At 35.3% G+C, this 124,863-nt stretch overlaps 2 protein-coding genes and 1 long non-coding RNA gene across 3 annotated transcripts; all 3 read left to right on the top strand.

The window, feature by feature from the left end:
- Positions 1–6,327: 6,327 nt before the first annotated feature.
- Tsp2A (tetraspanin 2A) lies at positions 6,328–70,430 on the top strand. Its single transcript, XM_069050472.1, has 5 exons — positions 6,328–6,508; positions 35,888–36,085; positions 56,442–56,618; positions 58,142–58,327; positions 70,063–70,430. The coding sequence occupies exons 1-5, from the start codon at positions 6,404–6,406 to the stop codon at positions 70,141–70,143; spliced, it is 747 nt and encodes a 248-aa protein (XP_068906573.1). The 5' UTR covers positions 6,328–6,403; the 3' UTR covers positions 70,144–70,430.
- Positions 70,431–82,077: 11,647 nt separating this feature from the next.
- LOC138132762 (protein O-mannosyl-transferase Tmtc3-like) lies at positions 82,078–119,752 on the top strand. The gene is made up of 9 exons (XM_069050380.1): positions 82,078–82,636; positions 99,760–99,896; positions 103,966–104,047; positions 104,348–104,447; positions 110,688–110,803; positions 110,863–111,294; positions 116,822–117,574; positions 117,631–118,098; positions 118,157–119,752. Exons 1-9 carry the CDS (start codon positions 82,451–82,453, stop codon positions 118,676–118,678), a joined length of 2,796 nt encoding a protein of 931 aa, XP_068906481.1. The 5' UTR covers positions 82,078–82,450; the 3' UTR covers positions 118,679–119,752.
- On the top strand, positions 92,398–94,840 carry LOC138134021 (uncharacterized). Its single transcript, XR_011160611.1, has 2 exons — positions 92,398–92,763; positions 92,834–94,840. It is a non-coding gene; the product is annotated as an uncharacterized lncRNA (long non-coding RNA).
- Positions 119,753–124,863: the final 5,111 nt, after the last annotated feature.

Here is a 124,863-nt window from a genome sequence, read left to right as displayed (position 1 = left end):
TATCTCTACTTCTTTTCGCGGTAGATTGAAATTTCGGCAACAAAAGTGCCCTCTGGGCTTTTGGATTCCTCATTACATTAAAATAACAATTCCAAAAATTAACCTTTTTTTCTATCCTCCACCTCTTTCTATTTCTAAGTTTCTATCCTCCTCTTCTCCTTCATCTATCTTATCCCCCCTCCGTCTCCATTTAGTATTTCTCCCCATTTCTTCCTCTCCCTCTTTCTCATTTCGCTACATTCTTTCCACAGGTTCTTAATTGTCTCTCTCTCTCTCCTCATAGCACATTCTGTACCTTCGTTCCTCTCCTTCCATCCAATACCTATTTTCTCTCTTCTCGTTCCCACATCTAAATCTGGCTATCATTTTTCTTTCTCTTCCCAGATACTCCGGAATTTTCTCTGTCATACACCTCTCAAACTTCCTGTTGTATATGGATTCTTATTCTTTCCTTTCTTTCTTATTTGCATCTTCTTTTTGCTTTTAATCTTTCCACTTCTTCACTGGCATATCCGTTTTTTTGATCGTTTTTCTCCCTCTAGATAGATATCGTGCACTCTTCCTTTCATCCATTTTTTCTTCAAACTTTGCCGCTTTCACTCCCAGCCTATTTCTCGTACACCCAAGTATTTGAACTCGTTTACTTGTTCTATTTTCTTTCCTTCCCAGTTCCACTCATTCTCTTCACTCCTTCCTCTTTCTCTTATTGAACACCTTCATTTTCGTCTTCTCAACATTCACTTCTAGCTTTTTCTTCTTCACATATTTTCTCAGGTTCCTCATAATTTTTTTCATTTCTTTTTCACTCTTTGCCACAATACCAAGTCGTCCGCAAAAGCCAGGCTCCAAACTTTCTCTGTATTTAAATATCAGAGGGCTAAGCAGGCAGCCCTGTTTCACTCCCTTTGTCGTCTCAAACAAATTTTTCCATGTTTTCTTATGCTAATTTCCCTGCTTATGCTAATGGGGAAGGTCAGAAGAGAAAGCGATAAAACTTAAAAGTGTAAATAAGTGCTTATACAGTTTTCAACTGGTACTTGAGAAGGAAGGTATTGATATAATTATCATCATCACAAGTGCAACAAATTTAAATCATGGAGAAGAATTTGAGCTCTGAAAATTTGACTATCAGCAGAAAACCCTGGAATATTTCCCATATGCACCTTTCAGTGCATCGAGGGCACGCCTGCTCCAAAAGTTCATGCTTTCATAATGAAAAGAAATGGAATTTTTTTACTTTTTATTTCTACGAATTTTGACGTATATAAACAACTCAAGATACTTTAAAAAAGTTATTTCACCTTCAAATTAATTTTAATTTTTAAATTTATTTACTGATTTGTCGTGATACGCTAGAACGATTTGTTCTAAATAAATTTTCTGAGCAACAGTTTTTTCACTGTGCTATACTATTTATTTTTATTTGTTTCATTGCTACATGCTGCCTTATTGTTTGGTAGAACTATTTTACTTGTTTAAATCTTCAAAATATTCTAAAATAAAAGACCATTTATAGTCAGGGTTACTTACACTCCAGCCTTCTGAATATTCTCTTTTCACAGATTCTGTCAAAATGCAGTTGCACACTAATTGTCCGATTTCAAGTCATGGTGGCAAATAGGTGGCAAATGTGTAGCTATCTTTGTCCTACACATTAATTACCAATATGCGTCATTTTTTCTCTCTTGCGCTGTTACCATGACAACAAGTGCGACCGTCGTAAGTCAAGTTGAAAGGTGATAGACATAACGTATTCAAGGTATTCATAAGGTTAACAATCTACTATTATTATTGATGCGTAAACAGCATTTCCATAACGTATATTCTGCTGAATGAGAACATGATAACAATAGTCAACAACTTCCAAACTTAATCCTATGTTTCACAACTATGACCTACACTCGTATTTAGTGTATTAAACTTGGGGAAGATTTCAACAGCGAAAAAATTGTTTAATTTTTGGAATTAATGTAATAATGTAAAGTTTATTATAGTGCTTGCTAACCTTTAACAATAGTAGTAAAAAGCCCTAATTTATTATGACATCAGTAAATAAGGATAAAATAACATTTATTAATAGAAAAACAGGGCATCAAGGCCGCATCTATTTCTCATTATCGATATTTTTATCAACTAATGATAGGTTCTTTGAAAGCACATTTTTATATTATCATTTGTTTTGCTAATGCCCACTTTTTACACGACATCTACGTCGTTATTACAGACAATACTGAAATCAAGTAATGCAACTATTAAGTTTCAAACGGTTTCCCGGCAGCCACCCATCCAAACACTTATCACGCACGACTTTGCTTCACTGACCGAACGGTATAGTGGTTTGGCCACTATATTATCAGTCAATTTAAATTATTATTGGAAACAATGTACTGTGGTGACATCATTACAAGCCATGTAGTTACAAGAATGTATTCTTGTTAAAATTGACAAGTGGACAACTAAATTTAATTGCAACACGTTGACTACGGCATCGATTTGTTGGAATAGTTGTGAAGTTAATGGAATAGTGCGTCTTAATTTCGGTGGGCGTAGTAAATAAAGCCTGAGGGTTGTTAATTTAACAATGGAGAGCTAAATAATTTTAATACTCTGATCCGAATAATAATAATTGTAAGCGGGCAGGAGCGGTAGTCGCTAAATTGATTTAATGAAATTTAAGGAAGTTGTGAGACGGTGACCGAGCCGAGCCGAATTATGTAAAGCCAAATCCGGATTCATCATCACAAAAGTTTTGTTTGGCTTGATCTTAATCTGAATGTAAAAGGAGTTTATGAGTTGGGCTTTATATATTCAAGTCACATCTGAGAAACTTGCCTCTCTTTGTATTGAGGAGGGTTTTTCTCGTTAGACCGTAATTAAAATAAATCTACCACTAGAAAATGCCGACCAAGTTTGTTGAACGAGCTGCCAAATAACACCCTCGCTAATAACCTAAACTAAACTTTTTTGTCGAAATGTTTTCGTGAATAGCAAGAGATACCGAGTGAGGAACTTTAAAAATTAAGTAATTTGCCAAGAACGGAACCTTCTGTTTTCCAGATTTTCAACTTTGTTCTACTTTCAATCTTTTTGTTCAGTTGACAATGAAATTAAATCTATTGATTGAAAAAGTTTCGCTCGCAGACGATTTTAAATGGATTCGCGATTCTGCGAACCTCGACGAAAAAATTCTAACCGCTTCATATAAAATATATGTGTGTCTGCAACGAGGCGACGATGGAAAAGACGCCAATTCACATCCGGCCACCAACTCCACCGAAAAAAACTTCTGCTGTAGCGCTTGGCATGTGGTTTAAAAAAGTGATTTTTACAAAAATACATCACATGATTTATATATTCCGTCCTGCCAGTACAACTTACTCAAAAAAACGTGATCCATATTAAAAACTTACGTTGCTGATCCAACGTGAAATCATTGAAATATCACCGTGGGGAAAGTTATACCGTATCGCACTCATTTTAGAAGTGTAATAGTCTCCTTATCCCTATGAGTGCGGTAATGAAATTAACAACTCACAAATCCAAGGCAACAACAAGTAAATTTATTAAATATTTGTTGTTATTCGATAACTAAGACTAGTATAGACCACTACCCATATTGAAAAAAATTGGATTCTATCGTAATCTTGATTAATTTACTATTTTATCAAAATGAGGCTATTTTAAGACAATTTTACTGGTGACAGATAAAACTTTGTACGATATTCGTGGGATATTACATTATTAACGCACTATGTGATTACCCCAACTCGTTCTACGGCCTCGTGGGGCAATTCTTCACAATACGTGCGTTAATAATGTCCATATCCCACTTAATTCGTAAATAACTATTAGTTTACTAATGGACATTACATATTGATCTATTAAATTAACAGTACATGAATACATATCAATAAATAAAAATAAATTATTGCAAAGACATTTTTTTTATTGAACATTAAAGGTGTTGGCGCTTTTCCTCACTAGATATAAATGAAGAAAACACTGTTGAAAAAAAAAATCTGAGTTATTAATGTGGGTAAAGTTCGAAAATAGTGCTAAAATCGAATAGAAATTATCAATTTATTCATAAATAAGAAATGGATTTGAATCGAGATTGGAAATTAGGTTAGGTTTGTAGAGCAGGGGTTTCAAATAGGGTCGGTGGCGACCCCTTACGGATCGATGGTTTTCCCAAAGAAAAGGTGTTAACTAGGGGCAGATGGTCAACGATTTAATCTGTTTTCAGTAACTGATGAGATAACATACTCGTATTAAAACAATTTTTGTTGCATATAAAAATTAAAATAAATACTGCTATAATACTAATTTAAGAGCTGTAACGATAAAAACTAATCAAATAGACCAGTACTAATGCTTACTAAGAACAAATAAAAGCAGCTATTCCCAGGCACCCAACCTTTCTAATTTTAGAACCACCCTTACATTTGCCGACAAACTCTGACAATCTCCCCTGACAGCCACCCTCTTCTCAAACATACAAAAATTATTATTATTTAAATTTAACATCTTTGAAGGACAAATCACTACTTCTTGAGCAATTTAGTAACACGAACATTGGTTGCTAAAATGTCAGCAAATAAAACCATATGTATAAAATAAAGTATGTATAATAGGTAGGTAGTCCATTGAAGAAGTTAAAGGTTCATGTATTGGTTAAATACGATTGTACTTAATTAATGCTCAAAGTTAATATCAATAAAAACAAAAATTAAAACATGAAAAAGCATGACCAACATTTCTTTGTGGTTCTTAGTAATTTTAATACATATAAGAAATAAGCTTCTCCATGATATTAGTCATTTGTAAAATAAATAACATAAACACTTATTACCTAAAAAGATATTGATTTGATAATAATATATTATTTAGTGAGCGTGTAATGATATAGACTGCGACTCACCGCCAACCTTTGCCGCAAACCAATTATCATTACACGCGAGTGAGAATCTCTACCTTTCCTGTGAAGTATAGATTTCAGCATTTTCATTATCAAAATTCGTTTATTATTTTTTGTAATAGAAAATACACACTGACGAATTATGACATTTTAAATTTTGTAGCTTATGCTATGATTTGCAAATGCAACTTTGTAAATAAATACTCACGATCGAAAATAAGGGATAACATTATTTGACAGTAAACGAATATATAATGAATGCGTGTATTATTAGATAGGGGTGTAAAAACTTGCTTCTAATTGGAATACCTTGAGTTATTGTCATAATAAGAGAAACTATCAATTTTAGGTAAAGTAACTAATTTGAAATGTCAGTCAAAGTCATGAAATTAATGTACGTGTCCAATTAAGAGTGATCTTATTGACAGTTAAAACGGGGTCACTTCTAAATGGCAATCTGATTTAAAATATATATGCAAAGGATACCTACATTACGAAAACCTACGTAATCCCTTGTCTAATTTCCTATAATTTATTTATACTTTTGGATGCTTTTAATTATGCATAAAAGTATATGTGGGAGAAGAATTTTCCAATGACGAGGACCAAAGTCCATTAATTAGTGGAGGTTTAAAAAAAAATTAACTGGATATTTGCAAAAGCAGCAAAAGGAAACTTAGTAAAATGTAACCTCATATTTAAACTAGACTCACCTTTAAAACTGCAAATAGTTATTTGTACAACTAGTTATGAAAGCAATACTTTTTTTCATGAATTTGCAGTTTGATGAACGAGGGCCTAGCCCGAGTTAATCAAGCAAATGAGTGAAAAAAAGAGACTTTCTCATACGTGTTGTACACGCTATTTTTTTGCATATCGTTGTAATTTGAGAAATTTGGCCTAAAAGGATTTATGAAAAATTAAAAAAAAAGTAGGTATACTTTGACAATCATCTCCAAGGAGATGGAATAAAATGATGCAAAAAAATACTACTTTCATTACATTTTTCGTTTAAAATTTTCAACACACTATTTTCTATTTCGACTTTGAAACCTAATTGGCAGACGGTATAATAAAATTGCATTAAAATTACTGTTAGCAGAATAAAGAGCACAATTAGAAGAGATAACAACGTGTGGCTGCTCATACACTTTTCGCTGATATAAGGAGGTGTTCGTAATTAGGAACAAGGAGATGTCAATAAATTACATGACCTGATATGGTCAACAGATTTTGCACTTGTTCGTTGGGTAAACCAGATAACATAAAAATACAGGTGATAAATACGACAAAACGTTGATCACAATATTTCCCAGTAAGGGTAACAAGTGATTCAGGTATTTTGTTTGAATTGTGATAATCTATCTTATCAGTGAGTAAATAGGTGTGATATGATTAACCCAGAAAAATTTAGTATTCTGTTGTGTTTCAATCGAACGAAACAATAACGAAGTAGTAGTGAGATAGTGCTCATTTTAGTGCAAAATGGCCGGAAAGGGTGACGGTGAAGGTGAAGGAAACGTTCTGAAGTTGGAAAATCAGATTTATATTATCAAATATGTGATTCTGTTCACGAACATCATTGAATGGGTGAGTGGAAAACTTGATTGCATTTAATTTCTATTACTGTTCAACGAGGAAAGTGGTACGTTACTAGCTACGAAATTAGCTCTTCGATATTATTGTTCCTTTCTATGGTAATTAAGCTAGAGGGAATCGAAATAACGTTGTTTTGCAAGAGTACAGTTGCCACATTATCAGTGATGAAACGGATAAGATATGTGGCATTAGTCATGGTTTAATTTGAGGATGTGAGCGCAGCGTATTTGCGCAATTTTCCAAATAATTAAATTCCATAAATAAAAATAAATTTTGTGGCAAAAGCGATAATAAGCATGCAACGTAGAAGGGAAGAAAGCCCCCGTAAACTTAATGCAATCTTTATAAACGACGTCCAAAGCAGCACCATTTGCATATTTAGGCGTTATCCGCGAAGCTGGAAATTAAAAATACCCGAGAGCACATTACACTAATTGGCCTTACGATCCCTCGAGCTGAAATTTTCAAATTTCATGTCTAGGTGCTATGATATATATTAAACGCCTGCGGTAGTCGCAACACCCCCACCAAATCCAGCCCTGCCATATATCAAACTGCAAACCCAGGCGGCCATATCGCGTGCTGCTTCTTTTTGCACCCCCAGTCCGCACGGGATCAGAGGTTATGTCGCCATAAATGTCGCTCCACTGGCGCAATATAGTCCACTTCCAATACTTATCTCTATACGGCCGCATAAGCCGCTTATGCCGGCCCTGTGTATCAAACGTGTTTACACTGTGTGACACGAAACACGAAATTACACCCCTCCAATTGCGTTACGTTGGTGGAGGCTTGCAGGAGTAATTCTATTGCACATGCAAGCCTCCAATTAAGACCGTAATCGATCACCACCGACTGATGTTACAACAACTTAAAAGGTATTACCTTGTTGTGTCTTCCTCATCCTTCTGTCGAGGGAAATCTCTAAATTACAAGATTGTGTTTCATTAGACCCAAACAGAATTTAGCAACTCCATAAATTTGGCTATTTTTGCCCGCTGCGATAAGGTCATCTTATCAGTATGCCGTCATCAAATTCCCTGAACAAAAGCTGAGTAAAAATCATTTTGTGGAAACTTTTGTTTTATGATCGCAGAGAAATCATTTTCTAAAATAGTAGAATAAAATAGGACGCCTCAAAAACTAAACCAGATTTTTCATATTTATCAGACAAAACAACATAATGTAAACGCATTTCATTGCTTCGTATCATCATTTCTTTTGCTAATATTCTTTTGAAAAGCTTAGCACCTTTTAATTTGGAGTTTTGTTTGCTGAAATCTAGATTACTTTTAAATACCAACCAAAAGCAATAAAACTTAGTGACTCATTTACCATTTGACGGCGGAACTGTTTCCTCTTATCTATTTATGAGCCATATCTTTTTTACGCTGCCCTCTCACGGTAAATTGACGAGTTATCTCCAAATAATATCAGTGCGTTGTAAAACATATCGGTCAGTTTTTTACTTTATCATCAGCATAGATTTTAAGGCAAATTTTATACGAATATTTCATTAGAAAACATTCTGCTTTGATTTTGGATTCATCCAAACTCTTTTTATCATATTTCAGGAAATATAGAAATCCCACTGACTTACTTATTTACTTGTATTCGGCAGCAAAAATCTGTTCGTGCTAAGAAGTTTACAATAGTAACGGGCCTTCAAATAAATTTATATTTAGAGAAACCTATGGAAATTCAATTGTTTGCAACATTTTTCCAGCGTAGAAAATGACACAAGAAACGTCTGACATTTTAACGAAATAAAATTAGGTTAGAAAATATTTTTAATTTTTGTAGTGCATTCTCCCTATTCCCCCTCCACGAATTATGACAATATGAAATTGGGAAAAACTTACTATGTAACCTGTGTAACTCTGGAGAATAATTCGTTACCTACAAAAATTACTTTACACTGTTGACAGAATTAGAATGTCGCCTACGCCTATTCTAAATATATATTTATTTGAAGGCCCGATAGTAGTCGTAATAGTAGTAGTAATAGTAGAAGTAGTAGTAGTAAACCCCAAAATCCCATTATTCTCTCTGGGACATAGGGTAGTTAGAAATTGTTTTCATTTGTGTCTTTCATTGCCTATATATCCTATTTGATTGAATGCCTTTTTCGCCTTCGATTGTATTGTCCATATCCATGACTTTTTTGGCCGACCTGACTTTCCTCTTCTTTCGGGGTTTCATTTCAGCGCTTTTTGAGGATTTCTTCTTCTTATTCCTAAAGGTGTGTCCTAGCCATCTGAACTTTCTTCTTCTGATTTGTATTTCTATTGGTTCTTCTTCTATTCGTGTCCATAGTTCTTTGCTGGAAATGATTGCAGTTTACAATAGCGAATGAGTTTGTTCTCTTTATTTACACTCGTAGTTTGTACATTTCTGATTATGTTAAATGACAGTCCATGTCTTATTTTGAAAGAAGAAAGCTAAAATGAACTGCTACATCTTTCTTAGCCAGCATAACAACAGACTTAAATACTATTGAATTATTTTGGTTAGTTTTAGAATCCAAACTCCTACTTCCAATATCTTGAAATAACAGGAAGTTGATCTTTAAGAGGAGTGGTATAGGATTTTATTATCTCTCCTGTAATTATTGCCCTCGCCGCCCTCGCAATAAACGTACACCAGGAATAAAAAGATGCGCTTTAGTTTCTTGCCATATATTATGCTATTGTTGGTTAATAATTTATTACATTATTTGTTTAAAACATGTTTGTGACATCGTTCAATGACAAAAACAACATAAGTCATTTGTAAGTATTATATACTTAATAAGGCCGTCTTGAACACTTTGAATGTCAAGAACTCTCAATCTAAATTACTTTTATTATTATTATTTTGGCCACAATTTGTCGGTAAAAATCGCCTTAATTCTCATCACTAGCGTATTCTTCTCCTTAAATAGGTTTTCTCCAACGTTAACTTTTACTGTTATATATTTTTCAAATATTATTATAATTCATTGACACTTTTCATAATACTAAAGTTCCGGTGCAAATATAAATTTAATAATCACAATCTGCCTTATGTTATAGTTATTTATGGTACGAGTGTGTTATGTTGGCTATAAGTCACGCGAGAAAAAGTTTAGTCTAATTTTCTCAAGTGACTCATCGAACATAACACATGAGTGGCATACAAAATTTTATCCAACAACTGCAACAAGTGCAAATAAATGTAAATGTAACTGGACAGTGAGTTACAGTTATAATTCACACGTGAGTTATGATTTATAACACACGCGTGACTTATAGACCAGTTTACTGGTCCGAAATGAGAACAATTATTACTTTATAAGTGGCAGGTGTTGGATAAAGAATCTTAAGTTGATTTTTTTACTTTTGTCTTATACATTAGAGCAGGTCGGTTTCCCTAAATTAATATTTATTTCAAATATGTGGATATTACAAAGTTCAGAATTTTTACGCAGTCGCGATAAAAATAATAGCTCCTCTTAATATTTTATGACGAAAAGGTCCACACACACAATAATCCTGCTGGCTGCAGGTTACACATCGGTCAATATTTAATGCGCTTACAATTTTTTGCTATATTGTGAGGTAAACTTTTTCAAAGTTCTATTTTCGGCAGATGTTTAGAAACAATGGAAAGTTCGACTGTATTTCAGGATATGAAGAAAACAAATAACGTCAAAGCCATTCCAGTTTTCAAAGTATCTATCTTACATTATTAATTTTTAATTCATTTGTGCTTTCTTTTATTTATCATTCGTAAATATTTCTTCTACATAAAAATACGAGCTTAACAGAAAAAAAATATGCTTTGCAACTTTCAGGATCTTTCTCCCTACGTAAGCTCGAAGTTTAATCTTGAACTGAAAAAATGTCTGTGTTTATTAAAAACTTGAGGGTAAAGATTAAGTGAGAAGTGCAGTTGTAACTATGCCAATTAGTTGAAATGTGCAAAGTAAAGCTGCAGCTTGGACTCGACATAACTAATTGTAAGTCGGAGGGTAAAAAAGTGGTTACGGACGTAGAAAATGAATAGTGTAACACTTAATGGCAGAGCACTTTGTTTGCGAGAGCAAGTATGTACTAGTGGTGAAATTTGATATTAATTTTCCGTCGGAATGACATCAATGTTGTCGTCGTGTTCAAATAAGGAAATTTCGAAGCTCACGTTTTCAATTACGATTGTTGTGTGATTTAAGTGCAATCATTTTAAAAAGCCGTCGTCTCAATTCGGAGGGGTTTTATTGCGAATTCAATCTAAAAGTTCTATTTGACAATTTGGTAACGGCGGGTCTTCGGCTCTAACCGGCGTCATAAGTTCTAGTTAAGGAAGAATCCGGTTCCGTTGGCATGTACAATATAGGAAAAGGAAAACCTTTGGGCGTTATTTGTGCGGTTTGGACGTGTCAAATTAAACTGCCTTAACTTGAAGCTAAACCGCTGATCTGTGGTTTTGTCTACAATTCGGTTCGCGCTTCTGAAATATTGCTTCGTTTGTGAATAATCTATTAGCCCGGGGGCCAATCGACCAAAAACATTTTCTACCAGTTAATCGCAGTTTGCGGAACGCTTATCTTGTATATTATCCTAAATTGTACGGAGTTTCGGCGATAATCGGTTAAACCTAACGGCGTTTTTGCATCCCTAATTGTGAAATTGTTCCGATACTCGATTCGCGTCAGACTTCAGGAGTAAAACCGTAAATTGCACGGGAAGGTAATTGCGTTTGAAACCCCCCTTGGTAATAATAATTCAGAGTTAATGATCCGGACACAAAACACAAACATCACGTTGAAGCCGACGTTTTTATCGCTATTCCTTGACCTACACGTGATGGAATGCATCCTCAACAGCCTCAGAAGGCCCATTTTTCGACAGCACTCGATTTTCTTGGTCGATTTTATTATACGTTAAGCACCGAGGGTCGGGGAAAACAAGAAAATGCTTCCTGGCGGAAATTAGAAAAGCGCCAAAATTGCTACTCGTATCGACAATGGGGTTCGGATAATTGCGGGAAATTACGGCAATTAGTTCCGATTTTTTAAATTTCGTTTAAATGGGAAATGAGAAATTAATCGATGTAATAACGTAAAATGTTAGATATGGAAACATGACTGATAAACTTCAAAAACATTGACAGTGATAGATTGGTGGATCATATCTCCGTAGTTCCAACCAGTGATTTTTCATTTGCGGCTGCCAATATTAAAATTTATCGGGAAAAATATGTTATCAAGGGTCGCAACAGTTCTCCACACTGAAGTTTCATCCTCGAATTACGACCCCTTAAATTCCCCATTTTCTCAAAACAGACATTAAGAATATAATCGTAAAATAAAAAATTTTCGTCCCAAAAGTGTAGGTGCACTAACAATAAGAACTTTTATCTTATATTTCCTCAGGCGTCTTTGTCCAATAAGCGGTTTCAAACGACCACAACTTTGTCAATAAATTGTTTGCATTACCCCACCGGTAATGCAAATGCAAATACAGTGTGATTTTGAAAGTTGTGCAGATATTTTAACCTGAGGTAGTACGTGTTAAAAGAAGGCAAAATAACCCAACTTGCCTTATACAAATGTTAATGGTTTACAAAAGAATCAAAGAAATCAGTTTGTTTGGGAACCGCTGAAAAATTTCAAATTTGGCGGGCAAATTGACAAACTTGGTGCAATGTTTTTAAAAATTTTGTCCTGAAGATTTGTACATGCGGATAACATCTCATTACAATCAATTTTTTCCTGTTCACTTTTTTCGAAAAATTTCACACAAACCCTCTTTTGGAATTCTTTAAATGCCAAATTTTAGATATATCGGAAGTCACGTGATAGCTCTTGTCAGTCATATTTTTAGTATTTAAACAAGGAAAAACGTAATAATTTAAAAAATCCATATGATGCAAACCCAGCACCGTAGATGCGTGGCAAGCGCGTCCGGTTCAAATTCTGGAGGTTCGGGGTTCAAATCCCTGCCAGGGCTAAGGTTTTTTTCAGAGGTTTTCCTCATATAGTCCTGTGGACTCATACACAGGAAGCGAATGCTGGTACGTATCATGTGACAAGCACTCGGCTTTGACAGTGTCCCACCCGCGGGACACTCCTCTTAACGAAGGGTTTTTACCGAGGGTTGGCCGGAGTTTTGGACGATTTAACAGTCACACTAGTTCGAAAAACACTCAAGTTATAACAGTCCAGGGTTTTTCGCAATAATAAAAAAATCCATATGACGCAAACTTTTTGGTGAACCCTGTAGATGCCGACTAGAATAATTTTAATGTTAAGCATAAATCACATCATACTATTTTTGGTAGGCATTTTCAAAAAGAATAAAAAACCTTCTAAAACGCTTGTTTTAATGTATTTATAAACTTTTGGAAATATGATATGGTATCCTTTCTCCAAGAACGAAAAATTTGTATATAACTAAAGAGTTGTATGACTTTTATGCATTCAGTGACAGGAAGAGTTTTTATCCGACTCAGGTTAAAGATTTGACGTAAATCAATGTCGAGCTCTTGCCTTGAGAAGACACGTTAAATGTGCGTCTTAATGGTAGTAAACAATAATCCAAGCATTTATCTGTTGCGGATGGTGAGTGGCATAAGCAAAACGGATCGTCTGGAGCGAAAATTGCGAGAGTGGCGGTGAGTTCGAGAAAAGACACTTTTGGTTACACTTTGTGAGTTAGAAAAGAAACGAATGGTAATTCACGATAGGACGGAGTTGTCATTTTTCCCTTTCAGCTTGTTTTCTGTGATGTTGATTGTGATCATTTTGGAGCAGAAAGAAATATCAGAGAGCATTTCCTTGAATCAAATGTTGCAGTCGTCGAAACATTTCCCGGTATTATATTTCCTTTTTCGGAGGAATTGTTAGAGCTTCGTGTCATTGAATGTGAATATCTTTATTTTATTCTGTTATTTATGCGGTTCATGACTAGGAGAATGTTAGATTCGTGTATGGAGATACCGTAGATGTACCTGCCAAATCAATATCTACTTAGGTAGGCAAAGTTATTCGCTTTATCTGCGGAGCTAAGCGTCTGCTGAATAATTCAGTAGTGAGTGTTTAAAGTAGAAATGAACTGTTCAGGGTGTTGGGCAAATAAATTCTATGTATTAATTGTGCCCTGACGTATCGAATAACTTTGTGGGTGTGTTGAATAATTCATTTCATTACTGTTAATTATTTTTGGAGGTGGCGCGTTCAATACAAAAGCTGTTGGTTAGTTTGTTGCAAACGTTATGGAAGTAGCCGGTCCGGCTTCATCAATACTCTGGATATCAACTATCATATCGTCCCTTGGTATCTCCATAAACCCCGATGCCTTTCTGACGTTCTCCTCATCCTCTCTCATTTGGGAAATGCCCTGAGCAGTCGACAGGTCCATAGCGAGCGCAGCTTACGTGAAATTGATACAATAAACATCCGAGGGCGAGTTCGTGAGTGTGCGTGACACGAATAGGGCCGATATGATATTTCTGATATGGAGGAGGTCCTTCCCTCCGAGTCACATCGTAAAACCGTCTAGGATGACGGTATTAAGGGCCCGTAACCCGATAGGTTGCAAATACTTGCCCAACGATGATCGGTGCAGCAGACTGTGAGAAAAGGGGTAACGAAGTGAGCAATGGGGACTAGATGGCGTTGCCTTCTAACAGCCGATCGATGCTGAGGGTAGACTGGACCGAAGCTCGCATCATGCATAATGCGACAAACACTACTGCAACCAGACGACAATTTTATACAGGCTGCCATCCGCCACCTGCAATATTCACAAAATCACTTTACTGCTGACCGACTACTTCGACATGTGGCACTTCCAATCCGACAAAATACGACATGACGATCAAAAATTTGTTTAACATGGAGCTCTCAAATCAAAGATTTAATGATTTAATTCGGACGCAAAGGCGTCCCTCCGAAGGTCCACTTTCAAAAATGTTTCATCGAGGAGATACAACGCTCTTAGGGAGACGTTTTGAATAATCTCTAAAGGAAAACCATTTGTTCGTGACTTTCTACAGTATATTTTTCCATAATAAGTCAAGAAAAACATTTTTCTACGACTAATGGTTTATTACCCACGGCCCACTAGTCCAATAGCAAATTTTAATGCAATGGTATCAAATATAAAAAGTAATAATTGTAAAACGTCAATTTCAGTTTATCTAATAATGAAACTTATTTATCAATTTCTCTTCATAGTGGTAGAAAAAGTATAGCATTCTACTCGCGGGTAATGGCTATTACCCTCACGAGTAAGAGGCATCATTACACGCTCGTTGAATAATATACTATTATTTGTATCTATAAAAATACAAAACCTAAATAATTGCCTTACTGAATTCCTAAACTGAACCTAAGTGCTTGAAGAAATTATATCAACGCAAAGTATTATTTGATCTGCCAAAGAAACGTTGCAGAAAAAAATCTCCAACAGTTTCAAATATTGCAAATATTATTGTTGTTTAAAAAATGTTACGTAAACTTGCATAAGTTTCCAGTTTATAAACAAATTTCTCCGGAAAGATTTGTATGTAGTGTTGGGGCTCATGATCTGTTGGACTTGGAGATAAATTCAATAAATCGTGTGCCACGCTCACAAGTAACAAAACTAAAGAAAAATCACGTCCAACTCCCAGACTTCCACTTCCTAGGATTTAAAGTTCACAAATCAAAGTGATTAAGCTTTATGGTCTACAAATAAAGCTAAGCTGAAATGGTGTTGCAAGAATCACATTTCTGGAGGTGTTGCTTGTCCAGGGTATCAACTGTCCTGACGGGGCGATTTAGAAGTTCTTTTGCAGGACCAATCAGGTTTCCAGTGCAGAATCGAAGCTGTGCTCATTGAATTGAATTTTACAATACTTACAACTGGTAACGGTGTTGTCAAACGACATATACGTCTTTCTTTGCGTTTGTGTCAGTCACAGGGCTGTGAGAGAATTTTTCAGATTTTTGTCCTCTAAAATTAAAATCTAGAGGGGGTCAGATTTCTTTACTTGCAAAATTCATTTGCCACTTTGAAACACTTTGAATTTAAATGTGTGTCTTTGTTGTTTATTGCTAAATTGTGTCAACCTTGCGTCGTCGCATTATAAATCATAAAAGTCCTGCCAAGTGCCGCTGTACGCATTCCTTGGATTTCATAGTTGGTAGTTCTGACGCTCCATAATTACAATCTAAAAACTTTAAGAGGATTTTACCCCAATTCGCTGGCACATTAGCATAACCCACTTTAAATGGGTATGGTTTCTTGTTCGACTTTTTTCTTATCTCAAAAAGGGTATGCAAATAAATGTTACCTAATGATGCTTTAATATTACCTTCCCATTCGAAAAATACAATTCTGAAGTATGCTAGAAAAGTTGCGAACAAATTAAATTGCTGAACAAGTTGTCCCAACTGTTCGTTCGGTCGCATTTAAATGGGAGCGCGTGAAATTTTCTAATCCTAAAATCTGAAGTTCGTTAATATTTGGGCTTAACTAAGGTCGTGAAGTATGTTGTAGAGGCAATTTAGCTGCTACAGCATTAGCTAAATGTGGCTCAGATTATCCGCCAATTTCTTCCTTTAATCATGAGACCTAATTAATTACAAGCTGTCCCAAGAATAACTGTTAGACGTGGAAGACCCCGCAAGCAACAAAAAACCTTCTACCTTCCCGTTTTGCTAGTAATAAATTACGAAACGTTGGTTAAATACCCCGAGTCTTTTGTTTGATGTGTAATAAATAAGGTTACGGCCTGTTTTAACACCGCAAACCCCACCAAATTTAGAAGTTTACTCAGGTCCGTTCGATTTTTATTTTTTATTCCACTTCCGAATCCAATTACTTTATTTCTACATCTAAGATTGTGTTAACATTCAAATACACATAACCTATTTTGACAACACAATTATCTCGTTGCGCCCACAAATATTTATCTTTACGAATAATTTGTTTACTTTGAGATTCCTTGAGTACCATTTATACACAATAGAGAGTATGACGTCCTACGAAATATGTCGTTCTTGTAACGCAACGTTCTAGTAACAATAAATCAATATTAATATCATTTAGCTCGATTTTGAAATTTTTTAAATGGTTATGAAAATGTGTGGTCGCAGTAGTTTGATTTGTGGTCATTATCTCTGTGCGCTGAAAGGATATTCCAGCACAGTCCAGTCATTACTTTGTAGGCCACGAAAAAAACAGTAATAGCTTAACCGTCAAACTTTTTCTTATTTCCCCCGGGAAAGCTGGGATTGATGCAGCTTTTAGATGTCTGTGATGCATTGTTTTAGTGCGCGGAAAATGGACGTACGTATGACAACGTAACTGCTGGCAGTATAAAATTGTGAATGGCACAAGTTTTCGGCGTCTGAGTGAAGATTTTCACTTGACTTCACTCCACTCGAAATGAATTTCTTGAAAAATTAGACAAGACATTTATCAATTCCACTAGTTTTTATTGCGGGGAGAATATATTGCGTCTGGCGGAGCTTAATATGGGAATTTTTCTAGGATTTCATCTGAGTTGTTTTCGCAGAGAGCTTACAAAACAGACCGAGATAAAACTATTTCATTAATAAACGAAATATTCCACAGACGAAGTAATCTGACTTTAACAAATAACGTGTTTCGTCCAATTTATTTTTCTAAATGGAATAAAACGGTTTTCATGAATGTGTATGTAAATTTCCCTGAAGAAATAATTCAAATTAGCATACAAATCTGCTTTACCTCCGAATTATTAAAAGCAAGTACTGTGGGAAAAAGCCGAAAACGACTTTGCACAGCTCAGCGGTTATACAATATGAGTCAGCAAAAAAATCAATCCTGCAAAGTAATTCTAAAATGATAATTGCACTCAAACATCTAAAAAAATTCAATTTGTATTATTTCCTTTTTACTTTTAGCTATATTAACAATCTCAAGATCAAAATTATTTCTATCTAAATATGTAAATACATACATGTATTTAGTATAGGCGCTACGTCAGAGGTTTTGGAGCCTTAAGATTTAATTTAAACTAAAAGAAACTTAAATTTAAGTATACAGTTTTTATGTAATCCGAGACGTAGGCAATTAAGTTTTTTGTTATCATCATATCGGGCCTTCAAATAAATATATATTTAGACTAGGCGTAGGCGACATTCTAATTCTGTTAACAGTGTAAAGTAATTTTTGTAGGTAACCAATTATACTCGGGAGTTACACAGGTTACATTGTAAACTTTTTCCCAATTTCATATTGTCATATTCCATGGAGGGGGAATAGGGAAAATGCACTACAAAAATTAAAAATATTTTATAACCTAATTTTATTTCGTTAAAATGTCAGACGTTTCTTGTGTCATTTTCTACGCTGGAAAAATGTTGCAAACAATTGGCTGTCCATAGGTTCCTCTAAATATAAATTTATTTGAAGGCCCTTTATTACTTTAATACGCAAAATTTGCTTTTATTAATTATTTTGTTCATAATATGTATTTATGCATTTAAAAAAATGTTTATTTATATTAAAATAACTTATTATGCAAAAAATGAAATTTATGAATCGTAGTCGCGTGGCGTTTAGATACTTTTATAAAAAATTATTATGCAGCTATGATACAAGAAATTTCCAAGAACTCATAAATCATTCTTGACAGGTGGCGTTCTATGAAGTATTTTTAATTTCTAATAATATCCAACATTTTCGTAAAACACCCCAGATTACGTGTAAAGTGCCGTATCAAAAGTGTCAAAATATTTTCCGGTATGTTATTTCATCGTACAAAACAAAATTATAACCCCCAACTATCACTTGATGTCATTGGGTTATTAAAGCCAGAAAATTTGAACAAAAATAAATACATATTCATATGAATGTATCAAAATCTGTACTGTCGTTACAGTACTTAAGTCATTTGACTTTTAATGAGCCAATAATCTGTAGGTACTTATTTAATGACTTATTTACCAGTCGCCAGTCTGCAGGGTAAAATCACACAAAAAGTGAGGTTAGATTTAACCAGCTCATCCGTGATCTGTAATTCGTGATGCGTTCACAATCGACTCTTCAACGCCTACTTTAAGGATAAATGTAAATGAACACCCGGTAGTTAGTAGTAAGCAGACAAAGAAAGAAAAATGTTCTCATTTATATAAATATTTGTAAGATTTCCCAATTAGTTGGTAATTTGAGACACAGAATGCAAGTTGACATTTCATAGAGCTTCAATATAAATCAAAAGCACGTGTGTGCAATATGTGGAACCCGACTCGGTCCTGAGCATTTCCTTTGATTGCTTTGATGAAATGCACAATCCTTCCATGTTGAAGCCGGCGTACAATAATTTGAACGAAACGTTGTTACGGGGGTTGCGGGTAAGTAGGAAATGAGTATGCAGGTTCGGTCCCTGTAAATTCAGGGCGCGTTTTAGGACGGTATGTAACTAACCGTTTTGGGATTAAAAAAGTTGGGGCACTTAATCTTGGAGCGCATGCAGGCCGCGTCAGCACTGCCATAGCGATATTGGATGAACTGGCCGTCAGACGCGACTTTTTTACTTTCCAAATGAAACCTTTTATGATTGATGGACAGACGTCCCTTGTCCCAATATTGAGCTGACCGCAGTGGCGGCTCGTTCAAAATCATAACAAATATGTACAAGGCCTAATTAACGTCAAACAAATAACATAATCGATCCAACGCTAAAGTTAACAATATATGTAACAAATTGTGTCATAAGTGAATCCCCGAAACTAATTTGTGGCAAAGTACCAACATATAATACAAGGTGATTCACCAGTAATAATAAAGGTGGAAGATATTTACGCGTCCATATCCAGCTTTACGTCCCAAATGTATTGTGGGTTGCATTTTCAATTCCGTCGGGCTCATTATTACTGGTGAATCATCTTGTATATTGATAAAATGAAGTACACAATATAAATGTCTGAACGCATTACCTGTAATAAAACGAAAATGTAAATGCAGCAATACGAAGATGGTCCTATTCAACTTGAGGAATTTATTTTGAAAGAAATGTTGCATGCTTTTGCATTTACATTTGGCTTATTTTGCGCTGTCAACCAGTAGATGTTAAAAACGAAATAAAATTTTCCTTCAAGTTATATCACGCCACGACAAAACTTGAAATATTGCAGGTGCTTTTAAATATTTGTGTGTGGATACATAATAAAACGAACACCTTTTGAAGGGTTCTATTTGTACGAACCGTCCCTGGTTGACCTCCCTCCTTGGTCGATTTCACCATGCGGGAATTTTCCTGGACGATCCATTGATGACGGCGGAACCGCTTTGTTAAATTTGGATATATTTTATTCGTACGCATTCCATTCGAGTTTTCTGTCCTCAATTTAACGCGATTTATTGGTCCGAAGAAAATATTTGGGATGGCAGCGTCGAAATATTAGACCATTCCGATGTGATCTAGCAAAAAAGCTGATGTATTTATAAGTGGAGACACATGGTGCGGCATGTTGCGAGCTTTCCACCGAACGCAATTAAAGGGTCATCAGGACGTCACATTTTCCGAAAAGGCGATTGACTCTCGGTAATCACCCACATTATTTCACACTTCAGGCCTTCTTACAACACTCTCATGACGGAAAAAGTTCCTCAAGGGGTGTAAATTATTTCGTGCCGAAGAAGACTAATTACCAAACGCCACTATTGCACAGTTGTACAGACAATACAATTTTTTTTTTACAAGATTCCTTATTTATTTGAACCCTACTAATTATTTTTTGTAAACATAATCTAGAATTTTTTCATTTTTCAAGATTATAAAAAAATTCAGGTTCAAAAAATGGATCTTCTATAGTAAAAACGTTTTAGATGTGGATTGTCAAACTCAAGGTCGCTTTAAACTTATGATTGAACTGTACGTTAGTGTCTTAAATTCCAAATACCTTATAAGCGCGCCTAGTTACTTTTCGCGGTAGTGCCAACTTAACGACAACTCCCCAGTTCACATCTATAACGTTCCGGCAATACATTTTGTGATATTTGCTATAATTAGATTTTTTACGCCAAATAAGAAATTTTTTATAGAACATTGTGAATCCGATTGGTCGTTGCATTGATACAACATATAAAATGTTTGTAATTTTGATCAAGTTTATTCAACTCAATTTATTTTTATGCGAGTCCAGGAACAAATAAAATAAAATCCAATTCCAATTTGCACAGTAGTACAGTTTTACATTTAATTCAGCTGTATATAATTTTCCCAACACACACCCGAGTCAAGAATTGCCTAACAAAAAGAATAAAATAACCATTTACAGTGTTGGAGTAGTCTCGAAGCACTTGAATTTGATCGCAAATGTTGATGATCCCAAAAGACAGATCAGTAACAATTGGGATGTAAAATTTTTTGTTGTTGGAAATGAGACGACAAAAGCTCTAGGACAAGACGTGGTCATTTCGTTTCTATATTGCTGAATAATCTTTTCCAGCTACGTCTTTACACATATAGTTCACTTTTGTGGTCCTCCCTTATTCCACTTTACTACGTCCTCAAGCTAAAATGGTTTAGAGCTAAAGTTTCTGTGTCCACAATGAATATGAGAAGATAAAAAAGAACAGTGTAATTTGAACTGTCTGCTTGTGACAAATAATGTCACCAAGATAATGCACGCCCTCACAAGACAAGAGGTACGACAAATTATTTTAAACATGAAATATTATAATATGAAACGTGTGATTCCTCTTGTCATTCAGCAACACAAAAGTGTTTTTGAAAATAACTGGTTGGCACTGTTGAAAAGCTTGTCGGTTCGCGTTTGTGGTGTTTTCGGTGTCGGTGAGTGTTTGCAGTCTGAAATCTAAAATCGAACGAGGTGACTTAAGCTGATTTTTGTCTGGAACAAGTCGAAATAGTCTTAAAAATAATGAGCGCAGTGTAGCGTTGACCGAAGCTGGCCTAAGCCCTGCGGCTTTAAGACGACGAGAAAAAGTGACGGCTTGCACAATTCCGACACGTACCCCATTAATGTCTGAAAGCACTAAGGGTAAAACGAGTTAACGTCCTAAATCCGTTAAACTCTGTATCCTTCCTAGCAGATGAGATGGGGTTTGCGATAAATAAATTATTTGAAGACGCTAAGAATTAAAAGATTTGTTAATTAACTAAGTCGAGTAAAACAAATACAACCTGACTAATAATTCAGTGGCTCTCGTAAGAGGAACTTTCCTTGAATTATTCAACCAAATGAAGTCTATTAACTTATCGAAACTTAACAAGCTGTTGAGTGTTATAAATACTGTTGCGCTAGCTTTGAGAGTTGTGGATGCACTTCAAATAACAAGAAACAACTCGTGTTATTACCACTCCGAGTTTCTCTTTCACATATTTGCAGAATGTCAACAAATAATTAATTATTCAGTCACATTAACGTCACAACAATATGTTTAGTAAAATCAGAATGATACTAGAACACGAGTGAAATCTCTTCAGAACTTGCTGTCATTTTAATGTTACCACTGTCATTCTCCCATCTCTCACAGATAATAGAGATTTATCTGCGAGTTCTCCTCGATTGTTTTCTCATTATCTGAATTGTCAGAATCATAATGAAACTATCAAACCCTTTTACATTTCATGCAAATGCCATGTCACTTGCACAGTACGAATTTATCTGTTGCAATTGTGTGCTGGTGGAAGTTGTCATGCTTTTAAACACTTTTTACAGGTAGTTAAAATACACATGTTTTACAAAGCAAAAACAATTTTGTGTCATGAATAAATGTAGCTGAGTGAGTTAATAAGATAGTTTTAGTAAGTTTACTGCTTGAAAAATTTACTAGCAAGTTCTCGGGGCGAAACAACAACAAAAACTTTCGCAACGAGTCGAAATGGTGCATCCTTGACTGATGGAACATTTTTGCTTGTAGCAGGAAGGTGAATAATTAAAACACCTTGTAAATAACAGCTTCAAGTTGGCAAAGAAGTTCGTAAATAAATTTTGACGAGGCAAACAAAGTAGTTCTACTAAGAATACAAATTAACGGAATTCTGTTGGCTTCATGATTTAGTAGTAGTTCGTCAAAGACCTCAAGCATGAAAACAGTACGATGGCAGAGGTATTGGATTCTCTCATGGGCTGTGACCTTGGAAATATCTGCGTCAAGGCGGAGCGATAAACCAATGAAAAATCTAAAAATGAAAACTGAAAACGTCGACTATTTTACATGCGACGAGACGTTACGAATGACGATGTTTTCCGGTCGGTTTGTAGCGCCCCCTTGAAACCAATATTCGGCATTTGCGCAGATATGACTCATAGCCCATGAGAAAATCCAACACCTATACATGGTATTTTAATTCTAGGAGTTATAAAAAACAATCAGATAATATTTATTTCGTTTTGGTCTTTCATAAGAAATGTTTGCTTCATCTTCGAAGACGTTGAAGCTAGATGAAATCTAAAGAAAGACATTTTTTTCCAAAAGAGTCCTATCTGTATATTAGGTATCTATTGATTCAGTTTGATGTACAGTGAAATGCGTGAAATCGGTGTTTTTCGTCTCTCTTTGTTAAAACATTTAGAATAGAAAAGAAAGCTCTGTGGTGATAATAAGCAAAAGTGTGTTTCCTTCGTAGAGACCTGCGTCTTTACGTCAGCAAATGAAGAAATACCTGTGATCGAAATAAAATGTGAGCAGGCGTGAGAGATTGTACAGAGTGAAATGACAGTAAAGTGATACAAATTAAATAGTTGAATAATGTGAGACTTCCAAATTGCTTAGGGTTGACTTTGTGTTTGATTCCACTTGACAAGCAGTAAATATTTGTGTCGGTGTTGACGTCACTGCGGTAGCTTAAATAAATGTTTTTCAGGAGGGCGCAAAAGTAGTCCTTCAAGCAATTATTGTTAAGAAGAACTCGGGGCCGTCGTCGGTGTTTTTTAAAATTAGCCCAAGGTGATATAAGAATCTCGCGTTGGAACCTGCTTTAAACAAGTCAATTTATTAATGTTTTCGTTATAAATCTGGACCGTCTCTGAGATTTTGCTCGGAAAATTAAATCTCCGCCAGGAATAATGTACGCCGAGAGAACGAAATAACATAGCAGTCGATAGGCAAGAGGAGCGATTTGCGTTGCAGATTCGTGAGGTTGATATTCGGGCTTGCACCTCAACCCGAGCTCGCTTATGGCAGAGCCCCGGCGACGAAGCGGACTTAATGAGAAGGAATGGAGGAAGAGAGGAAGGAATTAAGATATAGTAGGAAATACAGAACACGGCGACACAGGGGTTACAGTCTAAAACAACCGAGCCATTAGAGCTGAGGGAAGTACGTAATAGCGAGAGAACGGGCCGTTGGCTCGTTACGACCTAAGAGATTGATAAAGGCACTGCGGCCTTTTTGGATGCTTGCGCCCTATCATTGGCGGTTTTTATTATCGGTAGATTTTAATATTACCGAAAACGCGAAATCGATTAAACGCGAACGGAGATTTTCAGGCGCTTGGGCCTCGAATGGAGATCCGGTGCCAGAAATACATTCTGAAACGCAAATTTTCTTGGAAAGAAATAAAACCACCAAAATAGTGTAAAACGAGAACACTCACCGTTTCAAATTTTGCGAGCAGCAGTAATAATGTATGTACATACTTACAATAAGTTTTGTCATGTTCTATCAAATTTGATATTTGCCTTGAGCAAATTTAGGGTTGCGAAGAGTAATTATTCTGTAATACGATATCTTCAAACTCACACCTGCTCAATGGGAAATCGCTGGAAACACTGCAAGTGCACAGTTTCACCGACTTACGAAAAATTTACATCATCGTTTGTAAGAAATTTTAGTTAGAGATTCTGCTTAATTTTACTTAAGTAGAATCCTCACGTCACTCAAAAACCTACCTTTGAAGACACTTTAGTTCTTTATAAGTTGAAATTTTCACTGACTTACGAAAAATCTACATCATCTTTTGTAAGAAATTTAGTTAGAGATTCTACTTAATTTTACTTAAGTAGAATCCTAACGTCACTCAAAAACTTACCTTTGCAGACACTTTTTTTCTTTATTAGTGCACATTTTCACTGACTTACGAAAAATCTACATCATCTTTTGTAATAAATTTAGTTAGAGATTCTACTTAATTTTACTTAAGTAGAATCCTAACGTCACTCAAAAACTTACCTTTGAAGACACATTTGTATTTTATTAGTGCACATTTTCACTGACTTACAAAAAATCTACATCATCTTTTGTCAGAGATTTAGTTAGAGATTCTAATTAATTTTACTTAAGTAGAATCCTCACGTCACTCAAAAATTTACCTTTGAAGACACTTTTGTTCTTTATTAGTGAACATCTCCATGACTTACGAAAAATCTACATCATCTTTTGTAAGAGATTTAGTTAGAAATTATTCTTAATTTGACTTAAGTAGAATCCTCACGTCACTCAAAAACTTACCTTTGAAGACACATTTGTTCTTTATTAGTCAGAATTATTGCTAGGGGATTTCTGTTTATTCTCTACTATTTATTGCTGGTTCTAAAGCTTAAAAATGTCTATTCATAAGTACTTGACACAAAGCAATCATTTTACCAGACGACATACTTATACCACCTTTACTAAACGTGCGACTTTCATTCCAGAGCTCTTGTTTTTCAAATTTTGTAAATGATATTATCTAAACAGAAAAACGTTCTAAAGTAAGGCAAATTAATTGAGGTTTTCTTATGTTTTTTTTGGAGAAACTAAGGCCGTCATGAACACTTTGAATGTCAAGAACTATCAATCTCGACTAGTTTTATAGCATATATTTTTTGCAGGAAAATTCGCCTAAAATCGCCTTAATTTGGCTCTCGTCACTGCCGTATTCTTCCTCTTAAGCAAAATACTTCTTCAAGTGTGTTACGTTGTTGTATCTGACGAGATTTTATGTTTTTAGTTGATTATATCGGGTGTTCATTTAAATTTATCCTCAAAGTAGGCGTTGAAGAGTTGAGAGGTGCGTTCACAATCAACTCTTCAACGCCAACTTTGAGAATACATTTAAATGAACATCCGATATATGAATGTGTGATATTTATTAGAAATTTTCTTCAAAATATGTAGTTATTATGTATTTAGTAATTCTTATTGCGATCAAAATTTGTCTTATAATTTTTTTTGTGGAAGTAATGCCCAACGACTCATTTTTCAATTCTTTGTTACTTTGTACGTCTTGGAACAACTTCGAGGTAATTCCAGTCATGCATTCGGTTTTAATAATGCAAGCCAGATAGGAGAGGAGATTATTCTAGAGTAACTGGTTTTCCCATCCTGGGGGATGTCAGTTTTTGTTATGAGAAATAATTTTTGCAATTCAGCAATTCGCGTAGGCCGTAATCTCGCTAATTCAGCGGTTAGATATTAATAGGTGGCAATTATAAATACACATCTCCTAAATTTCCACCCTTAATTGAAGGTGATTGGCGGCGATACAATAATTAAATTCTCGAAATTGTTCGGTTAGGGCGAATTCCGGCGGCAATAGGCGCACAGGATTTGGCAGGCGACGTTTCCAGCTGGGGTCATCACTTTCTCAATGCGGTACAGACATGGAATGTCACGATTCCAACCCCTGGGGTGAAATATACGAAAGATAAATCGAGTGTGTCGCTGTTGACATATGACAATGCCGTTCTCATCGCGTCCTTGCGTGAAGAGGAAGACGCCTGATAAGGTTAGCTTGATTGTCGACGCTACTGCGTTCCACCGCACTCCCGGTGGAATTCCTGACTTCACAACCCTTTCTTTGTATTCACAGGTCGAACAGCTGCGTTTTCACACACAAAATTGACGCTCTATCGAAAAGTTACAAATTGTTACTTTATGACGCGCATCAGGGCCGTTATAATCCTCCAAGAAATTTCCAACGTTACCGTAACATTTTAGCCCTCACAATAAGCCCCTCTGTCAATGGCTAACCTTTAGGTTAATGATGAAACCTGTAGCTGTCGAAGGAAATTCAATTTTTAATACCTTGTTAAACACGTTTATACCACGTCACACCTAAATCAGGAAATTGACGAGAACTAAAGCTCGGGGTGGAAGCGTTACAAAGTGAACCAAATATTCACATATATCAACTTCATATAATAAATTTAATGCACCATGTACCGTGTGACAAATAAAACATTTAAACACTCAAGAAATAATTAATTTTATTTCGGCACCACCGTTAAAAATGACGTTGACGAATTTTTTAATCAACATAATTATAACATATTATTCAACAAGCATGTAATGATTGCCATTAGCTACGAGGAATGGGTAATATCCATTACATGCGAGTAGAATACAATCAAATTCTACAATCAAAATCCATTTATTAATTTTTTTTATAAAGAAAAAACCTATACAGACTTGTGAATTTATGACATTTCAAAGTAATTAAGTAATGATTTATTAGTCACGGCCGTTACTTAAGAGGTGAGAAAGAATTAATAGGAGTAGAAAAAAGGATTCTATTTCTCAGTTTGGAGAATTAGTATTTCACACTCAGGTCTTGGATTTTCTCGTGGGCTATGAATCATATCTGCGCAAATATCGGTGTAAAGTAGGCGCTACAAACCGACCGGAAAACATGGTCATTCGTTACGTTAGTCTCTCTCTCGTCTATTTGCATGTATTTGAATTTGAAAGTAGTCGACGTTTTCAGCTTTCATTTACAGATTTTTCACCGGTTTATCGCTCCGCCTTCGCGCATATATTTCCAAGGTCACAGCCCATGAGAGAATCCAACATCGCTACACTTGTTGTTTTTGCTTAATTTGCGACACAAATAAATAAAAATCCGTAGCAGTACTATGTGGAATGTATGCAACTTAACAGAGATTACAACTCTCGCTGCGGTCGTATGTGTAAACTTTCCTCTTGTCAAAAAAGTAGTGCTCTGTTCATTATTATTATGAAACAGCAACAAAAATTTGCTTTTTCTTAAGATTGAATCTAATAGTAAGTAGGTAAAATAAAGATATTTCAATTTCAAGAACACATAAAAAAAAAACTACAAAAAGAATAATTCAAATCTAATTATTTGATAATGAACAAAGTTCTTCTATGTTTGGATTGTACTAAACTGTTCAAGTATTCTATTTTAATAGCAACATCGTGATTAATTTGTTTAGTTTAAAACTTCCCTAGAGGAAAATCATCATTAAGACATTACTTTTTAAATATGTAGTAATTACACTAACTACAGTCGTTTTATTATTTATGGATTCATTATGTTGTTTTTCTTGCGTTATTTTAAAGATTCAATAGATCATAATTAATGTACTGTAATCGTCCTTCATCATGTCTTTAATTTTTAATAATGTTTAAGCGTTCCTAGAACAGGTGAGGATAAATGTGGTGCATTTTTGTATAGTTTGAGTTTATTCTGGGAGAAAATGAATGTTCGGTGGGCAAGAACGTGAGTTGTTTTGTCGTTTGAACTGGTGCATGTTGGCTAATTTTCCGAGGAATTTCCAGCCGAATCGTCTGGGCAAAAGTTGAATTAATCCAGCAGTAGCCACAACTTGCTGCTTATGACATGGTGTGCTTGGAGAAGTTGGAACTGTCATTACCATGTCGCGATATATAAACTATTTCTATCCGAGCACAACGTAATCACTTTGTTTTCTTATCTCGGTCCGGTTCGCCTTAGAGACGACGGAATTTATTTCACATGCAGTATATCTCATGTATAGTTGTCTGGAAAAGTTGAAAAACTTTGGTAATTCAATTTCACGATGGTTTTCATCTCACGAAAACTGTGGTCTTGACTGTGGAATTAGGTAATATGCGCTAGAAGCTCCGGGGAAGATATCCTCAGAGAATTGATCTGAAAATCGGAAGGAATATGAGATGATGTCCGGCCAGCCCCTGGCTCTACATTATGAAAGCAAACAAGTCAGTTTTACAAACACAGCTCAACCAAGATACAGTTTACCAATAACTGGGAACACAAGATAATACGAATTATGTAAACTAGTAAAGCGTGAGGTTCAGTTGTGCTAATTTATCGTAGATCGTGTGAATGGAAATAATTAACCCGGTTTGGAGCGAGATGCAGCGGCGCATCCGATTGAAATATTAAAACCCAATTATGTGGCGATTGTGCCAAGCCAATTCGAATTGATCATTGATCATGGAGGTTTTTGAACGTGGCACCGTTGTCATGTCCGTCCGTTATAACGAGAGCCTCCAACAGGAACAGAACAAGCACTTGCATTTAGGGTCACTTGCCAACTGGTTACACGCGAAATCGCTGGAATTTAATTACGCCGTTTTGTGGTTTAAAAGGCAGAAGTGGGTATCTGAGCAAACAGCAAATTTTCAATTTCCGGCACGTTTTGTTTGTTAATTCACCGTGGCAAGTTAATTTGGAGCATCGGCAAGAATTATAAATCGTTACAAATCATTTGTTTCGCCTTCCGTTCCCGATGCCAATAATTTCATTAGAGGAGGGGTTCTTAAAAAGTAATTAAATGATGTCGTCGAGGTCAAAAAGAAAGGGATCCAATTAAATGGAAAAAGAAACCAGGAATCAAACACGTGTTTTACGGATTGATCGACGAATTGCGACGCAAAAAGCAATTTAGGGGATATTAATAAATTGACGCTATTGTTTACGTTGTGTCTGCGCCTAACAAAGAAAGCTCTTTTTAGATTAAAGTGGTCGCGTATTCTTGACAAAGCTTTCGGATACAAAAACTTGCCGCATCAGCATTCTGCAAGGAATGAAAATAAGCAGACTGTCGTGTTGAGTGAAAAATGACGCTAGACGGGGATGGTAATGTGACGATAGATTGACAACACATCAGACGATACCGACATTCAGTGAAAAATTCTTTTATGCTTTTGTTTACGATAAATGGACAAGGATAATCAATGGATGAGTTTTTCGATGAACATCCTATCACCAAAAACTCCACGGCTTTCAGTCGCCACGCTTTTTATTGCTGGCGAATTTACATTCTCGTCTGTCCACCGTCCGACCTGACGTTGTTCTTTGCTACTCAAGCGATTAATTTAAAAATTACCATCCCGCGGACATTGACCCTGCCACCGAATTTCATACCAAATTTATCTAAATCAAACCCACTTGAAAAGGGACAATTCATAAAACTTTTTTCAATCATAGCGGTTAAATCTCAGTTGCCTGCTTGAAATTGCTTAACATTTTTTTTTGTCGATGTTATACAAATTAAGGTTGTTGCTAGCCAATATACAGGGTGTTATTGAAATGCGTGACCAAATTTTAACCACGAGCTACTGGCTTCATGAAGAATTCGGAAAAAATATTTTTAAAATTCTTTGTCAAAAAATAAAATATCTAACATTTATTTTTTGAGCTACAATTTGTTTTAATTGCTTTTAGTCTTCTACGTTGTCCCACAACCTCGTAGGTAAAATTTTGACACATTTTAAAAATACACCGTGTATATCGTATTTTATAAAATGTACGCCAATGCGAATACATATACTCTAATTACAACTGTTAATTTACACTTTAAAAAAGCAAAACAATTGACGGTTTCCAACGCCCGACATTATTCTTCTTCCAGACCAAGAGGTTGATTGTTAGATTTTTTTCGGAATAAAAGACCTCCTCTTTGTGTCCTGCTATCTCCTATTTCCCTATCTCAAGGGCATCCTTGTACCTTCCCCGGATTTTCTTGTATCTTCCATATGTCTCCGTCGAATTTCTTCTAGATCTCTCATCTATGGAACAGAAAAGAGTCTAGTCTCGCGAAAGCTTAGATCAACCAATTTTTAAAGGATCATGAGCATCACTTTTTCATCTCTTCTTATACAATTTTGCAAATTTCTTATTACGTTGCCTCTGGTTCTCTTCTAGATTTCCCATCTATGGGACAGAAAAGAATCTAATCTCGAGGGAGACTAGAGCGACTAATTTTTAAAGAATCATGAGCATCACTTCTTCATTTCTTCTTATACATTTCTGCAAGCTTCTTTTTACTTTTCCTTCGGATTTCCTCTAGATCTCCCATCTATGAGACAGACAAGAGTTTAGTCTCGAAGGAGACTAAAGCAATCAATTTTTAAAGGATTATGAGCATCACTTTTTCATCTCTTCTTATACATTTCTGCAAGCTTCTGTTAACTTTGCCTCTGGATTTTCCTCTAGACCTCCCATCTATGGGACAGAAAAGAGTCTAATATCTAGAGAGACTAGAGCGACTAATTTTTAAAGGATCATTAGCATCATTTCTTCATCTCTTCTTATACATTTTTGTAAGCTTCATTTCAATTTGCCTCCGGAAATCCTCCCATCTATGGGACAGAAAAGAGTCTAATCTCGAGAGAGATCTAGAGCGACCAATTTTTAAAAGATCATGAGCATCACTTGTTCATCTCTTCTTATACATTTCTGCAAGCTTCCTTTTACTTTGCCTCCGGATCTCCTCTAGACCTCACATCTATGGGACAGAAAAGAGTCTAATCTCGAGAGAGGCTAGAGCGACCATTTTTTTAAAGAATAATGAGCATCACTTCTTCGTTCCTTCTTATACATTTCTGCAAGCTTCTTTTTACTTTGCCTCTAGAGCTCCCATCTATGGGACAGAAAAGAGTATAATCTCTAGAGAGACTAGAGCGACGAATTTTTAAAGAATCATGAGCATCACTTCGTCATTTCTTCTTATACATTTCTGTAAGCTTCTTTTTACTTTGCCTCCGGATTTCCTCTAGATCTCCCATCTATGTGACAGAAAAGAGTCTAATCTCGAGAGAAACTAGAGCGACTAATTTTTAAAGGATCATGACTTCTTCATCTCTTCTTAAACAATTCTGGAAATTTCTTTTTAATTTGCGTCGATACCACTTGACCTAAGATATTGTCAGTAGTCAGGACAGTCATATTTTATATTTTTGTGAATGATGTGTTGTCCAGCTCTGCGTGTGATTCAACAACCTGTTCGATTTCCTTGCGGATTTGGTCTGAAATATGGAAAATTAGATTAATGTCAGTGAGAAGGTAATTTTGAACATGTGCATCGACCGAGATAAGTAAATCGGATAACTGCATCTCAATTCGAATCCAATTTGGAGCTATTAGTGATCATATTATCGTCGGTATAACGGGCAATTTGTCGGGCTTGGAGATTACGTTATGTGATATTGAACTGTAAGGGCAAATATTGATTCGACTTAGTACTTCTTACGAAAAAGTAGAAACAAAGTCTACTGTTTCCGTTCGAACGAGCAAATATTGTACGAGAAGAGATTGATTCTCCTCAAAAGTAATTTGAAACGTATATCAGCTTCGTATGTACTGAGCGAGGCAGCTCTGCATCCCGAGGCTCCATATCGCGTTATGGCAACTTCTCAGCTCCTTCGGAACCAGCAGAGAATTCGATGACGTCGGTGATCGTTCGTGTGATGCGGTCTTAATTGAGTGTGGTCCGGGCAATCAACACGTATCTGCCTTTCTGATCGCAGATGGCCGGCCATTGTGCTCCAGATCGGGCCAGTAATTACTGTACGTAGTAATAAAGTGTGGTCATCTAGGGTAAATGAGGCGCACTATCGCGACATCAGAGCAGACGTAGTGTTTGGCCAGCGAATCCATCAGGCTGGGAGCTGTTATCGACGTCGAAACCGAATCGGGCGCCTCCTGCCGATGCATCAATCCGACGTTTCTAAATCTAATCTCGTCGAAACACCAGCGGCAATGTACGACTGCCTTCGTCTTCCATGAATGTTTGATTTGGGTAGACGCGTCTCTATCACGTTCCGTCGGTTTCCTGCCGCCTAATTGCGTGTTGCGGATCTGATTAGTCGAGGTTCCGATCCAATTTTTCGCTACAATTAAACGGGAATTTGTTTTAGCCAGTCAGCTGCAAATGCCGATATAAAACGCACACCGAACAAATACTGGAAAAATCACCAGGGTCACTCGGACGTACAATGACGACGCCTGTTGACAATGCAGTTCAATGGAATATCAAAAATGATACAGCGAAAACAGATCCGTCAAATGCAATAACAAAGCCCCGTCAATTATTCTGAGTTATGCACGTTTGCCAGAATGAAAAATGTTGTTTCAGCCGACAATTGCTGATGGAATATTTGCCCCCAAAAGTTAGACTCGAGTGCTCCCTCGGCTCGTATATAGCTTCCTGCGTACGGATCTTAGACCATCGCACTTGTAAGAAATAAATAACGATGTTATCCAACTTCTAAACCACTTACAAGAGAATTGCAAAAGAAACTGTTTCAATAATTTAAATCGAAAAACAAGAAGAGATGCTGCTCCGGCAATGGTACTTGTACTAATTACAGAATTAGTATAAAAGCTTAAAGACAGTAGTCACAAAGAATCAATTTATCGAGTTCTTTGCCACCAGGACACGAAAGAATGGCAAGCATCGTCTCTTTGAGAAACATCATCACAATCAGTGATTAGTGTGCAAGAGACATGAAAGGAAATAACGCGCGATGTACCGGCTCCCCTACGTATTAATTAGTTCTGGTGTTCTTGTGGACACTAAGGGAGACTCGAACAAAGCGTTCATCAGCAACCCCCAATCAGTCATAAATCATAAACAAATAGTACCGAAAGGGTACGAACGGAAGTGCGTCTGACACACCTTCCAAGATACAAGAACAATTATTAGACGTAAAAAAAAATTTAACAGCTTATTACATAATTAGTTTGACATGTCTGAGCTCATTAATTGGATTGTCAAGTATCAGCCACAGTATCGTCAATGGTGGCATCAAAAATTAAGATAATATCAAATAATGATACAATTAATGAAAGTATCACGATATTAGCTGTATCTTTATTGTGGCGGTGATTATCAAAATTGATAAAAGTACCTAATGTAAGTAGGATGTTTGATAATACACCTACTTTGTATCGGGTGTTCACTTGAATTTATCATCAAAGTCGGCGTTGAAGAATCGATTGTGGAAGCACCACTCGTCAGTCTGCAGAGCAAAAACATAAATAACGCAAAAAGTGAGGTTAGATTTAAACAGCTCATCCGTGATCACTGATCTGTAATCCGTGGTGCGTCACAGTACTAAACCATCATTCACCCACTTAAAAATGAGAATTCTTAGGGGCAACATGTTTGTATGAAACGTCAATGAACAACTCCTAACCTTACTTTCTCACATTCGTGTTTTACAGCTCTCATTTATACAATACATATTGTTACAATTTAATTAAATAAATATCTTGGTAGTATTTTCTTTTTGAATTATCATTTGCCCCATTATTTCTTGTTATCGTTGTTCATTATTTTTGACAATTCTCGATGCAGCTCTTCTTGATAATTTGACATTAATTGTCGTAACCAGTTACAGATTTCACAGATACCAAATGTACCTAGTTAGTAGTGCCAAGTCATGGTACGGAAATATTCTTGACTGTTAACTGGTAGTTAATGAGAAATGCAAGTGGGTATATACGAGTAATTGAATGCAAGGTAAAATGTGCACGAAACAGAAGCACGAAAGAAAGTATTTTGTCTTCGTGTCGTTTCTGCCTCATTGATTTGTTGTGCATTTCTACTGACAATCAGAATGAAAACCACCGTTATGATAAACACTTGCATTATGTGATTAGAGAATAATAAATAAAAGGGATAACAAGATTAGATTTGAATTAATTGACCTTTCAGGACTGATAGTTGAACAGAAATTTTTCAATTAGAAATACAATTCAACTGGAGTTGTTATGGGAGCCCAAGCAAACAGTTAAGCTAAAATACAGACACATAACCCTCTACATCGTACACCGTAACAAGCATATCTTCATCAATAAAATTTGATGAGGTATGCTCAAAACGAAGCTACTGTAACACATGGCTTACCCACTTCCTTCCCAATTAACTAGACCTGATGCGCTACCAGAGATAAACCCGATCGAGTAAACTGTGATGTTTGAATAAATGAAGGAAAGTTCAACAAGCTGAAATTTTCACGACTCAATATACAAAAATAATTTCCGCCACATTTTCGCGGTTTTTACAACTGTTTACTGTGCTGATTTAAAATAATTTCACGCACCACCTGTTCGCCCTCATCACAACCACTCACTGTACACACAGAAATCAAACAACAACGGCGAAATAAAAATAAAACAACAAATATTTATTAAAATTGGACGCACATCACAACTAAAAATGTTCCCCGATGTGGCCACCTGTTCAAACTAACTGTAATTAAACAATTGGTAATTTTGTCACCCGCTGAATATTCCCGTCGAATGGCGAAAAACCGAGGGAGAGGGATAATTACGAAAAGTGTACTGTTCCTGTAAATTCCTGTATTTTACATTCGTTATGGTTAATATTAACGAGCAAAAACTAATTGTACATATAAATTTCAATCTGAATCATTACAAAAATAATTTTATTACTTTTACATTAACGTAGATAAATCGAAAGCGAATCAAATTATTCGTTGTGTGTTTTCTTGATAATTTGATTGTACATTACCAAAAAACAGTTCGGAAGAAAAATAGCACATGACTCGTTCCCTTGACCCGGCAATATATTTTTTTAACTGAATTGGAATGATAAATCTTTCAACAGTGCTGGTTTTGTCTTTACTGTCAATTTGATAAATTTATTACATTTATAGAATTTTCTCTTGCCCAAGAGTATTTCTAAGCTTAAATTTACAGTACAATTTTATTTTTTACTTGACCATAAAAATAGAAGGACTCGTGAAATATTAGTTGAGAGGTTCTTGAACAAACTGTTGTAAAATAATTTGTTCAAACTTGAAGTACCTAGTTAGGCAGTGCCAATTCATTTCATGACAGTAATAATTTCATCCCTAATACGTGTTTAGTCCGTCTAACGGACGCGTCGACAAATTAATTATCCAAATTAATCACTTGATCGGTATAATTCCTCACAAATTTGGCAACACACGATAGGTCAATCAATACCTCCAGCTGAAAGTAGAACTCACCGAAATAATATACACTCGGTTGCACTTAATTAAATTAGGAGAGTCCTCATAAGGCGACCTTTATCTCCATCCCCTTTTTACTGTTACCCTGTCAACTCCTATCACCCTCAACGATCTTAAAATTAATTCCTGGGCTTATTATTTGTGACGTTTCTGCAAATTAGATAATCCCACCATATGTCAAACCATCCCCAAAAACACCCTTAAATGCAAAAATTACTGATTAAACCGGTCGTTGTACGTCCCTGCCTCGTAAAACATATATCGCAAAGTTTTATTATTCGGTCTTAAACTCGATTTGATAAACAACCTTGGGCCTAAATCCTGCAGGAGACCTCCTTAAGACATCATCACGCAGCCTTTTATGACCCTGATTTGTATAAGATTAGAATGATTATTGTTGCAAAACAAACGTTTATTTAATTTTCTGTTTCAGATGATCGGGGCCAGCATATTTGCGCTATGTCTTTGGCTACGTTTCGAACCCGGAATTGGTGAATTCCTGGAGAAGCTCGACGCGGAAGAATTTTACATCGGTGTTTATGTACTAATTGTAGCCTCTATAATCATCATGATAGTAGCTTTCATTGGATGTATAAGCGCGCTGCAGGAAAGCTCGATCGTTCTGTTAGTGGTAAGTACCATAATACAAGTCTTGCGGAAACTAACACTAGCAAAAAATCGTAGTGCAATCAGGTTTTTATCTTTGTGTTTCGTGTCAACTTGTAATAAGTCAGGTTGAAACATGTTGTAGAATTAAACGTACAGAATGAATGATGCGATTTGTTAGGTGTCGACACATCGTGCTGAATATTTAAAAATGTCGATAATGGACAAATGTCAGTGGAAGATTCGTAAATCTAAATATTAGATAAACATTAATTACATTTCCTGCAGTTTAATGGAGCGAATGCATAAAACAACGGGAATAATTCATGGTTTAAATACATTATGGTAGATGAAATTTTAATTAAAGAATAACAATAATAAATAATTAAAACTGCCAGTTCAATGCTGGACAAATGTCAGGCTTGTTGAAATAGGTTGTTCCCGACACCAAGTGCGGCCAGCAAAATTTTAATATCAAAGCTCGATCGCCGTGTAAAAGCTCTCGTGAATCCGCTGTGATTGCTGAGGGTAATTTTTCAAAGGTTGCAAACTCGTGGAGACAAGGAGTGCGTATATGCAAATCTAATGGATGTACCGCAATTGAAATATAGTTGTGAATGTCAGATGAACGTTATCAAATAATAATTAGTGCATGTCAGAGACAGAATGTTTGCACAGCTACTGCTATAGATCATGGTTATGTACAGTTCCTAAAATTGTTTGTACAGCATAATACATGACACGGCTTCCGATTCATTAATCGGCACGGTAGTCTGCCTCAAACATTTTATCTCGACATACACGCACTAAATATCACACCAAATATGTTTAGTATTCATAGATTCGCAAGGAGACGCCGAGTTTATTTATCTTGCAATCAATTTTCACTCGTCTCTTGAAATAAACCAAAACGCTCCGAGCAGGTGATATTCACTATGTTTAATATTTTATTAAGCAGTGAAGTAACAAATTTTGCACGAAACTTCCGCAGAATCGATTAGCTATTATCGTGGGTACAATATTTCACTTTTTACAAAACTTCCAACTGCATGGAACGCAGTGATCCAAAGTAACTTACCAAAAACCTTACGATAGCTCGACTAAGTTCTAAATGTAGCAATAAGTTCACACTACAAATTTCAAGTTTTCAACTATTATGTTACTTACAGACTTAATTGGCGACCGCTCTAGTTACATTTTCAAAAATTAATAGTTATTTGTGCATCAAGCCCAAAAAGTGCATCTTTTTCGCCTGAGTCTGAGTTTTCTGGCCGAGGCGCAGCCGAGGCTTGAAAACAGTCGAAGACAAAAGGCACTTGTTGGCAGAGGTGCACATTAAATTTTTTAGCCGACCGCACGAACTATAAAGCAAAAGACATCAGTGGAAAAATTACAAATTGATTGAAACATATTAACCATTTATTTAATAGTATTTGTTATCAGCTTGCCAACAAAACTACAAATTTCCTATGTGCAATACAATTACTTACATATTTACATAATTTATGGTTTTGTTAGTTTCGTTGCTAACTTACTAGACAGAGCAACAGATGGCACCACGGTCAGCGTCCGCAAATGTGCGTCCTTAAAAGAGTTACTTTTCGTCCGCTTCTCAGTATGTAAAATTATCGTTTTCATTAAAGGTGCCTAAAAAAAAATAATAGCAACAAGTTCTCGGGGCGTCTATTAATTTCAGTACGTCCAACAAAAACCGAATTAAAAACTCACATGATGAAATTGTAATTTAGAAAATTTACTCTCGTGACAATCTCTGATGAGAGTTTCACGAAATCAAGACATCGAGAAAGTTTTTAAAACTCCTTTTGGTTTGTGTTAACTCAATGTATAATTTTGTTGTAATGGTGGCGATAACTGTGAAACTCCTAGACATTGATTTCATTTTATGCGAAGTTAAAACATAGATGATTCCAATTTAACGTACCGAACAGAAAAAGAAAAAGTCGAAAAGTTTACTGCAACACGAGAGTGAAGTCTAGATTTCTGATGTTTAATGTAGCAAGAAAAACTCTGGAAAAATGTCTTGTGGAAAACTTATAATGGAATATATTCCTTCAGTTCAAAGTACAAATATTTTATTACGCTTTTGAACAGTTTCAAGTTTAGTCACCTGTAACGTGTACCCAGGCAACCAAATCTCATAAATGCAAAATACAGACAATTGAAGGTTTTCAGTATCTTAACTCTCCTGAAGTATAAGATAAAGTAGTTTGGTCCCAACAGCAAACAAAATCGTTTGAATTCTCGAAGGTACTACTAACTCCGTTAAAGATATAACATTAAGTGAAATTTAAAAACGTCTAAATTACATTAGGCGATAATTGAAAAGTATATCTTTAACAAAGATCTAAAAAACGAGAGGGTGGGTTTTATAAGATTACCCAAAACAATTTCTGTCTGGAAAGCATTAAGAACAACAGAAGAAAGAAAGAAAGTGAAAAGCTTCAGTCGAAAGTAGAAAATTATGTAAATATTAGAAAAGGTATATCGATCTATGAACTTTGTTTAATGAAAATATTTTTACCTTTATACAGGGTGTATCTGAAAAATGTGTGTTCATTTTAAACCAGTGGAAGAACTCGCCAATTTATGAACCTTTTCGCGAAAGTTTTCCAAGCTTTTCGCCCCCCAATTTTTACCAAACGAGTCGTTTTGTGTGATTAACTAGTCTCTATTTTCTTGCAACCATGAGAATTTTAATTGTAATTATTTAATTTTTTCTATAACAATGTAACTTTTTCGACAAAGCTCCGTTTCTGTCATAACGCGTATACAAATTTATTCCGAATTTTAAATCAATTTCTAACGCTTTTTCGTAAAAAACGCAAATAGAAAAACGTTTCATTTAACAAGCTCTACTACGTGGTACAGTTACCACACGCACTTTAGATACACTCTGTATATATTGCACAAAGCCAAAGCGACACTTGAAGGTTTTCAGTATTTTGAGAGATTTTATTCTTCTAAAATATAAGGCAAAGTATTTTGCTGCCAACAGTAAAGACAACATCGTTTGAACTCTTGAAAATTCAAAATGGAAACAAAAAAATTATACGAAACAATGATTGGAAAGTGTATGATTAATAAATATTCGAAAAACAAGAGTCGCCCAAGAGACTTTACAAGATTATCTGAAATAAATAAGAATGAAGTGAACATTTTAAATTTTAAGTTGCAATTATAAAATTGTACAAAAAACATTAGAAAAAGAATATCAGTCTAAGAACTTCACTTTAACATAACAAAATAATTGGTGCGTTTGAACAACTTGTGTAATTTATGTAATTTCTGTGAAAAGGAGTAGGTCGATTCGCTTTTATTGTATTGGCAATTCTGTGGTATTTCTACAATGAGCCGAGGATTCCATATCCGAAAGGCAAGAAGCAAACACGAAGACGTATGGAGCCGAGAGAGTACTTTACGTTAGAATGCAAAATCGATAAGCTGTTAAAAGGGTTTAAGATACTTGAGTTGATTATAAGGGTTTCGCCATCATTCTGTATGACTATAACGTTTTCTAAAGAGCGATCATAAAATCTTGGTCATTCGGTGGCACGTCGTAAAAATTCAAAAGAGGTCACATTTTTAAGAAATTATGTTAATTTGAAATTTTCAGGAATCATTTTCTTGATGAAGAAAGTTAAGAGTTTAAAAGAGTGGGAGCCACTTGTTGCAATAATAATTTGGCGACGTTAAAAATAGGCGGAGGAGTTGATAGTGGTGTGCAATTCATACATCATGATGTGATTTGGCAGGATTTAAATCCCAGACATTATTTACCGGGCCAGCGATATCAGCCGGAATTATGTGAGATTTACTGCCTTGCAATTTGTTGAGTGTAATTAACATCTAGAGCTGCAGTATATCATTCAAAGTGAAACGGCACTAATTAATCGCATCTTGCTTTAATAGAGTAGGTTTGAGCCCGAGCCGGGTAAAAAGATTTAGAAAGTGGTCGTCGTGAAAGTTGTCGACAAAAGTGTATTGTTCTGTCGTTGGGGGGAAACCCGCGCCCAATACAGGGTTCTTCACTCAGCGGCGGCCGCAGCCGCCACCATAACACGACTCCCCGGGCACATTGTAATCGTCTCTGTCTCTCGTATTTTAATAGACTTCTAACAACTTGATGGCGAAGAATAAATGAATTCCGCCCCAACGACGCCGAACGCGCCGCGATCATACAAACTAACCGGGATTTTATAACGCCAATTTCGCAACCCTTCAAACTAGCCCCGCCGTTCGGATGACTAACAGTTCAGATTCCGGGCCGCAGTCTCCGGAACGCTCCAGATGCAAATAATAAGGGATAATTTGGCAGCGCGACAACCGCCACGCACGCTACAAACGGCCGCCCCCGGGCAATTCCAGTGGCTGAGTTTGCGGAAAACACGGAGATACGCCGTCGAATTTCCACTAGACGGCCAGAAATATTGTAAATTGCTTGGGAATTCTTATCTTGACAAAGCGGAGTTAAGAACACAAAACAACGCTGGAGAAGTTTGTACCCGCCGGATAGAACAAACAAGACAAACGTCTTAGTTGGCGTCGGTTGACTGCTCTCTTATATATATGAAGGGAATTTCTCTCCCTTGCATTAGGTAATACTATGCCAAATATCGGACTTTCCAACCCCTAAATTACCTTGTGTACGAAACAAACAGCTTAACAATATAAAGGCCGACAACACTAACACCAACTAGAAACACACGACATAGTTTCGGACCTCGCCACTCCATTAAAACGTTTTTATTAACAATTCCTGCTCCATTCCTGCAAAAAATCAAACAACTAATTCGCAACAGACCAAATCTGCCACCGTCTACCGCTCACGTCAGCGATTTGTAAACTCCATTGCATAGAATTCTGTTAAAACATGATTTGGTGTCGAGAAAAACTAAAAGGTTCAAAATTAAAAATACAATGCTTCTTTGGTGGTAGCAAAGGTTATTCACCAAATTTCAAAGAATAAAAATTTGAAGAACTTTTCTATTTTGTTCAATAAGCGGTTTTGAAAATCAGATGCGCCACCAATGACGGCGAAATTTATGAGAAAGTATATTGTTTCAAAGGGAACGAAAGAAGAAAATACGTTTGGATATTATTCCAGAAAATATGCACGGTAAAAAGTACAATTTTTTTAGGCGACCACACGAACCACAAAGCAAAAAATATCATTGGAAAAATTACAAATTTATTTTGTTTCTACCTTTTTCAAATAAATAAGATAAATTTATTAATACATATTAACAATTTTGCCGACAAAACTAGAAATTTACTATTTGTGATACACTAATTTACATAACTAATGGTGACAGGACAATTATCATTTTTGTCAGTTTCGTTGCTAACTTACTAAACAGATGGCGCCACGGTCAGCGTCCGAAAAATAGTTACTTTTCGTCCGCTTGTGAGTACGTATAGTTACCGTTTTCATTAAGTGTACCTAAAAAGATCTTAGTTACATTCTGTGACCGAAAAAAATATGAGTACTTCATGGTTATCACTGTCCAGTCCTTTAACCTCAATAAGGAGACTTGATGCTTATCAAATGTAAAACTTTAATAGTTTACAAACAGGGTAAACTAAATTGACTTTTATGGCACCTTTAAAATGCATAAAAATGTATCTAGAGTGGGTAAGGTATGTCTCAGGTGTCATTAATTTTTTATCAAGAGCCTAAAGATAATTGTCACCTTTTTGGCCAGAAAAAAATCATCTAAGTTGTGAACTATGTGTATTTATTAGTTATATTGTGAAGTTATGAATTTGAGTGGTGTCAAAGAGCGATATAATTTTTGTTGTGCAAAACATGCATGATGAGGTTAAAGCTTATGAATGTTCTACAGATGGCATGACCTCGTTGGGTGAAAACACTTCGTCCTCTAACTACAATACAGGACAAGTTTAAAGTTTACGGAAAGCTCCACAATTGGCATGTGACCTGGTTGGCTCGGAATAGCCGAGGCAACGAAACAGTTTGTAATAAGATAGATGATCCCTTTGTGGATGTTTCGTGATTAAAGATTCGCGTTTTTGATGTCGAGATGGTTTTATTGAGGTTGTTGTTGGAGGTTTCATTTTTGCGGGACGTTTAATTGCGTTAATGTCGGGATTTTTATCCTTAATGGTGGTGTTGCGGTTAAAAACGTGGTCGTTTAGATAAGACGAAGTAATTAATAAAGATGAAGAATAGGAGGTAATTAAGGAAATTTCATTTTTAGCAGCGATAGTTCGGTACAAAGGCATTTGCTAAATGGATCCGAGAATGTCTAGAGAACTTTATCTAATAAACTCAAGTAATCAGGGAAGATGTATAAGGAAGTGCTCTCGGTACTGTTTCCTTAACAACATGCCGTTCGGGCAACAATATAAGTGACATACACTCAAGTCGGACATTTGCCACTTCAACATAATTAACTTGTGGTGTTGCGCTATAGTATGCCGATATAGATCGCAACCCCAACTGGGATCATGCACCCTCTCGCCGAGTGTTCGTAGTAATCTAATTTCCCTCAGGCACAAAAAGCTTTTATGATTCTTGAAAAATAACATTAGACGCCCCTAGAAGATTTAAAAACTCTCAAGTGTCCGCATCATTTATGGCATTTTATGTTCTACTTCAGCAGTTTCTACAGAACGTTTTCGGTAATTTTAAATTTATGGGTCGGTTCAATTTAGGCATAATGCCTTCTCATGTTTCATATTACTCCTTGTCCATAACTCATTTTTTTAATGCTGCAAAAATTCAAATGTTCGCCGCCGCCTGCCCCACACACCGATCACATCTCGTTCCATTACAATATTACAGAACCAATCTCTACACAGTTTAATTAAAACAGGAGGAACGATTTCGTGCTTTTTTGCCGAATCCTGAAAAGCTTTCCGAATATATGACGCGGTCAAAAAAACGACAGGAATTTTTGAGGGCGCATTACCAAATTAAAAAATTCTGTCGATTAACGACATTAAAGGATTCATTCCATTCGCTTTTTAAACTCACACCAAACTTGCAATTTTTCATTACTAGATTAACACTAAAACTGACAAACTGATCAAATCTACAATTAACAGCTCTCACTGTCACGATTCAATTATCTCTATATGGCTACACAAAAATTAAATTAGCAGCCTTCAAATTTCACTCTAATTCATCTCCTCGATAACGATGTTACACTTTTATAATTCACTAATTATAATTAATAAATTATGTTACACACAGAATGAGTTTGAAAGTCGTAAAGTAATCTCGTAAAGTTACATGTTTCGCTCGAAAGGAAAAATTCTTCCTCTCCAGAGTTTTGCACGAAGTTGAAATATGGCCTTATGCTCTTGACAACCCAAAATACCTTGTTAATTTCTGAAAAAAAAACAGCAAAAGCAAACAGATGATTTTGGGAATCAATGGATTAGAAATTAATTTAAGGATGAAACAATAATTGTATTTTTAGGTTACTGGCGGAAATTTTTCTTAGGAGGATTATGTTTATTGTTTATGTGTCTTTCCCTAGTTGGAATGAAACAAATAGAAATGTAAACGAAACAGTGGGGAGGCTAAACAGGATCAATTACGTCTACAAATGCCATATCTGAGTTTAATTAAATGCTTCCACAACCGCAATAACGTTTACCTACCTAAAATCTGTATCGGTTACCATTAATTAAGATGAATCTTTGCTGTTGCATAGGTACGTAGACTTAATAGATTCGGTAGTTTTGGGTCAGCGAGAGCTTTAATTAAGTCGCTATTTAGTTTAGTAATTATCTTTAAGCTCGCCCTCGCTTTTGCACGGTCCAGTAGACATCGGATAATTAGATTTCCAAAAATGTTCCTTTCATTAGTTTCCCGGTAAACAGCTCGAGCACATCAAAAAGGAGAGTTTGAAAGAGCTTTTTTGTGTTGGTCAGATTGGAAATTGTTGACATTGGAATTATTGTGAAGGGGCGCATTTTGTATCAAGAGTCCCGATATAACGTTTAATACCGAGCGAGTCGAGTACAGGTTTAAAATCCATCCATAATCCTAAAACTATAATTAAAAGCCTTAGGATGATTAAATTGCCAAAGACGATTATAATAATTTCCAGGGGCCAGGTTGGGTATTAGGGCGAGGGAACCACGACTGCTTTCCACCACTCTCAACATCAACCATTTAATTGCGACCGCCGTTTTCAAAGCGGTCCTAAACTTCAAAGTGAAAAACATTTCAGCTTAATCGATTTCTCCTGACGCCTCGCCACTTAAAGTTCTCTCCACTGGCAGGTTCAGGACTTGCGCTCAGAGTGCCATTATTTGCCGACATCCGCCGTGTGTATTTAACAAAACAAATCACTATTGAGTTGTTAAACTTCTCAAATCGGTATTGTCTCAACAACTCCATTAAACACTCGCGGCGAGTGTTATTTATTCGAGGTGTTGGGAAAAATTCGCCGTAATTTCATTACTCTAATATAACTTTAAATAAAGTAAAAACTCCGCGGAGTTGAGCCATAAACAGTGCCAGATCCTCAGTTGAGACGTAACTAATGGTCCCGGAATATCGATTCCGGGCTCTTCTTTTTATTTAAAGCGTCGACCGCAACTTTGCGGCAATGAATTAAAAACAAAATAAGTCCGGAATTAGTTGGAGGGCGAGAGCTTCTTCCATTAGGTAACAGTTTTCACATTTCGCCATAACTATCCAACTGGTTAGAGACACAATGCTATTACCTCGCTCTGTAACGACGCCGCCTTCCATATCAACTGTCTCGTGACCTCTTGCATTAGGCCTTCAATGCAACCATCATCCTGCTTCTCGTTTACTATTATTTGAAATTCCCTGTTGCCCCTCTGATAGCGCACAATTACACTCGACTAAATGTTATTGTCGTTTGTTATCTTGAGAAATGGGAATTTGATGACTGCAATTAGAGCACAGCCAACGGAAGTATCTTGGTTTGGCCGACACGCCCATCAACCTTATTTTTCTCGGAGAAAATTTATACAATTATGCGCTGAAGGGTTTGCAATAAACGTTTCATCACACGAAATTTAACGAGTTATTTTTATCAAGTGATACGTCGAGGTAAATTTATTTAATTTATTCTTCACATGTTCATTATTATGCAAATTAAATTCAATTTCATTCCACAGTATTATACCCTTCGCGTGTTCATTATCTTTGATTTTATCACGACCACGTTAAAAAATAAACAAACTACTGACACAAGCCTTACCATTATGACAAATTAACAAGGGTTTAAAGGGCTCGGCCTTGCAATAAAATCACTCTAACATTTACAACAAAATCTCCGCGAAAATATTTTTATCGCAACACATTTTTTCCTTTTGTATTTATACTTGCCAAACATTTTCAATTGTCACGCAATGAACTAGAATTTAATGGGGCGTAACCCGGCGCATCCACCATAATTCGATTCCGACACGGAATTCGCGCTTGACAAACGCGATAAAATATTGATAACATTTTAAAACAATATTGCGTTTCGGTTGCAAAAATACAAAAATAGACAAGAGTTTTTAAGTGCGTCAAAGCCGGGCGCGTTGTAGGTGGGAAACTAGATTCTGAATAATGAAACTCGGTCAATTTGCTCCTACATAACATTTCTCTCGCAAATCTGTTCGTCCTTTAATATCGTGAGGCGAGGCGATTCCAGCTTGCCATCTAACTGTTATAAGCCTGAACCGTTCTTGTAACTTTGTCGCATTCGACAACCGATGGCCACGTAGGGCTTCCTCCGGTTAGAAGAGGTAATAATCTGATGAAGCTAGGCCTAGCTTATGTAGAAAATGAACGGGAACTTTAAACTTTAGTTGCTGGAGTTTAGTGGCGGTTAGACAAAGGCGAACATTTTCGTGAAGCAATAGTCCTCCTTCGTAAAATCCTCCTGAGCACATTACAACATTTAGAGAGTATTTTACACAAATTATGATATCCTGCAGCTCGTAAAAATTACACCGTAATTCGTATTTCTTCTAAAAATATACATCATTATTATCCGAATTGTCGAAGCTACCTGATACAAATTTTAAGAGAATTATTTATTTAAGCTTGCTGGACGTATTATTTTCTATCTCTGCACTCATTGATTAACTGAAAAATTTATGTCCTCGTCTGAGGAAGTAAAATTAAGACGTTTAATAAAATAAAAATAGAATTAACCTCTTCGCTTATAACAGTAGTAGAAATATGTGGCCTGAATTCAGTTAAATACTTTATGACTAGTTTTAAAGTTGTTTCGATAATTTTCCATTTGTTTAATTTTATAAATTAAAAAACCTGTTTGTAACTTGAACTTCCCATTTCGATTAACACGATAATTAACATTAACAGCCAGTAGCAAATTTGGTATCGATTGGTCAAATGATGTCCTGAGGGATAGAATTCAATATTCAAGTAATACTTGTTAGTTATTTTGCTTCTGTTAATTTGTGTATGATAAACAGTCGGCTGCCAATTTTCTAAATAAAACAATCAAATAGTTGCCAGTTAAATTGTGAAATTGGAAGTGCACTCGATTAGTAATTCGAAATGAATAAGTTTTGGTATTGCTCATGATGTTAATTAAAAATAACAGAAGCTAAGTAAAGTAGGAGTAATTAATTTATAAAAGGGCAGTTCTCAGAAACAAGCCCATTTTTTTAACTACCTACGTAATTCCATACCTGGTATTTCTTGGAAGTAATTTCTTAACGTGAAATAATTGAAATGATTTTTTTTTAAATTTTTGTTAAATGTTTAGAATCATATTACTCCCCAGTTTTTATGGTTTTAAATTGCCCAATCCAATTACCACAATTAATTAACAAAAGCAATTCAGTTTATTGAACATGAATAAAAGGGGAATGAATAAGTTCCAGCTTCAATAAACAAAAGAGGTTGCTAATTTATTTCAAAAATTATAATACAAGTTCTTAGGTTGATTAAAGCGAGTGTTCGTGAAACGCTGCAAGATTTTACTTTTAAAAACATTTTTTTAATAATTAATAAAAGTGAACTGAAAATACAGGGTCGAATAGGTGTAGAAACAATTTTGAGATCCTGACAACTCCAGCAAATTTTCGCAAACCACCAGAAAGATGGAATTGGTGCGATTCATTTATGAAACCCGTAGCATTTGTTGCTTCTGTAATTTCAGATTCTTCTACAGAAAATTTGTTTTCGACGTCCAACCTTTACAATAAACAAACTTGTCTACTCTAGTCAGAAAGATTTTAATTTTCATATCAGCTTTTTTTGCTTGGGAGAGAATAAATTGACAAAAAGGACCGAGAGCTTCAGCGTGAGTGCTTTTTGTAAAAAAATGTTTGAGTGGAATTGCTTGCCAACAACTAATACGAATATAAAAATATTAAAACCTTGCCAGACAAGAGTTGAACTTGAGTAATCTCTGGTAGGAGAATTAAACGAACAGATAATAAGAAACACAGTAAATACATGCATAAACATACGCATCTATTTAAAACTGTCATTAATTGTTTTTGAAAGTTACGTCCTTTTTTGCAGTGTAAGAAATATTTTGTAACTTTCTATTGGTGCATGTAATCTTGTTTCTTTAACCTAATTGGATAGTTATTAGGTTAATCATCTTCATCAATTTTCACGGTTGTCAAAGAATTTTTTCAGACTACTACTAATTTTAAAATTAATGAATGTCTATTAAAATGTCAATAAATTACGTTTAAAAACAACTTTTTTAATTATAGCACTTTATTAATTCCATAATGATGACAGTTTTGCTGTCGAAAGACGCGGCAGTTTTAGTTTTTAATAGAGTGTATTTCGTAAGGAAATTAATAAAGTGTTATAGTTGTGGACACCAAGTGGTTCATTAAATTTTCATTTGAACTACTTTTTCCTTTTTAATCTTACTTGAGTCGTGAAAAAAATCCACCTCGAGCGAGAATGCTATTTGTCTCTCGATGCTTTGCTTTAGGAAAAATCATGTATTTTTCTCTTTAGATATTAATGCACCGTATGGTGCAAAAGCAAAGCCATGACTATCGTGGTTCAGTTGGCTGCGCTATTATTTAAACAAATATTGTTGGTCTGGATTTATTTCTCGAAAAGCTCAAGCTCCGGGATATTTTCAAAAGAAATCTTTTTACTTGAAGCCATTTGGTGTTTGTATCACATTAAAATTAATTCTGTCTTTGTTAGGCAAAAAGCAAGCAACTAACACAATAATTATTGCTAATAGCACTTAATGTAAGTAATATCAGTACGTTTTAGTGATAAATGCATGCGTAGCAAATTGCATCGCAGTAATATTGTAATTTAAAGGTAGTAAATTAATTAAAGTGAAGTCCTGCATGTTAAGCGAAATAACGTTGTGTTCAGTTGTTTAGTTATAATTCCGTTGAAATATATGGTGCACTAAAGTAATTATTGTTAAATATGCTGCGCATTGCATCCAGGGATAATAACGTTTGTTGTTAATCAAGGCGACGATTCGAGACGCTATTTTTGCGTCGACTTGTTTACTCACAAAACTATCGAAAAAGTAATAAAGACAGATTAACCATTATGATTAGTTAGAAAAACATAAAATAAACATTTTGTGGGAGATTTCTCTTTAATGCGTGCGAGAGCTTTTAGATAACAACAAAACTTCGTAAACTGTTTATTATTTTTCGGATGGCTTTGTTGAGCTTTTCCTATAAGCTACGCGTTCGTTGCATACCCCAGAGTGACATGCACGCCGCCTCACCATTGCATATTCATGCGAAGCGGAAGACAGCGCCAAAGAGAAAATGTCACGTGCATCAAAGTTTCCACTTCACCAGAACTTGGAGTTATTGAAGGTTAAATTATTTAACAATTCCATTAACGTTTCGGATTTAAAGGAAGTGATTTATTTACGGCCAGGGTGAAACATATTTTCCACTGGAAATAATTAAATGAGTCTCATTTTTCATGTATCTTGTTTAACAATAACATGAAAGGCCAGAACGTGACATTTTAAATAATTCAGCGAAGGATCGAATTGGGTACTGAAAAAATCATGTGAATTAGAAAAATGTTCAGCGTACCTTGTAATGAAGAGAAAGCTTTGTATAAATTAATTATATGGAAAAGAAAGCTTCTCTTGTACCGTTCCGGAAAAAGTGCGTACATCCGGTTCTCTTTCTAGCCGAATAAAGGCAACCTCAGTCAAAATGGGCGACATCCGTAACTAAGTAGACGACCGTATACTTTCCGTGTCTACTTATTTCACGGGAAATATATGAGTTACTTTATTCTTCAAAATAACTAGACGCTTCATGCATACGAATTACGAGCTAAACACGGCTTGTTGAATTTGCTACTTCGCATCCAAACACGAGTTTCATGCCACGTAAACACCAATTTTATTACTTATTGCTTATATTACAGCGCTTTTTTAACTTTAGACTTAGACTTTCTTTATTCCTCTGTTATTAACTCTCGCCAAGTGCTTCTCCATGATGCTTTAACTTAATAAGTAACACTTTTCTCGCAGATTACACCACGCGAGCGTTACATCACAAACATTACAAACTTCGACAGTACTTAGAATCAACAGAACTATCTCATTTTTAGAAGAAGAAAGCGAAATGCTGTGATACGGATTAATCAAAATGCGCGCCATAACGCGACGTAACTGTTGCTATTCTGGATACGAGTTTATCCTAGTAAGATGTTTGAAATAGCTAAAACGCCTTGGATATTGTACCAAGAGGTTTATCTTACGTCTTCAGTAAGAAATACGATGTTTTTCTTGAACAATAATAAAGCAATGAAAGTATTAGTCTTCCTTACTATTTTTAAAGTAAACACTTCAATTTTATTTAATGCTTTAGAAATTGTTGAAACGAACAAAGAGATATACTCGGCAAGTTTTTCGTTTCAAATTAAGCTATAGAAGTTGCCACGACAAAATCAATGATAGGGGAAAACTTCAAGGAGGACGCTTAAAAAATAAATACTAAAATAGTTATTTGTATATTAAGGCCAAAAACTGCGTCTTTTTCGTCCGAGTCTGAGTTTTCTGGCCGAGACGCAGCCGAGGCTTGAAAACAGGCGAGACGCGTCTTGGCAGAGGTGGACATTAAATTTTTTAGGCGACCGCACGAACTACAAAGCAAAAGATATCATCGAAAAAACAAATTACAATTTTATTTAATGTAGCAATCTATTATAATAAGTAATAACATAAGTACATAACATTTTAGTTTTACAATAAGTACAAAAATTTCCGATAATAATGCGGAATCTGGAAAAGTGCTCCGAATGCTTGCAGCGTTTCCACGTTGAATGGCAAGGGAAATCCTCTCGAAAAGGAATATCTTTGATTTTGAATCGCCTAATTCCGCAAATTTATTTTGTATCTACGTTTTTCAAATAGATAAATTTATTAATACGGTTGGCTTCAAAAAAAAAACGAGAACTGTCAGAAAAAGTTCTGCCAGATTTTATTAAATTTTTATAGTTTGAAACGGCCTTTTAGAATTTAGTTTAAAAAACGGCACCTATGTGTCAGAAATACAACTGTCAAACAGACACAAACTGACATAAATTGACAAATTAAATTTCCAATTCACATTACGTCAAATTTCATTTCTCGTTTTTTTTTTAAGCCAACTGTAGATATTAACTATTTTTCATAGTACATATTTGATATCAGCTTCCCAACAAAACTAGAAATTTACTATGTATTTGCAATACAATTACTTATTTAAATAATTTATGGTTATAGGACAATTATCGGTTTTGTCGGTTTCGTTGCTAACTTACTAAACAGAGCAACAGATGGCGCCATGCTCAGCGTCCGAAAAAGTGCGCCCGAAAAAGAGTTACTTTTCGTCCGCTTGTGAGTACGTAAAATTACCGTTTTCATTAAAGGTACCTAAAAAAAAATATTATAAAGGCTTCCGAGCTGGATCTATAGGTTTTGCACGAATTAACAATAAGCAATTTGTGTTGATGTGTCACTGCAGAAGTCGCTTGTAAAATAGACTGTTCCGAGGATTATGTTCATATCTTGAAAAAATATGTAAACAACATCTTCAAGTATCTCTTTAAAAGCTCCATTGCGGAACTCTAAAAATATCTGGTATTTTTTCTATTAAGAAGCATTTATTTCGTTTTACTGTGCAAAGTTTTCAGTTCTACATATATTAAGCACAAAAATCTTTCCAAAATGTGATTGTCACCTTGATAGGTCAAGGATGAAAATCCTCTAAGGGAATTCTGTTACATATTTAGATTCGCTGATTATAATTGTGTATCTTGCAGACTTCGAGGTCTTCTTGCTCTTACTGTTGATTATGTTTAGCAAAGTCTGGGATAACCTGCTGACTATCTATAGCGCAAAGTATGTTGATGTTGGTAACTTTGCACGTAAGAAATGTCTGTAATCTAAAACTCATAATTATGTATTAAACAACTAAGTGGGATGTAATGTTTCTAGTACTTCAAAGCTGGTGGTGATTACCATACAAAGAAGATGTGGCGTTTTGTGTAAATGTAAAGTTTTCAAATCTTAGTTTCTTGATGTAGTAGCAATAAGTCTTGAATTAGTGAGTTTTAAGGAAAATGATGATTTACGTTGGGAATTGCAAAGGCAGCAGAATCAGATTTGATCGTCTTGTATTTTACCGTGTAAGGAGAATCATCAACAAGTTGTTGACCTAGAAAAACTGTGAAAGTGCACTAGTAATTGTGTGCAGTGAAAGAGAAAAGAATTTGCAATAGATCTGCATCTGCAATTCCCTGGTGGAAACAGTTTTCTAATAAATGATGGTTTGAAAGTGTGGGCCGTATCTTGGGGATGGTTCCATTAGAAGAATTTGCCGGTTCCGCCTCTGTCATCGTTTAGTCTCTCATATTCATTTGTTGTGTTATACGTTGAGTGTGCAGAGGCGTCGGCGATCTTATATAGTTTATGTGTTTACGGTATAGCAAAAGAAACTGTGGCCACATATCTGAGTCTCCAAAATCCCCGGGGATCTGGTCCCGAGGTGTAAACTCGGGGAAGGTTGGATCCCAGGTGCGTCACAGATACCTTAAAGTGGAACCAACGAACTGATCCATTACGTCAGAAATTATCGCGCCTGCAGAAACAGGCGACACCATCTCCGTAGTATAAGGTGATAAATTAGTTCTTCGCCCGAATTCGAATATATTACGACCGCATTGTCGCTACATTAATCCTGACCCAGATGTCGCGCATGTTTTCAGTTACGCATCCTGGGATTGGGGAGGAACGCGTGTTGTCTCAGATGTGCAAGGAATCCGTTGTTAAGGTTTCGAATCGTGGCGGTTGCTATGCGTGTATAATTCGCCTCATTAATTTAATTACGTATTAGAGAAATTCTGATAATGCCTAAAATTGCCCGATTTGCGTTGGCGCCGCATGATTGACTCGCTGCGTCACTGCGTTGTCCTTATCGTCTATTTATATCTACCACTGTCACAGTTAAGACCCTTACCGAGGCCGGGTTGGTCACCCACACTCGACCGTTTTGTTCCATTTTATAATCAGGCTCTAAATTATACACAGCATTTCGCGTTTTGACGTCAACTCTACACCTCACTTCCCAAAAAGTCAACATCCTGTTTTTCACCTAATCCTCATTTCGCAAGTCTGACATTCGCCTTATCGATGTTGCTAACAGAGGTGTGGTGATAAGGTATCTAAAATTAAAAAATATGTCTGTTGATAAAACTAAATTACGAGAGTATCTGAGGTCATTAATCTCATTACAGAAATTAATTGTACTTGTCCTAAGCAACAATTTTAGTCACGTTTAAAGCGTGAACGAAAGTGAACGAATTTCGGTCGGTGCGGCGTCACGTATTTATCGGAAAGTTGGAACCAAACGCGGCACGATCGGAGTCCTAGAACAAAACCGTGAGTAATGCTTTATTTGAATCACCGAGCGCTGTGGCCAAGCGCCTAGCGCGCCACTTTGCATTCTGGAGGTCCCGGGTTCTAACCCCGGTACTGCCTGACCTGGTGTGGGTTTTTTTCAGAGGTTTCCCCATACCATCGCATCGTGGTATGAGCACAGGTCTCATATGACAGATAAGGCGAATGCTGGGTCAGTATCAACCTCTCTCAGTACTTACCACTTTCCTTCCGCACCCATCCTCACCATACCCATCCCGAATCTTCCCGTCAGTGTGGCTGAAAAGGCTCTGAAAGCCTCAATTTAGTTAGTGCAAACGTGAACTTTGTAACTTTCATTATAATTTGAAACGCAACACGCTGTATATGGCGGCGTTAATTAATCGACAATGTATAAACTTCAGCTCTAATCAGACGCGATACTATACAATTTGCTTATTTGGAAATAAATTAAGCTAAACATTTACGGCGGCCAAGCGTACATGTTGTATAGCGAGGGCGGGTGCCTTCATGTTAGCCTCGAGCTGTTCCTGACAATGGCTATATAAATGTGTGCTTGGAGATAGATGGCTATTTGTTCCATCGATCATTTTGATCAGTCTGGACCTGATCCGACCAGCTCATAGCTGCGAACGGATATTGACTCACCCTGTATGATTTATAGGACCTTTAAATAGTAACAGTTTAATTTTTACGAAAGTGTAGCATCTGCAGCGATGACATGTCAGGAGGAGGTTCCGTTCCACCTAGTGGGGATGTCTTACAGTCCAATTAGGAAAAAAGTCCCTCATTTATATTCAGCCAACCTACCTGCATCTGAGACAAGAAGATAATTTAAAAATTACATTTAACATAGAACTCTGGCTTCATCTTCAGGCTGGTGAAGTACATTTACAACGTATTGAAATGACAGTACATTTTCATCTGAAGTTGGCATTGCAGTCATGCGATGTGTAAAGCTCGCGTGACCAAGCAAGTGGTGGAGTTTTCCTCTGGGGAAATGTCAACATCTTTTAGAGTAATTGGATCCCGGTCTTCAGTGACCGCGTTACAGCTTTAACGTACTGAAAACTCATTTGGCATATGTCGTTTCGACTCACCTGATACTGTAATCGCCCTGCACAGATTCCCCCGCCCTTATTAAAAGCGAAAGGCTCGAGAAAATTCAGTCGGCTCGAAAAATTTCATCACACATTCGAAATAAACGCGTTCGAGCGCAATTGCTGAAATATGGGGTGCTTAATTAAAATAAAACTTGGACCCCTCATCAAAATAAATAACCTCTGAACTTTAAGCCTCACATAAATTCGGCTAAGAATTCAGGTAACAGCAAAATAATTAAAAAATCTTCAGGGGCATAAATTTCCATCATCATAAAACTCGTTTATGACCCCAGTAAAATTTCTTGTAAAGGTCGGATATATCTAACGGTGTCATATCGATCGCAAATAAAAGGGAAGTTCGGTACGTTACCGACGCACTAATTACACAATAAAGTTACTTTATTTCACTTTAATTAAAGCTGGGGTGATATGTCACGGCACGCCTTGATGTAGGTGTGGTTTTATCTTTCGTCTACGGTTTGATATCAAGGTCTGACCAACGTGATTTAATAATATTTCCAGACACACGAATTTGTTTAGAGGGTACAAGTCGACGATAGTTATTAACGTAATTAATTAGGAAGCAAATGGAACAAAGCCGGCGCTCGCTGAAAACCAATAGCATTTCCCTATTTATCTGCATGAAATTAAGGTCTACACGTAACAGATACCGCACAACGCGAATAATTAAATTTTAGCCTCGAAATATTCTATTTTCAGTAATGGAAGATCTATCTTTGATCTCATAAGAACGCAACGTACGCTTCATTAATTTAACGCAACACTATTATTGTCGGAAATTTTAAACTATTCAAAACATGTACAGAGTGATCAACAAGGAAACAAATCAAGAGTGCTACTTTGTTTTATCGAAACGTCTATCTTAGCTTAATCGTACACATATGTATACTTGCTATACACAGTCGTTTTATTGGTTGCCTACCTCTCAAAGGATTTATTATTAATTGATTAATTATAAAAATTAATGCTTTATCTTCAATGGTAAAACTCATTTTACCAGTTATTCTGGGATAATTGTTACAATGACAAGAAACGTCCGTAAACTTTCCCGATATCGAAAACTTTTTTTCAAAGTTAAAATCAAAACCGCTACTTTAAAACTGATGTTTCGTTGACATTTCACCGAAAAACCTGCTTACCAGTGGCGTCGCATTTGGCAATAAAGCTGGTAAATCAACCATTCTTACGGACGAAAATGTTGCTCTTGTTTCTTTTATAAATTTTCTCTATTATCAGATAATAATAATAAAATGCACAATTATAATTCCAACGTCTAAAATTTATGCGTTTGAGACCACAAATTGTCTACGCCCATGCATTGGACGCTTATTTCCATAGGATTCCGCTACGACATAACCGATAATTTGCAACGCCTGCTCTGATTTGTTTTCTTTTTGGTCTTTTTATAATAAGAAATAATGTGCTTCATTCTGATTCTTCTGCTTTCAGAAATATTCCAGGAAACAATTATTTTTGAGACGTATTTAATACAATTTCTTATCAACCAGTTGATCTGTTTAAATAAAATAATGAAAAGAAGACAAATTTCATTTTATGTAGTTAAGACATTGTTGCGATTCATTCATGTAATTTTTTCCTCTATTTTTGAAAAACCTTTGCTAGAGACTTTGAAAGTTGTGTTTGGAACTAGTACGAGTACATTATATCTCAGTAAAGAACCATAATAAAAAACAGTTTTAAGAATCCAAATGAGTTTGACAAATTTTGGAAAATGGAAAACACCTTTTTTGAAAATTTCTCATGGAAAGCGACTAAACATGTGTTTAGATTGTTTGGCTTCTTATTATTTTAATCTTTATTTATTATGCTAAGTACTAAATATTTAGACCTTGCAAAGCATTTTTTTTATTTTGTTTTCAACAGGCAAGCAATTCCGGATCATTTTCAAATTTTCTGTTAAGCTTCAGTAACGGTACTTGATAAATAATAATGGTAAATCATAGAACTTAAGAGTGTTTGGCATATTGCTTTCTAAAAATGCCAAAAAGAGTACAAAGATAAAGTAATTGCTGAACCCACATGACGTAATTTAATGTAATGTAAGTTTCATTTCAAAACGAGAATAATATTTCGTGAATATTGAGCTTCGCAATTTTGAAATGATAAAGAGTGAATTTTATTGACACTGGACAAAACCGATATACAAATTTTTGATCAAAAAAGGTATTAAACCGCTATCCAATATGTTTGAAATTTATTTAGGCTTTTAAATAAAGTAGGGACATAGATTTGTTAGAAATTTTATCTGCGTCATAAAACCTATTCTTCCTTGTCGCATATCTGCCAAGGTCCAAGCAAAGTTATAATAATTTGAAGAGTTGTAAGTTATATGTTATTATCTTTGTTACAGTACATCGGGACTCAAGTGGTCGCTTTTATATTTGGATTGGCCGGTTCAGCTGTTCTCTTGGATAATAGCGCGAGAGACTCCCATTTTCAACCAAGGATCAGAGAAAGTATGCGACGCCTTATCATAAATGCCCATCATGAACCATCAAGACAGACCCTCGCCATGATCCAAGAAGGAGTAAGTAACCCGATTGTGTATATTTATTCAGGAGTATCAGTGCCGATAGGGTCGGTTAAGCTCGAATGTGTCTTTGTGGACACAACTACCAATTAAAGAGTGTCTGTTTTTAAAAGGTGAACTTGGAGATCGTAAGTGAACTTCATTTAGCTTCTCTCAGGGTTTTAGGTAGAGCAAACAAGGTCTTCCGGTATATCACACACTGTCAGAAGCCTAAGCCGTAGATAAATATTGGTTCTTGTCGGATATTGTGACAGGGATGGTAAAGCTGTTTTTTGTGTGTGTGTTTGAAAAAAGGAATTCCGCTCAAGTCTTCCAATACAAATATCGTCGTTATTATAACGCACTTGCTTGCTTTAAGGTTTAAATTTCGGTTGGCTTGAGTAAGGATTCTCAAATAAAACGTTGCAGAGAATTTATACACCGGCATCTTATTTACATCCTCTTACGTTTCCATATTTCTTCAGAAATTTTTCTCTTTACTTTAATTTAATGTAAATAAAACGCTAACACAGCCAGACATGTAGCGTTTCCGCGAGGGCAAACATCATAATTAACTTAATAATATTAAAGCCGCGACGAGACCCATTCATCTGATTTTTTTTCACTTGGACTTTCTGTCAAAAGCATTTTCGTGAGACTCTTCACTCCAGATTGTTATAATAAATATTGACGGTAACTTGAAGGATTACTGGAAATTCTTCTTCGTGTAAACGTCACCATGAAATAATCATGAAAAATGTCGGCGGGGCTGGGGTCTCGTGAATTTATTACGGTGGGAATATTTGAGATTCTGATAAAGACACTTGCCACAGTTTCCGCGAGAATTTCCACTCATTAGCTTCTGCTTGGTTATGCTCTGTTTGAGGTAATATGTTCAATTACGTACCTAATGTGTAAACAAGGACCACTAAATAAATATTACCCCAGAGAGGAAACCTGCATCTAAATCTCAATTTGCTGAATAACCACCGGAATATACATTATCCACGTGTACATTTTACACTGCAGCCGCAAAATTGACGCCCAAGACTCAGTTAACACTGTCAAACGTGACGAATTTCTGCATTTCCGGTCGATCTTATTTTGAAAAAATTCTGGCGTAAACGCGAGCACTTTTGCGAGATTGTAAAGTAGTGAACGACGACACGAATCAGCAAATGGTCTGCACAAAGTGTCTGGATAGATTTATTTAATGTCGAGAGTTTGTCGATACGTTTTTTCGTCTCTCTTGTACCGACTCGGCAAATGCTCGATTCAATATCGTCTCTTAAGGTTATTACCTTTCCAATCAGTGTTCAAGTTGGGCTTGATGAGGTTTAAATTGCATTAGAATACCTATTTTGGGGGAGCAGACAACGTTATGGCTGCTAATTGAAAAAAAGCAATATCCATACATCAGCGCTCCGCTGATAACTTTCCGCGCTGTTAAAGACTAAGGGTTGTGTGGCAAAAATGGAGAGATTTTGAAATAGCGAGTGCGAAAATATATATGAATCGCTGCAATTTAAACTTGTTGACAGATCACCTGCTGCGGTGCTGACGGTGCAAGCGATTACTTGAACTTGAAGCAACCCCTTCCGAACGAGTGCAGGGACAGCGTCACCGGAAACCCCTTCTATCACGGATGCGTCGACGAACTCACCTGGTTCTTCGAGCAAAAGTGCGCCTGGGTGGCGGGACTTGCCATGACAGTTTGCTTCTTCCACGTAAGTACCATGTTAATCACCTGACGGAAAAATTTATCTCGAAGAACGATTTCTTTGTTGGCCCCGGATTTATGTTCCCTTTTATCTGTGAACTACACAATCCTTTGCAAACTTTATATACTTCCAGTGATTAATTGGCTGGGATTAAGAATTGTCCTGGAACTATTCTGTGTAGAGGCGAGAGACTTGTTGAGAATTCGAATATATGTTTATTTTGGAAAAAATCCTATCAGTCCTTCTACGTCCGTCCCTGCTTTGCGAACCGGAGTTAAATCGTCGAGGAGAGAGACGGTTGGATTTTCCGAACGAAAACCAACGCGGAAACTTTATTGATCTGTGCCTGTATTCGTGTTAAACATACACGTAGTTACATGTTAATTTCTCCGAGCTTTAATCTCCTCTTTAATCTCAAACGAGCTTTTTTCAAGAACGAACTTTATAATTATTGGCGTTACTCTATTCACTTGTTATTAGCGTAGTAATTACAAGAGCTAAATGTCATAATTTATCTACAACCAATTTGCCAGTTAATTGTCCAACAAGTTCCAATTAACGGCAAATTAAGAATAATAATGGGAAAGCTGGGACTGGTGCGATTATTATTTAACCCACGCACAGTAAGCTCGGCCAACAATTTTGCAAAGACCAAACGGTTTATCTGTTTATCATTTGGTGGGTAATAGTAATGATATCATAATTATTAATACAGATTGGCATCTAATGGCACAACGTCGGAATGGCACTGTCAGACGATCCATTAGTTGGATATCACAGAATAACGATAAAATAATAACGGCAATGAGTTTCGATTATCTGTGGAGTAATTTGTCCGGAAATAAATCGGTTAGTGTAGTTGAGGTGCACAGACACAGGCGCAAAAGAATGGATTGTTAAAATTTCATGGTTTGTTCCTGAAAAGAACCCGAACGTGTGTGACGAAAGTGGGCGGTCCCGAGGGTATAAAAGTGGCTGGTAAATTTAAACGAGATGCGTGATAAGGGATTTAAATAACCGCCAAACCACAACATGTTTAACAGCGAAGTTTCGGATACAACAATCGACAAATTACGGTGATGGCCGTTAACAATAGAAGAGTGCGACTTTTTATCCCCCGATTTAATTGGTTTCAGGGCGACTTCTTTCATTTCAGGCTGTTTATTACTGATATCACCGGCATTCAGACAAATAGACAACTATTTGCTACCAGAGGTCGTAAAATTTACGACCACGAAAACATTCGGAATAAGCGATAACTTAAGGTAATATCGCTGGTGCAATATTATTGTCTCGGTTTGCCTCTCGCATTCAATTCATTTCATAAATTTCCCATAATATTGATTTAGTGTCCGACGTCTGTGTAGACAATATCGTCAAGTAATATCCGCCTTGAGCATGGATTCCCTTGATTAAAGCACGTAAGGGATATACATTACAGGATATCCAGAAATCGCTACATTCTGATCTTTTAAGGCATTCCTCCCAAACAATCTTATCGTACGCCGCAAAGAAGCTGCAATACATTTATACCGAACCTCTCATCTCACGTTAATCAAACTAACTTGATTATATTTCCTGTTTGGGCAGGGACCAAGTAATTTATTCCCGATTCCAATTTGCGACGACCGATCAAAGACAACGTCAAAACTTTCAACGTATTTCGATTAACCGATCGACTTTTCATTTAATTCCAATATTATCATCTTGTCAAATCTCAAAAAACATACAACGCGACAACGTTAAATATTAAATATCGAGAAGCTCACACAATGTACCATTTTGGGCATATTAGGCATATCCGGTGTTCATTTAAATTTCTCATCTAAGTTGGCGTTGAAGAATCGATTGTGAACGCACCACGGACTACAGATCACGGATCAGCTGTTTAAACCTAACCTCACTTTTTACGTTCTTTGTGTTTCTACTCTGAAGAGGGACGAGTGGTGCGCTCACAACCGACTCTTCAAGGCCAACTATGAGGATAAATCTAAATGAACTGAGTCTTTCGCTTCAGCTTTTGTAATGTTCTTTTTAAGATAGTTAACTGAAAATGTCTTGTAAGAATTCTTGTCTTATAAAGGTTTTAATCTACTGCGTTCAAGTTTTCAAGATGTTAAAAAATTCTTAAAAAATTTAATGACGATGTAAACTCATGCATAATCATAATCTGTATTTAGGAATTGCAATTGCTGGATCCCTCATCTAGCAATCCAGCTGGATCCAGCGCATTTTTCGACCTGCTAGATCCAACACTAGGTCCTGGATCCAGCGAAACGGATCTGCAAGCAATTAATTTTCAAATATCACCTGCCAAAGATGATATGTTTTTGCAAAAATAGGTAAAGCAAGCGAAGAGCAAAGAAATGAGTTTGACTCTTAACTGCCGTAGTATGATGGAACATTTCTAGTGTAAAAGTTTGCATCTACAAAGCCTTCATAGACATTATGTGCAAGAAAATATCGGCTGCTTATGAGCCGCATTTGTGCAAACTTTTTTTTTTATCATCTTTTGGGTTATTTACCTATTTGTTCATCATTCGCCTCATAATCAAACATGATTTCCTTTTTTCTTCTTTCGAATTTTTGAAAGAACTGGATCTACATCTAATATGTCTACAATTTCCTTTACGGAATTAATTACGCTTTCAAAATTTTCGGGCTCTGTATGTCAAAAAGTTGGACATTTGTTATTTCTTATTTCACTAAAATCGGCAAAAGTGCAAAATAAAATTCAAACTAATGAGTAATCACTAATTAGGCACGAGACGAAGCCGAGTGTTTGAAACCTAGTTTTCGCCATAAGTACATTAATTATCTCAATCTCAAGTGTTAAACCAAACCAAAGTTTACTACCTAAATGTGTAAGAAGTTTTACTGATTTGTACTAACCAGTCTGAATAATTAATGTTTCTTGAGTATTTTTAAAAAATCGTTTCATTAAAAAAAAATCATCCGCGCTGGATCCAGCTGAAATGATGTTGGTCCAGCAAAAATCCAGCTGGATTGAAAACGCAGCTGGATCGCAATCCCTATCGTATTATGACCTGCCTAATAGTTATGTGAGTATCAAAGCACTGTTTGGTAAAAAATTAATTAAAGTGTAATTATTCTATGACGCCACATAAATGCGTAACCGTAAGGGAAATATCTGTTCCGCTCGTTCGTTTTGTTGGTTGTAACTTTCATTTTGTGGCTAATTTTTTATTGAGACCAGAAGAAATAAAACCAGTCTTGATAACGTTTATTGCACATGTTGTGTAATAACTGAGGGTGAATTGATGCACCTAACGGTAATTACATATTTACAGATTAAAAATATTTTAAATTCCAACAGAGCGAACAATGGTCAGATGATTTTAATTATGCTTAATAATAAACACGTCGAATAAAGCACGGAATTCGCACACATCAAATAAATTTTATGAAATGCGAAATTTGAGGGAGCTTTTATCAACGTTCCGTAAAACGCGTCAGGTGCGTCGGTGTGAGCACGTTTTTGCTGTGTTGTGACGTTGGCACATGAGCTTTTCGTAAAAGCTCCTCTACGAGTCCCACTAACACCATTGTTTAATTTAATTGAGTTATAGTGGTTGAGGATGTGTACCGTGTGCGGAATTAGCCAGTCTACGAGATGCAGTGTCGCAAAATATGATGTAAAATCGATGGACCGGTTTCGATGAGGTTTGTCAAAGTTGCCACCGTGTCACTCTTGACGTGGGGTTTTAAGTAGTTAATACGAACGCGGCAGCTACAATTTCATGCAACATGAAATTGATAATGGATGTGAAATTTCCGTAGCGATTAAATAATTTTAATCCGACGCTGCGTTTGAGCGTTTGATTAAATTTTCCTCTTGCATAAATTTGAAAAATAATAATCGGTTATTGCATTAAGTGGAAATGTCACACCTGAGAGATGGCGTCAAGTTATTCTTATTACTTAATTCGTTTCATCTCTTTAAAGCGAGGGAAATATCACCCTTGCGACAAAGAAAGACCGGAGCTACTAAACTTACAAAATAAAGTTCCTAACAAATGGACATCGTTAGCTGGAATGCAAGCTTACATTATTAGCTTTGTTACGAACAAGGCTTGTTCGGCGAACAAAAGCGCGACAATGACACAATAAAAGTAAAAGCGAGCAACTTAAGGTATTTAATAAAAATAATTACGCACTAGTTAATTTGAATACAATTCAGGCGCCGGAAATTCTTGAAGAAAACAACTCATCAAGCAAGGACGAGGCTCCCTCTAATTTGCTTCCGCCCCACATATCCAATACACCTGACGCGAATAACTTGTGAATTTTTATTTTCGCCTAGCACCAAAATGCAATTCCGAACGAAATTACCACCACGAAATTGAAATTCGGTCAGAATTGCAGAAGGAAATTCGGCGCTGTTGCGTGTGGAAATGATAGGTAATGATTCAGTTCTGAGGGACACTTATCAATTTTGCGGTGTCGCAGTGCGTGGATCATTTATTTTTAGCCCTTTCGATCTATTCTGGCGTAAAAATTTGCAGCATGTATGAACAGGTCGGCGTCTATTTTTAGTGTTGCCTTCATTAATGGTTATCTGTTTATCTGCAGCGTACAGCCAGGAAATGCACACCGAGTGGTGCAAAATCGTTCCCAGCTCTCGTGTGAAGAGAAGGCTCAAGAACAAGAGTGCACACATAGCGAAATTTGTACTCTGTTGATTTTGTATTAGTTCAGCGTTCCGTTAAAATGTCTTCAGGCTCTCGTTATGTAATGAAGTGCCGTGAATGAATAATGCATTTAAAGTTACATCAAAAGATTTTTACTGCTGTAGTTCTGCTATAGGCTAATTATTCCATTAGCTATTCCGGATAATACATAGAGCGACGATTTAATCCGTTTAAAGCGTAACTTCATTAAAAAATTGTCCGGGCATCTTGACTAGAAAAATTACTGCGCCCTGTCGACCCAACAGTTGGAATTATGACGCCATTAAAATCGAGAGAGTTGACGACACTAATGTACTCCATGCCGCATAAATTAATTAATTTCAACTAAATTACAATCAAATTGTCTGACACGGTACAATTTATCGACATTTATCGTAACTTAATGAAGACATAAACTCTAGATGTGTTACCAAATGCACGGGAAATTTCCCCCGGGAAAGCACTAGATGTCTGAAAGTTAAGGTGTCTCTGTCGATCTGGGCCTAGACTACGACACAGGTGTTGTTAATATAAATGTACTGTGTCAGCACATCCTTCCCGCTGTCACATACGCAAAGGACTAATGCCTTAATCCTGCTTATTTCATAAAACATGCAGCTAGCCTAAATTATATCTGTCCTAGTTTTGCTTCGCCACTACAACATTCTGAAAGCTGATTTTCATATAAACTGCCTCTCTGCATATGAGATTACAAAAACAACTCCATGAACTTGGCGGCATTCGCAATCTTCCTAACAACTTTCTCAGTTTTTTGGGACGAAGGTTAAGCTTCATTTTAATGGCAGGAAACACATATCAAAAGCACCACAACCCAGATTTATAATATTATTATGAATTTAGCAAATAAAACTAACAATGTTTCAAGCATGGGAAAGCCACAGATCGTAGGACATTTTCTTTATTTCTGATTTTGATAGAATATTGTTTAAAACTATACATGTTTCTTTAAACAAAACAATGATTTGAAAGGACTAAGGTAGTTCTTTCATGAATCAAATTAAAAATTGTTTTTCTAACACGATTATTAAAAAGTGAAACCATGCCTCATCTTTAAAAAAATATTACTTTCAGACATTTTCGTCGTTGTGAAGAGTATTTTTAAGACTTATTCACAGGTCAGCTTTGAAAACTAAATATTTAATTAACCGATTAGTTAATTCATATTTTCGAGATCTTTATTTTGCTCGATTGTGAATTTGTTTATTATTAATGAAAGAACAGATATTTTTAAAAAGTTTTTGCTCTAGTTTAAAGACTGTTCTCCTAGGAATCCATTATAGGAGATTTTACCAACGCGATTAAGACTTCAAAGAAGGATTGCAAAAAAACAGGGATGTTTTCCTTGCTCTTAAGAATCGGCTCTCGCGAGTTGCATAGCACTCTAATAACAGGTAATTTTATTCGTTGTAACTTGATAAAAGGAAATTAAATTTGGAGCCGGCTAGCATTTAGGATTTCTCACGTAAAAATATAAATAATAATTCGCTTAATTGAATTTGTGCCGCTTCGGTCCTACCCGATGCCTTCGTCGCTATATCAACGCTTCAATTTCCGTTTTTCGGCTATTTAAAAAATTAATTTTCCATAACGATACAAGTTTATTTGATAGATGACAGGAGCCGGGACGATTTCGCGATGAATAATTCTAACGAGAGCATTAACGAAGTGAGAAAAGCGCGAAAGAGAAACGCTGCTGCTGTTCATTCATTCGGTGGTGGAATTGGGAAAAAATATATATTAATTCAAGCTCGGATATTCTGAAGGTTTTTTAATCATACAAAGCCGTGCCGACACAAAATTAAAATAAATAATCGCAAAACTGCTTCGGTACGTCGCGACCACTAACTGAAATAATATATTTCAGCTGAAACTTTAATATTCGCGAGGCACAGTAATTGGATTACATCTGTACCTTTGTTTAGTCGAAGCAGTGGCACCACTCTAAGAAAATGAAATATTCAAGAACGTGGTTTTGCAGATGCTACAATTTTTAATTCCCTCGATTTTTTTTTTTTTTTAGCTTAACGTAAGGGAATTTTGTGATGTGAATATTAATGAGTATTTTACATATTTAAATTGAAACGTTTAGGATGGCGATGGAAAACAACACAAGTATTACATTAACTCGAAGACAAAGGACGAAAAATGAATTTCCCTCTATATGATATATTCGCAATTTCATAGCCCATTTCGGTGATAATTTTCCGTTTTAACCGGTTAACGCAATTTGTTTGCAAAAAATTCAATTCATTACTGTTCCAACACAAACATCGCATTTTTCAGTCGAATTTTGTTGCAACGGAAGAACATGTAAACCAGATGCAATTGTCGCAACGACACAATAAAACAGTTGGACAATTTACAGACGTGTTCCCGTTCTTCTTATTTATTTCGAAATTACCTCGCCCAGCGTACATTAGACGCTGCAAATTCGTAAAGTTGCCGCGAGTAATTTATCATGGTAGAAACTTATGCGAAAATGGCGCTTTCCAGATTCCATTTTTGCGAATGCATCCAGCCATATTACAATTCAAAGTAGTTTAAAAGACCCCATCCGAGAACCGTATTCGGACGGTTAAAGCAGCTTCCATGTAAAAATATAGGCTCTCCGAAAGCTCCGAACTTATTTTTAAAGCACTGAAATCAATGGTACGGCTCGGACTAATGCGACAACGATATATGTAGAACTAGACGTGTTTTTCCCAGTGAAAAGCTAGCTCGAGCTTTGCGGTTTCTGCTCCTATTGCCGTGTCAACTGAAATTGACTTTTTATTGGAGCTTTCGTGATTGTTAGGCGCAAGCTTTATCCCTCAACCAGTCCCGGATTATTCATGTCTGTCAAAAAACTAAACTGGCTGATAATTGTGGTTGTTGTTAAACGAAAATCGACTAAATCCAGCGCGGCTGTGCAAACGATACGTGAGTGCTTGAGAATCGAACGATGCGAAAAAGGAAGCATAGAAAAGATGAGGGCAGATTGGAAAGTATAGAAAGAAAATTGTAACTGAAAACGTTCGAACACGTGTAAAGAATCTGTAAATATATACAAAAGAACTGCCAAGTCTATAGATATATTTTAAATATACGAATATGACGATAAAATGTTCTATTGTGTGTTTAGGCCTCGCATCTTCAATAAAATCACGTTTTTTCTTTGCCCTGAATAATAATAATCGTGCGGAGTGGTACATGCAAGCGTAATAAAATTGCAACGGAGCGACGTAATAAAACTGCGTGTGTTAGCTTTAAATAAAAATGCTACAAAGACATTTTATTCAAAGGAACCGGGCATTAAAAATCCAAGATAACGATGATTTATGTGTAGTTAGCGCAAGTCGAGTGTCTAACACTCGATGTAAATCAAGTCGAAAACAAAGGCGCAGTTTTAATCAAGCTTAAATCAGAAACCAATGAGTGTAACGTTCAAATCCGCGAACTTATTAATAGTCTTGCAAAATTCAATTAGCCGAGCTGAAATATTAAGCAATTCTAGACCGCTATCTAAACTTGTATTAATTTAGAGACGAAAGCTCCTTTATGTACAAGCTAAACTTGACAACAACTCCGAATTATATCTTGATTCCGTAGTTGAAGTACGTCAAGGTGATGGCATTATGTGTAAGTGGTTACACAGAGTGCATTTTATTTCCAACAAACGCTGACTCGAGCCCATTTACAGAAAATTTACTCAAACCCCTGAAAATTGAATTCCTCCCCGAATACTATAAAATAGAGCGACGAACATATCGAATTTTGCCACTCTTAGATTACTCGAAATTGTGAAATACAGTTTCACGTCGCACACCACATCGATTAATTTTCGCCCTGTTTAACACTAAAGTGACACGAAAATAACAGAAAATTTCCACTGCGAATCATTGTCCACTCGTTATAGCTTTGTCCCGATCCGGATTAAAATTCCGTGGCGAGACCGGAAGCGACACATTCCGGAAACTGGCATTGTATTGCATGTTCACCAACCCCGAGTCTTACCTCCAACCTTATGGAGATTAGTACGCTGGGTTCGAATTAATTCCATCGGAAACTGAAAGCCTCGCTCTAAAATTTAAGTTTCACGCTTCCACCATTAAATATGCTATCAAGGTGTTTATTAAGGAGGCCTTAACTATGCAATTAATACAGAAATCTTGCCGTTAGCTTTTATTGCACACAAATATTGGAGCACCAGGAAATAGTCTTTACGACCGTTGAAATACTCATCGAGTTATTTCAGACGCATTGTTTATTATGTGCCACGGGTTGAATTAATTGTTAAAGACAGAATTTCCCGGTGAAGTCGCGGTCGTGGAGGTCTGAAGCGCCAGTCTAGAAGTCGTTGCGATTTGATACGTTTTTCGCACGCAAACGAACCATTGATATCTTTAAGCACGGTTTAACACTCCTACGTCAAACAAATGCTCCCGTAAATATATCCAGGTAGGAAATGTACAGGTGCGATCGAATAAATTTCACAAATTTATCTTCAGCCCTAACAGATCCCTAATTTTATCTATTCAGACACATTCACTAAAATCTTGATTGGTAAAGAGGACACAAGAACGAGAAAGCTCGTAGCGTTTACTGTGACATACATATTTATATACAGTGTTATATACATAATGGGATTCATGGAGAGAAAGCACTTTTCCAAAATTGTTACAAGGTTATTCTGAAAAAAGTTCGCTTGGATTTGGCGCCGTTTTCTATTTTTTCACTATAATTTATGTTTCACTGAAGTAGATACATCAAAAGTGGTTTTTGAAAAATCACATAAGGCATTTATTAAGATATGTTATTTTTTTAAAAGCGGAGTCTGGACAAATAATAGTTATTTTTATATGAGTAGCGCTGTCAGATTACTTTTCAGGTATATGAAGCACGAGGCGTCAGCCGAGTGATGTAAAACAGGCCTTTTTCGTGTTCGTTTGGACAACGTCTTTGAAAAAATTAATTAATTGTAAATTTTGAGGTTATCTTAGGCAGATGTCAAGTTAGGTAGGTATACAGTGTGTTCCCAGATAGCTGAAACGACTCTTGTAAAAGATAAAAAATTCTCTATTTGAATTTTCATTTTTTGGGGTTCAGCCCTGCTTGGTTCAAGACTAATTTTTAACATAATTTTAGTTTTGAAAAGTCAAGTATGCCTTGGAAATTTTCAAAAAACCTATTTTTCTGTAGTGTAAAGTGCCTTTTATTTGGTAAATACGACAAAAAGTTATTAAAAAAAGTTGTTTAGAATCAACATCTAGGCCCCTAGACAAAATTTCAAAATCATGGGCCAACTATGATTTTTCATTTTTTTTTAAATTTAATCTAAGGTTTTAACTTACTTTTATTTATTTATAACTCACTAGTATTCAGCCAGTAACTTGTAGTATTAATCTAAGTGTGAATTTTTTTTACTCATAATAAAAGAACTATTAAAAATAAAATTCTTTGATTTGTGAAATATTCATTAAAAAAAATGAAAAATCATAGTTGGCTGATGATTTTTAAATTTGGTATAGGGGCCTAGATCTTAATTCTAAACAACTTTTCTTAATAACTTTTCGTCGTATTTGTCACACAGAAAGCTCTTAACTCTATAGAAAAATAGGTTTTTTTGAAATTTCCAAGGCATACTTGATTTTTCAAAGCTAAAATTATGTTAGAAATTAGTCCTTAACCAAGCAGGGCTAAACCCCAGAAAATAAAAATTTAAATCGAGACTTTTTTATCTTTTACAAGAGTCGTTTCACCTATCCGGGGACACACTGTATAACCGGGAAAGTTTACATATTTAGTTATACCACTTTCCCGGTTATGTATCTCAGGAAACGAACATGGAAACTTTATTCAAGTCATTTTAAGCGATCCTGTCTACTTTTATTTTAATTAGGTAATCTTTCGTTGAATGTGTAACCCAAGTATTTGAACTCTTTTATTTGTTATATTTTCCCTCCTCCCCAGTTCCAACCAATCTCTTTATTCTTCCTCTTTCTCCTGTTGAACACCATCATTTTCGTTTTCTGGAAAGCTATTTTTGTTAATTTTGGTCACCTTCCATTCTTTTAAAGCCTTTACAGCTTCCTTCTTCAATTGTTCACATTCTTTGTCCCACTACTCCTTTTTCTTTCTTATTATATTTGCTTTTGCTTCTGGGAAATTGTTACAAGGTTATTCGATTTGGTTTTTTTATTTTTTATTATTTTTGAAAAATCACAATCAAAACATTTATCAATATGTTCTTTTTTTGAAAGCGGTGAGTCTGGACAATTAAACAGATTATTCAAGTGATTTTACGTGATCCTGTCCGCTTTTATTTTAATAAAATAATCATTCAGTTATTAACTCTAAAGGATTTTATTTACTCATGAAGCGTCAAATTTCAAATTAATAAAATATTTGTGGTGCAGCACGACCATTATAATTTTGCAATTTATGGAAGTTTCGGCAATTATTAAACATTACTAATGGCATTTCGATCATTTCACAATTTCATAATCGCGCAAGAACCCACGAAATATGACTTTTGTGTACCGCAGTGGACTTGTTAGAAAGTAATCTCATTATCGAAGAGACCTCAGAAATTAAAAAGAATGTTAGTGACTTAAATCTTTTGCTGAAGTTGTTGGCGAAAGTGCGAAAAGTTAATCATGAGAAATTCATTGTTTCGTCTTGATTATAAATAATAAATTTTAAGGAGCGCCAAGATTTAGTCGAAAACTTTGGATATTTTAAATTAAATTTGGGAAGTGTTGACAGCCTGTCTACCAATGCGAAAAATTCCCTAGAAAAAAATACTTTTCAAGTTTGTGATCTCTCCCATATTCGACATATGCCGGCATAAAATAACTAGGAACCCTCGTCATAAATCCAACTCTTAAACACCGGCAACTACTATAAAGTCCTCAACAAGTTCCAAACAATATTTGCACCAATTCTGATTCTTTCCTAAACTTGCCCACTTTTATTCAATACATGTTCCACTTCGACGACATAAAAAAAGCACAATAAAAACGGAAATATTAATACGGTTTTTTGTTGCAGGTTATAAATGTAGTCCTGGCGACGATCCTGAAGGCGGCCCTAGAGAAAGAAGAGGAACAATCCGAAGCGTACAGGAAATAATTTCTAATTTATAGTAAACGCAAAAAATAAAACAGACGTATTCATTTCGGCTAGTAAACACTTTCATGACAAATATTGCTTCAATTACTCAGTGATTTTTCACCGGAACACAACATTTTATCAAATCACGACTTTTGCGTTTACACTTACTTTATAAATATCTATATCTAGTTATAATTTAAATGTTTTTTATTATGGATTTGTATAATGTTATAAAGTGTTATTAAAAGTAGGACACAGAGAATAATGTTACTGTAACAAAAGTAATAAACTGTAGTGGTTTCCAATCTATTTACTAACTACGTGCACCAGGAGATATCCTCGTGACAAACGCATCTATACTGTTAACTTAATAATGAGGAGCATATTAGTTGAAATTTAACAGCGTAAATCACATTACAAGTAGAGCGAATTGCGTATCTCGCAAAATTCGCATAAATATTGGCTGTTACATGCGGTTATAGGGGTTTGGAAGCGAATATAATCTACAGCGACACACGAGGGTAGATCGCTTATATCTTGTACAGAGCAGGGTCGTGGAGCAGGAGTGCTCATTTATATCCATGCCTTCAACTGCAGGCCCCATACTCGTATTAAAGTTGATACAATTGTACTACAACGTTCCTTTAGTTTGCTTTATGGCTGTAGTATTTTTTTAGGGAGCACCCCGGCAAAATTATTTCATAAATTTATGTGTTCCCCCTCCGAACATCTCGTTTCGTTTATTTTTAATGGAAAATTCCGGGGGGGACTTGTCTAATTACGATCAGGGTAGGTCCGCTTTTATATCAATACGACGGGGTGAAGGATAACATCCGAATACCTACGTCCGCCCCCTGTAAGTTATGAAGCTTAGCATGCATGATCAAGATATAAATTTAAGTTAGTAATTATATTATGGCCATAAATAATGAGGGTTGTTATAGTTGGAGGCAAACAAGAAGCACAAGTGTTACCTCCTTTAATTGCACCCCTATTTATCCCAAACAAGTTGCAAACTTCCGAAACTTGTATACAATGGGTATCGACAGATGAATTACCACTCCACGAATCAGCGATTGTCTTATCGTTTTCTTCGGTTTATTGTTACAGAAACACCCTGTTTATTATCCTGCACAGGAGCGATTAATTCCTTGCAAATTAGAGGTTGCTCAGGATCCTCTGTTGGGATTCTAAAGGCCGCACCGTTCAGAAATCGAAAGTTCAAAAGGTTTTTGGCAACCTTAAACTTCACAACTTCCCTAATTTACATTATTTGTAAACCTAAACACGTTCATTCTACGTGTTGGCATGAATGTAATATCAAAATAAGAAAATACATTAAGATAAGCTATTAGGGGATGGAAATGTGTAAATCGAATTTATGGCGCAAAAGTAATGGAAACAGTGCTGATATACATTTTAGATGGGTTGTGTGTACCGTCTATTTATTTCATCCACAAACATTATCAACAGGTTCGGCTAAATTTTTTCAATAACATTTTTGTCAAATAAACACAAAAAAGATTTTACCTAAATATGACCCAAAAAATAATACTTAACTAAAATGTGTTTCGTTTAGAATATTTTTTAATTATTCACTAGGCTAGAAACGACACGTTTGCGAGTGCGAGTAAATTTGCGGGCCGAGGCGCATAGCCGAGGCTTGCAATGCGAGTACTCGCAAAACCGTTTCTGGACGTGTGATACACAAAATTTTTTGTGTCGACTTCTGCAGATATTAGTTAAATAAAAGTTAATGCACTTGTTTTAATAATTGGCATTAGGAATTTTTTTGTGCGGGCAAGACTGTAACATTTAAATTTAAAAATCAACATCGCTCTTGTTTCCTGACATTTATTAAATTTAATTAATTTGTTTTTTTTTGACATTTTCCTGAAACATTTGGTATAATGAATACACCAGATCATAGTGAAGAAGTCGCTCAAAACGTAATTTTCGTTAATTACATTTTAGTTAAATATTGCTTCTTTGAGGTTTGTACGTTATTGTGAATAGAAAAACATTTTTAACGAGCCATGCACGAGTTATGCCATGCATAACACTGACGCCTGACAGAATCCTAATAACACATGCCAACCGAAAACGATGACAACTCAAAATCCCTAGTTTTAGCCGGACTAGGCCGGCAATACATGTGTTTCTGGACGATTTCGAGATCTGTAAACTACCAAATTCCGACCGGAGGCACGAAATAGTTATTTGGATAACTAGTCCAGAAAATGATATTTTGCGAGTGTGAGTGATATTGCGTAGCCAAGACGCCTAGCCGCGGCGGAAACACGAGCACTCACAAAACATTTTCTGGACGTGTAATCCACAAAATTTTTCATTCCGACAAATTTAAATCAATTTTAAAAAGTATCCCGGCAGATTTTGAATCATGCAAAACCGTCGATAACGGCCGGCGGCATGAAAACAATAATACTAGATGCGAATTTGATGGAAAACCAGAATAGTTAACAACAGGTGACCGTGATGTTATATAAGCAACGTTACACAGTTCAAGAGTCTTTGCGTGCTTCAGTGAAACCAAAGAGCCCTACGGAGTACTAATCCTTTGAAGAGCCACAACAGTTATAGGTTATTGCATCATATCGCAGCATGCAGACATTCTATTATGCAAAAATATCAAATAAGAATTTTCCTATTCATTCTGCTTGAATTTTCAAATAAACACAATAACTGCAACATATTTTATTTTATGTGAAAAGTGCTGTATAAAAATCGTTCGCGGTGCAGTCGCCAATCAGATCGTTGACCTCTGTCAAGCTTCTTCACAAAATGCTCAATTGGATTGATTTACTAGAAAAGGTTTATACAAGAAACATTCTAAGAATATTTCTCTCTATAAATTTATCGTTGCATCTGTTGCAGTACTTAGCTAATTAAACGAGAAATATGCCTTAAAATATGAGAGCGGTTCATCATTTTTTGTCCCAGATGTGGAAACTTGATTGACAAAACAAAATTAAACAGTGAATGGTTATTTACATTGACAGCAACATTTTTCAAACTTAGTTGGTGCCGCTTTTTGCGTTTAAGAGTAATTAAAAATTTTTGTAAGAAATGTTAGTAAAGTTCAAGGTCAACTGGTTCATAAATTTTCAAGTTGACAAAGAATCTTGTGAAGAGGTAGCTTTATACCCCTGAAAAGTATGAAACGCATGAAAACATTGTTCCATGACATGGTTCTCCATCGTAAACGAGTCACAAATTATAGAGTAAGAATAGAAAAAAAAAGATTTTTTTTATAAAAGAAACAAAACACTTTACCATCACTACTCTAAACAAATTGTCTTAGGTGACTGTGTTGAGATTATTGAGAACCATGATGTAACACCCTCGCGTACTAGGAGAGATTTTATTATTATCTACCTAGCCATGACGAAAACAAGTGATGGTGGTAAATTTTTGCTGTTGCTGTGACATTTTGATGCTTACTAACCAAATTTGGTTAACATCCAAAAAGTTTTCTTATTTTTGTGTAGCCTTAACTAACAAAATTAATGTGTATGGGGAAGATGCGCCGTCATATTTTCCAATAAAATTTTGGTGCAAACAATTTAGATGGGATGGCCCAAGATGCGGAAGGCCTGTTGAAGCAAGAACCAATGAAAACATCAAGAAAGTTGAGCTTTTGGTCTTAGCCGATCGAAGAATAAGAATTTCAATGATTGCCGATGAAATAGGAATATCGGAAGCTGCAGTGTTAAAAATTTTGCATGGAGATTTAGAAACGAATAAGGTCTCACCGCATTGGGCTTCGAAATTGCTTAATGCCGAACAAAGCTGTGTCGGCAACAGATTTGCGAAGAAAACTTCAGGACTTTGGCTGACGACAAAGAACTTTTTTCGAAAATAAAAAATCCATACAAGAGATCTCCACAGCCAAAAAGCAAGAACGCAGAATTCATCAGGAAAGTTCATGGCGACGATCTTTTGGGAAATGCTAGGAATCTTACTGAAAAACGGCCCCACAATTTGTAATCAAAAGATTATGCTGCTTCAGGACAATTGCAGAGTTCACAAAGCTCTCCAAGTCCATGAAGTAATCGCCGAATGCGGTTTTGTAGAGATGGAACATCCACCCTACAGCCCAGATTTGGCACCGAGTGATTATTGTCTCCCTCCTAGATGAAAAAAGCACTTGAAGGGACGTCGTTTTTCTTCGAATGAATACTTGAAATCATAATATATAATAAAATATATACTCGTACATATTACTTTTCTCCCAACTCTTTTCCTTCATAACTAGGTAGGTAATATAAGAATCTTCCTTCTTATGTTGTTTATTGTTGTTGAAATTGTTGAAAATTGTTGCCCACTCACCCAAACAGTTGAAAATTATTGTTCAAAACAATAAGTTGTGCAGAATGAGGTCAAGCTCTATCTTCCCGGAATATGCTACTAAGGAGTACATCGTATTTGTATTTGAATGGTTCTGATGCTGTAACTAGGTATTATTACACCCCATTTGAATCTTTATAATTCTTAAAGTGCAGTTCGCTACCTACGAGAAATTAGTATAAAAAAACAGATCTGCTGCAATTCATAATCTTAAACTTAGATACTGCCAGGTAGCGAAATAATTTTTATCGGAAATATTTTCCGGAGAGTTGTTTTCCGAAGTTCCGACGTATCTGAATACTTTATCTCATTTTATTTGTGTACGTGTGTATCTGCTGTCAGTTTGGAGTAGGTCGGTTTGATGAACGTGGACGTGAGATATTTTCCAATTTCCAGTTGGAGATTGTGAACGGCCAGACTTGACTTCCATAGGTCAGGTAGAAACGGAAGAGTGTTGGGACACTTAAAAGCCAGAAGGGTCGCGAAGAGATTGATGTGAAAAATTCCGGTTTAAGCCTGAAAGTGGATTCTTTTGCATAGGCCGGAGATCTTTTCGAATCCGTAATTTGTGAAGAGAAGTTAAAAAAGCTCGCTCCTTAAATATTTAGGGTTAATAATTCGCCGGCAAAACGGGGATGTGTTTTAGAGGCGCGCCGTCCTGATGAGATTCGGGGATTAGGAATAATTTCGGGTGGAAAAATTGGGGGCTTTATTGAATATATATCTCTAGAATTCAGGTCGTTAAGTTCTATAAGAGCGTAGATGCGGAAGAAGTTTTATTTCAGCATTACTGTGGATCTCAAGAGGCAAGAAGTGGTCGGTGTTATGTGTACTTATGTAAAATGGATTCTGCAAGAATCGCTTAGGTCGGGATTTTTAGAAATGTGCTCATAATCCGTCATATTATGCAGAGTGGGGAAACGGTGGGAAAAGCCCCGTCAACGTTCCTCTTTTCTGTCTGTCATACTCGACTTGCTATGAGCGAAATTTAATCTCATATTTTGTATTTTACCCGAAAAATACATTATAAACCGCACTTTTGTTCGGAAAAACAGCAATCCGAACGTTGCTCGGCTTTACGAGCTATTCCAACATGAGAATAAAGCACATGCTACTCTTTATAACCGTCTTAAAAATTTGTGTGGGTTCAAATACGCCAAGTCCAAGAAAAGTCGACATGCTTTTAACTTTTATTTACTCAATTTCTGCGCAATTTTTATAGCTCGTACCAAATAGGATTTTCTATCTAGGTAACTTCTCCCACAACAAATATATTGACCCATCACACGGCCGAGTAACCAACACCTATTCATCATAAATTTGCCGCGCACACCTTTCAAACGAGGAAATATCCAATATAAACTAAACGCAACACCTTAATGGAAATCATTTATAATGTCCACATCATAAAACTTCCTTAAAAAATTAAGTGAAAATTATGCTAATGCAAACCAGAAGCTTGCTTAAACCTGACCTGCTAGAATTACGTCTTGATGAAAAATTTTAATAATTTGTTCTAAAAGAAAATTATAATTAATCAACTTAAGTACATAACATTTTTGGTTTACAATACAAAAATTTCCGATAATAATGCGGAATCTGGAAAAGTACCCCGAATGCTTGCAGCGTTTCCACGTTGAATAGCAAGGGAAATAAATCCTCTCGAAAAATAACTGACTAAAAACCAGAATTCCACAATTTTTTTTATTTTTAAAGAACATCTAAAGTCTGAATCTTAAAAAAGACTTTTGTAAATATTTAACAAGCATCGGCAATCTTCTCATTGCTCTACAAATGTTTAATTTGACTAAGCAAATATATAAGTTTTTCTTCAGACGTCAGTAAAATATGACATTATACTGCTGGATTGGTAGCGCTAAAGTGTCACTTCATTGCTATGGCATCTGAGGAGCTGACGAGCGGCAGATAAAGTTATTACGTATCTCCGCTGACGAGCGGCAGATAAAGTAAATTAGCTAAATCATTTGAAATTCCTAACACAAATTTTAACAAATTCGTTTCTGAATCTGACACATTGAAAGCTGAAGTGAATAAATAAGATTTAATCAAGAAACTTGTACATAACTGCAAAACATACATACTTACAAAATGTCTCCAAATTAAAACTGGTTGACAGATGAATAGTTATTAAAAAAAATCGGATTTTGTTCACAGCGTTGTTTATACTAGTTATTTTCCAATCTTCTACCATAAAATAATTCCTGGTTTCTTAAATTCTTAATACATTTCTTAAATAATTTGTTATGAACGTTTGAAGAAAAAATTGTATATGTTATTCGAAGCAAAAATGGTTTTATTCTTTATTTTTGTTCCTAATAACATAATATACTATCCCACCTCCACCCGGCGGCACGGCAATTTTGCCGGAGTACATACACTATTACGGATATTACTATCAAGTAATAGTGCATTGCTTATCAACATAATTACCGGCGTCTTGCCTCCACATTTTGACTTTGTTGTGTATTATATTCTGTGTCAATGTTAAGAAACTTCCTCACGATGTGACATGAGTATAATAATATACCTTTTTGAATTTCAACTACCAATGTGTTATCTAAATCCAGAATTTTTAAATTTTTAAAAAGAGATTGCGGTACTATTCCCGTTGCTGAAATTACAAGTGGTAAAATCGAAATTTTTTCTAAACACCAAAGATTTCTCATAGCAACGGACAGCTCTAAATATTTATTAATTTTTGTGTTATATGTCTGTGTTATATTATGTGAATTTGGAACAGCTATATCTAAAAGATATGCTTGCTTTTGTTGTTTATTTAAAATTATAATGTCTGGTCTGTTATGCTTAATATGAATGTCAGTTAAAATTGTTCTATCAAAATATAACTTGTAACTGTCATTTTCCAAACAACTTTCTGGTGTATAACTATAATGTGGTTGTGTATTCTTTAATAAATTGAATTTAACAGCTAAATTCATGTGTATAATTTTAGCGAATATATCGTGTCGTTTTTTATATTCGCTTTGAGCCAAAACGATGCAAGAAGAAATAATGTGTTCAATTGTTTCCCCTTCAGTTCCGCAAATCCTACATTTATCAATTATCGATTGTAAACCGCATATGTGTTTTTTATAATTTCTTGTATTTATAACACGATCTTGTATTGCAAATATAAAACCCTCCGTCTCAGGGTGAATATTTGATTTCTTAAGCCATGCATGAGATGCCTGAATATTAACTTCTGGTTGTTCCAGTTCTTTAAAGTATCTCCCATGTAAAGACTTCTGTTTTATATTTGCTATTGTGTCAGGTATATTTGGCTTAACAATGTCTGAAATTATATTATCACTTAAATTTAAAGGTGTGTAGCCTTTATCGGCTGAAACCAAAGCATTGAAAAAGGTGTTATCACGAGCTCTATTGAGGAAATAATTTTTTAGTGAAGCAATTTGATTTTTTAGCAGTATTTCTAGATTTGAAAAACCCCTACCACCGTTTTCGCGTGGTAAATTAAATCTTTCAATAGCAGATTTAGGATGGTGTTTACTATTATTTATAAATATTTTTCTATAATATTATTATTTATATACTAATTCCATTTGTACATTGTTCAATATATTGTTACCCATCTATCAGTTGTGAGCCTGTCCATTTAAAATTTCATGGATTGCTGTCTGTGTAAAAGGTTCCATGTTCTGACATTGTTGACGCTTTAAATTTCAAATATTTACGATATTTTCGACGTTCTTCCATAATTCAGAATAAATCATTTTCGATAACGTTAGTTTACGTTTAATTTCAATAATAAAAAAATAAAATTAATGATACTGGTAAGCTGTTAATAGGAAGGTATCATTATCTTGAGGAACGACCACTCAATTACACTTTTTGTCAATGCCCAACTAGAGTAGAGTTGTCGGTGTATTTTTAAACTTGTCCATTTATTTATTAATAAAAAGTTATTAGAACATCAAATAATTTAGTGGAATACTAATGGATCTCCTGTAGTCAACAAAGTTAATAAATAATTTTCACTTTCATTACTGGTCAAATCAAAATATCGATCAGTTAAGATAGCTTTTAGAAAAAAAATCTACTGTATTGTTAATGGAATAAAGTTCTTATAATTACAAGGTACAAGTAGAGCACCTTCTAAATTGGAATTGTGGGTTGTTAATATTTCATGTAAATTAAGCAAGGACACGTTAAATTCTACAATTGAAATTAATGAATATTAAAAAAAAAAATAACGAAGTGATTAAAATGGGAAAAGAAATAAGAAGTAAAACCTGTGATATTGGGTATGAAATATCAAGTTATAAGCAGAAATTTAAACTAAAATATTAAAACTTTTAAGTACTTATCTTGGAAATAAATGTTTCAGTGAGTTTCAATCAATAGATGTTCCTAACAAAAACGTTATACGAATGGCGCAAGTATTGTTAGTTTGTTGTGAACTTGTATTTACGAATGTTTACACAGCTTCTAGAACTGGAGTGTTTTAGATTTTATTTATACTTAATATATTTAGTTTTCTCCTTTATTTCTTCCGTTCGGATAGTAATCCGTAAAAATTGGAAACGTTAAGTAAACCAATAAAAGTCGACCGACTTGATATAAATAACAAAAATGTTTTGATGCAGAAACTTGTTATTACAGTTGAGGCAATTGAGTAGAATTTGTAAAATAATAACTATTTACAAAAAGACAAATTAATTAAAAGATGTTAGATCGAATACATTTGAAAATTGAAAGTTATGATGGTAATAAACAACTTTTTGTGTCAAATTACGGTAAAAACAATCATTTAGGAGAACATGCATGATGAAGGATAACAACGCACGAATTTATAACTTTCGTGTTTCCATTTAATTCAAACATTTTTAATATAACACGTCAAGTTTTTTTGTACGATATTTTTGGAAGCTTTGTTGAATATTGTTAAACAACATTTTATACCCACATTTTCCATGGACTGCACCAAGTCGTATAAAACATTTATGAGACATTTAAGAGAGTGGAGGCGGCGAGGGATGTATGTCATAATCCTTCCAGCATAGTTTATAATCTTGATGGACAATCCAAATGATAATTATTGTCACAATAGGTGACACTTCAAATGACAAGCACTTAGTTTTATTTAAATACATTCATTTTAACAAATCATTACATTAGGTTTATCGTCAATTACACAAATATTTTATAATCAGTAACAGCAGAATGTTTACATTTGTGTTGTATTCGTACTGAATTATTAAAGAGGTAAAATCTAAAAATAAGTTCAGCAACCGTGTCAATTTATTATGTATAAAGACACTTTTAGATAGACGCGCAACCTATTTTTAGCTGTACGAAAGCATCTCTTTCTGTTACAATAAAAGTCATATTTCAATGTGACAAATCAGAACGTAACTGACAACAAGTTGTCTTTGTTGATATAAAAATTGCACCCATTTTTCTAAATAGAATAAAGTGAGCTTTTGAGGGACAATTTTTATACTATTCTTGTCGTTGGTTGGATTACATTTCCCAATAGGTATTGCCTAGATTAACACAATTATACTTACCAGAAGTCGGAGAAGAAACGTTTTTTTCATTAAATAAACCTTGCAAGAGACTTGTGTATTCTCTGTATAATTTTGTCTTCAGAAATGTTTACAAATTCGATTTTTTTATAATAGTCATAATTTAATTGATATATGTACGTACATAATGTACAAATATTTTTTGAGAATAATTTACATAGGGACAAACTTGGAATACAATCTCTTATGCAGACTGTCATATAATTCGCTTTAAAAACAGCATTTTTTGTTTCTTAATTATGTACCTACTTTTATTAGGTATATATCGGATGTTCATTTAAATTTATTCTCAAAGTTGGCGTTGAAGAGTCGATTGTGAACGCACCTCTCGTCAGTCTGCAGAACCTCCTTGGTCTGCAGCGTAAAAACACAAACAACGCAAAAGTGAGGTTAGATTTGAACCTTGATCTGTAATCCGTGGTGCGTTCACAATCGACTCTTCAACGCCTACTTTGAGGATATATATGAACACCCGATACTAAAATACAGGAAATAGATTAATTATGAATGGAAAATGATATCTCATAAATGACTCCCATTTTCTGCTTCACCAGCGCAGATCGTTTTTACGGCATTCTCCATAATATGGCTTCAGTGCTTGAATTTCTTCCGGATCATCCCGATATGATTAATATCCACCTGGTCCTTCAATTAATTATAAAGAAAAAAATTTGCTGTGGTCAAATCAGCGAAATATGAGAGCCCATTGAAATTTGAATTTCGCAAAATTTATTCGTTCCGCAGAAGATTCCCTTAGCAGCTGAATTGTACCAGTAGTTACTCCAGTTATATCTGATCAGAGCCATCCTCTCCAGCATCCGATTACTTTTTTTAATGTTATATCACACCCTGACCAGGGTGTGCATTGATCTATCGTAAATAACTCCAGGAAATAAGTTTCCAAATTTGAACCGAAAACTTAAACATAAAGATTCTTAAATGTTAACGATTTGTTCAAAACCATTAGAATTTTCGAATGTTGAAATTAATTTGTTCCAATTATTTAACTTCATAGTAATAAATGGAGCGTATTTCCTGGAAATTTACCAGAACCTAAATAGATATCTACGCATTATACAACTTTGTGGTGCTACATCATTTGTTCCATGTATTGCGTGATATGATTTCTTTCGACGGGTGTGTACACAACTATATGATAACACAAATGAGTTATTATGATTAAAAGAATCATGATTAAGTGTAAGCAAAAATTGTTTGCGTGCGCCGCCTAACAAATTTCTTTTACTTGCGTCGATTTTTATTCAGACGTTAAAGCTGTAAAATACATTTCAATATGTTGAAAGGTTTGTTTAAAGCTGCCGCTTTGAGATTTCCAGAGCAATTGAATATTCTTGGTTTTATTCGTTGTATTTATTTAACACAAGCTCTGTGAAATTTGGTAGAACTTGATATACTTGTTTTATATTTGTGTTCAATCAATAAAGGATTTCCGTTGTTGTTCAGTACGTCTAGACACCAGTTCTAATTTAAGCAAGATACATTATTGGAAGTATTGTATGTAGGAATCGAAAAATAATGGATTGATTTTCTTGACTGTTTGAAAGCTGCGTTCGGTTCGTTGAAGAGCGAATGTATTTTAAAGGTGTGTTGGGTACATATTGGATAAATCAATACAATCTTGTGAAAGCTCGGAGATAGCAAGAAATAATTATGAAAAGGCAAGAAGAGACGCGAAAAGCTCCGGGTGACGATTGAGTCGGTGTGTAAAAGCTCTCGCGTTATTGTGGCAGGTTGTTGTAAATACGCCCTAAAAAATTTATACATTCTGTATTGACGACGCAGCTTTTAAAATATAAGATGAGAAATTCTATCTTGGGGGGTAAAAATTCACGTCAATTGGTTTGCTGCGTAATATAAAATGTTTATCCCCGTCTATTTCCGAATTGAGGACTGAATTTCAACGGGGCCATCCGGCCTGCGCCTGAGCATAGGCCACCAACACACCAGTCACGTGACGCACCGACGCAGTATGGCAGCCGGAGAGTCGCCAAACCGGTTCAGTTCTTGCAGTTCAGTGCTGTCGTGTGGTCTGTCGGGTGTGGACGTGCCTTCACCCTCTGCAATGCACAGAGTACAATTACGTGCACAATTAACCGGATTCGTTAGCGAAACTTAAGCTGAAGATGTCGTCCGAGCAGGGTTCGCGGGCGGGCGTGCAGTGACTTCGCCGCAGCTGTTCTGCTCTCACACCCCCGCGACCTAAGGGAGGGCAGGCCCAGCTCGCTGGGCTATCCGCGCTCTTCGCCCAAAATGCTCACATGAATTATTAACAGGTTGCACCGATGGGAAGCGTCCCGTGTTGGTTGTAAAGCATTTTTCTCGGGAGTGCCGATCAGAAACTCTTATGCTCCACTAACCCAGTGGGCGAAATGGCACTGAACCAGGCGTTGGGTGCCGTGGTGGTGCTCACCTGCATCGCGTGTTACTACAACAGCTGTTACTGTGGCTTCGTCTTCGACGACATCAGTGCGATCAAAGACAACAGAGATCTGCGACCGCATTCGCCTCTCGTCAATATATTTTTCAACGATTTCTGGGGCACCCCTATGCACAAGGTAAGCCACCCCGTCGGACGACGACCCCCGTTGCCGATCTCGTACGCAAAAATTCTCGTTTTGTTTCTTTTGACGCTCGGGGCGAAACTGATGGGTGGAAAATTGAGCACGGAGCGAAATTTCTGCTTTGAACTTGGTCCCTCTCGTCTTGTTTTGATAAATTACGTTCTGTAGGTAATGAATGAGAAGAAATAAATATCCCCGGTTTTCCAATTGCTGACTCCGCTTTACTTATTTCATGTCGGTGTGTTGGTTGAATTTTATTGCTCAACCCCCACATTAATTCGAACGTTTCGTCGGTAATAACGTTTGCCTCTGCCAAACCTCATTAATAATTGGAGTTTGAACAGGTGACTGTGTTTTTTCTCTTGGTTCAACGCTCATCACCAAGGTTAGGTCACGTTGATCTCCGATGTGCTAAAACTGCGAGCGATGGAGATGATGGCCATTTTTAGCAACCCGTTTTGTTTGGAATTTACATAAAATTCGTTTCCATTTCACACGTTCCTGCTTCCTTATACAACTTTTTCCGCGATTCCTTTTTCTTTTCTCTTCTATCTGATGTTCACTCGACTTCTATGATCCTTTTTCTACGTTTCATTCTCCTCGTTCACTCTTCGAGATCATTAATATATCAAGCCAATTGGGATTCAAAGTGTCCCCTTTTCACGAAAAGAATATATCAAGGAGGAGACACTTTGCCCTTTGTGTTCCACTTGGGTTTTCTCCAACATTTGTCCTTTTTGCAGTAATTGGAATCCTCTTAATTCTCAAAGAACACAGAGTTTTACTCGATATCTAGTTTCTCCTTTTTTATCGCAATCGTTTCACCGATTCTACTCCATAATCTCGCGGATTATCTCCGAAATGGGAAATAAATCTCCGAAAACTACAAAATATCAATTTATCCACTTATCAGGTAGTGTTGTAAAATGAGAATTTCCATTTACAAGGGACTTAGACACGCACCGGGCTTAAGCGACCAATGCACTCTCTCTTTGTTCTAGCCCAATAATCCTTTAAGTAATCAAAATTGGATTTTATCGTCCGAACTGGGACAGTGTTGAGGCTTCGTTGCAAACGTATAATTGAGTTTGGGGAAATATTGTTGAAAAGCGGAATCACATTGTGACGGTTAATTACGGACCTGGAAAATTGTAACGCTCGCATCAGAGGTAACTGGTCGTAAAAGAAGCCATCCCACTAGAAAATTACGTTTTTTGTCATATTCACACTAGCTGTAGCTCGAATTTATCAAGACTTTATGACCGATGCTTGATATCCAAATTTTACGGCCTCACATGGACGACTATTTATTTTTCAACTTTGTCGACGTTTTATTAAGAGTTGCTAAATGACTTCACGAAATCCAGTTGACTTTTAAAATTATTTAATTTAATGATTAGTGGTTGTTGTCTGTATGAAATGATATTGTCGGGGTTTGAGCAATAATCTGTGTAGGGGTGCCACCACAACACAACACGGCGGCGTTGTTAGAGCCCTAAATATATTCATTAGGGAAGGGCGCATACAAATGTACACCCCCTGATAAAATTTACCGACTTTATTAGATATTGTGTTGGTAACCTACGTAAATTCGTTCAGTGTAGTAAAGGATTAAGGGCGGCGATCGAATTAAACTTTTCTTATTATAGAGTAACTTTTCCGTTAAAGTAATCTTATATACTTTTTCTTTCCAATTTCCGTTCGCTTACGCCGCGATAATTGTCCAAAACTGTGTACTTTTCCACTGATTGGCGAAGAAATAAGATACCATCTCCTACCAACCCCTTTACGATCTTGGTTATGCTTTTTAGGGCGGTATTAAGTATTCAAGAGGTTTCTCAGAATGAAGCCAGAGAGATTTATTCCGGTTTTTATAGATATGGATATGGTTTAATACAGTTCGATATCGACGTTCTTTTCAAAAATTCACTTTTTACGTCTTGATACTTTCACTTAAATTGGCGAGAATGTATTTCTTTTCATATAAAACGATATCACGTGTTCTAATATTCTTTCTTCCGGACCTGAAAACGCTAATGCCACTGGAATATTTTACGAGGAAATTTTAAGATTCTAGAGCATTTTTCAAGAGGTTGAGTTCTTAAAAGTTAGTTCTTCAATTTAATAGGATTCTCGAAATACTTTGGAAACCCCGAGGCATTGCGCGAAATCGTTAGATTTATTGTCTTATCATTTTCGGATTCCTCCTCTAATTCGGCGACGGATTTTAAATTCGTCGAATAAAATTTCTGAATTCGTCGAATTGTCGATTAGCGTTAGTTCCAATTCAGAAAAACCGTGTCTTTTGTACAAATTACTCTCAATTAAATTTAGTCTCTTCTCCGAGCGAGCGTAATGGAGCGTCGAAAGAAATGTGCGATATATTACCTTCCATTGGACGAAAATTGTTGAAAATTAACAAAAAGAAAACCTCCTTTCGAAACCATTAGTCGCTAGTTGCCAGAATTACGAGATGGTGTAATTTAACAAATTGTTAGGGTAATTAAGACGTGTAATTGCTCCCAATTTGTTGACATTGTTAATGACGGCCACATTTTCATGGATGACGTACCCCTAAAAATCAAATAATTAACGTCATATTTTATAGGGGTATTTCGAGAGGGTGTCTTTCCGCTTCGGCACATTTGTCACGCCGTTTTTCTTTTACATTTTGTCTTATGAAAATAAGTCGGCCGTCGTAACGCACGTACCCACCTAAAAGTGCAATAAAAGTTTACGTTCGTGATAAAAATGTTACTTTTTTTATTTTACGCTCAATCGCGGTATTAAACAGATTTCAAATGTAATAGGTTGAATGCGAGTGAATCAAAAATTAGTTGATGATGTCGAGAGAGTCGAGTCAGCGGTTGTTAAGACCATGTGGCGACAATTAAAATGTTTGCATTTGCAATTAGAGCATTTGCATGGAAATTGCAAATGAAAACTTCCCTTGAATAAATAAGCAGTAAAATCCATATAGTTGGAGAGGTGTTCAAAAAATAATTACAGCCCGGGGGCGGGTTCTGCAGTAATAGAACCGATGGGTTTCCATACGCTGATTTATGCTCCGCCGCCTCAACAGTACCTTGCTCTACTTCTTGTCTGGGAAAATCGATGGAATTGTTGTGGAACGGCTGTTGGCAAGGATATAGTGTGAAAGCGAGCGCCTCCAGATCGAAAAAACTTTTTAATAAATGTACCGACGAGAAATAAACGCGTGAATTTGATCGGCAACAACATTTCCACTTTTCTATTTTAAAATGTTTCCAGGTTGTATTGTGTGATTTGAGTTGCGAAGGATAATGCAACATCCAATTAAAACTTTGTCTGTTGTGGTGATATTATTTCAGAAAGCTCGCGTATTTTAACAATAGCCATTAATAAGCAACTGAAATTAAATTTATCAGACTGTAAATTCGAGCTGCCAATAGTAAATATAAATTATTTTTCCCCATTGAAGTAGAAGTTTTGGATTATGTGCTTAAAACTCTTGAGATCGGGAGAAGAATTAAATTTAAGTTTTGAACCAACGGAAAGTTTTCTTTTGCCAATGACACTTTTCGCACAAAAGCCGAACAGGGGAGCTTTGATCTTTATCAGATATAATTTAGCCAGGAACCGTGGATTGAAGAATATTCTCGTTTGGATTGGCATCAGATTTTTTTGATCGTTAATTTCTTGATTGAAATGAACGGTGATTGATCGCTGATTGCCATTCATTAAAGGTAACAGAACTTGTAAAGTAAAAATATAAGTCATTTATTATTAATCAGGATAATGTATGCATTTAGATTACAAATTACTTCATGAATAAATTAATATTTAATTTTACTAAGTGAATTATAAATCATTCTCCAGATCGCACCTGAAAGTTTTTGTTTTTAGATTTAGAGGGTTTTTTAATTTCATTTTTTTAGTCATGTATTTTTCTTATTTTCCTTTTTCATTTGTAACCCATTTGCATCATCGACCGACTAACTTAAAGGTGTTACTGACAGACTTTCAACTCTTCTCTTCTTCGTCTGATTCACACTCCAAATTGAAAGAGTCAACATCAATTAGAACTCTACTGATGAGAACCTTTTTGGTACCTCGATAAATAATTGAAAAATCAAAATACCATCATCAGCAGAAATTAACAGTGTGGCTGTCTTTTTTTCTTTTTTCTTTTGGACTTCTACTTTAACATAAAATATAGCAGATACACCACAACAATAACATTTTCAGTTTTTCAGATATAAGCCTTCTTTCCAATTCATTTTCTTTTGTAAATAAATTGCGTGTTTTGTGTCTTTCTACAATCATTAATTTCTTTTCACAGAGAGCTTCCTTGGAATTTTAAACTATCTTGGAAAAAAAATTTATAGACCATTCGAGAGGTTTGCTTCCTCTTGGCGACAGACCAACCGAATCCAGTTACTCTTAATCTGGTCAAGATTTGCATCACTGAATTCCTAGTTCATCTTTCTAAAAATAAAGATCTGTCCGACCTTGAAACTGTTAACCCAACCAGAAAAGTGTACAAAGCCACTGTTTCTTTGAAGTTGTCCCAAATCTTTGCACCTGGCGGTTAAAATAAATAAAACTGGAATGGTCAGTTTTGCCTTCTACAGCTTTCGACAACCGGTGTTGTCATAATCCCACTCCATTGTATTTAACTTCTAAAATATAATCTTTTGTTGTGAAAAATACACATAAAATAAGAATCTCTTGTATGAACCTGTTCTACATGTTGTCAGTGTAAACTTTACGTTCGGGATTCCTATTTGATTCCTGCAATTAAAGAAACAAAGGACTAATGAAAGATTTGTAGAACAATGGGCACAAGAAAGAAAACGCAGCGTAGTTGGATTCTAATCTCATTGAATCAATAAAAACAAACAATTAGAGCTACGGATGTTTTGCAAAGAAATTGAACAACATTAGGCAATGAATCTTTCGTATTGAAGAAAAATATTTATCTATCTCTGACTTCCTTTGGTTCCTGATATCGTTAATGGAACACGATATGGATGGGGAAAAAGTCACGCACAAGAAAGTTTGCCTTTATCGAAAAAATTGTTAGAAGAGTTGACCATTTAGTTCATTATAACCTACATTCTCGAATTTGTTTATTCCTTCCGGTTTTGTTACTGTGGAAACTCATTTTTTGCTAGTTCTAGAAGTAACAATACACGAATTAACTGTGATAGCAGCAATAATACACAGAATTTGGTGAGAATTTATGTTTTAGGAGTACGAAAGCTCAAAGCGGTGGAGTTATTTTATCACGATGTAAGAATGTTTTATAAAAAATTTGTACATGCAATATTTCGCCTCACTTTCCATTATATTCGTAAGAATGGAAGTAACTTATAAACCGTTTTGGTCATAAATTAAAAATTTAGGATTTTCATTATTCACTGCCGTGAAGTACTGTCGCTGCTCATACTGACAAGCACTCGTTGAGTTGCGGTAAGAAATACACAGCGCAAATACTTCACTTCTGAAGCAAATTTGGAAAATAGTTTATCATCAATAAAGCAATTTTATTTGGGGTTGTTTTAGTAAAGCTTCAATAATTTATAGTTCACTGAATAAAGTCACCAGTGGCGATATTACGCTCTGATTAATCATGTGTTTTTAACACATTCAACAGCATAGCTGGCAACTGCATAATAAAGTGATATTCTAATTAACTTGTGATATACATAAAGTACTTTTTATAATCGATTTTCTTCCGTGTTCGGTAAGGACATTTTTATTTCGTGTTATTAAATACATACACTGCATTTTTTGTATATGTTCGCTTATGCCAAACAATTTTTTATGTAGTACATATTACGTTTTTTTTTAACATAAAATAGGTATTAAATTATTGTTTGAGACCATTAGAAGATATAAACAAAAATCTAGCCAGAAATTCAAGAAAGTCACGACCTTCACTTAGAGCATTTTTAAGGCACTTATCACAGCAGATCACAAAGTATTTGATTTTACAATCTTCACAATGTTTACAGCGGGCTCGATGATTTGAGGGTGAATCCGGGTGCTGTGAGTCCGGTTAGGTGAATTCCCGATTTACGAAAGCTTCGACAGAAAAATATATATGCATATAACACATTGGTTAATAAATAAATACCACCATAAATACGTTTCTATTATTTTATTAGACATCATGACATACAAGACCAACCCCTCATTTCCATATTATAAATAAGAAAGTACACGATGCTAGGAAGACCCTAACGTTCCCCAGACAAAAAAGGCTTTAGAATTATTTTAACTAATTCGAAAGGTACCGACAAGCCCAGCTGCACTACTTAAAATATGTACTTAAAACGTAACTTAAATTATTCACTTATATGGTACCATAAGTCAATGTGAGCTTTAGAATGCTTCTGAAGAAGAATCATAGATAGCATTTAAACCTGTTACTGGTGATGGATTTCCTAAAAAGAAATAAAAAAGATAGCAAAGCCGTTGAAACATAAATTTGATGATGATACTGTTGGAATCTAAAAATGAACGTGGGTACAAATAATGGAAAAAATTGTATTGAAACGCTCCTTTCAACAGAAGAGAAAACATGCATCGAAAGGACATTGTTAAATGTTCACAGAACATGCACTCGTAGTTGTTATGGATGATTGTCCTGTTACAGAAATAATATGGCGATGTTCTAGATGTTGAGGGACTTTCCTTTTTTGTTTAGTTGTTTCAAATCGTTTCAAATCCTAGGAGTTGAAATGTCCACAGGTGGCTCAACCGAGTCAAATGTAAGGTCATTTGAAGCATTTCTCACATCCCTACTAAAAAAAATCCTCTAAAAAGCGAAATAACGAAAGTATTATCCAAAATTTAACCGGTGCCAGTGCTGTAACACGAATCAAAATCAAAAATAGTAAGATGGCCGTATTGAACCTTCAAATATGTACTAAGTACCAACAAGAGAACTAGGAATAAGTTTGAAACTTGTCATTTTACTGTAACTGCAGCAAAAGAAAATAAATTAGTTAGTAGAAAGTCTTATTGTGGTTCACCCAGTTGCCGACCTCGACTTCGTCTCGGTCTTCAATCTCTGGGTTTAGCAAAAAAAAATTAATTCTACTCTTAATGATATAATCTACTATAATATATTGGCCTGTAACGAAATTCAATTAGTGAGTTAAAACATTTTATACTGGTCTTTGAAGTCAATGTGCTTCCTTTTGAAACTATTTTAATCAATCACTACCGATACACGATATTGCTATTTATGAAATCAAAAGCTTTTATTAAGTTATAGCTATAATATAATGTAGACATAGCCAGCTGCATGTGAAATTTAAAAAATCACCCGATATAAATAACACTTGTAATTGTTTTTGTTCTCTTACAGTATTTAGTACATATTTATTAGCCGAATAAATGCACATAAAATTGTAACTGTCAATATTTCTTTTCAAAATATAAAAAATAATTAATGTCATCGGAAACCGACTTATCGCGGAATCAGACGATTCAAAATCAAAGAAATTCCTTTTCGAGAGGATTTCCCTTGCCATTCAACGTGGAAACGTTGCAAGCATTCAGGACACTTTTCCAGATTCCGCAATATTATCGGAAATTTTTGTATTATAAAACAAAAATGTTATGTAATTATGTTATTAATATAATACTTAAATAACTGAACTGTAATTCAAAATAATATTACAATCACTTACACAAATTCTTACCAATTTTCATTATTTCAGAAGTATAATTTTTTTGACGTCAATTGCAAAATTAATATTAGATGTATCTGATCAAAATAAAATTTTATAATAAATTAGTAAAAGACGATCACGCTGGACCACATCCCTAGTTCTTCACATTGCTCCCTAGTCACATTTGTGGTGTAAAACGATCCACCAATGTAATCTCCCGAGCGACGTTCAAGACATTTTTGAGACCGTTGAATTTGTGATTTTGCATTCACTTCGGATTTCTGCAAGTCAAAGTCGTGCCTGTTTATTGCCTGATTTACATGAAGAATGTTCTTGTTGCAAAACGGTACTGCCAGTAAAATTCGATTCCCAGCGCACAAAAGATTGTTTTCCAGGTGCTGTTCAACACTCTTGTCCCAACAAAATTTCTTTCAAAAGATTCACTATCTTAACGACATTGTTAAAAAAATATAGAGTGGATTGCGTCTTTCCGTTCTTTGTAATCCGAAGAAAATGGAACGACATTTTGTCCGTAAAAAGTGAAAACTTTGGTTTTGGCTGCACAATTCAAAGTGAGCAAAGTAATTTTGGAATATTTTAAACAAAGTCGAAGCATCATATTTTCATTTAATGGTAATTAATTATAACTGGAATTTTACCAGTAAACTAGCTGTTTTATTTATACTGAATACGTGAGCAGCAAGTTATAGGTTTTTGGAATTGTGTGTATTAATAAGTATCAGGGAAAAGTTTGTGGGGTTTAAAAATAGCCGTCCGGATGTATTTACCCTTTGAAATATTTGAAGCCTCTAACGGCGCGACGTGGCTTCACTCTAGCGACTATGCGTAACGTAATCATGAGCTGTTGTAAGAGGGGTTGCAACCCAGTGGGAATAGACAGCAGAGATGGAAAAGGTTTAAAATAGTCGCCTACCACAAATCAGGCACCACAGGATTATAAAAGTTATTTTGTGAAGGCGAAAACCAGCTTTCGTTATTACCTGCAATAACAATTTTTATCTTTTTATTTCATCGTTGTGTATTTGATGGAGATTACAATTCTGGCCGGAGATAGGATTGTATAATTAAAGGATTTGTCTTGAAAATGGATTTATTTTTTCAGGCCTGTGCTAAACCGAGAGTAGTACGTCAGGCTTTCACAAAAAAAAGACAGCAACATAAACAAGCTTTAAATTGAAAATTTAAAGAAGTTGCCACGACTGGAGTCTTAGTGAGCCACACTCTCCTTGTCACTCCGTGAGAATGTTGACTTTTTTCACTTTGACGGAAACATCCTAATTGAAATTTAGAGGACGCTGGCTTACGTGTGGTGGCGAGCGCAATAAATAGGCCCCAACTAATTTAATTTAACCTAAACTTAATGGCGATGACACTCTCTCCCCCACGTATTATAATCAAATTAATTGTAAAGGAAACCTTCCCGTCAAGATTTTCCGCGAACGCAACAGAGCCCGCAGAACAATTCAACTTTGGTGAGATTGGAAAATTCACTTCCCTCTTCCTTTGGGCCATTTTAATTTTCCTTCTATTAGCGCTCCTGCAACGCTTTTACAAATATGCATTTTCATGAGCAATAACGTTCGTAATTTCAATCAGACCGTGTTTTGATTCTATTGAACACGGAGTGAATTCCACGAGTTGCACAACCGGGCACAGGTTGTTGTGTTGGAGATAACCAGAGAAATTTCTGGGCGTAATTGGATTTTGTAAATTCTGCCGTTTAGCAATTCGATGAAAAGTTTCGATGTTCCCTTCTGTCTCTCTCAATCAACCGTTCCGAAATTATCTCTCGTTAATAACGGCGTCAAGTTATTTAGGATTGTTGCTTTATTCGTGTTTGGACTTCTGATGGTAATTAGACGGCCATCAATGATGACAAATTCGGATGATTTAGAGGTTTTGTTTTGATACTAGTTTTCATTCGCTGCCGCTCCACAGTATCCAATTCAATCACTCGCATAATGCATGTAATTGATTGCCTATTGGTTGGTAGAATAAATTTACATGAGACGAAAATTATTTAAGCTGCCAATTGTATATCTAAAATCCAGTTGTAGATTATGCAGATGTGATAGTTGGTGAAAAGCGTATCACAAACATTCATTAATTCTTTCATGTTTGTTCATGTCGGGGACCATCAAATATATAAAACAAATTATAGCCTGTTTCGTTTAATGTTGCTTTTGTTTGTGTAATCTCACGTGCGAATAAAAGGCAATCAACTGCAATAAAATCAAAGCAGACTCAACTGGTGTCCACTAGTTTAATTATTATGATTAATAATAATGGGATGTTTCCATTATCGTGTCAGTTGTGAAATAGATCCCACAGTTTTAACAAAACTGTTTTGGCTTTTGAAATATACCATCTACTAAAATTTAGTACCTCGGTGTCGAAGAATTTATTTTATCGATTTTACGTAAAAACCTGCAGGTGCGTGAAACATCAATAGCCAGTTGATACTAAAATTTTAAAGCTAGTTACGTGATTATTTATTTTGTAGAGGTGCTCTGTAATCTGTTTAATCGTCTAGTTCGGTGACTGATGATTGATTTTTTTTGGGAAACGAAATTTTGAATTCAAAATTGAACCCGAGTGAAATGGAGTGAGAAAAGAAAACACATGATAGATAAGAGGAAGATTGAAAAATGATTGAAACTAACTAGGCAATAAAAATGAAATATTTCTGCATTTCGAAGAGTTGTTCATGTAAAACCGTTGAGAAAAATGCTGGATTTTATGTTATTAAGGTGGAATAGGTATAATGTAGATGCATAATATTGATTGGTATTTAATGATGTTAATGTCACATGTAAAATAGATTTTCCTATATGAGCAACAACAAACAGCTTCATCCTCACAAGCTTTAAAGGGACAAAGATAGATTTAATATATACAAAGGTAGTTGTTAATTAAACCGAAAAGTAAATCACTGTATGGGTAATTTTCAAGGGGATATTCTACTCAATTAACAATAGAGATATTTCAGAAATTCTCTCTGAATGTTCTCAAGTAATTTAACAAGGATCTCGTAGTAAGTACTGTAACACAAGTGAACAGTATTTAAGCTTGGTTCTAATAAATGAAGAAATGTTCTAAGAATAGTAAAGAACAATAAATAGGATTAAGCATGGTCGGTTTGTAAATTAGATGAAATGTCTTTTTAGAATAGCTGCCATTCTGAAAAACTACTCATTGTGATACATATGCTACTAAATTATTTACAAGCTAGCAAAGTAATTGAAAGTCGTTTGTTTAATGTTTCGATAAAAATATATCGGTAAATAGGCTGTCATTCATTTTCAATTTATAGAATTTATATTTATTTATTTGTATCGGAAGTCTCACCAAAATGAACACACAAAAAACTCGAATCTTAGAATCAACGTAAAACAGTGGAGTAGGTGTTTTTAATAAATTTTGTTTTTTTTTGTAAAAAAAATCTACAGGGTGTGTCAACGATACAAATCCACCCGGATTTTCTCGAAAACTTACAGATTGGCGCTGTCGTAACTCCTGAAATACTGCAAAATGTGAAAATGAAAGAAATTGTCAAAAGCAAATAAAAAAAAATGAATGATTTAACCTTTATTCGACAAAAATTGAAACAGACAATTAAATACAAATGATATTGAAAATAGGAACTAGTGAAAATCACTAAAAAATAAAAATGCGAATTTTGCTTTGAAACTTGGTATAACGGGGTATTTTTATTTTACCCAATTTAACAAATACTCTTAAACTCAACCAGAAGTATGCAATTTCATATTAGTATCAATATTCGTTGATAACAAATTTTTCGTTTGTCATTCAACTCTGTTTAGGTCAAGGGCAACAAATGATAAACCACCTTCGTATATGGTAAAATACACAAATAAGAGGATTCTTACTTTGCTTTGAATAACGTATAAGTTGTTCGACGCGATTTATTATTTTTTTTCTGGAAAAATCTATGTAGGCGCACATAAATAATCGAATAACTTTCCAACAAAAATATAATAGCTTTTAATAGTTAACGAGTTAACGTTATTTGTTAAATATGAATTAATGTTGGAGTGAATCTATAATATACATAATATACACAGAGTATCTATAAATGTTTGTCTGCTATGAAAACTTGTCAAATTTTGAATGTGCCGCTTAAACTGAATGTCACATTTTTAGGTTAGGTTGTTGGCTTTAAATCTGAGGCAAGTTTCAACTGTGTTTTGCTTCCGCTAACGTTAATATATTTAATATCAACACTATCAACCGGGGAATAGTCATCCTTCCATCGTACTGCCACACAGTGTACCTATATTCAATAATTGGTATGAGACCAAATCTTAACAGATAAATGTTGAGAACACCTTGTCCCTGTGTGCCCTTATACCGGGTGTAGAATTGGTTTACGAGACATAGGATTTTACATGTAAAAATAAGGAGATCCAATTATTGGCTCCCCTAATAATTTTATGGCAAAATGGTTAAAATGAAAGTTAGAGAGAATTAAAAGTACTGTCTAATTCCACTCTTTGTTTTTTTCTAACATCTTGTGGTACTGAAAGAAAAGCAAGAAAGGCGTTAAGACAAAAATACTAAAAAGCAGTACTAGCAATGAAATTTGACTTCTAAAATTATTTGTCGGGTGGTTTCACTATTATTTAATTTTCTTTTGATCTGCCCTTCAAATGAACTCGTACAGGACTACAGGACGAATGAAAAGGTATCTTCCATTAAATGTTCAAACTTCTCTCCAATTCTTCGAATTGTTTCTATGACTGAAATTGGTCAGTCTGGGAAACCTGAAGCAAATGTTGCTTGGAGGTTTCTTAAAGAAGATCCTCCATAATACCATCTAAAGAAAGAAATAAAATTTCATGCCTAGTAGTACTTTTTAGGATTTTTGTGTTAACTCTTTTCTTGCCTTTCTTTCAGTACTACTAGAAGATGTTAGAAAAAAACTAAGATTGAAATTAGACAGTAATTTTAATTCTCTCTAACTTTCATTTTAACAATTTTGCCATAAAATTGTTAGGTGAGCCAATAATTGAAACTCTTTATTTTTACATGTAAAATCCTATGTCTCGTAAACCAATTCTACACCCGGGATACGAGTAAACTGCCTTTTTATCTGCTTTCAAATTTCTTGTTTTATGCTACTGATTTACACGACCTAGACTGGGCTGTCGAACATGGTATCGACTCCATCTTCTCTTCCAACATAAATAACAGGATTTTTCAGGAGAAATAAATAAATAAATCATAAATCTTAAATTTATTTTTTGTACTCATAGCCTTGAAAGCAACGCTTCCAACATTCAACGCTCGCTCCGAAACGAGTGCTTCCCGGTCGACTCGAATGTAAAAATTGCAAAAAACACTGGTCCTTTGAGGCATTCAAAAAAAAATCTGTCTTGATAATAATAAAATTTAGGTCATAAAATACAACTTCCCTGGGTTTTCCTCCATTAAAAAATTACGGTAAGATTTATAATCGTTGAAAATTGTTCCTACAAAATTCACAAATTATTGCAAAAATTGAAATATCAAGTGAAGCAATTGTTTCCAACAACTAAAGATCACTGCCTACTTGGTTTTATGTTCGTTTATGTTTAATGTATTAAAACAAAAAAATTTAATTTAATTTTCGTACAAAAAATATTGTACGAACCACTTGCGTGAAGACATCTTCCGTTCATTCGCGCTTTAATTAAAGGCACTCGCTCCTTCGTCGCTCGTGCTTTAAAAAATGCGCTCATGCGGGAATATCGTCTTCCCGCACTTGGTTCGTAAATAACTATTTTGTACTCATAGCCTTGAAAGCAACGCTTCCAACATCCAACGCTCGCTCCGAAACGAGTGCTTCCCGGTCGACTCGAAGTAAAAATTGCAAAAAACACTGGCCCTTTGAGGCATTCAAAAAAAAATCTGTCTTGATAATAATAAAATTTAGTTCATAAAATACAACTTCCCTGGGTTTTCCTCCATTAAAAAATTACGGAAAGATTTATAATCGTTGAAAATTGTTCCTACAAAATTGACAAATTATTGCAAAAATTGATATAACAAGTGAAGCAATTGTTTCCAATAACCAAAGATCACTGCCTACTTGGTTTTGTGTTCGTTTATGTTTAATGTATTAAAACAAAAAAATTTAATTTAATTTTCGTACAAAAAATATTGTACGAACCACTTGCGTGAAGACATCTTCCGTTCATTCGCGCTTCAATTAAAGGCACTCGCTCCTTCGTCGCTCGTGCTTTAAAAAATGCGCTCATGCGGGAACATCGTCTTCCCGCACTTGGTTCGTAAATAACTATAACATACACAACACAGATTGTACACCAGATCGTTGAGATAAATAGGCTACAGATATTTGTGGGGTCTCTTCCTACCTTTCTCTCAAATCCTCGACAATTTCATCAGATGTTGGTGGCGATCCTGATGATTTAACTTTGCCAACTGTTTGTGTATAAATAACACACAATAGATTTTAGAGTAAGTAAGATTAAAAAGTGAGTGAGTGCCACGCAAAAAAGGTGCAAAAAGTTTTGTTATCGTAAATGCTATTAAGTACCGCGTTTTCATTCATAGTATTCTTACACGTTTTTGCGGATCTGTGTATTTAAAGTGTTTTTCGGCTATTTCATTCATAGTAAGGTTTTGTTTTGTGACTTTCATGTTTCGAGATGAAATTATTAAGTTAAATTGGACTTTATGAATTTAAAATGTTTAACCACATTTTCGGTTTATTGAAAATATGTATTACGGTTTACATATTATGATGCATTTCAAGATTAATTTACAGATACATGCTTATGCTTTAAATTGTAGTATATTTTTTTGCAAACTGTCACCTAAAATGGAACAGTAAATCGATCGAGTGTAACATGTTTTTGAACGTGACACACAGATCTTCTAAAAAGATGATATAATAACTAATAAAACTGCCAATGACAGTTTCATAAAACCTGTAATAGATGCACAAAAAGTAGATAGTATGTGGTGAATCATTTTGGGGCAGAAAATGCTTTCACAGAATGTTGTAAAAAAATTTCTTTCAGTTCAAAACACTGTTATCTTAACACAGCGTACACTATAAGCTTCTTTAAAATGCTTTTAAAGAGCCCGTTTGAATAAGAATAAGTAAAAATCTTTATAAGAATGGTAAATAGGAGAAAAGAGGATTAAACTTGAATTGCAAAAAAGTTTGCCAAAAACTTTATTTACCCAGCGTTATTTTCTACAACGGGAAGTTTACACACATGAGCGTAGCGTGTAAAAAAAGTGCTTTATACACAAGATGCATACATAATTTTTTGCAACGTCATTGTTTCTGTAAAATAAAATATGTATCATGAAAAAAATTGTTAATAAAATTTCTAAATATAAATTAAATGTATTAAGACACGGCTAGCCAAAGAACACTTGTTTGTGTAGGTGGGAATCTACAGGGTGTTTGCGAAGTTGAGGAGTTCCTTTTAACATGCGATAGTATGCGTTGTTTTAAAGAGTTTTAGCCAAAATCACCTTAGGAAAATGACAATGAAACGGCAATGAAGATAGAATGAGTTAATTTTTTGAAATTTTTGAAACCGGTCCTGCTCAAATTTGCGCTGATTTGTTAGAAATTAGAATTGAAAAAAAAAATCAAATGAGCATGGACGTTAATCAAAAATTCTGTCAGAGTTGTCATCTAATTAGTCGGAATGGCTTTATTATTACGAAAATAATCAGCTCTCAGATATGTTGCTAATGTATGGGCAATGTTATCGCGTTATCAGAATGCATCTGCAGCGTCCAGAGAGTACGCAGAGCGATTTCCAGAAAGACACCATCCTGGGCCACGTCAGTTATTAATCTAGTACAGCGGAGAAATAGACAGGACCGGACTAAAAAATTTAGAAAACAATAAAAATATACAATCAATTATCTCCGTTAATACATACATTTTACTAAGAAGATTTAGGCTAAAATTCTTAAGAATAATGCATAGTACCTCGTGTTACAAGGAACGCCTCAACTTCGAAAACAGCCCTGTATATATCTGATATTCAGAATGAGAGATATCCGCTAATTATTATTATTAATCTGTATAAAACACTTCATCGAGCACGTTCTGTCCAATTTTTTTCCATTTGTAATTTTTTGCACACACTGATCAATTAATACTCCATTACCAATTTTCCTTTATTGACACATAAGCGCGAAAAATCGTGCAATAAATTGACAAAATGTGAAATGTTTGGGCGAGTCAAGTGTTAATAATTATTATTTGTTCGTTTAATTGAATTAATCCACCCATCGGATTTCACTGTGGGGGTAAATTGATTAAACCCTCAAGTAACATATCGATCCGTCGTGCCCTACAGCAAAAATCGTACTAATAATCATCTTTTATTTTTGCAAACAAATTAAATGCCGTTGTAACTCATTTCGGTGAAAATTTTGTCCGACGTGACATACATAGATGTTGGGAACGGTGCGAATCTCCTAAATATTGAAACGACGCTTTTATCATTTTCCCGTGAAAGCGATCATTTTAAACGAGCTTTTTTCCGGACCATATCTTACTTTCTGCTTGATTACGCGCAGACTATCCCGACCAATTCCGATGTAAAACAAGGATTATGACTTAATTGTGTCCGCGTGTGGGGATGAAGTGAAGACATTTTTTACGAAACACTATTAGAGCAAGACTTTTTATTGTAGAGCCCCGCGCGCTGGCTTTATTGCGTTGAATAATACTAAAATAAATAATGTCTGGACAGTTTTTATAATAGAAATGTTCTAACGGGCATAATTTACCTTATGGCCCTGTATAATACGAAAATAAATTTTGGCCGGGGCCTTTATCATAAAACTTTGCAACAGAAATAAAAATTTCCTTTATACGTAAAATTTCGTTTTTATTTGTGCCACATAAAGTAAAAGGACATCGTTTTCTTTCATTTCAAATTACTTTGATGTAGGTGCCCTATATTTGGCCTTCTTTTTACTTACACATCAAAGTAAAGCGGACATGCATTTAAACCGGGAAGTAGTCTCGCATCCAAAAATGTAGGTAGTATGCGAGAGTCTGTGGAAAAACAAACTGTTGCAAAGTGTAAAAGAAGCATTAATTTTCCATATTCTGTACAGGCGACAATGGTTGAAAGAATCTCTTTTAACTTATTCATATCACGAGTTTCGCAAAATAACTAATGGATCTTCTATTACACGAACGACAGCATAAAACACAACTAAAAATCAACATTTTTACAGGGAGGAGTTTCACCATTAACGGTTCCTCTCATCGGTTTACGTCGCGCATTTATCCATTAAATATGAATGAAAGGTGAATTTACCGCGATTTTACCGAACACCCTCTCTCTGCTCGTTTTGCCTTTTTTCCGATGCATTTCGCCTAGAAATTTTATGGTAATGCATTCGTTTTTATTGTTCCAGGAGCAAAGCCACAAGTCCTACCGACCCCTGTGTGTTTTGACTTTCCGATGGAATTATTTGCTTTGGCAGCTGGAACCCATGGGGTATCATCTTGTGAATATGTTGCTACATTCCGTCGTCTGCCTCATGTACTTCAGGTTAGTATATAATATCAAATTATCAACATCTTGAACTGGGCTAATCTTCCCTTAACATGCGATAGCGCTGTTAAAATAACTTTAACGTGCTTTTCTGTCCCACACTCCACGCAGTATCGACGGAAAAACCAAATTTACACAACATTTCATCTCTTTATTGTCTCAGGACCTTTTACAAACAATTAAGCTCGTCGTTCTCTTAATAAAAGAAATTTGCCTCCGGTTCGATACACATTGTTAACTACGTTTCGTTAATATTGCATTTAAGTGTCAGAATGTTAAGAGGTAGACTTTACAAACACATTAACTTAAGTGAAATCGATTCTTTTCAATTCCGTCTAAGAATATACATAATTGAAATTATAACCCCTTAAAAGAAAAACCTGCTTTAAATTTACTTCGACAATGGGGAGTCGATCATGTAGAATTTTTATTTTACATCATTCACCTATGTTTTATTCAGCTGTGCATTAAAGAAATAAAATGAAACTTCTTAACATCTGTTGTAATTACACCTGTGTTCGATTTCCCATGTATTGATTATTATTTTGACGTTAGAGACTGAAGTACTACTGGAAATGTAGTGACAACTCGCTCTTACTGACATTTTGGTTCGTGCTTTTAATTATTAATTGTATTACCTTTCAATTTTTAGTTGCACGATACTACACGGAATAGTAATTAGTTCATTTGTAATATCGATAGCTTAATATCTTTCTGGACGGAATAAATATCTTATAACGTCAATCATTTTGACATAATGACAGTTAAAGGCAAGATAAATAAAGCTAACAGGTATGCTCAGACTATGCATTAAACTTTTAGTCGGGGTGTGACGTCAATGGAGAATAACCGAAGTTGTTCAGTTCCTTTTACGTTGTACTCTGCTTTAATGGCAATGTTGGTAATTGTTTTCTCTGGTGAGGTCGCTCCCTCAAGAGTTTGACTATCCACAACATCCCATGAGCTCGAAATACCAATAGAAGTGTTTTTGTGAAGGAACTAGTCCAACAACTAGTTCATTGTTTGGATATTGATAAAGATTGGCTTTTTTTGTTCAATTTAGTTTCAGATATCGAATTAAATAAATTTCAGGCGTAGCCTCTTCACTCTAAAAAATAAAAACAGATAAAAATATTTATCTTCAGGCGGTCGAAAATACCACCTTTGTGAAATGCGTGAAGTTGCTTTTTTGTAACCGGACTTGAAACACTTCAGAGTTGAAATGAAAGGCCATTTTAAGTATTTCTCACGATTTATTTATCAATAATTTCAGGAAATATTTAATAATTAAATAATCCCTATTTAAAAAAACGAAATAACGAAATGATTACCCAATATTTAACCGGTGCAGGAGGGCCGTTCAACGTTAAAAAGTAAACTTTAGACTTTAGTAGACTTAACTAATATTATTGACTTGAAGTACTAATAATATTGCAACAAGAGAACTAGGTGCCTTAAAATTGTCAGTTTGAAAATTGTCATTTTACTGTAACTGCAGCAAAAGAAAATACGTAAATGAGTTCATGTCCGATTTTTTTTTTGTCATCCGCTTGAAGATACAATAGTAAGGATGTATCATTCAGAGTGTTTTTGTGCTTCGCCCAGTTGCCAACCTCGACTTCAATCTCTGGGCTTAGCACAACAAAAAAACTCACTTCTACTCTTAATGATATAATCTGCTATTATTTACGTCTTTAAAAACACGTATGTTGTATGGCTTATCCTATACTACCTTAACAATTGTTTACAATTGATTTAAATGCGTAAAAGACACAAAATAATTAAGCTTAGATACAAGTTAACATTTCATTTAAAAAGATTCTGTTATAAGTAATTGATAGCTAAATAAACAAGGAATATGTATTTTATATCGATGAGTATTTTTTGATTGATACCAAACATGTAATAACAATCATTGCAACATATTATTATACCAGAACTGTACCTGTAAATGCCGTAAACTAGTGATTGTTATGTTCATGCTAATGTTAGTACCTGGAGAATCTACGCTTTGGTTTATTCATATTTTTAACTCTTGTACTGCACCGACCGTTGAGAAATTATATTGATCCCTGGATTACAGAGAACTAATCGGAACTATTAATTTTATTTGCATATGATAGCAATACGTCAAGTTTAATTAAAGATACGGAAGCTGTAGTGTATTTAGTTCCAGTTTTATTAAAACTGAATTTCTTATGAAGGAGGATTAATTCGTATTATTAATTCATAACTCATGCGTTCAAATCAAATCCTCTGAGTAGGCGTTGAAAGAAGTAAACCGTTTAGAACAGTGTAAAGTTTGAATTTCCCGCCGTTTGACACGAATGACATTTGTTTATGTTTAATTGGGACATAAGTGAACATGTTTGTTTTCAGCAAAGGGTAACCTTAGATATTGGCTTCGAGAATAGGAGTCGTTAGTTATTCTATTTTTAATATAAAACATTGCAAAGAAAAAAAAAGATTTTTTTGTTTCTAAATTTTAGGTTAGCTGTCAACATGCAATTTATTTAATTTATACTTTAAAAAGGCAAAACAATTTTAGTCAAATTAACGAATGACAATTGATATTTTTGAAATGTATGAAGTTTAACAATAAGAATGCATGTGGTGTTACATTACAAAATGTGATATAGGGGTAGTTGGATGGAAGCTACCAAAGATACTATGTATCTCAAAATATTAGATTACACAGCGAGCAGGGTTACCTAATTAACTAGTGTGCGAAAATAAACCTTGTAAAACTAGTACACAGTTAAGACGCCAGTTCGTTTTGTTTAAAAATTTTCATTTAAAATTGTTGGGTGTGTCGTTTTATAACGTTCACTCAAAGAGCCTTAATCCTGCCAACATTATTCCCTCATTAAGAATGTGTGGCTGTTGGCCACACCTACCAAAAAAGTGAAACACTTGTACAGTAGCAATTTTAAATTAGGTAATATTGTTTTAATCGACGTCTAGCCGTAGTAGATCGAAATTTTACAGTGTAATTAACTTTTTTACGCTTGGCTTGTAAATATTACCACGTATTTATTTTGTACCTCGACAACTGAACTGAAATTGTATTTTTGCGTGCCGTGACATTTATCCTGAACAGTTTGAAGCCAGATTATTGTATATACTTTTCCAGAAAGTGATAAAAATGTTGTCCCATTTTACCTACACGTTGAAATAACAAAACTGTCGTGTTTTTTTAATTGAATATAAATTTTTCCTAGTAGCAAGTTGCGCCCCAGACATTAACCATTTGCAGTAAATAGCAATTTACACTGTTTACTTATCGGTTGAATAAGGGAAAAATTGAATTTTAATTTGTATTCCATCATGCTAAATAAATTAAATAGTGTTGGCGCACGTCTAGAAGAACGTGAATTACTATTTCCTGGTAGTCATTATGCAATTTGTAGGAAAATAAACGCTCGTGATGTATAATTTTCGATAGAGCGCACTCGGCGCCTAAGAGCTTGCATCATTTTGTTTTTATTGATCTTTTGAATTTTGCGGCAAAATGGGTTGCGCCTTTTTGAAGGCACGAATGTGAGTGAGGGCTCCTCAGGAACAGAACTCGATACACGAGTTGATTCCGAAAGGAAATGATAGTTGATAAGCGGAACGGTATGGAAAAAGAGATTTGGTCTTCTATTATTACCTGGCACAAAAGCTTGAAGGGTGCTCGTTATTTTTGCCGTATATCATCGTTATCAATGGCTTTTTACTTGTAACTTGTACGAATTAATAAAGTTGTGAAGCCCCGCCATTGTTACAGCCTGTCTAATCATCCACTGCATTATTAATTTTATCTCGGTGTACTTCACAACCTTTTACGGCGCAATTTTGAAATTGTTTGTGCGCCAAAAGCTGACAGATTGTGTAATTGAAGCGTCTTAACTAACACGGGTTGCAGGTGTGCCCTTGCATCATCTGCTGGTATCAAAGGCAAAGTAGGTATTTCTCTAAAATGTCAATTTCCATCCGAGAAATTTCTAATAGAGGTCTCGCTATTTAAGAGTTGATACGTCTTGCTCGAAACTGCAACATCTTACAACTCTATGTACGTTTTCAGAATGTGCTCGATGTTCCTACCGGAACTGTCAAGTTTCGTGGCGGCCATGTTGTTCGCCGTACATCCAATCCATACGGAAGCGGTAAGTCGTCTGTTTTGATGTTTTCCTTTTAAATATTATCAAGTTTCCTGTAGCGACATGCGAATTTCACCTGACCCGAAGGCTCGCCCGCAAAATTTAATACCAACTCTAAAACGTATTCGTGAATTCATCTTAAGTAAATTATACAACTACTGTCTTCAAGGGTGTTTTCGCAAAGGAAGCCCGTTTAATTAAATTTGATGGATTTATGTCAGGTCCTAATTGCGAAAGGGCGCTGTACAAGTTGTGCTTCAGAAATTCAAACAAATCGGTAGCTTATTAATTCGGTTGAATTTTCAGGTGACAGGAGTTGTGGGCAGGGCCGAAACTCTCTCATCGGTGTTCTTTTTGGCTGCTTTCATGTTGTACACCAAAGCGTCGAGGAGCAAAAAATACACAGGTAATTTTTACACAACGGGGCTATCTGGCTGGAGACGATATGTCCGGTTTTACAGTCGAAATAATTCATAAAGAACGTATCATAAAGGATGCTTGGAAAGTTTTGTTTAACATTACCTATCATAAAGCTTTGTCCTGATGGATACTGGATATAACTTTTATATTATACGAGAACGGTATTTGTTCAGAAAATACACACTATGTCTGTGTTCTCTCAAATGTTCTGTCCAACTTTTTCCTTTGTCCTCTCATAATAATTAGAAACTCCAAAAGGACGTCACAAAATTGCAATATTAATTGTTGCATGTTGTAAGCACGTCGAGTTATTATTTTATTTGTCAGTTTTGAATAAACCGTCAAACAAAATAGCAAAGCTTCAAATTTGAGTAGGTTCTCTAAAAATTACTCATAAAGAAATTTTACGAGTACAAAGCTTCCAGCAAAAATTAGTTCAGTTTCCTTGTCACTTTACGTAAAGCTTCATTTTGTGGATGTGAAGGGAAGAAGGAGTTACGAGAAAGAGGAAAGGGTTTTTGAGAACAACAAAAATGGAATTTTGGAAATGGAAAGAACATATTCCAAGAATGTTGAACGACTTTCAGCGGAAAACAAAAGCTGTCCAAATACTTAAGAAAAATAAGCAACACGACTGTGAACATAACTTGTAGTGGAATCCATGATAAGCCAAATTTTCAGTTGTGCCCTGAGCGAAAGGGATTTGCTTCCAAGGGAGTGTTAAATATTTACCAAATGGATCGTCCACAAGCTAAGACTACTTTGACTGTTATGTTTACCTTCTCCGCAAATGGTGACATTACTCCTTCGATGATTACATGCTTGAACAGATGACTTCAAATACTCATGACTTCAGTTCTTGGAGCCGAAGGTCCAACAGAATATTTTATGAATTTCATGTCGGTTTAAAACAGTAACATTAATTTTATTGACTTATCCAAAAGAAATTTTCATTTGTGCCAAACTAATCCTGCTCTGCTCTCTTTTTTATTCGATCTCTTGGAGTTTAAAAAACAAAAAGATATGGATCGGAGAAACGAACATTTTTACTTTGAATGTGATGTAATTGTAATACCTCAAAAGGAAAACTCACAGTTATTATTTTTTATTGTTTCATATTTTTTTTATTATTCTCTTTTATTCCTTATTAAATACGTTACATATTTAAATAAAACTTGAATTTTAAAGGTATTTGGATATTCATAATGAATTGAGTGAAAAGACCTGCTGAAAAAGTAAATTCTGTTGCCCCGCACTAGTTATTTTTTTGTAAATGAATATTTAATTTTCCAATACGGACAAAAAGCGGTGTTATTTTTGAATATCAATAATTCGGCAGTCATGACTGCTATCAATTATTAATTTAACCAGAAAAAGGTAAATGTCGTAACTAGTCGAGAAAACTCTAATTCTAACGAGGACAAAAAATATTGAGCTAGATTGTCGCAGCTGGTACATTATCCATTACTGCAAGGGGTTTGTAACTTTGTAAAGGAAATCATTATCATCAATATTCCATTAAAGAAAACTTATTAAAAGAAACGTAAAGTTAAGAAATACAGGCAAGTGCTTCGTCACGACACTCACAATTATTATTACCAGGAATTTCGAAAGGGTACAATTGCAAGAAATTTGTTACTTTTTGCTTTCTCGTTGGCACAATAATTTTAATTTTCGTTGATACGCAGGGTAGGAAACATTGGTGAAAGGCACGTAACAGATCTGCACAATTGCAAACAGATGAAAATCCTTGTGGTAAATTCATTGGGAATGCACAAACTATCTGGGTACGATCAGAGAGATTCGATATACCTTGTCGGGATTCCTTTTCAACGCTAAAATCCATATGGTTTTAATCGTCTCTTTGAATTTTAAGTTGACTAATTAGTCGTAGTGAAATGTAAGGTGGTCGTTTGAAAGCTGAAATGATCAGTTTCGAACACTAATTTAGTTTAAGTTCCTCCACTTAACGTCCACATTGCCTGATTTAAAGTACTTAATATTTTCTAGTTGTAAAGTTTAAATTAGGGTTTTATTGTAATTAGCGTTTGATAGCTTATAGAGTATAGTGATGGGTTCACAATGTGTTTAATAAAATGGTCAATAAAATCTCTCAAAACTAAAAGGATTTTTTAATATGAGACAGACTGTTGCCAAACTGTTTCCACTTTCTAAATAGGAATAAGTTGTAAACTATTTTAAATTGCAGATTTGGGGAATTTTGCAATTAAAAAAGGAAAGATGCGTCTACGGTGTATCCATATGTAAGAGTAATTACCAAAATGTTTTTTTACTTGATTCAGAAATTAAAAGTAAAAGTAAAAAGTGAAAGCTTCATCTTCATCTTTCCGCAAAGTCATTGAAGCATAAATGTTATTTGATCCAAATAATGAGCTGTGAGTAGCAAATAAATTTATATTTGTCAGAGTATTGGTCTCCTAAACACAATCTGGACATGTTCTATGAACCGTAAATTTGGTGTATAGACAGTGGCAAATCATTTAATGAAGCTTCTTCAAGTTCTTCAGCTTTATGTAGTTTTACATTCATCTTTGGGAAAACAGCTTGAGTGCTACCGGGTGATCAAAAAGAACTGTTTAAATTGGCAATACAATTAAGAGCATTTTGTTATTCGGCTGTTCGCAATACTGCAACCGGATACGTCTTTTGAGAGATATTTGACGTGAAATCAACAGCAACAAAATTGTAGGTTATGTATGTAAAGAGGGATGAAATTAATTTGTAATCGAGTTATCCATGAATCCGAAATCGTATGTCGTTTCTTGAACTCCACGCTCCAATAATAATCACAGCGCGAAACACAGGTTAGATCTCGACATATCAATCGTAAAAGACATACGGAATCAAATTCATGGATGACTCGATTACAAATTAATTTGATGGCTCGATATAAAAATCAACGGTACAAAGAAACAATCAACTGTCAGCGTGAAGTCGTCAACAACCGAAAGCTACTCCAGTAGGTACTGAATGGAATTCGACTTTGGTTGTAAATTTATGTTTGTCACTTGAAAAATAAAATTTTATGCTGCAGCAATAATCCTACTGATAAATGCTAATGAGGGTTGTCAGTTTGGGATTCGCAATGTTAGCTTCAGGCAGGGATGTTACAGGTAGTGGTAGTTGTATTTATGACAACGGTTATTACTTGATAATAAAATCTTATTCTTCGGTTGTTGTTAAATTTACAACCAAAGCCGAATTCCACAAGAGTTTCTGTAGGACTATAATCAAGGAGTTTTTTTCTTAAGTTGGGAGCATTTAAAAAAATACTTTGGCAAACCTGATATCTTAATTAGCAGTACATTGGCGTACAAAACGTCATTTTGACATTTCATGTATTAATAAATAATAATAAATAAAATGTAAATATGTAAACTATCACATTAAAAAGGAATTGACAGCAGAACCACCAATAGTATTACCTAAAATTAGTTTAAATAGACTTGGCTACATCCTGGTTCAGGGGCATTTGTCGATTCTCTACTGGCTGCACTGTTATTGTCAAAATTTTCATTATCTGCATTTAAATAAAATCGTTCATTGTAAAGATGCTTCCTGAGTATAAATATTAAGTATGTTAACTATTTAGATTTGCTTGCATTTACTTCACAAAGTCTGTAGCAACCAGGTTGCCAATTGAAATCTAACTCTCAAAAACTCCCCTAGAAACCAGGATCGAGCCTACTTTCTCTTATTTATTATCTCTCGTATTACCAACCCATGAAAAAAGGCACATTCATTTATAGTCACCCGGTATTAAATCACCTATTCGCTACATAGTAAAAAAAGACAAAATTACCAAAAAAAAAAACTCTTCACGCAGTGGTTGAACACCTTTAAGCAGTCATTTTATATTCACATTTTACAGCAAAAATGTACAGAACATGTTCAAGAATCACATTAGAAATATTCCAACACATTAATTTATTTATAAAGACCTTTTAAAACTTTTTCTTATACCATGCGGCCAAAAATAAAAGGGATTAGAGCAGGCCGTGATTAGCCACAGATGGTAACATGTTAGAACGTCATGATTGCTCAGCAGCTGTCAATGTTAAAATATTTGTTATTTTAAATAAAATAAAACCGTTAGCTTGTCAAAGTTGCCGATAACACATGACAAATCAAAATTTCCAGCAGTAAAATGTTAATTAAGATCTGCTCATATTTTTTTAGCTTTGATCTTGCGGTTCATTCTTATTTGTTTTAAGATCATTGCCAGATGATTTTTTGTCTAATATTCTGAACACATAATACAGGGTGTCCCAAAAATGGCGTACTAACGGCGCACTACGGTGTAGAAGAGATTACCGTAAACGCCAAGAAAATGTTAAAAAAATTCTGTTGGACTTATTTGCTGATTTGGTGGTCTTTGAAAGTGGCACTTAACAGGTCAATTATTTTGAAATATATGTATGAAATGACAGCTACGTCTAATCGTACATATTATCACAAAGTACAAGATCACTCACTACCAATATCTAATCCTGCATAATAGAGAATTTAGAAGCTTTGGAAATCGAAAAAAAAATTTTAAATCCACTACGGTAACATTGCAAGGTAATGATGTACGAATATATCTTTGTTTACATTGTATTGCCGTTAATAATAATAATAAAAATAATTGATTTTTTTGTCGGAAACATTTTTTCCATATTTTTTCATGTACATTTAAACATCCTCGATAAGGTAGTAAGTAGTTTGTACGCCAATTTTGGGACACCTGTAGATATAACCTGTTCACGTGGGGCAAATCGCACACATTTGGCATTAACTTTCATATAGTTCTCCCAGAGCTGCAGCGGTTTTATGGCAGGGCAATAGTAATTATTACGTCTGTTGAGATGCCGATACGCGACATAAACAGACCCCTGTCAATCATCATTTTCGTTCTATACCTGTCAGTTTACAGGGTAGTACTTGGACGAATTTACGATTAGGGGTTGTACTTGCGGTTTAAACCTATTGTCGGTGTTGTTAACGTTTATACAATGGTACCCTGCCATAAAACCGCTGCAGCTCTGGGAGAACTATATGAGTTGTCATAGTAAGAGGGCAGTCATTTGCACCACAGCTGTTCTTCCCAACGTGAACAGATATTACCTACCAACAGTTTAAAGTTTAAATTGTGTATATCAAGAAATCCTATGGAAGCAATAACTGCTTATATTCTAAAATTAAAATTACCCAAGGAATAGCAATACATAGCTCATAAACCAGTATCGATGAGCTTAACTTCAGAGAGGGATTTTGCCGCTTTACAATAATGGACCAGTTCATACAGTTGTAAAGCAGGATTTGAAGAAGCCAGTCATCCACCATACAGCCCAGATCTAACTCTTAACGACTTCTGCTAATTGAAAAATTTAAAAAAAGAGCCATTTTTAAATCGAAGATTTTCTAGATACTAAAATGGAGGCGAAGTCTGCCGCCCTCTATGATCACTTTTCAGACAGATTTTTAAAGCGTTACAAAAACTTTAAGATCATTCTAAATGTTACGTTGATGTTGATGGGACGTAGTAAAAATGAGAAAAAAATATTTTTTTTGAGTGAGCAGTGTCACCTTCGTGCATTCGTTATAAGTTCACAAGCAAATTGGAGATGTCACTTTTTATTTTGTATGAAAATACCGCACCTTTATGAATTTTGTTGAAACGACAATACAAATAATTGTTAATTAGGGACTGTTTTGGACCAACAACTCTGAAACTTTAATATTTACCTCTAATAAACATTCTTTGATCTTAATTTTCATTAGTTCCTCTGATACGGAACCGACTGTCTTTCTGACTTCCTTGAAGTCAACACGAGCGCTTGATAGCAGTGTTCGTTAAAAAACCAGCGTCCATCACACCAAAGCTTACGAGTGTGTTGTTAAAATTGGAAATTAGAAATATTTGTATTGATATTCCTGCATCCTAGTGCACTTTCAGAACTTCGAACAAAACAAGTAAATTTCGTGTTTTATTTCCATTTTTGAAACTAAGCTATTTTACACTCATTGTTATTCTATTGGAAGCTCTCTAACTAGATGTTTTGGTGCGGAATGTTTATGATGTGTTTATTGTTTAATTTTAATTCAGTTCCGTTCCCAGCAGGTGCATAATGAATTTAATTAAAATAACTTGTACACGGGAGATGCTCAAATTAAAAATGTGTCAGGTAGTGTACTTTCTAACACGGCCTCGTTAATTTTGCAGGGTGGAAATACCTTTCATTTTCCATGCTGTCTATAGCAACGGCGATGCTTTGTAAAGAACAAGGAATCACAGTAGCAGGCGTGTGTGCAGCTTATGAAATATTTGTAACCCAGAAGGTAAATAAAACATTAGCGCGTACAAAACGCAATAACAACGTTGTTTACGACATTTTCAGGTGCGTCTTCCAGAGATAAAACACGTCGTAAAGGCGGCCATAACGGCCAAGTCTTCGTACCACTTACCGTGGTCAAGCGAAGCGACCAAGAGGCTGCTCGTCCTCTCGGCCACTACTTTATGTCTTTTACTGGCGCGCTTGCAGATAATGGGCTCACAGTTGCCGGTTTTTACGAGGTTTGATAATCCCGCATCTGTTGCACCTACTCCGGCCAGGCAGCTGACCTACCATTATTTAATTAGCGTCAATCTTTGGCTGCTTTTGTTCCCGTGCAACTTGTGCTGCGACTGGACGATGGGGACCATCCCCTTGGTCGAGTCTTTCGTCGACACGAGGAACCTCGCCACCCTTGCCGCGTACACCTTCTGCATGGCCCTCTTCATCACGGCCTACACCACGGAGAACCGACAACAGCGCGTCGTCATTCTCATGGTAAGACGCAAATTTCCATTTACGTAAATATGAGATTAATTCAGTCCTCGCCATTTTCTTTCCACGTTTAGCGCATTTAATAACCGAAACTATACAGACATACCTACTTGACGCTGGCGTTTAACGAACGGCTTATTAAAGTCATATCTTTCGCTTCTTACTGACGATTCTCATTCGCTGTAAACTTTTCATACTTTCCGACACTCCAGACAGTCTCGGTGCTGTTAATTAAAAAGTAAATTCCCTTAGGTACGTACCAACCGGAAGAACTCGCTCGACTTAAGCGCAAACTTGATTTACTACAACATAAGGGGACGTGGTGTATCAGTTCAAACGCTTATGCAAATTATGGAATCAAAGAATTTATCTGGCTTTATCAAGATTGCCGCCGGCGGTATTTTTGATAGAGACGAATTTTGTAATAGACAAAACGCGATAACCGTAATTTATTGCTTTGTTGGTGAACTGTGTGGCGCCTGGAGCTGATTATACTCTCTGTTACAAATAGAGGCGTCCTGTATGCAAATTATGAAATAGATCAATGCAGCGGGTTCTGTTAGGGTAATCTACTCCAATTTTACATAATATGAACTCCGTAACAAGTACCATTTTTTACGGACATGTGAAGCCCAATTTTCTGGCTTGTCGATTCATTTATCAATTATCTGACACTTAACTAATCTAGTCAATAGGTGTCAAAAGCGTGTAACATTAGCTGCGGTCGCATGAATTTAAGCACACACTTCCACCAAAATCATGGATCAAACAGCAGAACCGGACTGGTATTGCGTTTAGCGTAATGACCCACATAAACACATAAATAAATCTGACACGTTTGTTGCAAATAGCACAGTCACGATTTGCAACATCACACCTTCCTAACGAGAAGATATTCTTGTAGGGTAGTTCTTGTAGTCCTGTATCAGCACTCCCGGATTAGAATGCACAACCCAACCGCAATTTCCACAGAAAAGGATCGCACCACTAAACCCACCCAATTCTAAACGTAGCAACGTACGGGCTAACTCCTTAATCTATAATTTGCTGAATAATGTTCGGGATTACTTTGTCCGCTACAACCGCCCCAAGAAAGAAAGTTGTCTCGTTCATTGTCTAGACATTATGCTGTTGTATCGAGTATTTAAAAAAAATCTGGTGAAGCAGGCGTAGTTTTATGTCTTTTTTTACAAAGGCAGGTCGTCCTTTTAGTCGATGTACTTTCACATTCAAATACATAACCTCACATTCATCATCGTTTTAATCATAATACGTATGTGGCTTTTGCTTTTCGCACAATAGAAAAAATTACGTATAAATAAATTATAAACGCAAATAACAATATTTGAATTGATTGTGATTGGTTTTCTGCGTTTTAATTTCACATCATCTATGTAGGTACTAACTGTGACTGGAATTGTAGAGTTTTTGAGGTACGACCATCAAGATACAAGATCGTGGATCAAAGGCAATTGCTATATTACGACTTATAAGACGATTATCAAAAATGTCATAACATTGCCAGAGTTCTATGAGTGCCATGCAAAGTGCAAATCTTGTTGCAAATAGTTATTGTAACATTTTTTCCTGAACCTACCTTATCTGAATGTAAAGAAGTTTTAATGTAGGTATTTATGAAGCTTTTCCGTTCTCATATTCTGAAAATTAATAAATTCAGCTTTATGAAACCACGCCCCATCCTTTAAAAAAACTTAATTTGAGAATATTGTCGTCAATTCGTCATTATGTAAGAACTATTCGATGAATCGTAAACGTTGAGGCAGGTTAGCTGGGATTAGCTCTTGAAATGCAGTTAGTCAACAAGGATAAAGATGCAAATTTTTGTGTGATATTGCATGACACGTTCCTAAAGATACCTTTATTTGTTGAAGTGACGAATTGAAGTTTTCGAGTCATTTTCTATTACGACCCTAACTCATTGAATCGTTTTTGAAATGCGTATTGCTGGTCGTCCATCCACTCGTCGTCACCGTTTCACGAAATACTTTGACACGACGTTTGAAATAATTTGTAGTCAACCGCGTGTTCTGGAAATTCCTGTTGATATTCTTTTAAACATCTCTAATGATATTACATACTAAAATATAACATAACAGATTTCTACTCTACAGTAAAAACCATTGTGTCGTACAAAGAAAACCAAGAACATTCCAATTAGTTAGTTCTACAAAAATTGTTTTCCAAAAGAAACAACTACTCCACGCCTTGTTTGCTGAATAAATTATCTTTGTTATGTATAATTTGAGAGGGACAAGAGCAAGCACCAGGTCACTTTTTCTTGACCTCTCGGCATTTACTATTGCTGCTCGTATTTATTTTTCATCTGATAAATGTTAGTTCCCTATTAAATTTAACACAGGCTTAAACATAAATAATGACGGTTTTACCTTCTTCACACTGAATGTCACATTTTTAGGTTAGGTTGTTGGCTTTTAACCTGAGATAAGTTTCAACTGTGTTTTGCTCCCGCTAACGTTAGTATATTTAATATCAACAGTAACACCATCAACAGGGGAACAGTCCTCCCATCATACTGCCACACAGTGTACCTATATTCAATAATTGTAACGAGACCAAATCTTAACAGATAAATGTTGAGAACACCTCCTTGTCTCTGTGTGCCACTATACAATACTGCCTTTTTATCTGACATTTCTTGTTTTATGCTTAGTGATAAATACGACCTAGACTGAACTGTCGTATATAGTATTGACTACATCTTTTCTTCCAACATAAATAACAGTGTTTTTCAGGAGAAATAGGTCGTGCAGGTTTTTCAGTAAGATCTTAAATTTATTTATCAACATACGCAACACAGATTGTACACCAGATTGTTGAGATAAACAGGCTACGGATATTTGTGGAGTCTCTTCCACCCTTTCTCTCAAATCCTCGATAATTTCATCAGATATTGGTGACCATCCTGATGATTTACCCTTGCTAACTGTTCCAGTTGTTAAAAACCTGTTCACAATTCGTCCAATGTGAGTTAATAAAGAACAATCTTGAATGTTGTCTGGATATTTTGGCCGGAATTTATTTTTATAATCAGATAATGAATATGTCAATTTACCATTAATAAACCTTCCATTTGGAAAGTAACAACTAAATTTTAAAAAAATACAGATTTTTGGTGTTTATTAACTGATTACTGATTAGCTTCGATAAAACGAATATATAGAACGAAAACTCGACTTAAAAGTGCCAACAAAACGTCAATGTCAGAAATGACGCTGAATAACGAATTCAGATTAGGCATCTGTTTCAAAAAGGCGGCACAGTAATATTTTTTTTCAAAGCTGGCTTTACCCGACAATCATTTATTGAGTGATTCAAAATGATTGTGGAAAAGTAGGGTAAGTAGGTAATTGTCCGTTTACTCTAAGGTTATATTGGGGCCGTAGAATTATTCCATTGTGTAAAAGTTGATTTGTCTACAATAGAAAACATTTTGTGATTGTAAACAGCAGGTAAACCCGGCTGGTTGTTTCGTTCAGAGTGGGACTGAGGCAAATTTGTCGAAATATGAATTGCAATTTATAAATTTTCGTTTTTGAAGATTATGTTGAAAAATAAGCTATGAAGGTCTAGTCACAAGGGGTGTTCTAATCCTATTAAGGAGACCAGTGAATTAATCAGGGTACCATATACTTCGGTTCAGAAAATAATAAAACTAAACATTCTCCCTTAAACCGGACCTTGTACATCCACCCAACAGCTTTTAAAATTTGATTTATTGCAGGGGCGCGTGGCTTCTGAAACCCACACAAAGGGGCAGCTTATTAGGAGGTAACTACTTTTACGGCCCCAATATAACCTTAGAGTAAACGGACAATTATATGTACAAAAATTTATCTGGGTGTGTGGGTAGGACAGAGTTGACATTTGTATGGCATTTCATATGCTTGCATTTGATTTTTTTATAACATTGCACATTAACTTGACAATTTTCAAAATTACTCGACTATGAACTGTCAAAGAAATGTCAACTCTATCTTACCGACACAGTTGCCACATAAATTTTCGTACATAGTTGCCATACTTATCCACAATCATTTTGAATGAACCAATACTTAATGCATATTCAAATTTTGATTTAGAAAATTTGGAAAGATCCGAGGCTTATAGTTATTTTAAAAGGAAAAAAAGAAACTGTTTACCTACTTGTTATCTGAGGAAACCTTTGAACTCTCGACTTTTCCGGCTTACATTAAATTGTCGTAATTAATTTTTACTGAAACAGATAAAAACGCGTTTCGAAAATTGTCTTAGTTGCATTAATTAACGATGCAATCCAGCATAATGAACTAAAAAGAAATTCAATTTGAACAGAGAAGATTTTTCCTATTTTAATGAGTTCATTATCGACGATCATTACACGATCTATTGTATTTAAAAATTTGAACAAGGTTTAAAACAGCTGTGTGAAATGACAACTTAGTGAACAAACAATATTCTGCAGATCATTTTAATCATAATAAAGAGCGAAGTTTGTTATAAATTTTGATAAAGTTGAAGCGTCACTCATCACCGTAAAGTAAAACTGGCGAAGGAATAATAGGTACCTACCTACTGACAGTAACTGGAGTATATTTCTGCGAAAATACCTACTATCGGTTGTTCATTTAAATTTCTCCTTAAAGTTGGCGTTGAAGAGTCGATTGTGAACACACCACTCGCGTCAACTTGCACAGTAAAAACACAAATAACGCAAAAAGCAAGGTTAGATTTAAAGTGCTGATCCGTAATCCGTGGTGCGTTCACGTTTTTTTGGAATTTTCAAACGGCCACGCAACACAACGTGGAATTTTAAAAGATCGTAAACTCACCAAAAATAATCAATCAATTACCACTTTATAGTTGACGTCGTTATGCCTGCTTTAACGTTACCGTGCAAAGCACAAATTACAAATACCTAAAATAGTATCGGCGTGTACAAATTAACTAGCACAAATTAGTAACAAAAGACGCCTTTGTCAATTTTATTCTGTGAAGAAGTGCCTGGCAGATGTAGAATTTCATGCGAATTAGCGTAAATTGCAAGGGTTCGGTTAAAATTTCAGCATGTGTAGCATGTAATGAATGTCGTTGAAATTAAATTTCATTTAGCGAACATTTCATCGTGGCTGTCGTTTTAGTGAGTAGGCACTTCTTGACCTCATTCCGTAGGATGTTGAAGTCAGAAATGTAACTATTATTACAAAGAATTCAGTTTGAATTGTTTTTTGGACGATTAATCCCGACGTTCATGCGAGTTTGAAATATATTATATTACAAGGGATCATCAGGCTTAATAGTTGAGCTTAATCTCCCCGTGGAGTGACAATCGTTTGTTAGACAAACGAATGAATGGTCGTCTCTTGAGCGGTCAATAAAGTTTATTCATTTCCTCTTCGTCGCCGTTCCCTTGTTGGCATTTAACGATAACGGTTGACATTTTCTCAAACGGTTTTTCATGAAACTTTTAAATATAATTATTGGAATAATATCGTCTCGTTCTTGTTTTCAGAGTCTGGCGTTAATGGCGCTTCCTTTCATGCCCGCGTCGAATCTATTCTTTCCCGTTGGCTTCGTAATAGCTGAAAGAGTCTTATACATGCCTTCGATGGGATTTTGTATGCTCGTGGCGTACGGTTGGAACGTCCTTGCCGAGAAAAAAAGTAAGAAACTCGCCTGGTTTTTATTAAGTATCTTACTTTTAACACACGGGACGAAAACTTACTTGAGGAATTGGGATTGGGAGGACGAATACTCGATTTTTATGTCCGGCCTGCGGGTCAATCAGAAAAATGCCAAATTATTTAACAATGTGGGCCACGCACTCGAGAGCCAAGGGAAATACGAGGAGGCTTTGAAATTCTTCGAGACCGCGGTGAGCGTCCAGGAGGACGACGTCGGAGCTCACATCAACGTCGGCAGGACTTTCAACCATCTCAAAATGTTTAAGGAGGCGGAAGAAGCCTATCTCAGAGCCAAATCTTTGTTGCCCAAAGCGAAACCGGGAGAGTCCTACCAAGCGAGGATCGCTCCTAATCATTTAAACGTTTTCCTCAACCTTGCCAATTTGATCTCGAAGAACTCGACGAGATTGGAAGAGGCGGACATGCTGTACAGACAAGCCATCAGCATGAGAGCCGACTACACTCAAGCCTACATCAACCGGGGGGACATCCTAATCAAACTGAATAGGACTAAAGAAGCTCAGGAAGTGTACGAAAGAGCTTTGCTGTATGACAGCAACAACCCTGATATTTATTATAACGTAAGTTTCTCTCTTGTAATTGCCGCTTTTGTTCATAACATAATGTCTAATTCCAGCTTGGGGTGGTGTTTTTGGAACAAGGAAAAGCGTCACAAGCACTCGCTTACCTTGACAAAGCTCTGGAATTCGATCCAGAACACGAGCAAGCTCTTTTGAATTCGGCAATTCTCTTGCAAGAATTCGGCCGTCCTGAATTACGTAAAATTGCCCGAGAACGTCTGTTGAAGCTTTTAGATAAGGACGGCAACAATGAAAGAGTACATTTTAATCTTGGAATGTTGGCGATGGACGAGAAAAATATCGAAGAAGCCGAGCATTGGTTCAGGAGAGCTGTCCATTTAAAAGCCGATTTCAGGAGTTCGCTTTTCAATTTAGCTTTGTTATTGGCTGACGATCAAAGGCCATTAGAGGCTGCTCCGTTCTTGAATCAGCTCGTCAAATATCACCCTGACCACGTTAAGGGGTTGATTCTCCTGGGAGATATTTATATTAACAATATCAAAGATCTGGACGCTGCCGAAAATGTAAGCTCATTACTTGGGGTCACTTAGACGGAAATAACGTTACCTCTCTTTTTTCCAGTGCTATCGAAGAATACTCGAATTAGATCCGGAAAACATCCAAGGTCTGCACAATTTATGTGTCGTCCATGTGGAAAGAGGGAAACTCTTAGAGGCGCAAAGCTGCTTAGAAAAAGCCCATCGGCTGGCTCCTGGAGAAGATTATGTCCTGAAACATTTGCAGATAGTGCAGAATCGAATCGCCAAATTAAAACTGAATCCAAACGATCTCGGCAGCGAAGAAGAGACTGAAACCAATCCGAAAGGACGCAGTCAAGTGGTATCGAATAAAAGTATAGACGAGAGTGATAGAAAGACCCGGCCTGTGGTGACAGGTGACTCGGAAGAACAAAGATACAGCAGTCGAGTTGTTAATACGGAACCCATGTTTGTGAAAAACGTTGACAATATTGACTATATCGATGACGATTTGGGAGAAGTTAATTTTCCAGACGACACGAATGATCAGAATGTTAGTAATAAGTGGAATCACGGTAAGATTGTCGGTACTGATAATGACGATCCTTCTTCGGGCATGTCTTAGCGTTAAAATCATTTTTAAATCAAATTAATGTAATTTTAACGATTCCCATTCAAATAGAGGGGTTTAAGATTATACTCTATCTAAGGACTTTTTTATACGAGCCATTAGATGTAGTGTCCATTCTGTGATACTCAGAATAATCGTTTTTAAATCTATTTTTAACTTGAATTAAGTTGTCTAAGACCTACTGCAGATGTGACTTAATGTATACAACAACATTAGCACCTATTTCATTTTTATCCGAATCAACTGAGTCTGTTGTGATGTTTTAGGATTATTTTCCAGGCCTTCAATCAAAATGGGTATGATGAATTTAGTAAATTTCCAATTTGATTTCGATTTAACTCCATTAAATGCATTTCGAGGTAATTGTCTAAACCAATTAAGTTTTGCAAATTGCATCGTAAACTCTATTTTCCGGACTAATGACTTCTGTGATCGGTTGATGAATTTTGATTAAGGCCTGAACGTATTTGTGATGAATTTGTGATTTTATTGCTTTAGCTTTATGTTGTAACAAGGTGGATGGTTTTTGTCGCTTTTTCGTGTTGATTTGCTTCGAAATGTTACGTAATGTGTACTTTGTTTTCATCCTGTCGATCGTTTATTAATTGTCGGTATGTGGCATATCTGTACTATGTTAAATTAGTAATATTGCTACTAATATAATCAATAAAATAAATGTATTGATGTAAGGCTTCTTAGCCACTAGTTTTAGACGATATCCACGTGGCCAAATATTCAGTAGTTCTCCTTAGCACTTCTCAATCATTTTAATATTTTTCAAAAATTGTTATTTTTGCTATCGTGGATCTTTATTTATTTTGTATTTTGTAAAGGTGCCTTGAAATCGTTAATTAAGGCAAATGATTTTGTAACATAGTATAATAAATATTTTTCTATGTTGTCAAACTGTTCATAGATTATAACATAAGTCTATATTGTGTAAAACTAATGTGAGAGGTATATTTATCCTATGACTGATAAGTTTTCGTGTATTTTCTTTCAAAATTTTCTAAAAGTTGTTACCCTAATATACACTTTTTTAATAAAAACAGTTGTGGTATAAGTAAACTCGGAATTTTTTCTCTCATCCCCACCTACTTCTCTCACGTGTGCAATCATATCTGCACACGTTAACGACCTCGACAAATACCACCGGAAGATTTTTAAAATGCTTTTGATCGTCGCGCAGCCTCGAATCCTCTCGAAAATAACTATCCCGAAATTAAATTAGAAAGCAAAAGGCTGGAACGTGAACTGCAAATTCAAACTTTTCATTTACACCAGTATGTATAGCATTTCCCTTGTTTTAAATGATTTGTTTTCTCATTGATTTGCAAATTGTTTTTATTGATTGAATCGAAATTGGTATATTAACGAACCAATCTTCACCTTTTGTGCAATACAATAAAGAGCTCATTTAGTCGATAAATGAGGAACTCGATATAACATAAATTCAATCAGAATAGATGAAACTTGAGCAACTAAATTAACTTATCAGAGGATGTGACAAACTCTAAACGTACAAAATTTTATCTGCGTTGTAATTTTCCTTGTAATGATTGTGCAAATTACGTTCAGTTTTTGTGGATTTCTACCTCGGAAAGCTGTGCAATTACAGCAAATTATGTTTGTTATTTTATTAATTGGGAACCGCAGTTTTTCTGAACAGGAACTTTACTACTAAGAAGGCCCCTTCAGAACACTTTGTTTTTTAAGCATTTTGCCAGTTTTTAAGGTATATTTAAAAAAAGAAAACTATATGGGCTTGTTCAGCACACTTTGTTTTTAAAGGTAGGTATGTTCAAAAAGTATATTTATTTGTATTTGTATAATTTGAATGAATTATAGAACCTACTTAAGCTGTTACAATTTGTTTTTCAAGGATTTTGCCCTGTTTTTAAATTAGTTTCACAACTATATAAAGTCTGATGAAGTCAGTTCATTGATGAAGTCAAAGGCAAAAAGGTTAAATCACAAGAAGAAAGATATTAAACTGTTACCCAAATAGATTGCTTATAGCTGTGTCAGCTCACTCGAAATCTCTTTTTTTTTCTGAACTTTATTATGAACGGAGATCTTGTGCTGCTTTTAAATTTTAATTTTAATCCAAAAAAATCCTTGGCTTGGTGAGGCCGTATGGTTTGGTCAAGCTGTTTGGCTTCTTCAAGCTCTATGCGTTTGTACCCATCTAGGTGTGATTCGGTAAAGAAAATTGTATCAATTTCATCATCAAATCGAATGACTTCAATCCTGTCTGCCGTAATTCTAAGCGTCACATAAGACCGTTGTTTGTAAAAAACACTGACTTCGAATTTAACCATCTTTCGTCGTTTGTTTCTTAATCGCAATTGCCGCATTTCTGTCGAATTTATCAGCAGCATGTCAATCTTATCTATAAATAAAAGATAAGCAGTTTTTTTTATTTTTTTTTACAACTTGGTTGAATTAATTGTATGCGTACCGTCAACCATATTTACGATCACAAAACACTAAATCGCACGCACAGGGGCACAGAACAAAAAGGTCAAGAAGCGCTTTGTTTTGTACAAATTGAGGGAAAATCCAAAATCCAATGACATTTAAATCCGCCATCTTCTGTCGAGCGGCAGAGGGAAATTCAAATTGGAGACAAAAATATTTCAAAGAATGCAGATCGGATCTTTTATTACATTTACCAATATCTCCTTCATCACAAATAAAATCACCTTCAGCGCATACCTTAGTAAGTTTAGATCCGAATAAAGATTTAAATTTTGGTATTATTGAAAAACAATTTAAATTTGAAAAACTTTCACGTTTATTATCGTTAGACGTAAGAAATCGAAATGAAAATTTGATAGGTACAACGATACCCGAAATATCAGCTAAATTAAAATCATTAAATTCACACATTACAAACGCAAACAAAGCACAAGAAAAAGAAAAAATTGATGCAATATGATTTACAATATCTGTAAGTATTCACAGTTAAGAAAATATAAAAGAGTTTTAGAACATATTCGAAAAATTCCTTTCTATGAAAAGGAACAAACAGGAAGCGGTATACGTATTTTTTCAGATCCGAGTGAAATGGTAGAACGTCTTGATCTATTAATTGCGTCAAAAAATGCTGGAAATCATTCAATTGAAGTACATAATGAATGCGTAGAAATACTTGATAAATTGTTAAAAATGAAATTCATAAAAAAGTCAGATCACAAAAGCAAGTTGTGAACCTTCGCTGAACTTTTTTAAACTGAATAAATGGGTCTAATACACATTAAATCTAAAGATAATGATTTTGGAATATGTCATTCTGAAACCCTATTAACTTATCCGGATTAAAACAGCAAGTCTCTGGTATAGTTGGGATTACTGAAGAGTATAAAAATAATAAAATAAAATACAGGTCTAAAGGTCCTCGTGAACGTCCACAAAGTGGACTAGTACGTGACATGCAGAGCGAACTTAAAAATAATGAAATCAAGTAAGAAGGTATTAAATCGGTGTGGAAAATATTAAAATTACCAAACGGTCTGTACGATGAAAATGAATTGAATAATTATATCCAACCCCGTTTCATTTTGATGTGAATTATGCAACTAATCGTTTTATGTTAATTATACGCGCCATAGACAGAGAAAAATCGCATATAATCCTATTCATTAATAAATACAATTTTTACATCAATTTCATAGACAGGTGTTCTTTTAAAATCGTTATCTATTTAAGTTTGTATAGTATGCCTTCTACCTTAAAAAACAGGGCAAAATCTTCCAAAATGTTAATTTTAAAATATTACTTAAAAACAGGGGAAAATACTTAAAAAACAAAGTGTTCTGAAGGGGCCTTCTTAATAGTAACTTTTTAAGATACCTATTAAAAAATTTACACAACTTTATTAATTGAGCACAACTCGGCAAATTTTCCGAGAATGTTTTTACATTTCATTAATTTTTTCTACTCAAGGAGACCAGGAGAAGATTAAAACGCTCATCCTCTAGTTAAGGATTCCCTAATGTTTTAATTAATGGAAATTTGTGTCGTTAGCAACATTTTCCGAGAAAATTGCGGTCTTGAAATAAATCGTTTGGACAAGAGAATTTAAGGTAAACTAATTTAAATTCTAAAGTCTAGTTCTGACATTCACGTATTTGATTAAAATTAAAACGAACACCACGATAATTGTGTCTTGTGAGATTTAATTACTTACTTATTCAGTAGATTCCAGCTAATTGCAACACCGAATAATCATTCTATGAAATCCTTTTCTGTAATACATCACATTTACGAATTGTACATAAATTAATTGCAAACTTGAATAAGAATGAACCAACATTTGCCGCGGGTGTAACGCCTCCGGAATTAATTTATGAGTGCATAATATGTAAGAACGATATTTCTACGAATCATTTAAAAAATTACAAGTCCTGTAAGACATTTCTTTTCAGATGAACCTCATAAGAGCATATTATATATGTTACTTGCATGATGTTGCCTTACGCGATTAAACCAAAAAACTGCTTAAATAATATATTGGTAAAAACAAATTTTAGAAGGCCCTTTTGCTTTTCAACGCTTAGAACGCATTGAAAAGTAAAGATTTTAACAAACAAGTAATTTTTTTATACTAATAACCAAAGGAGACAGTAAAAGGGACCAGTAAATCTTCATTTAATAATTCTCTTTTACTTAAAAAAAGCACAAACTTTGGGCGGTAAGTACTTATTTCTTCCAATCAGTTCGTTATTAAGAATATGATTCTATTCCATTTGTAAATTCTCTTCCTTTCTCGTTTATCGCTCAATTTTTACCGATTCGCTTAAAACTGATTCCAAAATAACTACAAACCATTATTTTTATTTTTAATTTTTCAATTCTAGTTCCAACCAATTTTAAGGGTATTTTATTTTTGTGTGTATATTTGTGTCTAGATACTAAAATCCACTACTTTTAGATGGTGCTTCTGTCAAAATATCTTCTGTAATGTTGTGAATTACAATCTACAATACAGGCTGTCCCAGAACTGATTCCTCAGAGAAAAAAAGGGGTATTTGAGTAAATGTGGTAATCTGAATTTAAGAAAAAAAGTCCTATCTCAACCGATAATCGAGAAAAAACATCCTAAACATGACCAATCAGAGTTGAGCACCATTAAAGTAGGATCACCGCAATTTTGCGTTGCCGGAATTTCGAATTTCGAATTTTCTTGGGACATCAATAATTATTTTTGCGCTATAGCAACCTGTCCGATTTTTTAGTAATACCTGAGGACGAGCTTCTGGGATTGGCAAAATTGAAAACTTTACATGAGCTACAGGAAAATTTATTTTGGTCATCTTGGACTCTCTTTTGCTGTCGGCACATGCCTGTTTTCTATCTCTTCTCAAAAATTTAAGTACATACATATTTACTTTCTTGGACATTGCATTTTAACTCTAATTGTTTCTCAAATGCTCGTTTTTTAAAATTTCATTTTGTCTAATTCTATTTATATTTTATGCGACATTATTTATTACTTCTATAATATGTTAAAATGTAAATAAAATATAATATTTCTTTTTTAAGTAATGTTATCCCGGCGCATCCGCCATTTTTTATTTTCCTTATAAACCGAAAATGTATTTGCTTGATAGAGGACCTGTGGGCGGAGCTTAGCTGCGCGGCTTTTAACATGTCAGTGGCGCAGGGAAAATGTGAATCGCTAGGAACCACAACAGTGGCGCCTCATGCAATGTAGAATAAAACGTTTGAGCAGTTTGTGATCCTGTGATCAGATCAATAATAATGAATAAGGGATTTTTGACATATTTGAGGGCGAAGTCTAGCATTGTTATTTTTTAACTGACGTAATTTATGCATGCAGAATTGTAGATAAAAGTATTACACGTAAAATAATCTTTTTATTAAATTTTATAATCGTGTTCGGTTGGGTGTTGGGTGAACTTGGTAAAAAGCAAAGTTGCAAATAAAGTTGCATTGTAACATGTAAACAACTCACTGACAAATCTCCCCTATTTACTGTCGAATGGACTCGTCCACACAAATTGGTTTTGAGCGCAGATCACGTGACCGTCCCTTGACACTTTACGGCAACTGTACTATTATTAATTCGTAGTAAAATATGAAATATAAGTTATTTTTACCTATTCCACAAAATCAACGTTGCTTGCTGCAGTCTGATGTAGCATTTTACACAT

This window comes from Tenebrio molitor, chromosome 6 (assembly GCF_963966145.1).
Source record: "Tenebrio molitor chromosome 6, icTenMoli1.1, whole genome shotgun sequence".
Taxonomy (NCBI): Eukaryota; Metazoa; Arthropoda; class Insecta; order Coleoptera; family Tenebrionidae; genus Tenebrio; species Tenebrio molitor.
The sequence above is the reverse complement of the archived record's forward strand: the minus strand, read 5'-3'. Positions and strand labels throughout refer to the sequence as shown.

Coding starts and splice junctions, on each gene's coding strand:
- LOC138132762 (XM_069050380.1), top strand. CDS start 82,451: ATGGCACTGAACCAGGCGTTGGGTGCCGTGGTGGTGCTCACCTGCATC. Junction 104,448..110,687: donor GAGGAGCAAAAAATACACAG/GTAATTTTTACA, acceptor TTAATTTTGCAG/GGTGGAAATACCTTTCATTT. Junction 110,804..110,862: donor AAATATTTGTAACCCAGAAG/GTAAATAAAACA, acceptor CGACATTTTCAG/GTGCGTCTTCCAGAGATAAA.
- Tsp2A (XM_069050472.1), top strand. CDS start 6,404: ATGGCCGGAAAGGGTGACGGTGAAGGTGAAGGAAACGTTCTGAAGTTG. Junction 56,619..58,141: donor TCGCCATGATCCAAGAAGGA/GTAAGTAACCCG, acceptor ACTTGTTGACAG/ATCACCTGCTGCGGTGCTGA. Junction 58,328..70,062: donor TGACAGTTTGCTTCTTCCAC/GTAAGTACCATG, acceptor TTTTTGTTGCAG/GTTATAAATGTAGTCCTGGC.